Raw genomic sequence first — 144,179 nt, 5'->3', positions numbered from 1 at the left:
GCAGCAGGAGACAAACGGGTAGATACATAAATAAATCAATGATGAACAACTAATGAAAAACCCCATACCTGTATAGAAGAGGACGACAAGCACCAACAGCAGTCGAAGAAAGGAGGATCGGAGATATCAAAAGATACAGGGGCAGCAACAATCAAAAACGAAAGAAGTAGAAGAAAGAAACAGAAAATTGAATGCTATATTCCTCACAAGAATGGTGATAATAAATGACTAAAGAACAAGAATAAGAAAACAAGAAGAGAATGAACACTGACAAGAAAAGGATAAAAGTTTTTTTTCACATTATCTTTCATATTTATGAAGCTAGAGAAGACAATAACTGCTCCTCTTACCAAGGAGCAGTTACGGGAGAAGTTAATGCAAAGTGGGAAACGTGTAGGACTACCTTTCTTCTTCAAAATTACAAAATATGCCCAAGTTAGAAGAAGAGGGGCAAATTGTATGTACACCTTTCATCATCCACCACGTGTACAGAAAGAGACACGTGGAAGGCATGCGAAGCGAGACATTAAAACATGATAGCAAGCATCTCATCAGAAGATGCCATCGGTCAGCAGATCTGACGGTCAGGGACAGAGGACCACAGAGGTATGATGGCTCAGAGGAACACCAGATAATACCCCTTGGGTGTTAGCACACCCAATCCCGAGGAAGATCTCATATCAACGGACGAGAGGAAGTTTGGATGACACAGATGTGACCAGACAAAGAGACACTTGTCTGACACGAGCAGACATCCATCTACCCGCATTAAACACCAAATAGATATACACGTGTCAATCAGCTCATGGAAGAAGCGAGGATAACCCTTCGTATTCAAGCTCAGGCCGCGACATATGCCGAAGACCTCAGCGTAATAGGCACAAAGCACAAGAAGATAAGATTACAACGGCACCTCAGAAATGGGACCCACGTTCCATCCCTTTAAATACCCCTCTCCACTAAGAGAGAAGGGGGAGACCATTCTGTAGAACAATTAGAGGAGAATATATGAGAGAGAAATAGGAAGAGTAAGTAATCCCCCTACTTCCGCAGACCTATGTATATTCTAAAGTTATTCGACTATCTTTGTAACCATTCAGTACATAGTGAAACACCAAACCCCGTGGATGTAGGCCTTAGTGCCGAACCACGTAAATCTGTCCCATTTACATTTCAGCACCTTACATTCCGCATTAAACTTCCTATGCTTTATATTTATACTTGATTCTTGGTTTATTTCTTTATACGAACATTATTTATGATAATATTCGACTAGACAATGACAAGCCCAAAGGCTTCGAGTCGATGAATCGATATAATCATCCTCGTTACGCATACGACGTACAATTCTAGAACTAGGATGTATGCGAATATTGTTTGTGAACACGTGGATGGCTTCGTGATTTATGTGTTCACATATTATAAGAAGTGTTAAAGGTTGAATTTTAGTCTAGGTTGAATTTTAATCTTTGCATTATAGATATTGAAGAAGTGTTACCGAAGTTAACAGGGGAAGACGTTTGGGTGGTCTAGGCGAACCCAATATGTGGGGTTGTACCAAATTAGGGGTAAAGGTTGAATTTTAGTCTAGGGGAAAAAAGTTTATAGGGAAATTATCGTTTGATCTTTTTTAGATGGTCCGAAGACTGTTTGGTCCAGCGGTAAATAAACGTTTTCTGTTCGGTCCATAATTGTTAGAAATATAAAATGGACAAAGATACCCTTATGTGTTAATTTTCTACTTATTTCCTTGTAGCAGTTCATTCTGTTTGATGAACTATCAGGCTTTCCGTAGATTTGAGTTCATTCTGTTTCATGTTTATACATGCAATCTTTGTTCACGTTAACATTTTAGTAACATTGTCATAGTTGGCAACTTCATAAACATTTTTTTCTTATCATCAAACCACAAGTATTTAATTCCAAATAGAAACGTTTACATGATGGCTTTCAAGAAGAACAAGTACATCATAATAAGAAATAAATACAAAGAAAGATGCAAAACACAAATAAATCGCGAAGAGAAAGAGCGATCTACAACGATGGCACCCAAGTCTTGTATTTTGAGATTGGAGAAGAAATGGTACCCGAAATTATAATTCGACCATTTTGATAGATTTTCTTCTAAAAAAAATGCTCCCATGATTGAGGAGTGATTTTCCCAAAAATTATTCATATGCAGCGAATAACCCGGAAGACGTAGATCTATTTTTATGATGAAGAAGAACTTGATCTTACCCTGCCGAATCGCCGATGTACTTGTAACAAGATAACCAAACACAAACAAATCGTTAGAAAGAAACACTTTAAAAGTGTAGATAAAATCGCCCCAATAGCGAAGATAAAAATCGCTCTAATAGCGAAAAAATTATTGAAAACAACGAAATAAACCTTCAATCACTAAAAAAAAAAAACTTTGCTCAGATCTAGCCCCTAAAGGACTAGATCTGAGCAAAGGAAGAAGAAATTGATGAGTTTTTCTCTAGGTTTTGAGAGGGAAAGAGAAGATACAGAGTTCTTTTTTTCCGTTTTTCCCAACTTCATAAACACTTGATAGTAATGAAGTTGAACTGTCGAGAATCTTAAATCCTGAAATATCAAACCAAAACAAAAATACTTGTAGAGGTAGAATGTGCCAGCGGGAACGACACATGCCGGAATGTACCAAGTGCATTATGTCTCATGTATATAATTGAATGATCTATGGCTCATGCAAAGGGGTCAATTTTTGTTGATTATGAAACCAAATTGGCCCTCTACACACAGATGGTGATATATGTCCAAGAACAACCAGAAATTTTATCAAATATATAGTTGTTCATCATAGTTTTTTGGCCAACAAAAATTCAGGTTAATTATGGATATAAAAATGCTGGATATAATGGTTAATATTCTGTTTTATTCAATAAAATTTAAATAGATATTGTTTCAACTACTTGATTTTACTGAATCCTAATTCCTAGAAAGTCAAACCATCTTTGATTTTGGAAAATTCAAAGAAAAACTTCGATTAAATTTGGATAACAGAAACTATCGAACGTAATTTTGCAAACAAACTACTGAAAAACAACATATATCCGATTAAATTTCTATAGATCTAACCTCGTATCAAATTTACTTCTACATCAATAATAGTAAGGAATACATGGTGTAGAACACAACTTCAAAGTGAAGTAGTGTGGCTATGGAAGTAAAGAAAACACTAATCCTCCCAAATCCTGAAAGTTTTCACTATGTGGCTAAAGATATGTTGCTTGGAATTGAGCGGCTAATTTTTTTACACTTAGGGTTTTAAAATCTAGACGGAACCTCAGCCGCCCATCCGGGTTTAAAGGGAAAAAAAATATGTGTAAGCTATTGATTTTTGTCGCCCAAGTAAGTTTTTTATCAAGTAGAAATTAACGTTTACTCCCATTTCTACTAGGCTTTGGACGCTCTAGTCCTGGCCTCTAAGGCCTAGTACTAACTAATCCTAATTTTAAAACTCGCGTACAATTTAGTCCATAATTATACGAGTCAGTCCAGATTTTAGCCGATCTAGAAATTACCCTGTTTTCTTATTACCATAACTATCCTTTTCATTTTTTCGTATTCATTTCAGGCTTAGATTTTTATTTGGAGAGACGACGATTTACAGAGAGGAAATTTGAGAAAGAAGAACAATATCTGAACTCCATTGAAACGAAACCAAAATCTCTTAACCTTCGATGGCGGCAGTTGAAGCATAAGGAAAGCAGGTAGAAACAAGTGTTATGCCATGACTGCTAAGCATAAACCAGGTTAATATCTTAGACAATATTACGTTGTTCACGATCTTCACCTTCAAGTTTAACAGAAATCTCATTATTTAAATCGTCTTGAAGATCACCGTAATGATCTTAATTCTAGAGGTAATTTAACATCACTGCCTAACCTAATTTCAATTTTTTTCGGTCAAATTAGAGTTCCTTTTGCTTAATTGATGTGGTTTTGTGTTAGTTTTAGGTATATTTTTATTTGTTCTACACTGAATTTATTGCCGATTTCCCTTTTTTATCTTCAATTTTGACTGAATTAGGGTTTTGATAGTTTAATATTTTATCGTTTGATTAATGTTGAATTATGTCTGATTATTAAGTTTAGAGTGTGAGTATAGGACATTATGGGTGTTGCTTTATTAAAGGAAGGAAGATTTCAGAATTTCATGAGTAGGGAGGAGTTTTAGAGTATTTGGGATGAAATTTTAGCTTACGAAGTGTGTGTATTTACGACAGCGAGGATGCTCAAAAAAGAGTTGCAGTTGGTGGAAGTTATGGGGAAATCAAAGGTGTTTTGGTATGGTAAGTTGTAAGTTGAGATTTTTTATGTTTTGTTTTGATTTGACGATGTTTTAAACTTCCGGCAGCAGGCGTGTCTGAGCTCGTAAACCATTGTCGTTCATCCTAATTATTAGAAGCATCACCACAATTTGCTTCCAGATTTATGAAAGTTAATTTTTTTTTAATCTCCCTGCAGTGAGTCATGTCGACCTCTATGAGATTTAAATCCGATGAGAGAACCATATGTAGTATGGATCGGCTTCCAGACCCAAGGTATTTCCTCTTTTAATTTCTTTTATAATAATCTTTGTTCAACTAGCTAGTCTACATTTTTTTTATGTAAGGTTAATCTTATAAAAATAATACTGCCAAAAAAAAGGGAAAAGTTTAGATAGTTACTTAACTTTCACTAGAGAAAATAAGAGAAGATATTGTTATGATCTATTCAGGTCTTTTGGATTGATTTTTGTTGCAATTTGAAACGTAAGTGCTTGCTGCTGGTGTACAAACTATTCAGTTAAGCTTCCTTTATACTTTTCATTCATACAAAAAGTAGGTATCAAATTAATTTGATGGTGAAAAACTTAGCTAGTCTTAGAAAATCTAAATGGTATGTTGTGAACAGGTGATGCATGTATGTATTCAAGCAAAAGTGCATGCTTATGTTGATAACGCTTGATTGTTGCTTGATGGTTATGTTATGTATGGGAGTTAGGAAGATTTTTTTGAACCAAGGGAGTTAGGAAGATGAATGGTGTTTTACTCTATTTTGTTTTAAATCTTATTTTGGTTGAGTTTGTTTCGGCAGAATTCTTTGTAGAACGTTTGGAATGCTTGATACATTTTTTGGCCTGGCTCGTTGGATCTTCAGTAGGTTAGACTGATCTTGTCTAGTCTATGAAGCTAATTATATTGATCCCCGACTTGATGTCAAAATAGCGTATCTTATAGATCCATGAGATATGACCATGTGGGTTATGTCACGTCTTACATATAGTGTACGTACTTCTATTCATGGTTGAGAAAAACAAGGTTTATTTTGCTGGTAAGTATAATAAATATAATATTCATACGATAAAAAGGTAGTGGCCAGTTTTTTGTTTGGTCGTACACATAAATATATCTCGCATATTCAGAAAATGATGTGTCTATATGTTTGATTTTACTGGTTAGCTTGGGTCGGAAGTAGACGATTATGCATTATTCAAAGTGAAAATTTCTCTGGTAATTATGATATCTAGAGTTGCAATTTATCTCAGGTTGTATGTACTCGCGATTGACCACTCTGAATTTTATTATACAGTTTCCTTTCCATAAGCCATTTTCACTTGATCCCAAAAGTAAGAACTAACGGTGTATTTTCTTGTACACTATATATGGGTGCACATAAAAGTTCACCTCTTTTTGTGTTTGGTATACGGGGTGTATATGCTTGTACATCAGTTATTCGAAGGTTCTCGACAATATTTGACATATGAAGTCTTAGCTAGATTTTTTTTATTCTAGGTGATCGATCTCTGAAACGAAGACGGGTATTTAGGTTTAGTTGGTCATCTCAATTGACGATTCAGCTGGATTATTTGAAGTGTTTCAACAATTTTTGAAACACTGAATCTTAGTTAGATTTTCTTATTCTAGTTCTTAATTTTAAAGACTAGATGGCAGAAGAGGAGGAAAAATGAAAGTTTAGTAATGGAAGAAGCTGAAACTTTGTACCAAGATCTAAAGAGATGGAAAAGCTTATGAACGAAATTCTTGAAAATTTTGAGCGATTGACTCAACAGGTAGTAGTAATCTTCATTTTCTCCTGTTTGTTCATAATTATGACTTAATTTGTTGTTATTCAGATGTTTATGTCATTTCAATTCAATTTCTTCTCTCTAGATTTAATTAATAGATGCTTGAAGCGGGAAAAACACTTTTCAAAGGTCTTAGTAACAAATTTGAAGAGCATATTAATGCATAAGATAATTGAAGATTTAGAGAGCTCTTTTGATGATTTTGTGAGATTTCATTTTAAGATACTAATTTCACTGCTATGTACAATTCACAGGGAATAGATTGAGAAATGACATGATGAGATTAGGGAACGAGGTCACTAGGAACAACAAATGGAGAAGCAAACACTAGTCTTCGTATGACTTTTTTGAAAGGTCAGAATTATTGTATCTTTCTTTGTTTTTTCATTTCTGATTCGATTTTGTTTTTTAATTTTTTGGTTTTGATTGTTTTGATCCCTATTTTGTGCACAGTAGTGATTAAGAAGCACTTCAAAAGTTAACTGTGGATGTGATTTGGAATCAAAACAGGTTGAGGAACTTTTTTTAGTTATATTTTTGTAATTGTTAGTGCTTTATTTAGTGTTGTGAACTATTGCATGTGTAATTCCCAATTAATGCAATGACACGTGTTCCATGAGGTACACTTGAAAGTGTTGGCGACCATAAAATGTCGGGATGTTTGCTTTACTAGTTTGTGCACATTTTTTTTTGAATTATTAATGTGTACATATTTGTACACATGTTGATTATTTAGGTATACACAGTTGTACACATGTTATTCATTTTGATGTCTAAGAAATTAGGGAAAACACTAATGTGTACATAATTGTATACACATCTTATGTTATTTAGGTGTACATAGAATATTGATTATCTAGGTGTACATAGTTGTACACTTGCGTGACTATATTTTATGTATACAAACCAAAAATTGGGAAAAGCACTAATGTGGGCAGATGTTGGATTTTTTATAGGTAAATGTAAGCTTTGAAATTCAATCTCCAAAACTGAAATTTGACTATTGTATTGTTCGCAGGGTTCTAGCAGATTGAAGGTGCTGCCTTTGAGTTGCTCGAGGAAATTCCCAACAGAGTTTTCGATTTCACAGTACTCGGTTAGTGTTCTTCACCTATGTTTCTTCTTGGTTTAACTTTAAGTGTCGATAAACTGGTTCAAGTTGTTACATACGAAAATGTGTTTGCTTAGTATAGAAATTTCACATGTGATATATTTTAGTTAAACGTGTGACGTTAGAAGCTGTGTACCTTACAACCTTAAACAACACACTAATGCACTTAGCAAAGTATGTTGATTTCTGGCATTAAATTGAAGTGACACTGCAGGTAAGTGAGATGATTACATATACTTCATGATCACAATACCTTATTACCTTATTAAACCGAAATTACATGTGTACATATTTGTACACCTATAATATAAATGTACATTCACATATGACAGAAATTATATGTGTACATAATAGCCCATTTTAGGACTCTTAATCAAATTTCAGTCAGGAACGGAGGGAAGTGGGTGCAAGTGGGGTCACTTGCACCCACCAAGTTTTGAATTGTAATGGAAAACGCTTGGGATTGTTCACATTTTATGCATTGTGGGTGCAAAAAGATAGTTGCTTCGGCTTTTCTATCTGACTCGCGAAGGAAAATAAAAGAAATGGACTTGAAGACGACATTGGTATGCGAATTTAGGTGCAGGAACCATTGTCGTTGTGGAAGTGACACGAGATATTCAAGTCATTTTAACATACAACGTTTTTATTGCTGGCTACTGACATCAATGTGCATGATTCCTTCGCCAAAACTGACGTATTTATAATAGGATTTTTTATGCTATGGCGGAAGTGTGGAAATATGCATATTGATCAAAAAAATAAATATTACGAATGTCGGAACAAAAAAATTATTCGACCCCATAACATATATGTCCTGGCTCCGTCCCTGATTTCAGTGAACAGTCTTTTTTCATTTTTTTGGATGTCGAATCATTGATGCTACGATTCACTGAATATTTGTTATGACAGAAATTACATATGTACATACTAGTACACTTATAATATATAAGTGTATATTTTTGTACATATGTGACAGAAATTATATGTGTACAAAACAGTGCACATGTATTACCAGTGTACATTGTTGTGCACTTTTTAACACAGGTGTGCTGTATGTGTGCACCAAGGTGTGTGAATTTGAACTTGAGTATAGTATTATGCACCACCAGTTCATATTGTTGTGTGAACTTGAACTTGATAGAACCGTACTATTGTTTTTCAGTAGTAAGAATTTGATGATTTCCTAGTTCCAGGTTTAGTTTTGTTCTTCCACTTAATCCTTGTTTTTCTGAGATTGAGACTTGAGTTTGGCTTCATCTATTTTGTAGTTTGATTGTTATTGAAATATAAATGTAAAATGTACTTGATTTGGTTTGTTGGATTTTTGCAGATGTGTGCACCATTATACACCATTTTACATTCTCAATAATATATATGATCTGTTTTTGCATGTATGGATGTTGCATTAGTTGGATTTTTTAGGCATGCACATAGTTGTACACTATTGTAATGTATGGTGTGTTTTGTGGGAATGGATGTTAGATTTTTGTAGCTTTATACAATATTGTGCTCTCTCAAAAATATAAAAAAACTAATTCCTGATAAAACCCTAAGTTGTTGTTTATCGATATCATGAGATGATTTTAATAGCATGCTTGCTATAAGTTCAGGTACTTTCGACGGAGCTTAAGAAAGTGGAGAAAAACAATAAGCGGGTTTTGTAGATGGACGATTTTCTGGATTTTCTGATTTTCATAGCATGTTTGCTATGTGTTAGGTTTTAGTAACATGCTTGTTAGTAGTGCTTAGGTGGATGATTCATGTTGTATGCGGTGCACAAACTGGTACACCTTGTCTTGTCTTTGGATTTTTCTGGAATTTTGTAAATGTGCGCCTATTTATACATCAATATAAACTAAGATTATAAAAAAATGAGAATTATATAGTCATACGGGTACTCTTTTTGTAGCTCTCGTAAAGAGCTTTTCGAATATATAAAGTTCGCGAATTTTGGATAATGGCTCGGAAAATAAATTATTTTTTAATTATTTAAGATTGTTGATATCATCATGAGTCACTTTGGACTAAACTGCAAATATATGGATTAAACTGTAAATGAAGAAGGTTATACGTGTATTTTCCATATTTTAAATAAGTTTTGGACTAAACTGTTCCTAGTTAACTCGGGATGGACTAATCCATAACTTTTGGCGCGGTTTTGGACTAAACCATTTTTTTCCCTTTTATCAATCGTCAACAATCCGCCACTAACTGTATTTTTAACCCTTATTTTCACAAGAGGGTTTGACCATATTTCACTTTCTCTCTACTCCATACTGAAAGAATGGTGTGTTGAGACATACACCATGATATCATGTGTGCTTACATTGATAAATAAGAACTAATTGTATGTTGTAAATCCAATTATTTTGATTGCTTATATTCTAGCAGAGAAAAAAAAAAAGAAAAAAATGAACTAGGCGTGAAAAATGGAAAAAGAATGAAATATCTTAAGTTTGTAATTCTATTTTAACACAATACGTGCATGTATTACACTAAATAGGTAATTTAATTACATCAGCATCTAGCTTAGATCCTTAGAGGGGTGGAAGAGTAGACCACTACTCAGATTGGATACAATATATTTTTGCATATTTAGATATGATTCCATCCACTAGATTACAAATTATTAGTCCAAAAACAACAACAATTGGTCTCACTTATAAGGAATCCATCTAACTAAATACTCGCTCCGTACCAAATTAGATGAGCTAGTTGTAGTTTGCACAGTTTTTAAGACAAGGAGGAAAGAAGAGTATATTTAAGTAGTTTTTACAATTATACCCCTGTGAATAATAATTAGTAAAATTTAAAAATGATTTATCTCTTAAATTATACCACGGTTTTTCGTAAACTTTATATCGTTAAAAAGCATTTTAAAACACTTATGCAACGAATATAAACATGGCTATCAAATTATACATATTACTTATAGTAACAATAATCAATTAAAATGATAGTTTTAGAAATATCTCCTTGATTAGTGAAATAACTCATCTATTTTGGGACAAAATTTAAAACCAACTAGCTCATCTAATTTGGGACGGAGGGAGTATTTTGTATTGTGTTTTTATTTCCAAAAGTTCGGCATGCAACGGCGTAATGTACAATTTTTTGTGATTTGCTTTGCCGAGCATACTTATTTTTGTACAAGTAAAAAATGGTTTAATTTAAAAGTATAATTGATGTGTTTGGGTCATGCTTAATCAATCATTACAAAATTAGTACACATGTGTTACGGAAGGTTACAATAAGATATGGAGAGTCACCCATGGGTAAAGAAACACATTATAGATCCAATGGCTATTGTTGATGGTGGATTTTAGTTCAGGGATAAAATCGTAAAATCCTGTATTTAATGTGTTATCGTACTTCAAAGAAATAGAGCCATTTAAAAGTGATGAGTGCCTACGCCTCTTGCTTACATACGTATTGAGCGATTCAGTATACTTATATATGAAATTTATTTAGAATAGTGTTGGTTACAAAAATCCCAGGTATTCTGTAAATTTTATTAAACTCCCACCTGCATTATTCATTAATGTATGGTTTACTGAGTATTTTCCCTATGCTATGTTCCCAGCTGAACTCTTAATGTTGATATGATATGACAACTAATGTTCGTTCTCAGCTTAGCAACATGAGTTTCCCGAAGTGTCAGGATTAAGATGTACATGAAAGTACTCAATTAGAGGCATGCAAGGTGCGCTGCTCTCTGCGATAAAAATTAGTGATTTTTGTATCAACGCGCAAAATTCATCAAATTTGATTAATTTTGTCTCAGCTCGCAAAATTCAACTTTTCTAATCTAATTTTATCAATTTGCAAAAATTAGGTTTTCGCAGTCTGCGCAATATCTTGATCCTATTGGTCGAGATTAAACCTAGACAAACTAGGAAATCGGTCCATCATGGGACTAGTAGGAGTTGGATCCTATTAAAAGTTGGAAACTAAGAAATAAAAGGAAATTGTGACAAATAAAGGCAGTAGCAAATGGGGCGCGGCCGCGCCACTTGGCCGGTCGGTTTTCCCTAGTCGGCACCTCCCATGGCCGACTGGCCATGCCCTATATTGTTGCATGCCATCCCCTCTTTACCACTGACCAATCAAATCGCTCCAAAGTCACAGCCTACACTTTTAATTAAAGGTGGAAGTTTCCTGATTGATGCGCAGTTTCTTAAGAAATTGAATCTAGACTGTCAATGTCAGTCTTATAACGATCACGACCGTACAACTTAACCAGCCGATTTATCAAACTTAGCCTCCTCCTGGCACGACCAAATAAGCTCCACGATACTAACCAACGAGCCTCTATTATTTTAGCCAATCAGAACCCTCCCACCCCGCAACCAGGATTTACAATTGCTAGCCAAAATAGGCTAGTCGAGCGGCCTGAAAAGGGTCTTAATTAGGTCAAGACTGCCCATGGAAGTCTTAAATCAATCACGGCCATCCAACTTGGCCAGTCGAATTGATAGACTTAGATCTAATTTAGGTCGACCAATGAGGTGTCGTTATGTTAATTGGCTGTCCGTTTTTGGCTACGACCAATCACATCGCTTCTATGCTACGCGCTGCGCTCCGAAGCACTATCCAAAGTAGGCTAGTCACGCAGCTTACAAAAGTCTTAAATAAATTCAGCGGCAACAAACAAATGTCGCAAATCATCTCAACCATCCAACTTTAGTAGCTGATTTAACCGGTTTAGATCCAATTTGCGCCGAACAATGGGATGTCAAAATGGCTACAGTCATCATTATCCTATAAGGACCGACCACCTCATCTCTAACTTACATGGATAGCTCCTGGAAGCTACTCAAAGATGGTCGGTCACGCTTGTTTTAAGACCGTGAATTCCGCGAACAACTAAGGAAGGCTCTGAACAATGATGCTTCATGAGCATCGATTATTTTGAGCTTCTTGCTTAAAAGCGATGTTTTACGAGCATTGAATACAAGCGATATTTTATAAATATCGATTTCACAAATAACTTAATTATTTAACTTAAAAGCATTGTATGCTATTTTTTGCGGCAAGTCTCACGACTTGACTTGTCACATATGACTGCTCGCCGCCTAGCTTGCGCGTGATTGGTCGAAATATTTAGGTATTGCAAGCAATACTTGCTCAGCAGCTACCATGTAGGATTTGTTTCATTCCTCATGTAAGTTGCTACATATTTTCTACAAAATATTCGAGACATCAAACATGTCATAAACTGGGGGATGTTCATCAGGATATTGGTCTGGCGGTTTACAGCGTGCGGCGTGCAACACGCCCATTATGAGAAAGTCTCAGGAAAGGCGGACGATTAGTGGCAGTAATGAATTAGTGTGTGTAAAACCGACCAGTCTTCCCCTCATAGTAGGGACGTGGTTTTCATCATTTTACACGATCCCCACTTCTCAATTACTCAACTACCTCCACTTCGTATGAGATCAGGGTGCGTTCGACTATGACTTGTATAAATAGATTTTCAATCTATTTCAACCGACAAGAGTTCATTAACGCAAGTACTCAAAAAACATCCGGAACTTACAGCTTACACTCTGCAAGCAGGTTCTACATTCTGATACAAGTCATAAACAACTACATCATATAGAATTCATTATTCTGATCTCAACACCTTCTCTGCTTCCCTCCCTAAGATCAACCATTATCCTTCCTTTTATGAACGAAACAACACTGGAACGACTATTTCTTGGTTTAGGCCAGAATTGTACAGATTGATCTCTTGAATCTAAAGTACTCCTGTGCAGTACATTTGTTTAGGGTTTAGATTTATTTCTCGGCGGCACACCCAATTTACCATTTTCAGCAGAATCACTTTTTGCCCTACTACAACTATATATAAACATATATTTTGATTTAGTATATAAAAAAGCTTCATTATAGTTTTTTCAAAATATTTTTATTGTCTATGAGTCGTCTATGAAGCACAATAGTCAGTCAATTTTCTGGCTTAATGGAATTTTAGTGCTACTTTATAAAAGGCATGATATCTTAAAAAACAACGTTTATGGAACTGTGAGTACCGTGTCGTAGGGACAAATTTGTATTAAGGACAGAGTATTCGGTACTCGACTTTATTAAACCAATTTGATAAGTATCCCTATCTTTTTTATTTATCATATTTCTTATTATGGAAGTCGATGATTTTCTCGGATCAATTTTTTCGACCAAACTACAGGCCGATAATGAAACTTCTACTACTTTCTTCACAAAAATAACTATACACTAAGAATAACAATGAAATTGGAGAATTTACAGAACAAGGTTTAATAAAAGATATTGAGTTATTGAAATGACGAGGGTACCAAGTACACTATAATCTTTTCGATGTCAACCTATGCAAACACACATTGTATAATCTTATCCAAACATTAATAAACAAAATGTCATTTCATATTCTCGATATGAACCTATACACAAACACCTTATATATATTATTGAACTAATAACAACCAAAAAGTTATTTCAACAAGGTGTTCTTGGTAATAGTCAAAGTTTAGATCGAACAAACTATGAATTCTTTACCAAGATGATTAACGTACAAGCATGATAACTTAATTATAACTTTGACAATTATTACAATGCGAAAAGCAAAACAATCACACAACACATAAGATTTTTCTAAGGAGCAAGACTGCCTGGCAGAAAAACCATGGAACCTAGTCTACTTTTGAATACTCTCAAATTAATATGTTATACAAATTGAATATCACAACTTCATATAGTTAAGACCAAGTAAACACTATTTCATTACTCGGTTTCTTCAATATCCCTGCGTCTACAACCAACATGGCCTATGCACATGAATCCCAAAACAGAGTCCATTATTTTGAGTTGCTTCACCGTTGTAAAGACTTCTATACTCAACTCCTTTGGATCGTAACTCGAACAGAGACTAAATCTGTTCTAATAACCAACTTACTTATGAATCATATAAATCAATCTTTAGATCAGTGATAAAGTAGAGCACATATCTTATGTTTATATCAATAAACTCTATTAGTATCAATATTAAGCCAAAACAATGATTATTGAAATAAGGGATATTTAGACTTCAGACCCTGACCTCGTGATCAGTGTTGCATTTGGATCCCTCAAATGTTCAAAATTAGAGTTTAAGTCTGAAGATTCAAATTAACCTCTAAAATCCGTTAAACTTAGGTTTGTGTTTATATACAAACTATTTCATTCTTCGTGTGTCTGACAAGTGTATGACCCAGAAGTGTTAATTGAGGGCTGAGATTGTTTACATGGAAGAGTGTTCAGCTGATGGTGGTTTTGTAGAATAATTTCTTTCAGGACTTTCTTCAAACAAATGTTTTGCATAGCTTATGGTGAAGAGGTATGAACTGCTGGTATTTTGTGCCTCTATGTATAACTTTCTTTACTTGCAAAATGGAATTTGATAGACACTAGACAATATTAAACCCACTAAATACGAAATGCTTACAAATCTACAACCATTTATCACATACCATCAACATAACATGTCCCTTTCTCAGGTGTTTTTCCGACTTGCAACTTCACCAAAAACTAAAACAACTAATTCTCCAACTGAATTTTCGCTCAAGTCGCTGAATCAACAACCCACAAAATATAATATGGCACTTCATTTGATACCTATAAAGGTTTAATGGATTGTGGATAAGGTTAGACTTAGGTTGGGTTTTGATTGTGATTAATTACTTATTGGTATAGGTGTTAAAGTAAATAGAGTGGTTAGAGTGGTTACCAAACAGATTCTTCCTTATTGATTAGAGTGGTTACCAAACAGATTTTTTTTTGTTTGGAATACGATCCAAAAGACTTTCAATTAATATGCGTGAGTTTAGAAGTCGAAGGCGCAGGGATACTGAGGGAACTAAGTAGCTAGGGGTAGTCTGCTTGGTCTCAACTGCACGAAATTTGTATTTGGTTTTGTATAGCGGCTTAATTCTAAGAGTATTGAAAATTGGAATAGGTTCGGGGTTTTTCTGCATTTGCAGTTTTCTCGTTAACAAAATCTTGTTGTGTCTTTTACTTTATTTTCCGCATTATAATTGTTATTATAATTAAGTAAAATACACAAGTACGTTAACTCTGTAATAGTTGATATTGATCTTATAGAGCTTCGGTTATTTCCGAACCTATTATCAAGTACATACTTTGTTGTTGCATTGTATCGATCTTGTATCCATAGTCAATCATAAAAGTGATCTTTTTGTTGTATTGTCTCGATCTCGTATATTTTAGAGCATAGCTCGGTTGAACTCACCAAGCATTGGTATGTCAAGTTTGGTTGTCATATTTTAGTATCAAAACTCATCTAGGTTCGCTTGATTAGATACTAGAGTCAACTTCGTTTAGGTTAGAATAAAATGTCTAAGAATGTTGAGACATAAAATTATTACTCCGAAGACCTGAAAAATGTGAAGAAGTAAGGAATTACAATGACGACATCATCCTTCCACTTGAGGTTAGTACTATTGACTTGAACTTGTTTCATTCCTAATGTATCTTTCAAGTCGTGATATATTGAAAACATAACATGCGAAGCTGTATATAATGTACAAATTGTATATAATACTCAGTGAAGAGACATAATCATAATAGTATGATCATGGTATTAAGGAATTAGACTACGAAGTATAACGCTTATCTTTTGAACTTCGTAGATATGACATTGACATAATCTTGTATATAGTTTTATGATTATGTGTATGGGTGTATGGTGAAGATTTCATCCTAGGAAATATTGTTTTACATTTATTTAAAGGAAGTACATTCATGAACTTATTTCATGAGTCGAAAGGGAAATCAATAGGTTTATTGGTCCGGCTATTCATTACATATTCTTTGATGACCAATATGTGTGAGTTGGTACAATCGATCTTAACCCAGGTTATATATCTTGGTATAACTGATCAAAATACCTAGAGTTATTCTTTGGTATGACCGGTTCTGGTAATTGGTGTAACCCGTCCTAAGTAATCACCATTAGATGGTATGATCGATTCTCGTAATTGGTGTGACTGATTCTAGTAATTGGTGCGACCGATCATAAGTTGTTGTGTGACCGATCCTTGTAATTATTGTAACTGATCCTAGTGACCGATCACAAGTAGGTACCATGTTTAGGTAGAACCGATCCTAGTGATTGGTATAACCGATTCGAACCCATGTATATGACTCTGTAGGAACGATCACAACTAACCATTGTGACTTGGTATGACCGATCACATAGTAGTCTTAGAATACTGGTAGAACCAATTCTAAACTTGTTTGGAAGTGTGGTAGAACCAATTCCAAGATGCAAATCCATGTAAATACGAAATAAGTATTTGCATTGAAAAGATGTCAACATACTTTGAACACGAGCAGTAACTCTTATCATTTATTGTTCAAAGATATTCCTTGGTAGTCAAGGTGATCATGCGCCGAAATAAATTAAGAATATTTTAATTAAGATTTTTGGTTTTATATGCTTTAATTACCAGCAATTAATGCACAACTCTAGAGAATAAAAATTAGTAATGTGCATTTACTAATTGGATATTTTTTATGAGAGATTTCGGAAATACTGGACAAGCATTTATTGGAATTAGGAAAACCGAATTTGGGCATTCATTACATATGTTGAGAATATTTTTGGTTTTGGAAATTCCTTGGTGTCCAAACATCCTTGGTCTATAGATACCTAAGTTTGCATTTCTAACAAACCATCTTAAGAGCCATACAAACTTCAATTCTTGTTGTTTCTCGTGGAGCTGTCTATTCGGAGAGGAAAGTATCCTAATTAGGTGAAATCTCTTAGGACTGCTCGTTTAAAGATTTCTGTGGGATTAAGAAGCACTACGAGTACCGTTTGTGGGAAACTAAATAATTGCAGTGTTATTAGTTTTCGATTTGATTGACTAACGGTTGTTGAAACTTTGATTGCACCTGGTTTCTTTATTTTTGAAAATCTTCTCTTCTGATATAAGATTCACTTAGACTAGTGTAGATGGGGAAAAATGATTTGCTGGTTTTTAAGGAATTGAGGAGACGACCGTACGGAGGAGACTCCTCAAACCGAGCGAAATGTTAAACCTCACACAGATGCACCGCTGCAAAGGGGATGCTTTAGATTCGAGAGATCAATCTGTAGTACTCCGGCCTAAATCAAGACAATGACCGTTCCAGAGTAAATTCGGTCACAAGAGAGAGATGTGTTGATCTGTAGGAGAGAAGCTGAGAAATGTGTAGAATCGATGGTAATCAATGATTGTGGGTGTGTGAATTCCGAATACGATAAGCTCTGAGTGATTGAAATTGTTCAATTGAGAGTAGTTGCTCAATTGATGAGTTGATGATCTCGTGTTGTCAGTTTGACGTGCGATTGATGATACTGATGATGATTCAATCATGATTCAGAGACTTATTTATATTGCTGGAATTGTAGACACCATGATTCCATGAAGTGTGACAGTTGATGGAATCAAGGAGTGGGGAAGTGGAGATCGTGTTTGAAACCAGTTGCTCAACGTGTGGAGACTCGGTCGATTTTCCACCCACTACCTCGTGAATTCCTTTAACTGATTGCACGACTTGCTCACATTCCATCGTGTGTTTGAACACACGTGCCGTAGACCCCAGACCAAAACCCTAAGTGATATCCCCCAAGTGACACGATTGACGTCTCGTGGTTTTTCAGTCAATTGATGACTTCATGGTTTGATGGGATGATGCGTCCATGTAGTTGCTGAGTTGAACATGATGTTCTGAAACTCGTGAATTGAACATGATGTTCTGAAACTCGTGAATTGAACATGTCATGAGACAGAGGTATAGTTCTTACGATGACGTGAGCAAGTATTGCTCATTCGGTGGATCGTTGAATATTGATTGTTGAACCAATATTCCTTGGTTTGAACAAATATTTATCATCTGAGCAAGTGTTTCTCATGTGATGAATTGTTGAATATTTGATCGTCTGAGCATGTGTTGCTCGTCTGATGGATTATTGGCAGGGTACCAAAAATATTAATTAGAATACTGGTCGTTGAACCGAGCATAATTAATAAAATTAATGACCATGAGGTCGTCATAAAATTATTAAGGTTAGAATATGGAATGATGATCCTTGGATTCAGAAACCCTAATTTGATCAATTGATGATCAATTCATGGTTCGTCAGAATTTAAACCATGGGACGAAGGAGGGAGCGACTACATGGGACCGTGGATCATCCATGTAGTGTTCATATGCTCACGTGAGCAAATACGAAGAACTCCTGAACAGTTGACGATTTGTTGGTGAAAGAATGATTAAATGCTGGTTTAATCATTTATTCGAAAATGCTCGTCTGATCCTTAGGTGAGAAAACCTAATTAATTATGACGAGGCGAGGGACTGACCATGGAGTCATGAAATCGTCACTGGGTTGTCCCGTGACCGCCTGACGATCACTTCATGAAAATCCAAAGTGTTTGGGAGAGTTTTGGATCTAATACGAGCAATTGTGCAAATTAGGTCAAAACTGTGAAAATTGATGGGACTGGCTTCCGTGAGCCAAAGAGTCAATCTTGGTCGGTCAAGATAGCGTGCTCGTGTCCCCAAGGCATCCGCGTCTCAGTCTTGAGAATTTTGATATTTTCTGGCGTGCAATTGAGCATCCATTCGAGAAAATATGCCAAAATTAGGGTTTCGACGAAACTGAGGAAAACACCATGAGATGATGAAAAATAATTATAAAATAAGGAATGAGGAGGCGTAGGACCGCTGTGGTCAAGGCATGGTCGGCCGGTCGTGACCACGGTCCCGTGGTGCCTTTTCCTTAATTTTATAATATTTTGATGATTTTATGAAAAATTCATGAATTTTGAGAAATTTGATGAATTTTGGGAGTTTCCATGAATTGAAGGAGTTTTCATGAGTTCAAGGAAGCAAAAAATATTAAAATAATAAAATAAGGCGTGTGGGACCGTGGAAGGCATGTCCGTCCAGCTAGGGCCCGGTCCCACGAGTTTCCCTAATTTTATAATGATTTTATGAAAAATTCATGAATTTTGAGAAATTTGATGAATTTAGGGAGTTTCCATGAATTGAAGGAGTTTTCATGAGTTCAAGGAAGCAAAAAATATTAAAATAATGAAAACAAGGGCGTGTGGGACCGTGGAGGCATGACCGGCCGTCTTGGGCCCGGTCCCACGAGTTTTCATAATTTTTTAATATTTTTTAGGTATTTTTGATGATTTGAGGGAATTTTTCCTAATTTGAGAGAAATACCATGAAATCAAGGAATTTGATGAATTCAAGGAAAACTAATAATAAAATAATAAAACAAAGGGGCGTGTGAGACCGGCTAGAGCATGGCCGGCCAGCCAAGGCCCGGTCCCACAAGTTTTCATAATTTATTTTATTTTATTATTATTTGATGATTTATGCAAAAATACCATGAAATCAAGGAGTTTTTTTCATGAAATTAGAGAAATAATAATAATAAAAAAATAATAAGGAACCGTGGGTGTGGGGCCGGTTGGCCAATGGTCACGTCCCACACTCCTTTCCTTAATTTTATATTATTTTTTTATGGATTTATGGAAGTACCATGAAACCGAGGAGTTTCCTCGAGACGAAGGAGATTTGATAAAATGAGAGGATTTTCATCAAATCATGGAAAATAATAAAAATGCATTAAAATATAAAACTGGTGTGGGATTGACCACGACACGATCGGTCGGTCGTGTGTCCGTTCTCCCAGCACCCTGGTCAATATTTTTAATTATTTATTACTTTCTTCTCTATTTTGCATAGGTTCATCGTTTCGTTGTATTTTTGAAATACTCGTTCGTGCGGTGACTGTTAGTGTATCATCGTTGAATACACCTTCACCATTTGAATCGGGGCTTACTTAGAGGTAGCTCAGACGCCCGGTTGTTGATTATTTATTACTAATTGTGGAATTCAGTGGAGAATAATTCACAAAACTGAGTAATAAGATGTTTATTATTACTTCATAGGATCGGCTGAGGATTCGACTACGAATTCAGAATAATAAAGTGAGCATTACCATTCCATGGGATCGTAGATTCGACCATAGAATCGGAGTAATTAAGGTTTATCTATTACCATTTATGAGACCAGTTGTGGATTCGATCATGAAATTGGAGTAATGAGATAATATAGTTATTGTTATTCTATGAGATCAATCTGTGGATTCGATCATAGAATCATAATAATTGTTATTGCCATTCCATGGGACCAGTCGTGGATTCGACCATGGAATATGAGCGATTGTAATTAGGAATAATTAACTTTGTGGCTCTATAATAGCAGAGCAAGCTGTCTAGGATCATTAATCATCCCGATATGAGCTTGTCGGTAAGTCATATCTTTTATATAGTCAGGGTAAACTCGTTGTTTGTTCCTGAAGACGTTATCGCTCTATACTAGCAGAGCAAGCTGTCTGAGAGACGTCCATCACGTGATGCTATATAGAAATAATCACTGAAAGTATTCAGTATTCATGAGATATGCCGTTGTCCAGTCGTGAGACTTCATATCTACATGTACTCTGAGAGAAAGTACTCTCTGTTGAGAATCCGATGAGAGACTCGTGTCTCGATACTCACGTCCGATTGCTGAATCAGAGTTTCGTATAATTATGAGTTTACGAATTTAGCCTTTGTCGAAAATCCACCATCTACGTTAAGTCCCCTGCTTACTTAGGAAAGCTGTGTTCCTCAGTCAGCATTAAATGGTGATTTTCCGTCCATAAATAATAATACCAGTAATTGAACTTAGTCGTAAGTTGAGACGTTACCGGATTTAGAGAGCATGAGCAAACCACGACTTGATGAAGGCTTCAATATTATGATTGGAGCATCGTTTGATGAGCATAAATTGGTGTTGGACCACTGGTTTGGATGACGAGTCCGTGGTCGGTTAGGATTCGCGGGTCGGGCCCAATAAGTAAATCCTTAGAAAATTAGGTTTTGGAAATAAAATTGATATAAAAGGAATTAATCCTTGTTTTTTTTTTTTTCTCACACGACCAGCTCTCCACCACCTCAGCGCCTTCACGCCAGTAGCAGGAGAAGACCGTCGGGCACCGCCGCCGCCAGTCGTCGTCCGTTCGTCGCCGACCAAATTCCGGCCGACCAGGTACGTGTATTTTTTTTCTTTTTTTCTGATGTTTATGATCCTCATGATTTGTTCATGCTTTGATCATGATGAAGTTATATACATGTGTGTATATTAGTGTGACTTTTATGAAAAAACCCTCGTTTTTGAAAACGTATGTTCGTTCGATCGTTAGTTTTGAAAACTAACTATAATCCCTGATTTAGGAGAGATTTTTTTTCAATATGAACCTAGTTCCAGTGATAAAACTTAGTGTATGATATTTCATGTGTGCCTCGGTTTTATCGTAAAAGAAGTGAATTTTCATGAAATCGGAATAATCCTTCGTTTTAAAGACAAATAACGATGACACGAAGGAAAATATGTATGATGAACTTGTGTCCAGTGATAAAATTTTGCTCATGAGATTTCATGTAAATACAAAAATTTATTATATGTATGAGATGTGAGCTTTCACAATATTTTTTGAAATAAACCTTCGTTTTTAAGACAAATAGCGACGATACGAAGGATTTTTTTTTTATATATATATATGTAGCCGCGACATATATTGTATAAAATATGATGGTATATTTTATTTGCATGAATTTGTTTTCATTAGATAAAATTCTTTGAGAATTTATATATGCAAGTTGCATTAATTGTTGTTTTTTCGAAAAATCAGAAACGTGGGTTTTGAGGAACCTTCGAAGATAGAAAATATATTTATGATGAAATATTTTATTGTTGTCAACTTCATAGGTCAGTTGTGTGAATGTTCACATTATGGAAATTGTGTCCATGATTTTATGAAAAATCAGGAAATTAATAAAGTTTCGTTTGTTTTTTGCAGTTTTCGAAGAGACGAACGATTTTGGGGTGTTAACTCTAGTATTACTATCACTATTGTTAGTGGAAGTATAAAAGGTAAGAGTTAAGAGTTACCATTTTTTCTGATGTTGGTTTGTTTACATAGTAGTAATCTTTGATCTTCCGGTTCCAGAAAATGTCGACCAACAGTAACAGCAATTATGATTACTGGTATTCCTCTTCTTCCTCTGGCTCTTCTGATGAAGATTCCGACGCTCCTGTAGCGAAATCGAAGGGTAGGGTTACCCAGGAAGGGGCGAAGACTAATGTTCCTTTGGGTAAGCGAAGAGTCTCTTTTGCTGAACTCGAAAAGAAAAGAGCTGAAGACAAAAAGGAGGATTCCGTCAACGTGAAAAAGATCGCATCCGGCGTAAGAGACAGACGGTTGAGGAGAAGCGTCAATTCTCGGATGGGGTGACTTCTGATTTTGATGCTGATGCTTCCGAAGGAGAGATCACATGGGAACCATACGAGCGTTACATTAATCCTGATCGATATGAAAGAGTACATCGGAGGACGATGAAGAAAATTGAAGCTGAAGCTGCGGCAGAAGATAATTCGGATTCAGATGATGATGTTATCTTCCGTCCACCGGACTTCACCAATGATCCTGACAGTGACTCTGAAGAAGATGATTCCGAGAAGGGCGGTGATGATGAAGTTGACAATTCGGATGAGTCCGACGGGTAGTTTTACTTCCATCTTCTTGTAGATGGTAGAGCGCTCCATTTTTAGTCTTCATAGTGGATATCTTTCTTTTGACCGTTTAAAGACTTTACTTCAATTAGAATTTTCTTCTGAATGATGAACATTTTGTTAATCGTCGGTTTCCTCTTATCCATGACATGGACCAATGTCCATATATCCAAATTCATCATGACTTGTCGATTTCACGAGAAGTAACATAACACGGCCGAGAATTCATGACGTGTACAAGGCCGCGTGGACCATCCTTTGACCGTGATGTTCAGTCCCCAGTGTGTTATTTTCCTCCGCGTCTTTGATATCGATCCTTGAAGCCTAGGGTTTCACTGAAACTCGTAATTGAGTTGACTGTATGACTATCGCCTCATATATATATCTTCAAGACTCCAAATCTATGATCCACACAAATATTTCTTTCATTCCTGAGTTAGCTTCATCGTGCAGAGAAGTTTTGATCCTACCCTCTTGCCGCCATGTCGAGCAATAGCATTTCTTCTCAAGATGATCTTCAGTCGAAGCGTGAAATAGCATCGTCTATCTCAGTAAGTTGTGCACTTCTTCTTCTTCTTCTCCTTTCTTGTCTATGTTCAATCGAGATTGTTGATCACAAGAGAATGATTTATCGTAGGACTGTAAGAATAATAGTACTCCTCATAATGCAAGGCCTAAGCGGACTGCTAGAGCTCCTGGCCGGTATGGATCGGCTCGTGCTGAAGCTGGATCGTCTGTAAGTAAACCTATGACTCTTGAGATTATACTGAGTCCCGGGATTAACACTCCTTCGTTTCATCGTAGGCGGATGTCCGTGTCGTCGTCGATGCTAGACGAAGAAAGAGTGGAAAATCTGTGACCGTGGTTGAGGTTGAGGAAAGCAGTAACCAGGAATGTGAAGATTCTGTAGGATTCGTGGAGACCGAAGACGGTATCCATGCTCGTGAATACCCAACCGCTGGACTTTTATTCGAAGCCCCATTGATTAATACCTTCCCAGACAATGAAATGGTCGGCGGATTCGTGGTTCCCAAATGTCATGTATCTCTGTACACCAAGATCTGGAAGAAGTATGGTCACATTGCCACCACATAAGTGTGGAAAGGTTTTCTTCCAACCCTTTTAACCACGGTAGCAGGGCTATTACCGATCATCGAGGAAATGAACCAGATGCATTTGCGAGACGTCAAAAACCATGAACTGCACAAATGGGATGAAATGATCTCGAATTGTGAGATATTACGATTCAATGTAAGCTGGCTCCGTCGTCGTCTTGAGATAATCAAGGTTCATAAGGCGGCAGAGGCTGCTGATGTAATTTCCATGAATGCAGCTTTACTGGATGAGGAGAGGATACTGGATCTGGAGTCAGCAAGGGTTGAGAAAGCGGTCTAAGACTTGAAGGCAAAGACCAAGATTTTTCAGAAGAATCTTGACGAGGCTTCTTACAGGGATTACCCGTTGCTGGATGGTTTGCTCTTAGTGAGCATTTGTGTTTTTTTTTTTGAGTAAATCTGAGTTTCTAGTTAGGTAAAACAGTTGATCATGGTATGAATGAATTTTGCTCATTTACGAAATGTTTAATGAACAAAGGAGCATTCGTATGCTCTTTGGAGGAATGAAATTACATTTCTGAAAATGCTTGAAATGATGAAGAAGTAGTTTGTTTCATGGATCAAGCATAATAAGCTTTGAGCCATTTGTCATTGATGATGTTTCCTTCCTTTCCTCCATTGATTGCTAAAATTTTGTAGTATCCGCTAGACACTGCTTTGATAACAACATATGACCCTTCCCATTTAGGAGAGAACTTAGGAGCGGACATGTCTTGTTGAATGTGCTTTGCCGTCTTTAATACCAAATCTCCTACTTGAAATGTTCGAGGTCTTACCATTTTGTTGTAGGCTCTGGAGATCCTCTGTTTGTAAGCTTCCACATATTTTTCCACCTTGGTCCTCCTTGATTCCAGCATATCTAGCTCAACGATTCTTGATCTGGAGATTTTGGTCTCATCCCATTGTACACCACTGGACGCTGCAATCCTGGCTGAGGGAACCTTGATTTCTGATGGAAGTATGGCATCGGCTCCATAGACAAGGGAATATGGCGAAGTACCGATCGAGATCCTTGGTGCATTTCTGTAATCACATAGAGCCATGGGTAATTGCTCATGCCATGATCGAGGATTGTCATGAATCGTCCGACTGATAATCCTGACCAAAGTCTTGTTGGTACTTTCTGCTTGACCATTTCCTTGTGGATAGTAAGGCGTGGAGAAGATTTGTTTGATCCCATATTTATTGAGCAGCTTCTCAACATCTTGATTGGCAAAAGGAGTTCCGTTATCTGTGATGATATGCTTAGGAACTCCGAATCTGCATATTATGTGCTCTTTGATGAAGGCGGCAATCGTAACTCCAGTGGTGCTTCGAAGAGGAATAGCTTCGACCCACTTGGTGAAGTACTCTTTCGCAGTGATGATGTATTCATGTTTTTTGAAGATGCTGGATTGATCTTCCCAATGATATCTAGTCCCAAGCTGTAGAAAGGCCACAGACTATTCACAGAATTCAATGGGAGACAAGGAGTGTGGATGACATTACCATGAGTTTGGCATTGCTGACACCTCTGAACGTGTGCGAATGCATCATCTTCCATGGTTGGCCAATAATATTTCTCATGAAATTGAGGAAATAGTTTCTTCTTTCTTTGATGTTCTCCATCATGTATTTCCTTCAGGATTGTAGGGATTTCATGTTAGGCTATGCACCTTAGTAAATTTCCACCAAAGATTTTGCGGTATAAGATCCCATCGAGATGGAAAAATCTCTTAGCTTTCTGAATGAGTTTGACTGCTTGCTTTTTTTCCAGTGGTAGTTCGTTGTCCCGGAGGTATTTGATGTAAGGCTCCCTCCAGTTCCCAGTGTGGTGGATCGTCAAAACCTCTAAGTGATGAGGAGGTGTTTGGCAATCAGGGCAAGATCCTTGTAAAGCTCTCGATTGAGTCTCCATGGATGGACAGTAGTACCCCATTCTTTGAAGCTTTCTGTAAAGTGTTACCACTAACGTTTACCCACAGACTTCCTCATGTATGCGCTTGAGCTGTTCTTCCGCTTCGTTGCTCCCAAGACATCGTGATAGAGATCCATCAGGGTTTCAATAGTATATCCCTCCATGAAGCAAGAAGTAGTTTTTCAATTCCTTAAGGCTGACTTGGCCTTCTGAAATAGAGCTGCTCAATTCATGAATGATGGGTGCTCGCCAATCGTTCGCTGGAATGTCTTCGTTCTGAGTGAGCCAAGGTTATGATACCGTACGTCTCTGTAAAGTGATCGTTTTCTGTGCTCATTCGAATTGCAGCTTGGAGGCGAGAGTTTCTACGCAATCAGCATGCATGTTGTTAGTCCTTCCAGTATGGACGATCGTCGTGTCAGCAAAATAGGTCAACAGTCGCTGAGCTTCAGTTATGAATGGAGAAAGTGTGATTTCTTTGAGAGAATACGTTCCATTCATCTGGTTGACCAATAATTTTGAATCTCCCCCTATCTCAAGGTGTGTTGCTCCTGCTTGCTTGGCCAAGGATAATCCTAATAGGAAGGCTTCATATTCCGTTGAGTTGTTGGTGCAGTGGAAATCCAACTTGAACGAATGTGAGAAAACTTCACCAGATGGAGACACCAACACTATGCCCGCTCCTCCGGTGTCACTATTAGGAGTGGCAGATCCATCAAAGTATAGAAGCCATGTTTCTTCCTTGATGACCAAGATGTCTGGGAATTCGCCGGGTACTTCTTCATGTAGTGTTGTTGTGTCTTCCCCTGTAAAAGCGGCGAGCAAGTCTGCGACCGCTTGACCTTTGATGGCTTTAGGCGGCGTGCAAGCTATGTCAAATTCTGACATCTAGAGTAGCCACTTCGCTGGTCTTCCTATCAAGGCTGGCTTTGATAGCAAGAACTTTATGGGATCATCTTTGTAGATGAGTACGACCCTGTTAGATAGTAAGTAATGTCTGAACTTCTGGATTGCATGTACCAATGCCAGGCATGCCCTTTCGGCCTTTGGGTATCGGAGTTGAGCATCTCTCATTGTGCGGCTGAAGTAGTAAATTGGTCGTTCGACGCCTTCGTCATCTTCCTGAGCGAGGAGTGCGCCGATGGCGACGTCACTGGAGGCTGTGTAAAGAATCAAAGCTCGTCCCTGCACTGGAGACCTCATGACGGCCGGTGACAATAATATTTGTTGTATTTTATGGAAAGCTTCTTGTTGAACAGCTGTCCAGGTGAATCTTGCTCCTTTCTTCAGCAGAGGCGTGAACGAAGCAATGAGTTGAGCTAATCCAGGAATGAAGCATCGAATATAATTTACCTTGCCCATAAAGCTCTGTAGTTCCTTCAAGGTACGTGGAGGAGGCATGGTGGTAATAGTTTTTTCCTTGTCGGGGTCGACTTTGATTCCTTCAGCTGTGACCAGGAATCCTAAGAATTTTCCGGAAGAAACTCCGAATGCGCATTTTAAAGGATTCATTTTTAATTTGTATTCTCTGCACCTTAGAACTTCGAGATGAGATGCTCGAGTCTTTGATTTTACCACCACATCATCAACATAGTCTTCTACTTGCTTGTGCATCATGTCGTGGAATGTGGCAGTCATGGCTCGTTGATAGGTGGCACCAGCATTCTTTAATCCAAAGGGAATCACGGTGTAGTGAAAATTCCCAATGGGAGTACGGAACGCAGTCTTGTTGGCGTCATGTTCATACATCTTGATTTGGTTGTACCCACTATAGCCGTCCATGAATGAGAACATACCGTGACCGCTGGTTGCATCGACGAGCATGTCAATGTTGGTAGAGGAAAATCATCCTTCGGACAACATTTATTCAAGCTCCTGAAGTCGACACAACATCTGATTTGACCATTTTTCTTCTTAACATGTACCACATTTGCTAGCCACGTTGGATGAAGAATAGGTTTGATGAACCCTGCTGCCAAAAGTTTCTGGATTTCGACCTTGATTTGCTCCTCGACTTTGTGTCTAAATTGTCTGGGCGGTTGTTTGATAGCTTTGGAACCAGGGACGATGTGCAGGTGATGGGTGACGAGTTTGTCATCCAGACCCGGCATTTCTTCGTACGTCCAGGCAAAGATATCTTGATATTCTTTTAATAATTTCACCAGCTCGGTCCGCTCCTCTGGTGATAGCGCTGAACTGATCAGGATTGGCCTTGGATCGTCTTCAGCCCCAATGTTGATTGCTTCAAGATCGTCAGTGGTAGAGTCAGTGCCGTCCTTTAGTTATCGTGGGGCATCTTGGACTTCTTCAAGTGATTTCTCACTCTGACACGATTCTTCAGGGTGGGGAGACTTTTCATCGTTCTCCCCGATTAATTGTTAATCTTTCCGTCGGCGATAAATGACTCTCCCTTCTACGTCTCGATCGGTCGTGAAGTTTGTCCCTGGAGTTGAGACTTGATCATTATGGCGTTTAGTCGGTGTAGTAGGTGACTTGATCACTTTAGCAGCTGAGGATGAAGGATCGTTATCAGCTTTCTCGATAGTCTTCCAGCTTGGAAGTGGAGTACTGTGAATCCTGCTTGGAGGTTCCGGGATGCCTTTTTGAGATTCAAGGAACTCAGTATCATAGACGGGAGCATAAGGAGATGATGAAGCCGGAATGCGAACGATCTTGTTGTCGAACAGGGCCTTCATGCATTGATGGTATGTTGAAGGAACCACCTTATTATCATGGAGCCATGGGCGTCCCAGTATTATATGGTAGTCAGGTTCTTTCTCGATCACATGAAACTTCGCTTTTAAGGAATTGAGGAGACGACCGTACGGAGGAGACTCCTCAAACCGAGCGAAATTATAAACCTCACACAGATGCACCGCTGCAAAGGGGGTGCTTTAGATTCGAGAGATCAATCTGTAGTACTCCGGCCTAAATCAAGACAATGACCATTCCAGAGTAAATTCGGTCACAAGAGAGAGATGGGTTGATCTATAGGAGGGAAGCTGAGAAATGTGTAGAATCGATGGTAATCAAAGATTGTGGGTGTGTGAATTCCGAATACGATAAGCTCTGAGTGATTTAAATTGCTCAATTGAGAGTAGTTGCTCAATTAATGAGTTGATGATCTCGTGTTGTCAGTTTGACGTGAGATTGATGATACTGATAATGATTCAATCATGATTCAGAGACTTATTTATATTGCTGGAATCGTAGACACCATGATTCCATGAAGTGTGACAGTTGATGGAATCAAGGAGTGGGGAAGTGGAGATCGTGTTTGAAACCAGTTGCTCAACGTGTGGAGACTTGGTCGATTTTTCACCCACTACCTCGTGAATTCCTTTAACTGATTGCACGACTTGCTCACATTCCATCGTGTGTTTGAACACACGTGCCGTAGACCGCCAGACCAAAACCCTAAGTGATATCCCCTAAGTGACACGATTGACGTCTCGTGGTTTGTTAGTCAATTGATGACTTCATGGTTTGATGGGACGATGAGTCAATGTAGTTGCTGAGTTGAACATGATGTTCTGAAACTCGTGAATTGAACATGTCATGAGACAGAGGTATAGTTCTTACGATGACGTGAGCAAGTATTGCTCATTCGGTGGATCGTTGAATATTGATTGTTTAACCAATATTCCGTGGTTTGAACAAATATTTATCATCTGATCAAGTGTTGCTCATGTGATGAATTGTTGAATATTTGATCGTCTGAGCATGTATTGCTCGTCTGATGGATTATTGGCAGCGTACCAAAAATATTAATTAGAATACTAGTCGTTGAACCGAGCATAATTAATAAAATTAATGACCATGAGGTCGTCATAAAATTATTAAGGTTAGAATCTGGAATGATGATCCTTGGATTCAGAAACCCTAATTTGATCAATTGATGATCAATTCATGGTTCGTCAGAATTTAAACCATGGGACGAAGGAGGGAGCGACTACATGGGACCGTGGATCAACCATGTAGATTCTATATGCTCACGTGAGCAAATACGAAGAACTCCTGAAGAGTTGACGATTTGTTGGTGAAAGAATGATTAAATGCTGGTTTAATCATTTATTCGAAAATGCTCGTCTGAGCCTTAGGTGAGAAAACCTAATTAATTATGATGAGGCGAGGGACCGACCATGGAGTCATGAAATCGTCCCTGGGTTGTCCCGTGACCGCCTGACGATGACTTAATGAAAATCCAAAGTGTTTGGGAGAGTTTTGGATCTAATATGAGCAATTGTGCAAATTAGGTCAAAACTGTGAAAATTGATGGAACTGGCTTCCGTGAGCCAAAGAGTCAATCTTGGTCGGTCAAGATAGCATGCTCGTGTCCCCAAGGCATCCGCATCTCAGTCCTGAGAATTTTGATATTTTCTGGCATGCAATTGAGCATCCATTCGAGAAAATATTCCAAAATTAGGGTTTCGACGAAACTGAGGAAAACACCATGAGATGATGAAAAATAATTATAAAATAAGGAATGAGGAGGCGTGGGACCGCCGTGGTCAAGGCATGGTCGGCCGGTCGTGACCACGGTCCCGTGGTGCCTTTTCCTTAATTTTATAATATTTTGATGATTTTATGAAAAATTCATGAATTTTGAGAAATTTGATGAATTTGGGGAGTTTCCATGAATTGAAGGAGTTTTCATGAGTTCAAGGTAGCAAAAAATATTAAAATAATAAAACAAGGGTGTGTGGGACCGTGGAAGGCATGGTCGGCCGGTTAGGGCCCGGTCCCACGAGTTTCCCTAATTTTATAATGATTTTATGAAAAATTCATGAATTTTGAGAAATTTGATGAATTTAGGGAGTTTCCATGAATTGAAGGAGTTTTCATGAGTTCAAGGAAGCAAAAAATATTAAAATAATGAAAACAAGGGCGTGTGGGACCGTGGAGGCATGACCGGCTGGCTTGGGCCCGGTCCCACGAGTTTTCATAATTTTTTAATATTTTTTAGGTATTTTTGATGATTTGAGGGAATTTTTCCTAATTTGAGAGAAATACCATGAAATCAAGGAATTTGATGAATTCAAGGAAAACTAATAATAAAATAATAAAACAAAGGGGCGTGTGGGACCGGCTAGGGCATGGCCGGCCGGCCAAGGCCCGGTCCCACAAGTTTTCATAATTTATTTTATTATTATTTGATGATTTATGCAAAAATACCATGAAATCAAGGAGTTTTTTCATGAAATTAGAAAAATAATAATAATAAAAAATAATAAGGAACCGTGGGTGTGGGGCCGGTTGGGACCAAGGCATGGCCGGTTGGCCAATGGTCACGCCCACACTCCTTTCCTTAATTTAATATTGTTTTTATGGATTTAAGGAAGTACCATGAAACCGAGGAGTTTCCTCGAGACGAAGGAGATTTGATAAAATGAGAGAATTTTCATCAAATCATGGAAAATAATAAAAATGCATTAAAATATAAAACTGGCGTGGGATTGACCACGACACAGTCGGTCGGTCGTGTGTCCGTGCTCCCAGCATCCTGGTCAATATTTTTAATTATTTATTATTTTCTTCTCTATTTTGCATAGGTTCATCGTTTCGTTGTATTTTTGAAATACTCGTTCGTGCGGTGACTGTTAGTGTATCATCGTTGAATACACCTTCACCATTTGAATCGGGGCTTACTTAGAGGTAGCTCAGACGCCCGGTTGTTGATTATTTATTACTAATTGTGGAATTCAGTGGAGAATAATTCACAAAACTGAGTAATAAGGATTTTTACTATTAATTCATAGGACCAGCTGAGGATTCGACTACGAATTCAGAATAATAAAGTGAGAATTACCATTCCATGGGATCGTAGATTTGACCATAGAATCGAAGTAATTAAGGTTTATCTATTACCATTTATGAGACCAGTTGTGGATTCGATCATGAAATCGGAGTAATGAGATAATATAGTTATTGATATTCTATGAGATGAAGCTGTGGATTCGATCATAGAATCAGAACAATTGTTATTGTCATTCCATGGAAACAGTCGTGGATTCCACCATGGAATGGGAGCAATTGTAATTAGGAATAATTAACTTTGTGGCTCTATACTAGCAGAGCAAGCTGTCTAGGAGCATTAATCATCCCGATATGAGCTTGTCGGTAAGTCATATCTTTTATATAGTCAAGGTAAACTCGTTGTTTGTTCCTGAAGACGTTATCGCTCTATACTAGCAAAGCAAGCTGTCTAGGAGCCGTCCATCACGTGATGCTATATAGAAATAATCACTGAAAGTATTCAGTATTCATGAGATATTCCGTTGTCCAGTCGTGAGACTTCATATCTACATGTACTCTGAGAGAAAGTACTCTCTGTTGAGAATTCGATGAGAGACTCGTGTCTCAATACTCACGTCCGATTGCTGAATCAGAGTTTCGTATAATTATGAGTTTAGGAATTTAGCCTTTGTCGAAAATCCACCATCTACAACTAGATCAAAGTATCGACGGGATCTTTAGAACTGTTGTTAGATCTAAAAACATCATGTGATAATCCATTATTAACATACTTCGTTCTGTGTGATTGATCACAAGAGATTTAAGTGGTGTTGTGCAGGTATTTGAAGGCAATAGAAGATTTGAAGACGAAGAAGAATTCTTATTCGTTTTCGTATCTTGTGAATTTAGTGCACAAACCTTGATCAGATGGGATCCAACTAAAATCAGTTTATCTTTGATAGATCTTATTCATTAGTTACATGAGCTCAACATTCTCTATATTTCTCTTTGAGATCTATATTGATTGAGGGCGAATCTAGACTTGACTATTTCAGTAGTTATTGGATATATTGATCTAACCATACAAAGGAGTTTATTAGATTAAAGATAAAATCCTTTGTCAACAACTCATCATAATCTTATAACAAGATTGATTAAAGTGGTTACCAAACAGATTCTTCCTTTGTTGTTTGGAATAAGATCCAAAGGACTTGTTATTCACGTATGTGACTCTAGAATTCGAAGGCGCATGGAATGCTGAGGGAACTAAGTATCTAGGGGTAGTCTGCTTGGTTTCAACTATACGAATTTGGTATTAGATTTTGTATGGCGGCTTAATTCTGAGAGTATTCAAAATTGGACTAGGTCCCGAAGTTTTTCTGCATTTGCGGTTTCCTCGTTAACAAAATCTTATTGTGTCTTTTACTTTTTTGTTGCGCAATTATAATAGTTTTTATTATAGTTAAAAGTAAACCACACTTGTACGTTAACTCTGCAATACTTGATAGTGATCCTATAGAGTTTCTGTTATTACCGAACCTATTATCAAGTATACACTTTGTCGTTGTATCGTCTCGATCTTGTATCCGTAGTCAATCACACAAGTGATCTTGTTGTTGTATTGTCTCGATCTCGTATCCATAGACGATCACACGAAGTGTGAACCGAATTGTCGTATTGTCTCGACTCTATCCATAGACGATCACGTTCGGTAGAGGACTTACAGGTTGATAAAGAAAAGATTGTTGTGTATTTGGGTACCCTCTTCTTTTCAATTGGTATCAGAGCAGGCAAACATGAAACGATATAGAAATATGTGTTTGGTGTGATCCAACCTATATAAATTGAATCTAATGGATGATTCAGTTAACGTTATGCAAGATTGCGAATACTCAAAAGTTGAGATTTCACTACTTTGTTAATCCATGATTCAGGAGTTAAGGAAATTCAGAGTACATCTGAGTCTATATCTGATATTAAAGATGATGCTGACAAAGAGTTGGTGAAACTCATAAAGCCTATAAGATCTTTATCTACAAGGATGTTATTATTAAAGACAGAATCTAGTCTTCTAAAGCAAGAGATCATAGAAAAAGACATTCAACTGAAAATTCTAGCCAAAGAAAATATGGATCTCACTGTCAAAACATGAGCTCTTGGTAAATCTCTTACTCAAGAACAAAAGGTTCATCCTATGACTTTGACTAATGATTCTGTTATAATTTCTTCCGATGAGGAAACCAAAGTTCCTTGCTCAAATTTTACAGACTGTGATAACAAGACTTGTTTGATCACATCTGAAATAAATCATGATGATGGTAGTCTGCCTAACTATATCAAGTCAAAAGAGAATGAAAAATCATCTTCTACAACTACTGATGATCAAACGAAATCTTGTCCAAAGGAAACTTTGAACCGGTTCCGTGAGAAAGATCTTAAGGAATACAAATTTTAGTCACTTGACAGGAAACTTATACTTCTTCAAAATAGTGTTTTAAAAGTATTAAAAGAAGTATCTTGTCTTAAAAAACTGAAAGATCATTCCTCAATAGAAAGACAAGATATACCCCAACCCGATAAAATCAACTCAAAAGAATAAGACGAAATAGTTGATGATTACTTCTGGAAAAAAAGGTTGTACCTCACTCATATCGTAACAATCTATGTTTACATGAAGGTAGTTCCCCTACTAAACGCTTCCAGAAGAAAGGGAAGGAAATAATTTCTGCCAAGAGAAACAATCAGGGAAAACTTCCAATAATTGTTTCCAATGATCAAGCTGATGTACATAATAAGGAAATCCTTAAAATGAGAAAATCTTTTGAATATCTCATTAACAGAATTAAGAGAGATTTATCTATCTCTGAAAATTCTCACATCAGTACGTTTTCTCCTCATGATCAAACATTTATTACAAGGAAAGATCACCTTCTTGGGAGAAAATACTTTGGGCAGAAACTTCCAAAAAGAAACATGAACTATATTTCTGATACTCGTTGTAAGCATGATAAGGCTTACTCCGATACAACTTAGGTGTATGGAGTCTGTACACCCTCATCCAGGTTTTTGCTCATAACTTTTGGGATGAGGAAGCACATAAAATGATAGCACATGTTTTTGTGTTTGTATCAGAAAATCTGTGACAATTTTTGGGTAACTGCGAATCCATTTTGTCCAAAAAAAATAAAATATTTTTTGTTCATGTTTATCATGATCTTTTGTAATTAGGTTTTATTTGAAATTTTCGAATTTTAATAGACCTTCCAACATGAGAGTTTCGGACATAGGAAACAAAATATATTCTCTATATATTTTTGGAAATCCCTGGGTATATTCGGTCCGAAAGTTGTTTCTTTTAAGAAAAACTCTCTCTTGCTTGTATTGAGAAATCCTGATTAATTCTTATTTAAATCCTCGATCATGCCTCCAATAACTCGCAGTATTACAAAGGTAAACAAGGAGGAAGCTCAACGAGTTAAGGATTGTCAAGGAATCAGTACTGAAAGGAAGAAGAAGATCACCTCAAAAATCATGTCTGATTATGAATCTGATAGTTCTACTGGATCCCAAGATGAGTCATTTATGTTGGCTTTCAACTTTCATGATACGAAAGAAACCAAGTGAATACCTTCTGATAGTATGGTAAACTTTATCCATGGTTTCGAAGAACTAAGTACCAATCTCATAATAACAGTTCAAAATCAAGATTGGCTAAAGGATAAAATTGAAGAAACAAAAGCTGAACTTGCATACATGAAGGAACAAGTTGAAAAATTTGAAAAACTAGAAGTGGTTGCTGACAAGTCTCTCTAGACGAGCTTCAAGAGTTTGAACACTGAACAACCGGAGCACCACTAAGGATTCAGTCATATGTTGAGTTACTCGATCCAGAAAATAGACATCAATGTTTTGATTTATTTCATGAATTGTATAAGGTCTATTTTGAATAAAACTATCAATATTATTATTTATGAATAAAATTATTATTCTATAATTTTTGTTTTATGTGATAGTTTCCGATTACATAGCCTTTGAATGAATGTCTATGTTTTTGTTATGTGATTTCGGTTTATAAGATGTCTGATTTCGGTTTTTATTAACCTTATATTCGATCTCATATGGTGAAACCCTTATGATTTGTGTGGCCTTTTGATTTAGTGGGACTAAGTTCTAACCTATTTTGGTAGGCTTTATTAAAGGATCATAAGGTGTTCCGATTGAAAATCATATGTGAAAAGTCACGATATGTTGAATTAATTTATGTTTACATGACTTGTGTTTAACATAACATATGTGTTTCGGGTTTTCAAGTTTTTCTATTGGCACGCATTAGTTAAAACCGATTCAACCTTTCTCTGGTAAAGGTTTCTTTTGTTGTTGTTTTTTTGTTCTTGCGAGAGGATGAAAACACACCGGGGGAGAGTTCTTATTTGAACTTCCGCTTAATGATATATCTTTCTGGGGAGATCTGGCTGCGGAAATTGAGGTAACGATTTTATTTGTTATTTAATCGTTTTCCTGTTTAAGAAAAGCCTGTTTATATTGCATATATTTTTCTTTTTCTTAACAAAATGTCGGTACAATTGATATGTTCCATTATTGTGTATGGATTGTTTATGTCATTCAATTGTTTCCAGTTAAGAAAAATTGTGTCAATTTATTTGGCTTTTGATTTGATTTCTTCTTTATGGTTGGGTATCAAGTGTTTTTGCTTAACGAAATTCGGTACAATTGCGGTGATGTAATGTATTTACTTGTTTCAATTGCTTCCGGTTAAGAAAATAATTGTGCAAGTTAATTTATTTTTGTTTGTATCTATTGTTTTTGGCTTACCAAAAAATATGGGATTATTTGTTTAGTCCAATTGATTCCGGATAAGAGAAACTAAGTTAATTCTGATCTTAGTTAGATTTATCAATTGGAGGATTCAGTTATTCAAGTCTAATCGAATGCCTTGACAAGAAAAGCTATTTAACTTACTGTTGATAGTGGTTTTGGGTTTAGGGCTAGAATTTTGAATGTGCTGCCATCCTACAAAGGAAAAAAATCCATTTAAAAGTAATGAGTGCCCAGGACTCTTTGTTCATATATGTATTGAGCAATTAAATATATTTCTATGTATAAGATTCACTCAGAAAGGTGCGTGTAGCAACAATCCCAAATATTCTATGAATTTTATCTCCCATCGGCATTATTCACTAATGCATGGCCTGCCTAGTATTTTCATATGATATGTTCCCCAGCCGAACTCTCAATATAGGCATGACATGATTATTAATGTTCACTCATAGCGGGGTAGCACAAATCTCCCGAAGTGTCAGTATTAAGATCTGCGTGAAAATACTCAGGAGCACACAGGCTACGTCACACTCTGATAAAGAGATGTTCTTTGCGTCAACGCGCTTTTAATTAAAATTTAGCACGATCGACACACTCGAATTCCCTAAGGAAAACCTAGACTGTCCATGTCAGTCTTAAAGAGCAATCACGGCCACACGATTTGGCCAGAAAATTTAACAATCTTAGCCTCTTCCCAGCAGAACCAGACAATCTCCATGATGTCCACCGGCGGGCCCACTAGCACCCCAGTCGATCGGAATGCCTTTAGTTCACCAGCAACACCCCTGATCACTAGCCAGAACCAGGGTGATTGCGCTATTGAAATAGGAGATCAAACGAGCTAAGAACGACCATAACGGTCTCAAATTCATCACATCCGCCCAACTTAGCTAACCTAGTTGGACGGTATCGATCTTTTTTCGAATGATCAAAGAGGTGATGGCGTGTTCACCGGCGACCCAACTCCATTTCTGGTCGATCGACTTTCCGACGGCAAGCCAAGAGTGCATCAAATCGTTTGCTCAAACTAGGGTGAACGCGCTGTTTCGGAAACCTTAAGTTGTGTTGTGGCAGCTTGCTTCTGTCGCAAATTGATCATGGTCTTCCATATTCGCCAGCCAAATTGAATGGCTTAGATCTAATTTTAGACGGCCTAATAGATGTCAGCATGCTCATCGGCAGCTCGCCTTTGCATCTGACCAATCGGCCTGCTCAAACCAATGTCCAGTGCCTTGAATCGATTAGCCTAAATAGGGTTGGCCACACGTCTTATAAACCCTAAATTGAATTAGCGGCAGTACGCAACTGCCGAAAATCATCTCGTTCATCCAACTTCGCTAGCCTAGTCGGATGGTCTAGATTTATTTTCAGGAAGCCAACTGCAGGGTAACGATGTAATCACCGGCCATCCCTCCTCCACAGGGAATGATCGTCCAAGTTGTGGCTTTCCCATAGGGTTCCCAAACGATCCCCCAAAGGTGGTCGGTCACGCTCTTTTAAGACATTCAACTCGTGACTAATTTGGACGAGCTCTAAAACAACGATGCTTCCTGTACATCGATTATTTTTAGCAGCTTGTTTAAAAGCGATGCTTCATGTGCATCAATTATAAACATGATTTATAAATATTGATTCCACAAATAATTTTATTATTTGGCATAAAAGCACTATATGCTACTTTATGCAGCGAGTCTCATGACTTGACGCATTCAGCAGCCCGATGTATATATTTTCCTACAAAACACTCTAGACATCAAATGTGTCACAAACTGGGGGATGCTTACTGGGGTATTGGTCTGGTGCTTTAAGGCGTGCGACGTGCAATGTGATCATTACGATAAAGTGTCAGGAAAGGACGGACGGTTAACATCAATGAGAAGGTAGTGGGTGAAAGGGTGACCAGTCTTCCCTCATAATGGGAACGTGATGATCACCACCCTTTGAAAACCCCCACTTCTCCACTACTTAACCGCCTCCACTTCCTACGAGATCAGGGTGCTATCGAACATGACTTGTATAAATAGGATTTCAACCTATTTTAACAAAAACAACACAATTATTCAGAAAACACCAAGAACTGATAGCTTACACTCTGCAAGCTAGTTCCACATTCTGATACAAGTCATAAAACAGCCACACCTTCATAATTCAACATCTTGATCTCAAATACCTTCTTCGCTTCCCTCCCTAAGATCAAGATGTTGAATTTGTGACCGAATTGAATCTGGAACGACCATTTCTTGGCTTAGGCTAGAGTCTTACAGATTGATCTCTAGAATCTAAAAGTACTCCTGTGCAGTACATTTGTTTAGGGTTTGAATACGTTTCTCATCAACACACCCAAATTTACCCAAAACAGCAGAATCTGTTTTTACCCCAAAACACATACCTAGTGTTTGTCTTGTCTAAAGGGAAAGGTCTAAGTTATTTTCTGAATAATTAGCCCGATGAGAAAAATAAAGTTAATTTTGATCTTGTCGAAATAAGCGATTGTACATACGTAATCGGTTCAACAAGGGAATTAAGTATCTTAGTTGATTTATTGGACTATAGGGAAAATTTCTTCGGGCAATTGTTTCCTTGATAACATATTGAAACTAAATTACTTTTGTAGTTTCGATTTTAATATTGGTTATCTAAAATGGTATGTGAAACCGTCGTGCTTACTCTTATAGGTTGTATACAAGTCTTACAGATTTGTAAGATCCTTTCGGTTTGTCCTTTATTTGCTCGAACCTTTGTCATTTTGTGAAAAAAAGGGGGAGAAATATATGGAGTAAACAAGTGATTTTTAATCACTAGTAAAGGATAATTGTGCTTAAACGTTATATCTAACGAAAGAGTAAAGCATTGACTAAGGGGGAGAAACATATCATATTGTTATGTAGTAATTCTTACTACAAAAGGGGAATAACAAAGATGTTCGGATTGAATATTTACCTAGCTTTCCTTTAGGGGGAGTAAAAGCTTTTGTTATTCAAATGTCAACAACGGTATTTATTGAATGAATATATGCAGGTTATTGTGTTTTTGAAACTTGGAATCAAGCGTATGAAGAATGAGTTAATTTTGTAATTCGTTTAGCTCCATATGTAAATACGAGTTTTGTCACTAAAATTGACAAAGGGGGGGTATTGGTAGAGCATAGCTCGGTTGAACTCACCAAACGTTGGTATGTCAAGTTTGGTTGTCATATTTTAGTATCAAAACTCATCTAGAGTCGCTTGATTAAATACAAGAGTCAACTTCGTTTAGGTTAGACTGGAAAGTCTGGGAATGTTGAGACATACAAGTATTACTCCTAAGGCCTGAAGAATGTGAAGAAGTAACGAACTACAACGACGACATCATCCTTCTACTTGAGGTTAATAATATAGACTTGAACTTGTTTCATCCCTGACGTATCTTTCAAGTCGTGCTATATTGAAAAAATAACATGCGAAGATGTATATGATGTACATATTGTATATAATACTCTAGCGAAGAGACGTGATCATAATAGTATGATCATAGTATTAAGGAATTAGACTACGAAGTATAACGCTTATCTTTTGAACTTCGTAGATATGACATCGACATAATCTTGTATATAGTTTTATGATTATGTGTATGAGTGTATGGTGAAGATTTCATCATAGGAAATATTGTTTTATATTTGTTTAAAGTAAGTACATTCATGAACTTGTTTCATGAATCGAAAGGGAAATCAATAGGTTTTTTGATCCGGATATTCATTGCATATTCTTTGATGACCAATATGTATGAGTTGGTAGAACCAATCTTAACTCAGGTTATGTATCTTTGTATAAACTATCATAATACCTAGACTTACGATTGAGTATGACCGGTCCTGGTAATTGGTGTAACCGGTCCTAAGTAATCATTATGAGATGGTATGATCGATCCTTATAATTGGTATGACCGATTCTGGTAATTGGTGTGGCCGATCATAAGTGGTTGTGTGACCGATCCTTGTAATTATTGTAACCGATCCTAGTGACTGGTGTGATCGATCAAAAGTAGGTACCATGCTTAGGTAGAATCGAACCTAGTGATTGGTATAACCGATCCGAACCCATGTATGTGACTTGGTAGGACCGGTCATAACTAACCATTGTGACTTGGTATGACCGATCACATAGTAGTCTTGGAATACTGGTAGAACCAATTCTAAACTTGTTTGGAAGTATGGTAGAACTGATTCCAAGATGCAAATCCATGCAAATACGAAATGAGGATTTGCAGTGAAAAGAGGTCAACATACTTTGAACACGAGCAATAACTCTTATCATTTATTGTTCAAAGATATTCCTTGGTACTCAAGGTGATCATGTGCCGAAATAAATTAAGAATCTTTTAATTAAGTGTTGATGGTGGTTTTTAGTTCAGGGCTAAATTTGTAAAAGTCTATCTACCTGACCTGGCATCAGATGTAGTAGACATTGATATGTCTATATTCCGCAGGGAATTTGGATAATATATCAAAATATTATGAGTGCATGTGTCTATCTTCATATTATATTGAAACTCGAGCTCCTAGATGAAATGTTCACTAGTATAGAGCCTAATGAGTGTATAAGCGCCTAGCTGCATTACTCACTAATTCCGGAGCCTGCCGAGTATTTTTCCTATGTAATGTTCCCCGGCTGAACCCTTAATATTGATATGGCATGAAAATTTGTGTTCACTCGCAGCAGAGTAGCACTAATTTCCAAGTATCAAGGTTAAGGTCCTTGCATAAAAGTACTCAATCGGAAAGCATACTACTCTCTGGCAATAAACTTAAATAACTTTGTGTCAACACATAGAATTCAATCAATTTTGTGATAATTCACAAGATTCAGATATTACTCCGACTAATTTGCAAAAATTAGGGTTTTGCGCCCTGCGCAGTATATTAGACCCCGTCGGTCGAAATTAAGCTTAGGAAATTAATCCGCCATGGATTAGTGGGTGCAAAATCCTACCCAAAATCAGAAAACAAGGAATAAAAGGATCCGCGAGATAGGAGCAGCAACAAAGGAAGGTGTGGCCATGCCATAAGCCAGCCGGCGCCACTTGCAGGTGGCCACACCCCATGTTGCCTGACCGGCCCCTGTTTCTCATCGACCAATCAGGTCTCCTTAAACCCGCCACACGCACATGAAGTTGTGGTTGGGCCCATACTTGTCGGCCCCTATTTCCCATCGACCAATCAGGTCGCTTTAAATCCGCTATGTGCACTGGAAGTGTATCCACGCCCATGCTTGGCCGGCTCCTCTTTTTATCGACCAATCAGGTCGCTCTAAACCTGCCACAGTATTAAAAGAGGCAAAATTGCGCCAGATGGTCACAATGCCAAATTGACTTTCCAAAACCGCGCCAGCATGCCAATGGCGTGCCAAACGTGTCATCCCGCTTCGCATTCTAATGGCATGCCAAACATGCCATCCCGCGACAATGCACTAAACGTGCATTCCAAACATGCCAAACGTGCCACTTTGCCGCAACAGCATGCCGAACGTGCCATGAGTAGCGCGCCTACGTGCTAACCCACCTTCTGTTCATGGCCAACGCCATAACAGACTTCAATTAGGGTATCCTAATCAGAAACACGACCTTGCTTTAGTGGCGTTAATCGAAACCCTAATTTACGGTCATGGCCCAAATTATGCCACTTCGGGCCCCACAACATGCCACGAGCCATGCGGGACCCAGGAAACCCTAAGAATGGCGCCATACCATAGCCGCTCATAGCAACCCTTGCTCATGTGGCCGTTTCCACATTATGGCCTTGCTATAGTTCCTTTGGCATGGCTATGTCACCTTTTGCACAAAAACATCACCGTGCCGTGGCCACATGCCACATGCACTAATTAGGGTTTCGGCATGCCAAACCCTAATTTAGGTAAAGTTTTTACGCCAACCAAGCCAAGTAATGCTACCCAGAGCAATGGGATTGATGTGGCAACTGGAACTAATGTTGCCATGCTATATTTGGGTCTAACACCAATGTGCCAAAATCTAGCGGCCATGGCTACCCCAGGCGCTACTTGCACCACCGTGCTACCGGAATGCGCTAAATATGTCACTACGCCATTGGCATGTGCCAATGGCGCCATTGTGCTATTATCAGGCGCCAAAAGAGTGTGGCCATAATCAGTAGCCACCCTTTCTCATGAGTTACAATCTCAGACGTCCAAATTCGCCACAGAATTGACAGGCATGTGGCAAGTCTTAGGCGACCAGCCAAGACAATCCTAATAGCATCACATGTTATTCTCCTGCGGCAAGTCTCCTGACTTTGACTTGCCACACATAGCAATCTGCTACACGTTTTCCACAAAAAAACTCGAGACATCAAACATGTCACAAACTGGGGGATGCTCATCAGGGTATTGGTCTGGCGATTTACAGCGTGCGACGTGCAACACGCCCATTATAACAAAGAGTCAGAAAGCAGGGAAGTTAGTGGCGGCAAGAAGTAGTGGGTGTAAACTAACTTGTTTCCTTCATAGTGGGAACGTGGTTTCTGGAATTTACACATGACCCCACTTCTCCATCACTCCATCATTCTCACTTTCTATAAGATCAGGGTGCGTTCAATATGACTTGTATAAATAGGTTTTACCTATTTAAACCAAACAACAAGTTTTGGTTATAACAACAACACAATATCCAGAAAATACCAAAGAACTGATAGCTTTCATTCCGCAAGCCAGTTCCAAATTCTGATGCAAGTCATAAAATAGCCACACCTTCAGAATTAACCATTCTGGTCTCAACAACTTTGTCGCTTCCCTCCCTAAGACCAACCCTTCTCCTTCACTTTGTGACCGAAGCAAGACTAGAACGACCATTTCTTGGTTTAGGCTAGGATTGTACAGATTGATCTCTCGAATCTAAAGTACTCCTGTGCAGTGCATTTGTTTTAGGTTTAGATTTGTTTCTCATCCACACACCCAAATTTACCAAAACCAGCAGAAACAGTTTTTACCCACAAACAATTGACGACTATAGTGGGATATTAATCTTTCGGTTGCGAAGCCAATTTCTCAATTTACATTCTAATCTTCCTAAACTCAAGATGGTGGATCTTAGGTCTAAAGATTATAGCAAACCGGTTGTAGCAGGAGCCAGCAAACATTCGGTCGGAGAACGCCACCAATTTCAGAGATGGCACAAAAAATATTGAATCCTTGTCTGAGGTTTGTGCCTCCGCCAACGACAATGCAGACAAAGTATGTAGATGTATCGAACGAGAGCAAAAGGGAATGACCAACACCAATGTACCGTCCGCAAGCGCAGTCAACACATCCCATGGCGTTACATCCTCTAGCACCAACACCAGCAGCACCGGAAGCATCTCCTCTGGCGTGACGCCTCCTATTACCAGAGCCAGAGCCGTCACTACTCCTAATATTTCTTCGAGCATGATGCCTCCAATCATCACCAGGGATGCTACCACTTCTTCGTCAGGGCGAGAGACTGAAGCAGCTAGAGGAAACCAACCTCCCATTACCATTGTCGATTTAATGGAGAGGCGGGAAGTTCTTGTTAAAACTCAGACGGACATGGCCACAACTCAAAGGGAGCGAAACAACGAACATCCGAATGATTATGTTAAGGGATTTAGAATCCGTGCGTTAAATTATCATGATCCAAATATGACTGACATCAATTGGTGGAGTTGTGCGATAATGCTTTCTGGGGACTCTGTTCACGAAACCGTGTAATCTATGATGGAGCATATATTTTCATCCCTCAACCGTGTTGCGTCGAGCAGGCGATTGTCTTCAATTGAAGAAGTTACCCCGAAATCCCAGTCTCTCTTGGAAAGTACGGATGGTAAATGTAACTGGGACTCCTTGTTAGAGAACTGCTCGGTTGAACCCACTAGCGTTGGTATGTCAAGTTAGTTTTCAATTTTAGTTGACAAATTGCATTCTTGATTTAGCATACTAAAGATAGTTTCAGACTAGATGAGGTCTAAGAAGTTGAATCGAAGCTATCCTTAAAGGATGAAGATTGAAGATTGAAGACTACAAGAAGACATCTGTAAGATCCAAATATCGCACAAGTATTTGTAAGTATGCGAGATTCATAAAAGGCTGTGCGATAAAGTCGCACGGAGAATAGGAAATAAAAGGAAATATGAAATAAAAGGAAATATGAGTTGTCATCCACTAGGTAGCATCCTATATAAAGAGAAAGGTAGGAGGGATAAAAGTAACTTGTATTATAATCTTCTTATTCTTCCCCAAAAACCAGAGAGAGGGAGAGCTCCAAATACTCATTAATGGAGTCTCAATGTAATTCAATGATCATAGTGAAACCTAACCCCGTGGATGTAGATCAAATTGATCGAACCACGTAAATCTTGTGTCTTATTTTTTATTTTCATTATCTTTATATTTATTTTCATATCAAATAAGTTTAGATCTAGAAATCATAGTCATGATAATACAAGGGGTGTGTTGTAGGATTTCCTGCAACTACATAATGGCGCTAGAAACAGGGAACGAGTAAAGGATTTATCCTTCCTGTAACTTGTTGATTCAAGAAATTTTCATGAAGATTAGCTATTGTTCATATTTTTCTAGATCTACAAAATTTAGGTTCAAAAATGGAAATTTTATGGAAGAAATCACACTTTCAGGGAGTAAACATCATCAACAATTCAAAGACATGAAAAGAGTGAGAGAAAAATTAGTTGTTGTGGTGAAATTTAAGGAGAAATAGAAGTTTCAGTGGAAGATTTTCATGTTCAGGAGAAGAAGGCAAATGCGAAAGAAGTTAAGGAAGGACGAAGAAAACATAAGAGGCAGATGCTGCAATTTCTATCACAAACAGAAATTTTCATAGATGATTTGAGCTGGAGCGAGTAAGCGATAGGTCACGGGTTCGAATTTCGCAGAGACACATATTTTTCATTTTCTTCTCATTTGCATAGGAGAATAAAAGAATAAGAGAAAAACATTGTGCGTTTATTTCGCAAAGAGATTCTTGAACAGTTGGTCAAGAGAACAATATGTACGTTCGTGGTCACAAGTTCGAACTTCCCTGCGAGCATAGTTTTCTTCTTTTTACAGATAGCGAAAAAATGAATAATTTCGTAACATGGTTTCATTAGTTCGCAAACAAGAGGTAGCACAGTTGGTCAAGCTTCGCTAGAGTGAGTTGTAAGACTCGAGTTCGAATCCCTCATCAAGCTTAATTTTCGCACATTTTTGAAATCCTAAAGACGAAGAAATGGAATAAAGTACAACATTGTGTGTTTCTTTTGCAAGCAACAAGTAGCGCAGATGGTCAGAGAAGGAGTATGCAAACTAGAGGACATGGGTTCGATTCTCCCTGCGACCAAATAATTTTTGCTTCGCAAATATTCATTTCGCAAAGTTGATATTTGATTACTTCGCACAGTCTTTGATTATTTCGCAAGAGAGGGTTAGCACAGTTGGTCAGGAGGCATGAATGCAAGCAGCAGGCCGCGGGATCAATTCTTGCTTCTTGCATGTTTATTTTTATTATGCGAAATTTATACAGAATTGCCTCTTACACAGTTGGAATTTGATTACTTCGCAAGAACTTTGATTATTTCGCAAAAGAGGCTTAGCACAGTTGGTATGGTGCGAGAAAATCCAAGAAGCATATCAAGGGTTCAAATCTCACTCCTCACACTTCTTTTTGCTGCGCGAAATTCATACATTTCAAGGCATTTATTCACTTCTCTGATAACAACGACGACTCACATGAAAGATAAGTACCACTTCCTTGAACATTTTACTTTATACTAAGAACGAATAAAAAGATTTTTGATTTGATTTACAAAAAGAGATTCAATCGCACGATAACAAAAATTTCAAGATTTCAAAAATTACAAAAATTACTAAGATTTCAAGATTTCAAAAAAAGAAAAAAAAATCGATTTATATATATTTCTAGGATATTTCTTTTACAGAAAATAAAAGATTTTTGATTTGATTTACAAAGATTTCAAAGATTATAAATATTACTAAGATTTCAAGATTACAAAGACTTCAAAATTACAAAGATTGCGAGATTTCAAAATTACAGAAAACTAAGAAAATTCAATTTATATATATTTCTAGAATATTTCTTTTGCAGAGAATACAAATATTTTTGATTTGATTTACAAAACGCTATAGAATCGCAGAATTACAAAGATTTCACAACTACAAAGATTTCAGAGTTACCATGTATTAGAATTTCTCTTGAATATTTATTTTGATTCAAATGATATGATATTATGATAATGAAAGAATGAATGAAAGAGATGACACAAATGAAAGAATGAATGAAAGAGATAACAGAAACGAAAAGATGAATGAGAGAATAAAGAAACGCGAACATTTTGCAGAAAAAAAAAGACGCGAAAATTTCGCAGAAACACGAATAAAATTTCGCAGATAGGGGAGAACCTTTATGGCGTACACCCTAGTTCGAGAATAAAATTTCGCAAGAGGAAAATGTAAGACCTAAAGTACGTCATATAAGGGGGTACCTGTTGCATGGCTCAGGGAAAGGTTACACCGCCCCCGGAACCTGAGTCATGGAGATTTGGGGTCAATAAAGCCCATCCGGGAGAGGACCTTGGATTCTCAGCTTAAGCATATGACTTAGGTTGGGTGACTAAGGTAATAAGGACTCTCCCAAGAAGTGCAGAATCTGATCAAGGCGCCGAGGTACATGGTTGAGTCAAGAGTGCCAGGGGCGTTTGAAGCGTCATTTCCATTCTTGACAAGTCTTGGCTTATACTGCACTCGGCCCGAAGAAAACCCCACTTAGGGTGCAGTCTCGTAACCATAATCCCTATAGGTAAAAGGGTACAAGAGGCCGCGAAAACAACTGGTTATTGTTAAGACCGGATGGGAGGAGCTAACCTTGTATGGTAGAAGTACGCCTCCTTGAAGGGGAAACTAGGGGGAGATAAGGGCGGCACCCTCCATTAGGGAGCTCATAAGTTTCTTAAGACGCAAATGTCATGACGCTTTTTACTCGCAAGGGTATTAAGGCTTGTCATATTTGTGCGACAATCCTGAAGAGGCAATAATGCTAGAGAAAAAGATAAGACGAGATCAATGGGTTTTTGCATGAAAGTGCAAAGACGTCCTGTGATTTCGTCGCAAGACGGCAATGTCATGAGGCTTTATTTTCGCAAGAATATTTAGGCCTGTCATATTGTCGCAACATTCCTGAAGAGGCCACAATACAAAATAAAAAGTTAAGGCAAGATCAATGGGTTTTTGCATGAAAGTGCAAAGACGTCCTGCGATTTTGTCGGAATGACAAGAGGTGGCAAAATAAGACCTTTAACTAGGAAGGCAAAATAAGACCACATAAGAAAATAAGAAAAAGAGCTAATGATCTTGCAAAAATGATTATATGTAAGCAAATAAGCTTGCGAATATGTACATGAAAATGAAACTGAGGCAGTGAAAATGCCGCAGATTTGATACTATGATCATACTATTATGAGATACTAATAGTGCAGGAAAGAGGAAAGATGAAACACAAGTAAGAACTTGTGAAGAACAATAACTACACGAAGAGGAATGCATACACTAAAGAAAAAGCCAGAGAAATGAAGAATGGAAGCAATTTAAAGCTACAACAATTTTAGACGGCAAAATGAGCTAAGTAATACAAACATTGGCTATACATTGCAATAGATAAGCATTCTCATATACAAGCATTACACTCACATCATCAAAGCATTGCATAAGCATTTCATGGCATAAACATCGCATACACATTTCATAACATAATCATTACATAAGCATTATATTCGTACAAGTATTTTACAAAACTTTACAGAATTATTCAGAATTTCGCAGAATTATTCAAAATTTCGCAGAATTATTCTGAATTATTCAGATTTTCGCAGAATTATTCAGAATTTCGCAGGATTATTCAGAATTTCGCAGGATTATTCAGAATTTCGCAGGATTATTCACAATTTCGCAGAATTATTCAGAATTTCGTAGGATTATTCAGAGTTTCGTAGGATTATTCAGAATGTGTCAGAATTTCGCAGAATGTGTCAGAATTTTGCAGAATGTGATTATTTCGCAGAATGTGATTATTCCGAATGATATGATCATTTCGCTCAATTATTTCGCACAATTATAAGCAACTTGAAGAGATTATACTATCGCATGAGCACAAAACATGAGACAGAGGCAAGATGAGAATGAAGAAACAATTCGCACATTCAACATTTTCTCAAAGATTCTACCCTCATAGATAAAGAACAGAGGCAACTATGGATTACTAAGAAAACATTTTATGTTCTTTATCTTCTCGGAAAGAATCACCAAAACTGGAGTAATAATTTCGCATGAATAGAGGCAATACTTATTATTCTCATTCAAGGACGGATACTTCTTACATTTCGAGAATTGAATATTTCTTATACTTCATCAAGGATACTTCATGTTTCTTATACTTCTTCAAGGATACTTCTTACTTCGACTACTTCAAAAGATGATACTTCTTATTTACTTCACAACATTCCGTAACTTCACAAAAGAATAGAGGCAAGTACGTACTTTTCAAATCCAGTATTCTTTCGCTCGTTCCTTCATCAACAAAGATCAAAGACTACTCCAACAACACGTATCTCGCTCCAACAACTACAACAACGGATTTCTTCCTGAAGATCGCTCTTCAAGCAATATTCAAGAAAAAAGAGGCAAGATGTAGGATCCAAATATCGCACAAGTATTTGTAATTGTGCGAGATTCATAAAAGGCTGTGCGATAATGTCGCATGGAGAATAGGAAATAAAAGGAAATAGGAAATAAAAGTAAATATGAAATAAAAGGAAATATGAAATAAAAGGAAATATGAGCTGTCATCCACTAGGTAGCATCCTATATAAAGAGAAAGGTAGGAGGGAGAAAAGTAACTTGTATTATTATCTTCTTATTCTTCCCCAAAAACCAGAGAGAGAGAGCTCCAAATACTCATTAATGGAGTCTCAATGTAATTCAATGATCATAGTGAAACCTAACCCCGTGGATGTAGATCAAATTGATCGAACCATGTAAATCTTGTGTCTTATTTTCTATTTTCATTATCTTTATCTTTATTTTCATATCAAATAAGTTTAGATCTAGAAATCATAGTCATGATAATACAAGGGATGTGTTGTAGGATTTCCTGCAACTACAACATCAACAAGTACTTCATCAACAAAGGTATGTGATTGATTTCATTTGGATTCTTGTTCAATTCTACCTTTCTAATCTATCAAGATATATGCTCACTACATGGAACAATTCCGATGACGGTAAATGTACATTTATGTATACATACTTGAGGTTATTTGATTCATGACCTTGGTGATAATAACCTTTATCCCTATAAAGGATCTCATGTTATAGTGAATGATCTTGTGAATCCAATAATCCAAGAATCACTCAATTCCGAGTTATAACGATAAAGTTATGAGTGATTTAAGTTCATTAGTAGGAAGCATTCCATGGGCTTTAGAGTGGTCCGCGAACTTGGTCCTAATACGTGACTAAAAGGGATTTTTGGTCAAGTTGGTGATGTTTCCTTATCTAGGCAAGTTAGCTATTGGTCCAAACACTTTTGATTACCATACTAAAGTGTTTGTGATTCCTGCCTAAGTTCAAATTTGATTTATTCATATAAATATAATTTTTGCTAAATAAGATATTTATTTAATTATTTTGGCAAGAGTTTTAACTTAGCAAAGACTCCCATATTTAGGAGAGTCTTGTAAAAGGAAAATAGCTTTGCTTAGCTTCCAATCTATTATTCATTATAAATAATGAGTTCGCGAGTTTACACGTTTTTCATCCCTTTGGAAAATTGGCGTAAGCTCTGCAGGTTGTTTTCCACGTCTTCCGTTCTTCGTGAACGAGAGTGAGATAAAAGTCTTTGTATTAGGGATCACAAAGCCAAGTTGGATTTAATTTTCGTGATTGATCATACAACTTGTAATATAGGTTTTTCAGCTCTTGTCTATTCTAAGGTTTTCTCTTCTGATATAAAACTATTCAAGAGTTGTTGATCATAAACCCTAGTGTTAGAGCATAGCTCGGTCAACCTCGCATGCGTTGCTATCTCAAGCATGATTGTCGATGTTAGTGATCAAAATTATAATTCTTGATTTCTAGCCTACATAGCTAAGTCTCGGAATAGGATAAAAAAGTGCAGTTGAGCTCAAGGACTTCATGGCGATTCATCATACAACAACGAAGATCTATACAAGGAACCGTGGAAATTCATCAACAAAAAGGTATGTGGAGACTTGAACTTATGTATCACTCAAAATTCCATCTCTTCTTTCTCCTACTTCTTATGAGACAAAAGTCGTATGCTATATAGACTAGATCATACACATTTGACATTTCGAGCTGAGCATTCATTGCTTATCTTTTATCTCGAAATAGTGTGTTGGTAAAGCGTTTCGCTTTGATCAAGTTTATCTTCACCTAGTGACGAAAGTCATGAAAAGTTTCAATCACCTTGAGAATTGCTCTAACGTGAATCGGTCTGTGAATAACGGCTACATAGCGTCCTCTGAGAATGTCTCAATGATTGAAATGAGAGTTTAGCTTACATTGTAGGATCCAAATATCGCACAAGTATTTGTAAGTGTGCGAGATTCATCAAAGGCTATGCGATAATGTCGCACGGAGAATAGGAAATAAAAGGAAATATGAGTTGTCATCCACTAGGTAGCATCCTATATAAAGAGAAAGGTAGGAGAGAGAGCAGAACTGGTATTATTATCTTCTTATTCTTCCCCAAAAACCAGAGAGAGAGAGAGCTCCAAATACTCATTAATGGAGTCTCAATGTAATTCATATGTAATTCAATGATCATAGTGAAACCTAACCCCGTGGATGTAGATCAAATTGATCGAACCACGTAAAACTTGTGTATTATTTTCTATTTTCATTATCTTTACCTTTATTTTCATATCAAATAAGTTTAGATCTAGAAATCATAGTCATGATAATACAAGGGGTGTGTTGTAGGATTTCCTGCAGCTACATACATAACCATGTATTCCTTGAACCGAAGTTTTCAAACTTTGTTGATCAAGAGAAATTGGGAGGATTGTGGAATTGGCTTGCCAAGTCCGCGAACTGTCGGAAATTCTCGACCGAGAATTGCTGCTGGATTTTTCAAAACTCGTTTGTGTGTTAAGTCCGCGAACCCAGTTCGCGAACTGGCGGAAGTTCTCTTTCCGAGAATTTCTGTTGAGTTTGGAAAATTCAACCGATTAACTTAAGTCCGCGAACTTGTTTGTGAACTAAAGAGGTTATGATCTAAAGATGTGCTCTTAACATGAAACATTAAATTACTAAGGAATGCTATATGCAAACCGTGGCTATAATGTTCATGAGACGATTCAATCTAATCGAATCATATTTGTTTCAATTGTGTCTTGTGTAGTTACATAAGATCTCATAGCAATTGAACAACTCTTTAACTAGTTCATTTGAGTCAATTGAACTAGTTATGGTGAAGAAGAACAAGGTTAATATGAAATGCTCATATGGTTAACCTTTTGGGTTACTATGTTGAACCAACATACACGTACACGTTTGGGCATGGTTTTCACGAACCCAGTAAACGTCTACCCAAGTGTGTGTGACAAGCTAAGTTTTCGATCTAACGGTTGAGAAATATTATCTTGAATCTAAATCAGGTTTTCATCTAACGATGAATAAGGATTGCTTTGTACCTAAGGCAAAACCCTGATTTGAAGGCTATATAAAGGAGACATCTAGCATTGTGCAAAACTAATCCCCACACGTCTGTGTGCTACTAGTGCGCCCGCTAGGGTCGATCTCCATTAACCTTTGATTTTCTTCTCAAAAATCAGGTTAACGACTTAAAGACTTCATTGGGATTGTGAAGCCATACCGATACTACTTTATCGTATTTGTGTGATCTGATCTTGCATCTTCTATCGTACGAATACAATCGATTGATTGACTTGAGATCGTGAGAGTTCTTCGATAGGCAAGATAAAGAAGTCACAAACATCTTCGTCTCACTGTTTGTGATTCCTCGACAATCCGGTTGTGTAGTCAGGAAGGATTGTAAAGAGGTGATTGATTAATCTAGGCTGTTCTTCGGGAATATAAGACCGGATTATCAATTTGTTCCGGTTCACCTTGATTTTATATCAAAAGACGAAAAAAAACCTAGGGTTTATCTGTGGGAGACAGATTTATCCTTTTAAAGACTTTTCTGTGTGAGACAGATATGTTTATTATCAAGTCTGTGATTTTGGGTTGCAGCAACTCTTGGTTGTGGGTGAGATCATCTAAGGGAATCAAGTGCGCAGTATCTTGTCTGGATCAGAGGCGTAGGAGTACAACTGTACCTTGGATCGGTGAGAGACTGATTGGGGTTCAACTATAGTCCAGTCCGAAGTTAGTTTGCAGTAGGCTAGTGTCTGTAGCGGCTTAATACAGTGTGTATTCAATCTGGACTAGGTCCCGGGGTTTTTCTGCATTTGCGGTTTCCTCGTTAACAAAATTTCTGGTGTCTGTGTTATTTCTTTTCCGCATTATATTTTATATAATTGAAATAATACAGGTTGTGCGTTCGTACCGTCCAAGTATTCCTTGTATTTGATAAAGACTCGCTATTGTTTTTAGCTTGAAAAAAAATCAAATCAAGAGAGAGATATTAACTCCTTGAGATACTTTTATCTAGATTGAGTCTGATTGTCTAATTGATTCTCTAGCAAAGTATATCGGAGTTAGTCCATACAGATTTCTAAGCGAAATATTGGGTAGTGTTGTTAGACCCCCGCTTTTTCAATTGGTATCAGAGCAGGCAAACACGTTTAAGACCTAACAAGTTCGTGTTTGTAGCGATCTGAATCTATGGACAGAGGTGCTATCTCTATTAACGTACCACCAGTCTTCGATGGCTCCAATTACTTATGGTGGAAAATTGTTATGCGAGCTTTTCTTCAATTGCGTGCTTTTCAATCATGGGTATATGTGGTGAATGGTTATGATGCGCCCGTTGTTGCAGCTGGAGACGGAACTGTTTCCAAGAATATTGGTGAATATAATGCTTCCGAGATTCTTGCTGCAAAGCAGAATTCTGAAGGGTTAAATGCTATCATACATGCCATTTCCCCAAGTCTTCAACATCATGTGTCTAATTACACTAGGTCTAAAGATGCTTGGGATATCTTAGAAACCGTATTTGAAGGAAACTTCAGTGTAAAGGAAGCTAGGATTCAAAACCTTAATTCCGATTGGGAGAACCTTCGTATGGCAGATGAAGAAACATTTGATGAGTTTAATCACAAAGTGTCTGAAATTTTTAATGCATCTTTTGCATTGGGTAAGACTATTCTTGAAAAGGACATTGTGATGAAAATTCTCAGATCGCTTCCATCTATATACGAGTCAAAGAAGCATGCCATCGTTGAGGGGAATAACCTCAATAATCTTTCCAGAAACACCTTGGTTGGGAAGCTAAAGATCTTTGACCATGAGCATACATCCAAAGTCGGTAAGGATGTTGCCTTTAAAGCACAGAAGAGCACTAAACTACTTGCCAAAGGTAAAAGTGTTCATGTCTCTGAGGATGATCAGTTGATAGACACATTTTTATGTCTAAGTTGTCCTCAATTTTTTGTATTGTTGGCACTCGATTTGTACTTATTATGGTGTTTTATGTGTTTGTAGGCATTTTTGGGAAATAAACATTTGTGGAAAGTTCGGCTGGAAAAGTTGATTTTTGGCACCCGGAGGACACGTGTTATTCGGACTCCCAATTTTGGTTAAGGGACACCTGAATTACTAAGGGGCGCCCAGCTTCTAAGGGGCACCCAATTTGCTATTTACACTCCAGTGCTATCAACACCCCGTAGAGGATAAGGGACGCTCCATCTTCCTCACGTACAAAAGAGAATTTTTGGCGGGAAAAACCACCTTCAACTGCGTATTTCTGGATTGAATTGTTGGAGAGATTTTTTTTGGGATTTTTCGTTGTTATGGTTTGGGATACACCTGTTTAAGTCAAACAGGATTGGTAATAGTCATCGAAACATAAAAGGAGAAGATTTTTATGGGGTTGCAACAAAACAGGGAGAGAATACTTACGGAGAAAGAACTACTCGGGAGCTTCTATCTGGAGTGTGTCATTAGTTTTTTTCCCTCCTTATCATCGTGTTTGAATGATTCCCAGCTTACAGACGCGTAACCAAGACAAAGATGGAAATAATTCTCAAAACAGATAAGCATGTGCACGGAAAGAGATGTTCACGGGATTTCATGGAATTTTCGTGGGCCGGCGTGTGTTTGAATATTCAGCAATGGATATTCAGCTTGTTTGAAGGACGCAGGCGCGTGTAACTGATAAAGTTTCCTTCCCTTCAACAAACAGGGTAGTTAGAGCTTCGGATATGCATCGGATATTCTTTCCTGTATTTGGAGGATATGCTTTGATTGGGGAATATTTTGTCGGAGGATTTCAGTATTTGACAGTGGAGATACAATTGACAACTCATCCAACAACAGAGAAAATCTCCCGTAGTTGGGAGTTAACGCATGCAGAGGAAGATAATGGAATATTCCCGTGAAATAATATTTTCTTAACTGTGAGATTTTTTTGAGTTATTAGGAGAGATTTTGGGGAGTTGTTGAGTATAAATAAGGTGCTGGGATGTCAGAGAAGGGTTATGGAGAGTTGGGGAAGAGAATAGAGAGCTACAGAGAAGAGATTGGACGAGTTGCAGAGAATATTTTTCTGCTGATGTAGAACACGAAGAACAGACTGCCAAAGACAGTCGTAAAAATTGTCATTCATGTTAAGAGATAAGACTGTCTTCTGCGACAGTTACAATTATTCTTTGTAACACTTCGGTTTGTAACAATTATAATTGTCACAAACCCGGTTTTAATTGTTGTTCCTCCCTTTTCATCCTTGTAAGCACCTTTTTGAGCAATAAAAAATTTCTTTGAGTGTGTTTTCACCATGAGAAGCTAAACCCCACCACCGGGACAACGGAGAAAGCAACTTTTCATGATTGTGGTAAATGAATTAATTCTTTTATTGACTTTTTGCATAGATTTAATTGCTTTATGATTTCTATTAATTACTTGTTATTTTGTTAGATGCCGCATGCTTAGTTTTAATTACTTCAGATGCGTCATTCTTTTAACTTACAAATAAAATTTTACAAAATCTATTTTTGGCAAAGAACTAGAGTCACAACTTCTTTTGTTTGATCTATATTGTCAAGAGTTAATGACTGAACCACAAAAATATGAAAAGTAGTGAAATCCCGAGTCCCGGTCTCTCTTCATCCTGTGACAAATTTTGTATATATATTTTTCCTTATTTTCTTTATTAAGTCTTAAAACAAATTCTCAAAAAATCTGAGTGAACGAATCATCTTACTACAACATCATTGAAAAATACCATCATCAGTCTGAGAATGATTTTTCAGATGAAGACCTTGACAAGTCGGTCTCCTTGATCACAAGACAGTTTAGGTATCTTCTGTTGAAGAGAAGTAAACGGTTTTCAAGAGACAAACCTAGGTCATCAGACAAACCTCACGGTCGCGTACCTCCTAAAAACATGGATGCTGACAAGGCTGATGACGAGGACATACCTCAGTGCTTTAAGTGTAAGGGTTTTGGCCATTTTGCTAACGAATGCCCAAATCGTAGAAAATACACTGGGAACAAAGGTCTAGCTGTAACACTTGATGAAATGTCTGAAACCTATGATTCCGATGAAGATAGGAAATCAAGTGTAGGGCTCCTTGGTGAAAACATCGATTTTGATACTTGTAGAAATACATATATCAACCTCAATGGGTTCGGAGAAGAAGGAAACCCAATCAAGATGGAAGATTTTCTAACTGGAAACCTTGTCAGTAATGTTTCAGGATCTACTGTATGTCTAGCTGCTTGTACATCTCAGATGCCTGAATACTATCCAAGTTTGACGTGCTCATTTTGTTCGATGAAGGGACACGAACTATCAAGGTGTTACAAGTACAAGCACCAAATAAGGCACGCCAGCAAACTTCAACGAAGAGCAGATTGATTAGAAAGGAAGCTGAAACTTGCTCAGAAGACCGCCGAGGTATGTAGGATATTATCTTCGTCTTAGAAGTTGGTTTCCAGGGATAGAGTAAGACCATTTGAAAAGAAAGTAGTGTCGAATCGTTTTGATAGACAGAAGTCTGAAGATTCCTCCCTTGAGGAAAAAGATGGACAAATCGTTGTTTATCGCAACACAACTTGATTGTGTTGTTGGGAAAATCTTGTCTCATATGCCTGATCGAAAAGAGACAAGATTGAGTGTTGATTCAGGCTTCAGTAAAGTTTTTCCTTCTTTTCTTAGATTTGTTATTTTATGTCTATCAAATAAAATAAAGGGTTATTATCGACAATTCTACTCTTTATAGGGCTTTAGAGTTGGGCGTATACAAACCTGCCAATAGGTTTCGAACCCTACATTCTTTTTTCCTTTTTGACATCCTATATAAGATTTCTTGTTGAGTTAGGTGATTCAATCACACAAATACAGTTGTTTATAACTGTTCTCAAAGCACCATGTCAGATGGAAAGGATGTCAACATGATTGTTAAATCTTAAATCAAGGAAAAAGAAAAATCTCCTGTTTCTAAGTCCCTGAAAAGAAAAAGAAGGAATACAAGAAATCCCAGGGTTGTGCCTTCTAACTCTCAGAAGTTTTCCGATGTTCTTGATGAGTTGAAGGAAGTAAGAAAGGAGATTCGTGAAATAAAGGCTTTTGTGTCAAAGTCAAGACAGTTCGTTGATATAAACTCCTATCTTCGTGAACCGTATGTTCCGATGGCTGTTGACAATAAGGAGTTCGGGAATGATGCTTAATTTCTCAAACGCATTGTCGCCTAGGATGTCTTCTTTTTGGATTAGTTGGAAGAATAACTAGTGCTTTGAATAGCGATGATTGTGACTACACATAGCTATTTTTGTTTTCATCTTCTTATGTTATTTTTTAGGTTTATTGGTATTAAATTCTAAAAATATTTGGAGGATGATGTTTATTGCAGTATTTTAATGGTTTGTGATATTGAAATATTTTTATGGGATATGTATTGTTTACGTCCGTGAACTTGAAGGTCCCATATTGCAGTCAAAAGTAAAGTCGTTCATGAATCGGTATTCGTATTGATGAAAGGACGAATGGACTTTTGACATATACAAAATTTATGCCTATGCAGTCATGTATTTGATGGAAAATAGGATAAAATCTTTTGTTCAACAAGGATAAAGTCTATTATGTCGTTATGATGGAAAATAAAATAGATCCTTGTATGTTATCCACGGTATTGATCTTCATTGATCCATTTTATTATGTTTTACCGTGAAGGCTCCATTGTGTGTCTTATTTTGAGCACCTTACAACTAAGTCGATTTACCTTGGCTTTTTTGGTTGTTCCATAAGATGTTATACGTCGAGCATTAGGAACTAAATTAATCAACTAGTTTGGTTATTTAGTTAGTACTCCATAAGTGTTCTTTCTTATGTTGAGTAATGTACGGTTAAGGTTGTCATACTCTATGATGAACTTAGTCGGGGTTCCATAAGTTCATTTATGTTGAGCCCAAAATAATTAAATTAATTACTTCGGTGATTAGTTTGGTTGTTTGTATTCCAATTAGATTAATTATAGGTTCTCTTGTAATTAATCTAGTTGAGTTTTCATATATTCCACAAGTTCTTGTGTTGAGTATATGAAAGGCTATATGATAGACACATTTTTGTGTCTAATTTGTCCTCAATGTCTGTGTTGTTGGAACTCTATTTTTGTACTAATATTGTGTTTTTATGTTTGTTTAGGTGTTTTTGGAGAAAATACCCTTGTCTGGAAAGAGTTGCTCAAAAAGTGATGATTTACACCCCGGAGAAAAGTACTAAAGGCGCCCCAGAAATGTACCGGAAACGTCCCATAAATGTCCCGGAGAAAACCAGAAAAATTACTTTTTCAACCCAAGAATTACTATTTCAGCCCAAATTACTAAGGGGACACCAAGACAGGATAGGGGGACACCCCTTTTCTTATTCAAATTTCAAACTCTATTTTGGCGGGAAATGTTCTTCACATCTGCATGAATTTTTGATTTGAATTCTTGGGCTGTTTTGAAGAGATTCAACACCCGAAATCCATTGGGCTGGACTTGAGTACACTAAAAAGAGTTAGTACAAGCAATTTAATCGATAAACTTGGGCTAGAATAGGAGAACAAAGTAAACAGAGACGTGAGAATATTTTCAGAATATTGGATTCTGTTGGAGGATATACGTGCGTTATGAGAAGATATACAGCTGGGATTCGAATATATCCAGATTAGGAAGGATTCAGAGAGTTTCAGAAGCCAAGAGAATATTTGGTAAACACGATTTCGATTAAACAGGAAAAAAATCAAAAATATTATTCTCGCGTCTGCAAAGAATTGAAGAGAAGATTATATGGAGTTATGATGGAAGATATCGATGATGTTGGGTATAAATAGCTCAATGAGGTCAAGGAGAAAGGGGTCGAGAGTTGGGAGGAGAGAAGGAACGCTGCAGAATCGAGAACCATGATTTCTCTCTGCTGCTGTTGCCGCCATTGATGAAGATGAAGAACACGAAGAACGGACTCGCATCAGCAGTCGTTTATCAACAGTATCTAAGACGCACACTTGTGGGTCGTAGTTCGTTGTACAACAGCAGTTACCATTTATCGTTCTTCTTGTAACAGCTGAACAGCGCCTTTGCAACAGTTATTTCTGTTGCGATTTTTCTGTTCAACTGTTTTACACCTTTTCATCATTTGTAAACCACTTTTTGAGCAATAAATAATTATTTTGAGAGCATTTTTACTATGATGAGCTAAAACCCAATACTGGGACGACGGAGGAGGCCTAACTTCATACTTGGGGTAATTTCATTAATTCTTTTTAAGACTTTTGCATTAATTTAAAATTGAAATATGATTTGAATTAACTGGTTGTTATTTAATTTGATGATGTATGTTTGGCTTAGGTGTTTTGATACGTCATGCTTAGGACTTACAATCAATGTTTTGAAAATCTACTTTGGCAAAATAAGAGTCCATATAATTTATGTTTTGAGCGATTATTGTTGAGAGTAAATCATTGAGCCCTATGTTATGAAAATTGTCCGAATCATTAGTCCCAGTACCTCTCTACCAATTTGTCAATATTTTTGTATGTATATTTTGACAAATATTGTGTATATATTTTTATTTTTAAATCTTTACAAGTCCGAGCAACAAACTTTTACTACCACTTTCAAAACTACAACAAAATGGCGCCGCCGACGCGGACTTGTATATAGATTTATTATTATTTTTTTTTAGGTTTTTTTTTTTATTATTTGTTCCTTTTTAATTTGTCTTTTTTATCTTTGATTTACAGGTTCGAAGTGGAGCACTAAGGACTTGGAGAGGGAAAAGCTTAAAGCTTAAAGCGAAAAGAGAAGAAAAAAGGACAATTTTATGATTTAATTTTTAATTTTTAATTTTTTTTAGAGTGTGTGAGGAAAACTGTAAATTTTTTTTATTATTTATTTTGGACTTTGGACTTTAAACAATTGGACTTTATTTTTTTTAACCCTACGGAAGGGTATTATTATTAAAAAAAAAAAAATTATATAAACTGTGTGCAGGGAAGGACGACGATTACTATATCGTCTCGGCCCCTCGGGTTCGCACACGGCATAGGAGTCGTGGCCCGAGTCGACGACAACGGTTCATCCCCCGTCTGGTACGGGAGGTAAGTCCATCGAAACACTCGCGAATCTCCTGTAAGCGAGTTACTGTATTCCTTAAGGTGATTCATTGATTGAGGACGAATTTGGACTGTCTTTATTTTCCTAGTAAAGGGAAAGGCCTGGCCTAAACAAGATAAGGGTTCGGATTTCATCACCGCTCCCTTCTTGCCCGCCTTAGGAAAACGAAACCTAACGCGAACCCAATCTTTAAAATTTGGAATAGAACGAGACCGATAGGGTAACGAGCTTAATAGGAAACTCGTTCGAAAAATATTGGTTGCTCTTTAAGCACACTCCAAAGTTCATGATGGTTTCTGTGAGTTGAATGCATGACTGCGCCGCCTTGTGATAGCGGTGAGGCCTTGGGTATCAAAGCTCCACTGAGCTTCCCTCGCCTCAATTCAACTTACTTTGACTCAGATTGATTCCAGAGGGGTTTGCTCAAATTGCAACGAATTCCATTTCGAAAGATAGAAGCTGGTCTAGAAACAATCTAAGTGGAGCCATCATGCTTTTTGTTTGCTAGAAATCTTTAGGTTTGTTTTGGTGGAGTCGAGTCGGCCTTGTTTGTGGTTGTGTAGAATTCCCTTGCAATTAAGAATGTCGAACTGGTATGATAGAAGCCAATACAATGAGTATCGATCTGAATTTGAATATGGACATCATCATTTTTATGACCATGGTGGGAATAGTAGTTGGGAACGCAAACCTTTTCAAGGTTATGGTTCATACCATGGTGAGCCCAATTACTATCCACACATGCATCAGTCTTACGAGCAAGAAGATTATAGTACTAGTTCTTCGTCTCTAGAGGATACAATCAAACTATTGAAAAGTAGTCCTTTTTATGATCCTTCTGATAATTCCTCTTTACTAGAATCAACACGTAAGTTAGTTGAGTCGACGCGTAAGTTAGCTGATATGAATAGTATAATTATAGACGAAAGAACTACAATAATGAGTGAACCTTCTTTAGAAGACCACCTCAAGAGGATAGCTGAGACGAACGAAAGAATTGCTCGAAATTACTTGAATTGCCAATATAGTGTATCCAATAATACCCTTGAGAATGAAGATAGTTATTTACACAATCAAGAGAACGAGGTTATAATTGGTAACACTACTTATTTAAATAAGTTTCAATCATCTTCGTACTATTATGATGATGAGGATAGTAGTGATGAAGAATCTGAAATATGTAGGCATAGTGATCAGGAATCTAGTAATCCAATTGAGCTTTATAGTGATTATATTATTTCTACTTCAAATCCAAATAATTTTTATGATTATTCACCTATTCAAGAGGACGAGGATTTGATTAGGAATACCACCGTTTTAGACGATGTAGTATTTCCTTTTGATTACGAAGCCGATAGTGGTTTAGAGGAACGGGTTTATTCTGAAAATGCTGTTTTAGAGTCTAGCGACTCAGAAACAATAATCTTGAATGAAGAACATAGACTCGTAGAGATGAATAAAGATGCACTACCTGATAAAAACTTAGAAGAATCAATTGACCACTTCCAAGAATCTGATGATCTAGAAATTAGGAAGATTGTGACTAGTCTATCTAGAGACACTGAAAACTCTAAGTTTGGGGGTGATTATCACTTTCCTAGTGCTTTACCTTTAACTCTCATAAATTCCCCTCACATAGGACTTAATATCCATGCCTCAACCATCTTACAAGATTATCTTCATACTAGGTTTCCCGAACCTAATGATGTCCTAAAAAAAGTTCAGTCGTTAGAAACCCATCCTATGGTTGATGTGGTTTGCCCAAGCTATGATACCCAGATTGACTTTGTTTTCCCACCAAATAGTTTTCTTCCAATTGTGGGAACGTATAGATTTCAAATGTGTCACTTATTAAGTTCTGAGACTAAGCCTAAGTACTTTAGGAAATTAGAATCGACACATTTGCTTCAGAATGACCACTACTCTGACTGTGGTCAACTTTGTAAGTCATACCTAATTGACTTAGAGGATCCTAAATTATTTAGGTTATTTTGTGACTCCAGGTTCTTATCTGAGTTTTTCCAGACTCTAGGACCTAATAATTTGGATCCTACCTATGAGGAAATGCATCCAAGGAAAATAGTCTATTTAGACCCCTTCATAGATACTGAACCTGAACCGCAATTAGCGATAGTTATCCAGAAACTAGGTAAGGGCACGCTAGTCTTGTTCATTTTCTTGGTTCACTGCAATTTCCTGTTGTCATCTCTTTTTGGTTTTAAAGACCCGCAGTTATTCCGGCTACTGTTATACGGTTCGAGTTGACTAAACCTTTTCTAAGTCTGGCTGAAGACTTTAAACTTAGAACTTTTTGGGATGTAACCCAATCTCTTGCAACACGGTAATATCCTTCCTTAACTCTTTTGCTTCAAATAGTAACCGTTTCTCCTTGTTCATGCTTTTAATTTCATCTTTAGAACATTGAGGACAATGTTAGATTTAAGTTTGGGGGTATGGGAAAATCTTTTAGTTGCAATAAATAAACTCCAGAGCCTAGAAATTTACGCCTATTAAGGATAGCACTAACCAATCTAAGTGGATGGAAACATTTTTGTTTTAGGAGTTGAGGAACCAATCTGACTAGATGGAAACATCTATAGAGTCTATTCATAAAAGCACAGAGCTCAGGTGTTAGAAATAACATGATAGTTTCGCCATATCTTGTCGAGTCCTTTTCACTTTCTATTTTTAGTTTTCTTTTGTTTCAAGTGATTTGGTGGGGCACACGATTCAAGTTGTTACCTTTGCTAGGGTGAAATAGAGTGACTGAGTTACCTTTTCCAAAAAAAAAAAAAGACCGGACCAGTTAGACCAATCGGAATAAGTATTAACACTTGAATAGCAATATGCGTGTGTTCTCCCTGTTTCCGTCGCCTAAGCAAGCGTGGAATGCAGGACCCGTGGGAACTATCGTGTAATCTGCTGACAAGAAGCATGCGCTTGGATAAAAAAGATCTATTCATGCCGTTAAGTTTAAAAAAAAAAAATGGTTATTGTTATGTGTAGTCAACTGCTGGTTCCCTTGTATTTGCCAGTTTGTTGATCTAGATTTAAGTTATTGACCACTGGTTCCCTTGTATATGCCAGTGTGTTAATATTAGTCAGACCGGTATCTCAGTCATTTAGGTTAGGTTCATCTTGGCAGAGGCCTTCAGACATATATGGGAAACACCGTTCACTTTTCAACCATCTACATTTTTCTTTTTCCATCTTCTTAATCTTTTCATGTGATTAGTCTGACTCCGAGTATGATGTCCATCGTGAAACTATCTTAGTAGAGCTCTGTCACTTATATGAATTTTAGTATGCTTGAGTGCAAACTCGTGTACAACAATTGGAATTTCGCATCAGGGTTCTTCCTCTTAGAGTCAATAATTGTATGCCAACCAAGGAGGTTCTTTAGTGCTTTCCAAGATTTTGCGTAGATAGTTAGGGTTTGGAGTATTGGTTTTTGTGGGTACACCTCTGATAAACCCACCCGAGATTAACTCGGTCACTTTTCAAGAATAAATTTGCTCGAGGACTAGCAAATAATAAGTTTGGGGGTATTTGATAGACACATTTTTGTGTCTAATTTGTCCTCAATGTCTGTGTTGTTGGAACTCTATTTTTGTACTAATATTGTGTTTTTATGTTTGTTTAGGTGTTTTTGGAGAAAATACCCTTGTCTGGAAAGAGTTGCTCAAAAAGTGATGATTTACACCCCGGAGAAAAGTACTAAAGGCACCCCAGAAATGTCCTGGAGGCGCCCCAGAAATGTACCGGAAACGTCCCAGAAATGTCCCGGAGAAAACCAGAAAAATTACTTTTTCAACCCAAGAATTACTATTTCAGCCCAAATTACTAAGGGGACACCAAGACAGGATAGGGGGACACCCCTTTTCTTATTCAAATTTCAAACTCTATTTTGGCGGGAAATGTTCTTCACATCTGCATGAATTTTTGATTTGAATTCTTGGGCTGTTTTGAAGAGATTCAACACCCGAAATCCATTGGGCTGGACTTGAGTACACTAAAAAGAGTTAGTACAAGCAATTTAATCGATCAACTTGGGCTAGAATAGGAGAACAAAGTAAACAGAGACGTGAGAATATTTTCAGAATATTGGATTCTGTTAGAGGATATACGTGCGTTATGAGAAGATATACAGCTGGGATTCGAATATATCCATATTAGGAAGGATTCAGAGAGTTTCAGAAGCCAAGAGAATATTTGGTAAACACGATTTCGATTAAACAGGAAAAAAATCAAAAATATTATTCTCGCGTCTGCAAAGAATTGAAGAGAAGATTATATGGAGTTATGATGGAAGATATCGATGATGTTGGGTATAAATAGCTCACTGAGGTCAAGGAGAAAGGGGTCGAGAGTTGGGAGGAGAGAAGGAACGCTGCAGAATCGAGAACCATGATTTCTCTCTGCTGCTGCTGCCGCCATTGATGAAGATGAAAAACACGAAGAACAGACTCGCAGCAGCAGTCGTTTATCAACAGTATCTAAGACGCACACTCGTGGGTCGTAGTTCGTCGTACAACAACAGTTACCATTTATCGTTCTTCTTGTAACAGCTGAACAGCGCCTTTGCAACAGTTATTTCTGTTGCGATTTTTCTGTTCAATTGTTTTATACCTTTTCATCAATTGTAAACCACTTTTTGAGCAATAAATAATTATTTTGAGAGAATTTTTACTATGATGAGCTAAAACCCAATACTGGGACGACGGAGGAGGCCTAACTTCATACTTGGGGTAATTTCATTAATTCTTTTTAAGACTTTTGCATTAATTTAAAATTGAAATATGATTTGAATTAATTGGTTGTTATTTAATTTGATGATGTATGCTTGGCTTAGGTGTTTTGATACGTCATGCTTAGGACTTACAATCAATGTTTTGAAAATCTACTTTGGCAAAATAAGAGTCCATATAATTTATGTTTTGAGCGATTATTGTTGAGAGTAAATCATTGAGCCCTATGTTATGAAAATTGGCCGAATCATTAGTCACAGTACCTCTCTACCAATTTTTCAATATTTTTGTATATATATTTTGACAAATATTGTGTATATATTTTTATTTTTAAATCTTTACAAGTCCGAGCAACGAACTTTTACTACCACTTTCAAAACTACAACACTATACTATCATGTTCTTTGGTTAATGTAGTCATAGATTTCGTAAGGTTTTCCTTATGTTGAGTATTTGAACGGTTAAGTTAGTCATCTCCATATGATTGACTTAGTCGTAGCTCCGTGAGTTTACTTATGTTGAGCACTTTCAATTAAATTGATCACTTTTGTGGTTTGATTTAGTTGCGTATTCCAATTGAATTAATCATGGGTTTACTTGTGGTTAATTTGGTTGAGCTTTGGATATAGAAAATCATTCCTATGGTTTTTGATGTCCAATAAAAAATCCTTCTTTTCTTTTGAAATTAAGGTCGCTCTTGTTTTTCTCTCGGGAATGACATCAAATGGGGGAGAGTTCTTTTGAACTTGTGCTTAATGGTAATATCTTGCGGGGAGTGCGGCTGTAGAATTTTATAGGGGTTGTCTTGTATCTTAAAACTCCTTGATGAATGTTGTTAGCTTCGGCTATTAGATTGCATCTAAATTAAGTTGGTATGTATTTTTCTTTTGGTCATGAAATGTCTCTTGTGGAAATTTCATTATGATCTCATTCTTGTACCTTTGCCAATTTTATTGACAAAAAGGGAGAGAAATATTGTAGTTCACACTACAATTGGACTTTGATGTTATATAATAATACTATGACACTGTATAATAATGATCGAGAATATCGATTTCTCTCATTGTTATATCTACGGATCTTCAACAACGATGGTGTTAAACTTACAACCTTCAGGATCATTGGAGTACTTGGAAGGACGAAGATTTCAAGGAGCGTTGAAGATTAGACTATGGAATAGGAGCCACTAAAGTTTATATTTTTTGTATTCCATATGTATTAATAGTTTTGTCACTAAAATTGACAAAGGGGGAGATTGCTAGAGCATAGCTCGGTCAACCTCGCATGCGTTGCTATCTCAAGCATGATTGTCAATGTTAGTGATCAAAACTGTAAGTCTTGATTTCTAGCCTACATAGCTAAGTCTCGGACTAGGATAGAAAAGTGTAGTTGAGCTCAAGGACTTCATGGCGATTCATCATACAACGACGAAGATCTATACAAGGAACCGTGGAACTTCGTCAACAAAAAGGTATGTGGAGACTTGAACTTATCTATCACTCAAAAGTATATCTCTTATATCTCCTACTTCTTATGAGACAAAAGTCGTATGCTATATAGACTAGATCATATACATTTGACATTTCGAGCTGAGCATTCATTGCTTATCTTTTATCTCAAAATCGTGTGTTGGTAAAGCGTTTCGCTTTGATCAAGTTTATCTTCACCTAGTGATGAAAGTTATGAAAAGTTTCAATCACCTTGAGAATTTCTCTGACGTGAATCGGTCTGTGAATAATGGCTACATAGCGTCCTCTGAGAATATCTCAATGATTGAAATGAGAGTTTAGATTACATACCCATGTATTCCTTGAGCCGAAATTTTCGAACTTTGTAGATCAAGAGAAATCGGGAGGATTGTGGAATTGGCTTTCCAAGTCCGTGAACTGTCGGAAGTTCTCGACCGAGAATTTCTGCTGGATTTTCCAAAACTCGTTTGTGTGCTAAGTCCGCGAACTGGCGGAAGTTCTCTTTCCGATAATTTCTGCTGAGTTTGGAAAACTCAACCGATTAACTTAAGTCCGCGAACTTGTTTGTGAACTTAAGAGGTTATGATCTAAAGATGTGCTCTTAACATGAAACATTAAATTACTAAGGAATGCTTTATGCAAACCGTGGCTATAATGTTCATGAGCCGATTCAATCGAATCGAATCATCTTTGTTTCAATTGTGTCTTGTGTTGTTACATAAGATCTCATAGCAATTGAACAACTCTTTAACTAGTTTATTTGAGTCAATTGAACTAGTTATGGTGAAGAAGAACAAGGTTAATATGTAATGCTCATATGGTTAACCTTTTGGGGTTACTATGTTGAACCAACATACACGTACACGTTTGGGCGTGGTTTTCACGAACCCAGTAAAAGTATACCCAAGTGTGTATGACAAGCTAAGTTTTCGATCTAACGGTTGAGAAATATTAGCTTGAATCTAAATCAGGTTTTCATCTAACGGTGAATAAGGATTGCTTTGTACCTAAGTCAAAACCCTGATTTGAAGGCTATATAAAGGAGACATCTAGCATTGTGCAAAAATAATCCCCACACGTATGTGTGCTACTATTGCGCCTGCTAGAGTCGATCTCCATTAAACTTTGATTTTCTTCTCTAAAATCAGGTTAACGACTTAAAAACTTCATTGGGATTGTGAAGCCAGACCGATACTACTTTATCGTAGTGGTGTGATCTGATCTTGCATCTTCTATCGTACGAGTACAATCGATTGATTGACTTGAGATCATGAGATTTCTCCGATTGGCAAGATAAAGATGTCGCAAACATCTTCGTCTCACTGTTTGTGATTCCTCGATAATCCGCTTATGTAGTCAGGAAGGATTGTAGAGAGGTGATTGATTAATCTAGGCTGTTCTTAGGGAATATAAGACCGGATTATCAATTGGATCCTGTTCACCTTGATTTTATATCAAAAGACGGAACAAAACCTAGGGTTTATCTTTGGGAGACAGATTTATCATTTTATAGACTTTTCTGTGTGAGACAGATCTGTTTATTATCAAGTCTGTGATTTTGGGTTGCGACAACTCTTGGTTGTGGGTGAGATCAGCTAAGGGAATCAAGTGCGCAGTATCCTGCTGGGATCAGAGGCGTAGGAGTATAATTGTACCTTGGATCGGTGGGAGACTAATTGGGGTTCAACTATAGTCCAGTCCGAAGTTAGTTTGCAGTAGGCTAGTGTCTGTAGCGGCTTAATACAGTGTGTATTCAATCTGGACTAGGTCCCGGGGTTTTCTGCATTTGCGGTTTCCTCGTTAACAAAATTTCTGGTGTCTGTGTTATTTCTTTTTCGCATTATATTTTATATAATTGAAATAATACAGGTTGTGCGTTCGTGATCTTCAATTTCTCTAATCCAACCTTTGGTTGTTGATTGTAGTTGATTGATCCTTGGACATTGGTCTTTGGTACCGTGATCAAATCAAGAGATTGAGATAATAACTCCTTGAGATACTTTCTACCTAGATTGAGTCTGATTGTCTAGTTGATTCTCTAGCAAAGTGTTTCGGAGTTAGTCCATACAGATTGCTAATCGAAATATTGGGTGGTGTTGTTAGACCCCCGCTTTTTCAATTGGTATCAGAGCAGGCAAACACTTTAAAAACCTCATAAGTCTGTGTTTGTGGCAATCTGAGTCTGTGGAAAGAATCTCATACGCATACCAAAATGCCTCCTAAAGCTGTCAACTTTTCCAAGTGTCTCGGGAATACCTCAAAGGGTCACTCCTTAGATGATTCTTCTGAATCCCGAGGTAGGAAAACTGTTCCATCCCGTGTTGGCCATTCTTCCTCCAATGAGACGTTAGACATAATGGAAAAAGCTGAAATGGAGCTCACCAGAATTTCAAAAAATTCTACAGAGTTTGTTGATCTCAAGGATCATGTACAACTCATGGATGAATTCGAAAAGTCTATTGATCGTGAACAAGTACTCTACAACATTATAGGGTTATTCTCTAAGGAAATTGAGAAACTTCTTCAAGAAAACAATATACAGCGTGAAAAGATTTGTGTTCTTGAAAAGCTGGTCAAAGAAGGATCAATTAGAGAAAATTTTTTGATCAAGATGCATTCATCCGATCTATACAAACTTCGTGTTGAGAGGGAGAAACTTGAAGCATCGCTTGTCTTAGCCCATGGACAGTGCAAATCCTTGGAAAAGGAAAACTCTGTTTTAAAGAAATTTTTTTTTGCACAAACTAATTCTCATGAGTTACCGTACATAATGAAATTTTCTCCAAGAGAAGATTGTGTCAAGAAAAGTTTTCATAACTTACGATCTTCTCCCGTAGCTATGAAGTTTAAACAAGTGCCAGTTGTTGCTTCTCCTCCACGAATATGTACCTTCTGTGGAAAAGGAAATCACTATGCTATCCATTGTTTTGCTAGAAAGAAACGTATTTTTGAACTCCACAAGTTGCTTCTTTCTACTGTCAATGGAGTAATTAGTCGAACGACTACTACAGTGAAGGTCCCTTTCACAGGAAACCAGGCATCTTATAAAAATGATTTCTCTCCTAGAAATCATTACAGAACATTTGTAAATTCTCGTGCTACCAATGAAAGTATGTCATGTGCTTATAAGAACACATCTGATAAATCTAAGTCTAGTGCGTGGAGACGAATTTCGGAAAATCCCCTAGAACCTATTTCTAGAGGTCATAGACTTTGGTATCAGAAGGGTTTCTCTCCTGTGATTCCTAGAAGGACTTCGAGATACACCCTTCTTCCTGGAAGCTGCAGTGAAAGGGTAAAAATTGCTGAGATAAGATATCCTAGAAGAATTTATAGGTACTCTCTCAGAACCGATGGTGAGACTATGTCTCCCTCTGCTACCTAGCAGCAGAATGTTCTATCTTTGTGTCTAACTTGAGAGGTACAAGGATGAGGATTTGAGAGATGCTCAAGTATTGTACTATATTTTCTCTAGGATTGTATATCCCTTGTTGTAATGATCTTCTCTTGTATCATTTTCATTTTGTCACTTTGATCTTTTGGGATGGTGGACGTTTTGGAAGCTGCACTGTATCTCTTTCTAGGGCCATTCTTGGTCGGCCACAAACGCCTGTATCTCCTCAAGGAAATCGAGGGTTTCTAGCCAGGGCATTCACAAACATATATAAATCTTAGAGGTGTCTCATTTTTCTTCAGAAAGGAGCTCTATGGAAACTGTTCCCAAAGAAGAATAACCCTATGGTTGAGGATGATCTCAAAGGATATGATTCTGGTCAAGAGTTTATACGGAAGAATATGCTTGAAAGAAAATAATATAACACTTGTATTGGTGAATCTTTCAAGGATTTGATTCGTGTTCATAATGAAGTTAAAAACGAACTGGCTAACCTTCAATTGCAGATCAACCAGCTGATTGATGGACAGGCGAAAATCCTTGGTACTCAGAATATCTTGATCATAAATCAGAAGAAAGTTATCCTTAACTGTGCAAAGGCTCGTCATTATGCTCGCACTATTGATGGAAAAGTCAACGTTCTAACTTTTGAACATGGTGTCTCGACGGTCAACAGGGTCAAGGATATCAGTGACTCCTACTTTGATGGACCATTTCAGAGGTATGAAATCATCAGGGAAAACTGAGTCTTATCTGCCCAGTAAGTCTTCTTTTTGGATTAGTTGGAAGAATAACTAGTTCTTTGAATAACGATGATTGTGACTACATATCGCTATTTTTGTTTTCATCTTCTTATGTTATTTTTTAGGTTTTGTCATTAAATTCTAAAAATATTTGAAGGATGATGTTTATTGCAGTATTTTAATGGTTTGTGATATTGCAATATTTTTATGGGATATGTATTGTTTACGTCCGTGAACTTGAAGGTCCCATATTGCAGTCAAAAGTAAAGTCGTTCATGAATCGGTATGGATGAAAGGACGAATGATCTTTTGACATATACAAAAGTTATGCCTATGCAATCATGTATTTGATGGAAAATAGGATAAAATCTTTTGTTCAACAAGGATAAAGTCTATTATGTCGTTATGATGGAAAATAGAATAGATCCTTGTATGTTATCCACGGTAGTGATCTTCATTGATCCATTTTATTATGTTTTACCGTGAAGGCTCCATTGTGTGTCTTATGTTGAGCACCTTACAACTAAGTTGATTTACCTTGTCTTTGTTGGTCGTTCCAGAAAATGTTATATGTCGAGCATTATGAACTAAATTAATCAACTATTTTAGTTATTTAGTTAGTACTCCATAAGTCTTCTTTCTTATGTTGAGTACATGTACGGTTAAGGTTGTCATATTCTATGATGAACTTAGTCGGGGTTCCATAAGTTCTCTTATGTTGAGCCCAAAATAATTAAATTGATTACTTCGGTGATTAGTTTGGTTGTTTGTATTCCAATTAGATTAATTATAGATTCTCTTGTAATTAATCTAGTCGAGTTTTCATACATTCCACAAGTTCTTGTGTTGAGTATATGAAAGGCTACACTATCATGTTCTTTGGTTACTGTAGTCATATATTCCGTAAGGTTTTCCTTATGTTGACTATTTGAACTGTTAAGTTAGTCATCTCCATGTGATTGACTTAGTCGTAGCTCCGTGAGTTTACTTATGTTGAACACTTTCAATTAAATTGATCACTTTTGTGGTTTGATTTAGTTGTGTATTCCAATTCAATTAATCATGGGTTTACTTGTGATTAATTTTGTTGAGCTTTGGATATAGAAAATCATTCCTATGGTTTTTGGTGTCCAATAAAAAATCCTTCTTTTCTTTCGAAATTAAGGTCGCTCTTGTTGTTCTCTCGGGAATGACATCAAATGGGGGAGAGTTCTTTTGAACTTGTGCTTAATGGTAATATTTTGCGAGGAGTACGGCTGTGGAATTTTATAGGGGTTATCTTGTATCTTAAAACTCCTTGATGAATGCTGTTAGCTTCGGATATTAGATTGCATCTGAATTAAGTTGGTATGTATTTTTATTTTGGTCATGAAATGTCTCTTGTGAAAATTTCATTATGATCCCATTCTTGTACCTTTGCCAATTTTATTGACAAAAGGGGGGAGAAATATTGTAGTTCACACTACAAATACATATGGTTTTCGGATCATTGTGTAAGGGGGAGTGGTTTCCATGATCGAGATGGAGTATTGACTAAGGGGGAGTGATACATATCACCGTAGTATTATTGTTTAAGTCGTGATACTATTGGACTTTGATGTTATATAATAATATTATGACACTGTATAATAATGATCGAGAATCTCGATTTCTCTCATTGTTATATCTACGGATCTTCAACAACGATGGTGTTAAACTTACAACCTTCGGGATCATTGGAGTACTTGGAAGGACGAAGATTTCAAGGAACGTTGAAGATTAGACTATGGAATAGGAGCCACTAAAGTTTATCTTTTTTGTATTCCATATGTATTAATAGTTTTGTCACTAAAATTGACAAAGGGGGAGATTGTTAGAGCATAGCTCGGTCAACCTCGCATGCGTTGCTATCTCAAGCATGATTGTCAATGTTAGTGATCAAAACTGTAAGTCTTAATTTCTAGCCTACATAGCTAAGTCTCGGACTAGGAGAGAAAAGTGTAGTTGAGCTCAAGGACTTCATGGCGATTCATCATACAACGACGAAGATCTATACAAGGAACCGTGGAACTTCATCAACAAAAAGGTATGTCGAGACTTGAACTTATCTATCACTCAAAAGTCTATCTCTTCTATCTCCTACTTCTTATGAGACAAAAGTCGTATGCTATATAGACTAGATCATACACATTTGACATTTCGAGCTGAGCATTCATTGCTTATCTTTTATCTCGAAATTGTGTGTTGGTAAAGCGTTTCGCTTTGATCAAGTTTATCTTCACCTAGTGACTAAAGTCATGAAAAGTTTCAATCACTTTGATAATTGCTCTGACGTGAATCATTCTGTGAATAACGACTACATAGCGTCCTCTGAGAATGTCTCAATAATTGAAATGAGAGTTTAGATTACATAACCATGTATTCCTTGAACCGAAGTTTTCGAACTTTGTTGATCAAGAGAAATCGGGAAGATTGTGGCATTGGCTTGCCAAGTCCGCGAACCTAGTTTGTAGACTCAGTCCGCGAACTGGCGGAAGTTCTCTTCCCGAGAATTTCTGTTGAGTTTGGAAAACTCAACCGATTAACTTAAGTCCGCGAACTTGTTTGTGAACTTAAGAGGTTATGATCTAAAGATGTGCTCTGAAAATGAAACATTAAATTACTAAGGAATGCTTTATGCAAACCGTGGATATAATGTTCATGAGCCGATTAAATCGAATCGAATCATCTTTGTTTCAATTGTGTCTTGTGTAGTTACATAAGATCTCATAGCAATTGAACAACTCTTTGACTAGTTCATTTGGGTCAATTGAACTAGTTATGGTGAAGAAGAACAAGGTTAATATGAAATGCTTATATGGTTAACCTTTTGGGTTACTATATTGAACCAGCATACACGTACACGTTTGGGCATGGTTTTCACGAACCCAATAAACGTCTACCCAAGTGTGTGTGACAAGCTATGTTTTCGATCTAACGGTTGAGAAATATTAGCTTGAATTTAAATCAGGTTTTCATCTAACGGTGAATATGGATTGCTTTGTAACTAAGGAAAAACCCTGATTTGAAGGCTATATAAAGGAGACATCTAGCATTGTGCAAAACTAATCCCCACACGTCTGTGTGCTACTAGTGCGCCCGCTAGAGTCGATCTCCATTAACCTTTGATTTTCTTCTCTAAAATCAAGTTAACGACTTAAAGACTTCAATGGGATTGTGAATCCAGGCCGATACTACTTTATCGTAGTTGTGTGATCTGATCTTGCATCTTTTATCGTACGAGTACAATCGATTGATTGGCTTGATATCGTGAGAGTTCTCCGATAGGAAAGATAAATAAGTCACAAACATCTTCGTCTCACTTTTTTTGATTCCTCGACAATCCGCTTGTGTAGTCAGGAAGGATTGTAGAGAGGTAATTGATTAATCTATGATGTTCTTCGGGAATATAAGACCGGATTATCGATTGGTACCTGTTACCTTGATTTTATATCAAAAGACGGAACCAAACCTAGGGTTTATCTGTGGGAGACATATTTATCCTTTTATAGACTTTTCTGTGTTAGACAGATCTGTTTATTATCAAGTCTATGATTTTGGGTTACAACAACTCTTGGTTGTGGGTGATATAAGCTAAGGGAATCAAGTGCGCAGTATCCTGCTGGGATCAGAGGCGTAGGAGTACAACTGTACCTTGTATCAGTGGGAGATTGATAGGGGTTCAACTATTGTCCAGTCCAAAGTTAGTTTGCAGTAGGCTAGTGTCTGTAGCGGCTTAATACAGTGTGTATTCAATCTGGACTAGGTCTCGGGGTTTTTCTGCATTTGTGGATTCCTCGTTAACAAAACTTCTGGTGTCTGTGTTATTTCTTTTCCGCATTATATTTTATATAATTGAAATAATACAGGTTGTGCGTTCGTGATCATCAACTTCTCTAATACAACCTTTGGTTGTTGATTGTAGTTGATTGATCCTTGGACATTGGTCTTTGGTACCGTCCAAGTTATCTCTCTTTGATAAAGACTCGCAGATTTCTATTTGATTGAGTAAAGATCAAATCGAGAGATTGAGATAATAACTCCTTGAGATACTTTCTATCTATATTGAGTCTGACTGTCTAGTTGATTCTCTAGCAAAGTGTTTCGGAGTTAGTCCATACAGATTGTTAATCGAAATATTGGGTGGTGTTGTTAGACCCCCGCTTTTTCAGCAATCTGTATGGACTAACTCCAAAATACTTTGCTAGAGAATCAACTAGACAGTCAGACTCAATCTAGATAAAAGTATCTCAAGGAGTTAATATCTCTTTCTTGATTTGATTTTTACTCAAGCTAAAAACAATAGCGAGTCTTTATCAAATACAAGGAATAACTTGGACGGTACCAAAGACCAATGTCAAAGGATCAATCAACAACCAAAGGTTGAATTTCTAATTGATGATCACGAACGCACAACCTGTATTATTTCAATTATATAAAACATAATTGGAAAAGAAATAACACAGACACCAGAAATTTTGTTAACGAGGAAACCGCAAATGCAGAAAAACCCCGGGACCTAGTCCAGATTGAATACACACTGTTTTAAGCCGCTACAGACACTAGCCTACTCCAAGATAACTTCGGACTAGACTATAGTTGAACCCCAATCAGTCTCCCACCGATCCAAGGTACAGTTGTACTCCTACGCCTCTGATCCCAGCAGGATACTACGCACTTGATTCCCTTAGCTGATCTCACCCACAACCAAGAGTTGTTGTAACCCAAAATCACAGACTTGATAATAAACAGATCTGTCTCACACAGAAAAGTCTATCAAAGGATAAATCTGTCTCCCACAGATAAACCCTAGGTGTTCCGTCTTAAGATATAAAATCAAGGTGAACATGAACCAATTGATAATCCGGTCTTATGTTCCCGAAGAACAACCTAGATTAATCACCTATCTACAATCCTTCTTGACTACGCAGGCAGTTTGTCGAGGAATCACAAACAGTGAGACGAAGATGTTTGTGACTTCTTTATCTTTCCTATCGGAGAACTCTCACGATCTCAAGCCAATCAATCGATTGTACTCGTACGATAAAATATGCAAGATCATATCACACAACTACAATAAAAGTAGTATCGGTCTGGATTCACAATCCCAATGAAGTCTTTAAGTCGTTAACCTGGTTTTAGAGAAGAAAACCAAAGGTTAAAGGAGAATCGACTCTAGCGAGCGCACTAGTATCACACAGACGTGTGGGGATTATTTTTGCACAATGCTAGATGTCTCCTTTATATAGCCTTCAAATCAGGGTTTTTCCTTAGGTACAAAGCAATCCTTATTCACCGTTAGATGAAAACCTGATTTAGATTCAAGCTAATATTTCTCAACCGTTAGATCGAAAACTTAGCTTGTCACACACACTTGGGTAGACATTTACTGGGTTTGTGAAAACCATGCCCAAACGTGTACGTGTATGTTGGTTCAACATAGTAACCCAAAAGGTTAACCATATGAGCATTTCATATTAACCTTGTTCTTCTTCACCATAACAAGTTCAATTGACTCAAATGAACTAGTTAAAGAGTTGTTCAATTGCTATGAGATCTTATGTAACTACATAAGACACATTTGAAACAAAGATGATTCGATTCGATTGAATCGGCTCATGAACATTATATCCACGGTTTGCATAAAGCATTCCTTAGTAATTTAATGTTTCATGTTCAGAGAACATCTTTAGATCATAACCTCTTAAGTTCACAAACAAGTTCGCGGACTTAAGTTAATCGGCTGAGTTTTCCAAACTCATCAGAAATTCTCGGAAAGAGAACTTCCGCCGGTTCGCGGACTGGGTTTGTGGACTGAGTTCGCGGACTTAGCACACAAACGAGTTTTGGAAGATCCAGCAAAAATTCTCGGTCGAGAACTTCCGACAGTTCACGGACTGAGTCTGCGGACTGGGTTCGCGGACTTGGCAAGCCAATTCCACAATCCTCCCGATTTCTCTTGATCAACAAAGTTCGAAAACTTCGGTTCAAGGATTATATGGTTATGTAATCCAAACTCTCATTTCAAACATTGAGACATTCTCAGAGGATGCTATGTAGCCGCTATTCACAGACCGATTCACGTCATAGCAATTCTCAAAGTGATTGAAACTTTTCATGACTTTCGTCACTAGGTGAAGATAAAATTGATCAAAGCGAAACGCTTTACCAACACACGATTTCGAGATAAAAGATAAGCAACGAATGCTCAGCTCGAAATGTCAAATGTGTATGATCTAGTCTATATAGCATACGACTTTTGTCTCATAAGAAGTAGGAGATAGAATAGATAGACTTTTGAGTGATAGATAAGTTCAAGTCTCCACATACCTTTTTGTTGATGAAGTTCCACGGTTCCTTGTATAGATCTTCGTTGTTGTATGATGAATCACCATGAGGTCCTTGAGATAAACTACACTTTTCTATCCTAGTCCGAGACTTATCTATGTAGGCTAGAAATCAAGACTCATGGTTTTGATCACTAACATTGACAAACATGATTGAGATAGCAACGCATGCGAGGTCGACCGAGCTATGCTCTAACAATCTCCCCCTTTGTCAATTTTAGTGACAAAACTATTAATACATATGGAATACAAAAAAGATAAACTTTAGTGGCTCCTATTCCATAGTCTAGTCTTCAACGTTCCCTGAAATATTCGTCCTTCCAAGTACTCCAATGATCCCAAAGGTTGTAAGTTTAGCATCACCATTGTTGAAGATCCGTAGCTATAACAATGAGAGAAATCGAGATTCTCAATCATTATTATACAGTGTCATAGTATTATTATGTAATATCAAAGTCCAATTGTATCACGACTTTAACAATAATACTACGGTGATATGTATCACTCCCCCTTAATCAATACTCCATCTCGATCATGGAAACCACTCCCCCTTACACAATGATCCGAAAACCATATGTATTTGTAGCGTGAACTACATTATTTCTCCCCCTTTTTGTCAATAAAATTGGCAAAGGTACAAGAACGGGATCATAATGAAATTTCCACAAGAGACATTTCATATACTAAAAGAAAAATACATACCAACTTAATTTAGATGCAATCATAAATCCTAAGCTAAATGCATTCATCAAGGAGTTTTAAGATACAAGATAACCCCTATAAAATTCCACAGCCGCATACCATTAAGCATAAATTCAAAAGAACTCTACCCATTTGATGTCATTCCCGAAAGAACAACAAGAGCGACCTTAATTTTGAAAGAAAAGAAGGATTTTTTAATTGGACACCAAAAACCATAGGAATGATTTTCTATATCCAAAGCTCAACCAAATTAATCACAAGTAAACCCATTATTAATTCAATTGAAAATGCAACTAAATCAAACCACAAAAGTGATCAATTTAATTGAAAGTGCTCAACATAAGTAAACTTACGGAGCTACGACTAAGGTAATCATACGGAGATGACTAACTTAATCGTTCACATACTCAACATAAGGAAAACCTTACGGAATATACGACTACATTAACCAATAGAACATGATTAGTATAGCCGTTCATATACTCAACACAAGAATTTGTGGAATATATGAAAACTCAACTAGATTAATTACACGAGAAACTATAATTAATCTAATTGGAATACAAACAACCAAACTAATCACCGAAGTAATCAATTTAATTATTTTGGGCTCAACATAAGGGAACTTATGGAACCCCGACTAAGCATCATAGAATATGACAACCTTAACCATACATGTACTCGACATAAGAAAGAAAACTTATGGAGTACAAACTAAATAACCAAAATGGTTGATTAATTTAGTTCCTAATGCTCGACATATAGCATCTTATGGAACAACCAACAAGCCAATAAGAATAATTGACTTAGTTGTATCGTGGTCAACATAAGACACACAATGGAGCCTTAACGGTGAAACATAGTAAGATGGATCAATGAAGATCAATACCGTGGATAACATACAAGGATCTATTCTATTTTCCATCTGTAGTTGCAGGAATTCCTACACTACACCCCTCATATGATTTCATTGTTGATCAGCTCATTTTTAGGTTTACACTCTTAATTTTATTGATTAATTTTTGAATGTTCTTACAAGAAAGATAAAGAAGTCAAGAATGATCTCTGCTCTGAACTTTCTCTCTCCTATTTACTTGTTTCTTACTCAAAAAAGATCTCTCTTTCTTTACAACTCGAATGCCTATTTATAAGGAAATACATAGTGGATGACAGCTAATCTTTCCTTTATTTTCGGATATGGTTTGAGACATTCTCGCATCCTTACAAATGTTAACTTCGCAAGCTCTCTAATTTTCGCAAGACTATCACATCTTTCTCTTCTATTTTTATTCTCTCATCTCTGCAACTCTGTCATTCTTCTGCAAATTCTGCTGTTGTAATTTTTTTCTTCCTTCAATTTTTTTACTTTCCATACATTCCCATACTCTATATTCAAACATGGCTCCAAGTGGTCATAGATATGAGAAGAATCTACAAGATGTCCAAAAAGATGTTGCTGATAAAGGTCTTACACTCTCTCCCATTCCTGGTGAGAATGTCAAATCAATTCTTTCTGTCAAGCTTTTCTCCAATCAAAATTGTGATGATCAATCAATCATAATTTCTCTAGGTAAAATTCTCGCAGGTCTCCATATTCCTCTTCATAACCCAGACATTCCTTTATTTTATGAAATTCTCGCTCATCCGGGATTTTCGCGAGCCATCTTCCAACTAAGTGGGGACTGCATCCGTTTGATGCTAGAGTTCGCTAATCGTGGTGCTGGTAGAGGATCTCTTTACTCCAAAGAACTTAGGGATCCAAAATTCGCAAACCTAGAGATAGTTGCTGAGAAGTATACAGTGGCGAATTTCTTTGAAAACTACGAACTTATCTCTATGAAGAAAGAGAATACTCGCTGGGGTATTCGATTAAGAATGAAAGATAACATTGATGAAGACAAAATTCTTATGCAAGATATTGACTGGCATGCTGGTAAAAACACAACTCCTCGCCAATCCAAAGATGACAAATGGTGTGTCTTTCCTTTAATGCTAAAGGGTCCCTACATTGCTGGATCAAACGTTCTTCCTGCGAATCTCGCTGCATATCAACCTTGGGTTTTCTCCTGGCCCGAGAAGGAGAAAGAGGTATATTTCTCCCCTTTAATTCATTTTATATTTCTTCATTGATTTTTACTATTCTGTTCGCTAACTCTTGTGACATTTCGCAGATCCAAAAACTAAAGGATAGTTATAACAGGACTGGGAAATCTAGTACTCTGTTAGCTCTTCGCTCATACACAGATGAGGTAAGAAATTTTCTCTTATGACTTTAAATAGTACTGTTACTTCCATGCTTCCATTTATTATTTCTATCTGTGTGTGAAGATTATTGCTGAAGTAGAAGAATTTGTTGATGCTGCGAAGATTGGTGATAAAGGTAAAGGTACTCTTCGCAGGGAAAAATCAACTGGTCCTCCTCCAAAGAAAAGAAAAGTTCGTTCTCCTTCTTCTTCAAATGTTCTTCCTATCGAAAGTTCTGAAAATGATAAGGGTGATGAAGATAACGATGATCTTGCTGCAACTGAAGATTCTCCACCTGAATCTTCTATGGCTAAGCTTTCTGGCCTCTTTTCTGATTCTCTACAAGGGATGGGAGATAGCCAATTCGCAAATACCTGCAAAGCTCTCGCTACCCTTTGTGATGTCCCTTTACTGGATGGTGATAACTCTCTTCGCGGAGTTTCTAGATCCGTGACTCCCGACTTCTTGCATTCTCTCAATAGTCTGGTATACTTTTATCTTTTTACTTTTTCATTGTTCACTCAAAATCTCTTTCTATATTAATATTTTTTATTTCTTTTCGCAGGCTGGAAAAGCTTCTTTTGCTGTTGCCTCGGATCTAGAGAGAAGATACGAAAATCTTGAAAAGAAGAATCTTCAATTTCGCAGAAAGAATGAGGAATTGGAAGCTGAAGTTAAAAGTCTTCGCGAGAAAAATAGAAAATTAGAAATTGATTCTTCCTCATATAATAAAAAACTTTCTAGTCTTCAACAAGCCAATAATCATCTTTATGGTATGTTACTTTTCTCTTTTCTTTTTATTCATTCATCCTGTTGTTTTATCTTATTTAAATGATCCTTTTTGCAGACATTTTTATGGTCTTTCTGATGAAGCCACCCTTCTTCGCTCATTTCCTAATGACTTGGATAATGATACCATTCTTGAACATCTTAACAATTCTTTAAATAGATTCTCAAATGATAGAATTTCATCTCTTTCTCTAAATGAACTTAGATCGAAATTTCGCCTCTTAGAGATTGATCATAGATCCAGTTTAGGCTTAGCCAACAGATTTAAGCGTCTCATTATTGATTCCAAGGAGAAAACCAATGAGTTAAGAACCAAAATTAGCGGTCTTATAGATGATAAGGATCGTATCTCTGATCAAGGTGCCAAGGCTTTGGCAAAATTCCAAGAGGCTCTCCTTGAAGTTCAACTTGAGCGAGATGAAGCTAACCGCAAGAATATTCAACTCTGCGAAAGGGAAAATCAAATTCGTTCTCGTCTTCTCATAAGTAGTGAGGATGAATTTGTATGGGCTGCGAAAATTTTAGATGATGCTAGAAAAGATTTAGGCGTAAATGTTAGTCTCCAAGTTGAACATACAGCCTTGATTAGAGACATGATTTCTGACAGAGAAGGTTTCTAATTGCTCTTCTTTACTAATCTTTTGCTTCTTATGAATTTTCATCAAGTTAATAATTAATTATCTTTTGTTCGCAGATTCTGAAAATAAATATCGTGAAAAGATTGAAGAGCTTGAAGCCGAAAAGGAGGAACTCGCAAAGAATCTTTCTTCTCGCAACGACAAGTATTCTAGATTGAAGAATGAAATCAAGATCACCGTTGCTAATTTTCAGAATGATGTTATACATTTTCGCAACCAAACCATCCAAATGGTTTGTGATGATCATAATATCCCACATTCTGATTATCCTTGTCTTTTAGAAGAAATCCCACAGAATACTCCCAGTTTGATTATCTCTAATAGAGAAGCTGACGATGAAGAGTCTGATAGTGATGGAAGTTCTGATGGTGATAAAGTTTTTGACGCAGATGAAGAAGGAAACAAGTCTGGTGAAGATAATGAGGATTAACTAAGAAATAGTCTTTACTTCTTTCTTTGATTCTTTGTAATACTTGTACACTTATTTCTTCTTTCTGTATATTTGCGTTTCTTCCATTTTAACCTGCATGAATGAAAACAATTCTTCTTTGCAATACAATTAATCAATATGATCATTAATTCTTGAATTTTTGAGTAAATCTCTCATATGTAGATAAATAACATTTTCTAATTTCATACATTCCCATACTTGCCTCTGTTATTTAAATCCAAATGAGAGATTTCATATAATTTTTCTTATTGTATAATTTCGCAGCCTTTTGCGAAGTGATTTTTGTTTCTTTTCAAAATCTCATTCCTGTGTGGTCTTATTTTTCCTTCCTAATTAAAGGTCTTATTATGCCACCTCTTGTCATTGCGACAAAATCGCAGGACGTCCTTGCATTTTCATGAAAAAACCCATTGATCTTGCCTTAACTTTTTCTTTTGTATTATGGCCTCTTCAGGAATGTTGCGACAATATGACAGGCCTAAATATTCTTGCGAAAATAAATCCCCATGACATTGCCGTCTTGTGACGAAATCGCAGGACATCTTCGCACTTTCCTGCGAAAACCCATTGATCTCGTCTTATCTTTTTCTTTTGTATTATTGCCTCTTCAGGATTGTTGCACAAATATGACAAGCCTTAATATTCTTACGAATAAAAAGCCTTATGAAATTTGCGTTTTAAGACACTTATCAGCTCCCTAATGGAGGGTTCCGCCTTTATCTCCCCCCTGGTTGCCCCTTCAAGGAGGCATACTTCTACGATACAAGATTAGCTCCTCCCATCCAGTCTTAACAACAACCAGTTGTTTTCGAAGCCTCTTATCCCTTTTACCTATAGGGTTATGGTTACGAGACTGCACCCTAAGTGGGGTTTTCTTCAGGCCGAGTGCAGTATAAGCCAAGACTTGTCAAGAATGGCAAGGACGCTTCAAACGCCCCCGGCACTCTTGACTCAACCGTGTACCTCGGCGCCTTGATCAGATTCTGCACTCCTTGGGAGAGTCCTTATTACCTTAGTCGCCCAACCTAAGTCATATGCTTAAGTTGAGAATCCAAGGTGCCTCTCCCGGATGGGCTTCATTGACCCCAAATCTCCATGACTCAGGTTCCGGTGGCGGTGTAGCCTTTCCCTGAATCATGCAATAGGTACCCCCTTATATGACGTACTTTAGGTCTTACATTTGCCTCTTGCGAAATTGTATTCGCGAACTAGGGTGTACGCCATAAAGGTTCGCCTCTTTCTCTTTTGTCATTCTTCTCTGATTATTTTCTGTAAAATTCATTATCTCTGCGAGAGTCTCGCAATCATATATTGTATCTGAATTTCGCAATCTCAATTTTGTTGTTCAATCAAATGTATTTTTGAGAATTTTACTTATTGCGAGATTATCGCAACAACTTAATCATTCATACATTTCTTGTTTTTATTACTTTTCCCTCCTCTGCTTCTTTATGATTTTCTGCTACTGCTTCCTTGGTAATGGTATGTTCATCCTTTTTATCTGAGCTAGCATTAATTTGCAACATCTCTTCTCCTTTCTTTTCGATTGTATCCACCATCAACTCTCACTTCTTTGTACATCCTTGATTTTGTGTCGCCAGTTTTCCTTCTTGTTTGCTCTTCCTTCGCAAGATTCTATCTCAGTTTCGTAACATTTCTTTCCTTCAACCCAATCTCCCTTTATGATTCCTACACCATTGGGGTGAGGGAATTTGATGCATTGATGGAAAGTTGAAGCTACACCTAGAATCCCATGTAGCCAAGGTCGACCAATTAATGCATTGTAGGGTGATTCTACATCAACGACACAGAATGAGATTTCAGAAGATATTCCCTTCAATGGAATTTGCATAGTAACCTCCCCTTTAGGCTTGTTAGCAGTACCATTAAAACCATATATCTTATATGTTGATGGTATAAGATCATCATCTCTTCCACCCATGGTTTTATAAGTATGATAAAATATGTTCACAGAGCTTCCAGTATCGACTAGATTCTATTGATTGCCCATGAATCTTCAGCTTCATCATCCTCATCTTCTTTTGGTTTTGGATTAATTTCTAATTTTATTACCAATGGATTGTCATGCACCTCTTCTCCTTCGGGAATTTCTTCTGCGGTAAAAGAAATGATCTGTTTCTTGCCATTCCTCTAGTCGCGATTTTCGCAATATTCATAATTTCTCTTCCATTATTATCTCTTGCGAACACTCTACTCAAAACATTATCATGAAAATCTTCAATTGTCTTATATGAATGTACGATAGAGTGACAGAATAGATTTTTTGCTTTTGCACACCCTCTTCTATGAAGAATGTTTCTTTCTTTTTCATCGTATTCACTTTGTGATGTTCTGGCGGTGGTAATGGTTGAGATTGCGGATGCCCTACCAGAAAGTCGTTTAGTTTTCCTTGATCTATCATTCTCAAATAATTCTCTTTACATTTCTGCAATCGTTTGTGGTATGTCCATGAAAATGATGATAAGAACAAAATTCATGACTTCTGTGGTTTGGGGTGGTTCCGTTCCCATGTTCCATGGTGTTGGTATATTCTCCATCAAATTATAGCTTCCCATATCTTCTCCACACTTGCCTTTAGAGGTGGCATCTTGATTTCTTCCCATATTACTTTGTGACCTCCTTGCCTCTATTAAAGTTTGGTCTTTGACCTCCATAAGTTTCTTGCGGTTGATCGAGTCTTTGAATCTTGTTATTTCCTCCACGACTGTAGAAATTTCTTTCTCTTTTACTCTTCTTGATCTCGGCTCCCCATAGCTACCAATTTTGCTGATTGTTACTTGTCTCCTTTTCTTGTTGTACTTGCGAAGTATTCGCCACTGTGTTTATTAGCTTGGGTAATAAGCTTGCATTCGCTGTTTGTGAGCTGGTGTTCGCAACTGGATATGATTCCATTTCATTTTGTTTTCCTCTAAAGCAATGTATTCTTCTTGAAGTTCTCGCAATTCAGTCATTGTAATCGTATTCTTGACTCTGAAAATTTGGACATACAACAGGTTTGTTGCAAACATAGCATTGATAAATGATAATGAGATATCTCTCATCTACACGGCCAGCCATTTCGCTACACATAGTTCTCCATCTTTTAGTCAAGTGTTTCAAACTTTCGCCAATCCTTTGTTTTAATCCAAACACATCTTCTATACCAGGTCGTGAGGAATTATTACTTATATATGCTCCCAAGAATGTGGTCTGCAAATGATTGAAGGAGGTTATTGTATTCTTTGGTAAACCTTCAAACCATTTTAACGCTTCTCCTGTTAAGCTGGATGCGAAATATTTGCACAATACCGCATCATGATTTTCCCATTGTAACATGCACCTCACATAAGCTTTAATGTGTTGAATTGCACAAGTTGTTCCATCGAAAATGCTGGTTAATGCGGAAATTGCATTTCGGTGGTATTCCTCCTAATTGTACTTCCCTTGTAAATGGAGTTTTCGCAGCTTCTTCTATTGCTTCATCCAATTGTCTTCTACCTACTTCTCCTCTCTTTTATTTAGCATTCCTCTCATTTCTTCTAATTCTTTCAAGATTTGTTTATTTACACCTGAATCTTGACCCATTGGTCTCTTTAATTTTGCTTCTCTTCTTCTGCGTTCACGTCTATCTTCTCTTGCGAAATTTTGTATCTCTTCTTCATTATCCTCATCTCGTCTTCTTCTGCGATTCTCTTCCTCATCCCTATCTTGAATTCGCAAATGATGTCGTTCATTTTCCCCTCCATAATTTTGTTCATTTCTTTCATCAATTCAATTCGCTGTCTTTCAGCCAGCCATTCTCTTTACTCTACTCATCATACTCCTCATTGAGATTATCGTTATTTCGGTTTTGTATACGCCTTCTTTCTCGATTGTCATGATTGTTCTGGCGAATTGTCTCCTGAAGCTCTTGTTCTTCCATTTCCGCTCTCAATCATTCACGTTCGCAGATTAAACGTGCTTGTTCAGCATTATGTCTTTCAATTTCTTCTTCAATTGTCTGTTGATTTCTTTGAGTTTCTCTCACATGTAAAATTCTTCTTCCTTCCTCTTGATTTCCTTCGCCGTCTTGGTTATTTTGTCTCTGATTTTGTCCGTTCTCTTGATTTCCTCCAATTTTCCCATCATCAAAAGTTTCATTTTGGGGAATGTAACGATCATCAGTTCTTTCTCTATTTTCGCGATATTCTTTATTAGGATTTGATATTTCTTCTTGAATATTGTTTCCAGCATTGATCATGGGTGAATTTTGCCTCATTTCTCTTTTAGTCGATCTGAAATATGATTTTGTAACACTTCTCGATCTTCTATTCTGCAATATGATATTCTCCATCCTTAATTCGTGATTTTGCCTTGTTAAATTCGCACGTTCTTCTGCCTCAGCTCTTCTTTCTTCATGTATTCTTCGTCTCAATGTTTCTAACGCTCCAATTTCCTCATTTCCATGAATTATTCCTTCATCTGCTTCTTGATTTCTCTCTTCCTGTCTATAATTTCTATTTTGTTGCTCTTCTTCTATTTCTTCTGCTGAATTTTATCACCAAGTGTGTACGCTCACTCTGTCATAATCTGTATTCCTCTCTTGAACTAACGTTTGTTGAATTGGAGATTGAATTAGATTTTCTATGTTATTTCTCATTCTAGTAGATTCTCCCATTTCACTTCTTTCTCTTCCAACAATTCTCTTGCTTCTTCTAATAGTAGTCGGTTGTTCAGATGTATTTCTTCTTCCAGCCATTTCTTCAATGCTAACAGTATTGCAAGAAATTATGAAAAATTCTTAATCAATCACTTTAAATTTTCACAAGTCTCAATATCAATATTTAGCCTTTTCTAGAATAATCTTCAACTCGTCCCTGTTTCTAGCGTCATTATGTAGTTGCAGGAATTCCTACACTACACCCCTCATATGATTTCATTGTTGATCAGCTCATTTTTAGGTTTATACTCTTAATTTTATTGATTAATTTTTGAATGTTCTTACAAGAAAGATAAAGAAGTCAAGAATAATCTCTGATCTGAACTTTCTCTCTCCGATTTACTTGTTTCTTACTCAAAAAACATCTTTCTTTCTTTACAACTCGAATGACTATTTATAAGGAAATACATAGTGGATGACAGCTAATCTGTCCTTTATTTTCGGATATGGTTTGCGACATTCTCGCAACCTTACAAATGTTAACTTCGCAAGCTCTCTAATTTTCGCAAGACTATCACATCTTTCTCATGATCCTTGCTGACGTCGTTTCTAAAATTGTTCTGCGACGCTATTGTGCAATACCATTGATAATTTCGCTGAGACATAATTGTTGCGAGATTCTGATACTACACATCATAACGCTATAATAGACTTTATCCTTGTCAAACAAAAGATATCATCCTATTTTCCATCAAATATACATGATTGCATAGGCATAACTTTTGTAATTGTCAAAAGTCCATTCGTCCTTTCATCAATACGAATACTAATTCATGAACGACTTTACTTTTGACCACAATATGGGACCTTCAAGTTCACGGACGTAAACAATACATATCCCATAAACAAATTTCAATATCACAAAATCATAAAGATCAATACTGCAATAACATCATCCTCCAAATATTTTTAGAATTTAAAACCAATAAACCTAAAAAATAGACACAAGAAGATGAAAACAAAAATAGTTATGTGTAGTCACAATCATCGCTATTCAAAGCACTAGTTATTCTTCCAACTAATCTAAAAAGAAGACATCCTAGGCGACAATGCCTTTGAGAAATTCAGCATCATTCCCGAACTCCTTGTTGTCAACAGTCATTGGTTCGCGAAGATAGGAGTTTATATCAACGAACTGTCTTGGCTGATTATGTCGTACCAGGGCTATCTGAATTTCTAAGGACTTTGACACAAAAGCCTTTATTTCACGAATCTCCTTTCTTACTTCCTTCAACTCATCAAGAACATCGGAAAACTTATGAGAGTTAGAAGGCACAGCCTTTGGCTTTCTTGTATTCCTCCTTTTTTTTTCAAGGATGGAGTTGCAGGAGATTTTTATTTTTCCTTGATTGAAGATTTAACAATCATGTTGACATCTTTTCTCTCCATAGACACGATGCTTTGAGAACAGTTATAACCAACTGATTTTTGTGGATGGAATTCACAATCTCATTAAACAGTCTTGAGATACAAAGAATATCAAGGAGGAAAAAGGAATGTAGGGTTCGAAACCTATAAACAGGTTCGTGGTCGTTCAACTCTAAACCCTATAAAGAGTAGAATTGTCGATAATAACCCTTTCTTTTATTTGATAGACAGAAAACAACAAACCTAAGAAAACACCCTTTTCTAAAGCATGTACGTTCATGATCTTATCTCTTTTGAACATGCACATGATATAAGATTTGCCAAACAACACAATTAATTTGTGTTGTGGTGAACAACAATTTGTCCACCATTTTCCTCAAGAGAGGAATCTTCAGACTTCTGTCTATCAAAACGATTCGACCATACTTTCTTTTCAAATGGTCTTACTCTATCCTGGAAACCAACTTCTTAGACGAAGATAAGATCCTACATACCTTGGCGGTCTTCTGAGCAAGTTTCAGCTTCCTTGCTAATCGATCTGCTCTTCTTTGGAGTTTGCTGGCGTGCCTTATTTAGTGCTTGTATTTGTAACACTTTGATAGTTCGTGTCCCTTCATCGAACAAAACGAGCACGTCAAACTTGGATAGTATTCAGGCATCTGAGATGTGCAAGCAGCTAGACATACAGTAGATCCTGAAACATTACTGACAGGGTTTCCAGTTAGAGAATCTTCCAGCTTGATTGGGTTTCCTTCTTCTCCGAACCCATTGAGGTTGATATATGTATTGCCACAAGTATCAAAATCGATGTTTTCACCAAGGAGCGCTATACTTGATTTCATATCTTCAACGGAATCATAGGTTTCAGACATTTCATCAAGTGTTACAGCTAGACCTTTGTTCCCAGTGTATTTTCTACGATTTGGATCGTTAGCAAAATGGCCAAAACCATTACACTTAAAGCACGGAGGCATGTCCTCGTCATCGGCCTCGTCAGCATCCCTGTTTTTAGGAGGTACGCGACCGTGCGGTTTGTCTGATGACCTAGGTTTGTCTCTTGAAAACCGTTTAATTCTCTTCAACAGAAGATCCCTAAACTGTCTTGTGGTCAAGGAGACCGACTTGTCAAGGTCTTCATCTGAAAAATCATTCTCAGATTGATCATCCTCAGAGACATGAACACTTTTACCTTTGGCAAGTAATTTAGTGCTCTTTTGTGCTTTAAAGGAAACATCCTTACCGACTTTGGATGTATGCTCATGGTCAAAGATCTTTAGCTTCCCAACCAAGGTGTTTATGGAAAGATTATTGAGGTTATTCCCCTCAACGATGGCATGCTTCTTAGACTCGTATCTAGATAGCAGCGATTTGAGAATTTTCATCACAATGTCCTTTTCAGGAATAGTCTTACACAATACAAAAGATTCATTAACAATTTCAGACACTTTGTGATTAAACTCATCAATCGGAATTAAGGTTTTGAATCCTAGCATCCTTTTCACTGGAGTTTCCTTCAAATACGGTTTCTAAGATATCCCAAGCATCTTTAGATCTAGTGCAGTTTGTCACATGATGCTGAAGATTTGGGGTAATGGCATGTATGATAGCATTCAAACCGTAGGAATTTTGCTTTGCAGTAGTTATCTCAACAACGGTGTATTCACCAATAGGTTTGGGAACGTTTACATCACCGACTGCCACAACGGGAGCATCATATCCATTAACCACATATACCCATGATTAAAAATCACGCGATTGAAGAAAAGCTCGCATAGCAATTTTCCACCATAAGTAATTGGAGCCATCGAAGAATGGTGGTAAGTTAATAGAGATAGCACCTCTGTCCATAGAGTCAGATCGCTACAAACACAGAATGATGAGGTCTTTAACGTGTTTGCCTGCTCTGATGCCAATTGAAAAAGCGGGGGTCTAACAACACCACCCAATATTTCGATTAGCAATCTGTATGGACTAACTCCTAAATACTTTGCTAGAGAATCAACTAGACAGTCAGACTCAATCTAGATAAAAGTATCTCAAGGAGTTAATATCTCTCTCCTGATTTTATTTTTACTCAAGCTAAAAACAATAGCGAGTCTTTATCAAATACAAGGAATAACTTGGACGGTACCAAAGACCAATTTCCAAGGATCAATCAATATCAATCAACAACCAAAGGTTGGATTTCCAATTGATGATCAAGAACGCACAACCTGTATTATTTAAATTATATAAAATATAATGCGGAAAAGAAATAACACAGACACCAGAAGAAAAAAATTAACGAGGAAACCGCAAATGCAGAAAAACCCCGGGACCTAATCCAGATTGAATAGACACTGTATTAAGCCGCTACAGACACTAGCCTACTCCAAGCTAACTTCAGACTGGACTATAGTTGAACCCCAATCATTCTCCCACCGATCCAAGGTACAGTTGTACTCCTACGCCTCTGATCCCAGCAGGATACTATGCACTTGATTCCCTTAGCTGATCTCACCCACAACCAAGAGTTGCTGTAACCCAAAATCACGGACTTGATAATAAACAGATCTGTCTCACACAGAAAAGTCTATCAAAGGATAAATCTGTCTCCTACAGATAAACCCTAGGTTTTGTTCCGTCTTAAGATATAAAATCAAGGTGAACATGAACCAATTGATAATCCGGTCTTATATTCCCGAAGAACAGCCTAGATTAATCAATCACCTCTCTACAATCCTTCCTGACTACACAAACGGATTGTCTAGGAATCACAAACAGTGAGACGAAGATGTTTGTGACTTCTTTATCTTACCTATCGGAGAACTCTCACGATCTCGAGCCAATCAATCGATTGTACTCGTACGATAGAAGATGCAAGATCATATCACACAACTACGATAAAAGTAGTATCGGTATGGCTTCACAATCCCAATGAAGTCTTTAAGTCGTTAACCTGGTTTTAGAGAAGAAAACCAAAGGTTAAAGGAGAATCGACTCTAGCGAGCGCACTAGTATCACACAGACGTGTGGGGATTAGTTTTTCACATGCTAGATGTCTCCTTTATATAGCCTTCAAATCAGGGTTTTGCCTTAGGTACAAAGCAATCCTTATTCACCGTTAGATGAAAACCTGATTTAGATTCAAGCTAATATTTCTTAACCGTTAGATCGAAAACTTAGCTTGTCACACACACTTGGGTAGACGTTTACTGGGTTTGTGAAAACCATGCCCAAACGTGTACGTGTATGTTGGTTCAACATAGTAACCCAAAAGGTTAACCATATGAGCATTTCATATTAACCTTGTTCTTCTTCACCATAACTAGTTCAATTGACTCAAATGAACTAGTTAAATAGTTGTTCAATTGCTATGAGATCTTCTGTAACTACACAAGACACAATTGAAACAAAGATGATTCGATTCGATTGAATCGGCTCGTGAACATTATAGCCACGGTTTCCATAAAGCATTCCTTAGTAATTTAATGTTTCATGTTCAGAGCACATCTTTAGATCATAACCTCTTAAGTTCACAAATAAGTTCGCGGACTTAAGTTAATCGGTTGAGTTTTCCAAACTCAACAGATATTCTCGGAAAGAGAACTTCCGCCAGTTTGCGGACTTAGCACACAAACGAGTTTTGGAAAATCGAGCAGAAATTCTCGGTCGAGAACTTCCGATAGTTCGCGGACTGAGTCTGCGGACTGGGTTCGCGGACTTGGCAAGCCAATTCCATAATCCTCCCGATTTCTCTTGATCAACAAAGTTCGAAAACTTCGGTCCAAGGAATACATGGTTATGTAATCTAAACTCTCATTTCAATCATTGAGACATTCTCAGAGGACGCTATGTATCCGTTATTCACAGACCGATTCACGTCAGAGCAATTCTTAAAGTGATTGAAACTTTTCATGACTTTCGTTACTAGGTGAAGATAAACTTGATCAAAGCGAAACGCTTTACCAACACGCGATTTCGAGATAAAAGATAAGCAGTGAATGCTCAGCTGGAAATGTCAAATGTGTATGATCTAGTCTATATAGCATACGACTTTTGTCTCATAAGAAGTAGGAAATAGAATAGATAGCCTTTTGAGTGATAGATAAGTTCAAGTCTCCACATACCTTTTTGTTGATGATGTTCCACGGTTTCTTGTATAGATCTTCGTCGTTGTATGATGAATCGCCATGAAGTCCTTGAGCTCAACAACACTTTTCCATCCTAGTCCGAGACTTATCTATGTAGGCTAGAAATCAAGACTCATAGTTTTGATCACTAACATTGACAAACATGCTTGAGATAGAAACGCATGCGAGGTCGACCGAGATATGCTCTAACATCTACCAACTACGAATGGCGAAAATAAGAAATCCTGCCAAGCTCCAAAGCAAGCACATACACATTCAGGTAATACTAAATATAACTTTTTCCATTATACTAAACATTATTTTTATTGTGGAAAACCAGGTCACTTGCAAAGCAATTGCAGATTTCTTAAACGAGATAAAACCAGATATGATTCTGTTAGGATGACAAGATCTGATGTTCCAAACTAGAGAAAAACTGAGTCTCATAATATCAGTTCTTTCAGTATTTCCCCAAAGAAGTTTCACAATTATATTAGGGAGAAAAAGAAATACGTTGCTCCAAAAGCTACTCAGAAATGGGTACCAAAGAAGGCCAATAAACAACGAGTTCTATTTAGAAGGATCTCCCAGACAAGAGTTTGACAAGGGATAACATCTTAAAAATGTATGGAACATTTATTGAAAGTTTCAAGGAAGTTTTTAAATTCCTAGAGTCCATGCATGATTTTGTTTCGAATGCCTGTAGTGAGCAACATTTTGCTCATCTCAACACAACCTGATTGTGTTGAAAGTGCATCCTCGCCAGCCCTAATAAATGCGGTGAGGATTGCAAAAGAATTTGGGCGCACATATTAAGTTGGGAAATTTATGAATATGTGGAATAATTTATTGTTTCGAGCTGAGTTTAACTCGCTTATATATTCCTCGAAACATGTGTTGGTAAGCTTTCGCTTCAATCAAGTTTATCATCACCTAGTGACGAAAGTCATGAAAAGTTTCAATTACTTTGAGAATTGCTCTGACGTGAAACGGTCTGTGAATAACGGCTATATAATGTCCTCTGAGAATGTCTCAATGATTGGAATGAGGGTTTAGATTACATAACCATGTATTCCTTGAACCGAAGTTTTCAAACTTTGTTGATCAAGAGAAACCAAAGGAATTGGCTTTACCAAGTCCGCGAACCCAGTCCACGAACTGTCGTAAGTTCTCTTACCGAGAATTTCTGCTGGGTTTTCCAAAAACTCGTTTGCGCATTTAGTCCGCGAACTGGCGGAAGTCTCTTTGCCGAGATTTTCTGCTGAGTTTGGAAAACTCTGTCGATTGCCTTAAGTCCGCGAACTTGTTTGTGAGCTTAAGTGGTTATGATCTAAATATGTGCTATGAACATGAAACTTAAATTACTAAGGAATACTTTATGCAAACCGTGGCTATAAAGTTCATGAGACGATTCATCGAATCGAATCATCTTTGTTTCAATTGTGTCTTGTGTAGTTACATAAGATCTCATAGCAATTGAAAAACTCTCTAACTAGTTCATTTGAGTCAATTGAACTAGTTATGGTGAAGAAGAATATGGTTTATACGAAAGTGATCATATGGCTAGATACCACATGTATGAGTCTTAATTACCTAACTTGATTTGTTAGAAGCAATTATCAAAGCCATGTATGCTGGTTTTTATTGTCAAATAAACTTTTTCATACTCTTATGGTAACCATTCTTGGTGTGAATCCTTGTGGAAAATTTTATTCTTCCTTCTAAGCATATCAAGTCTTGTTTATACAAGTTTGTATCTTAGAAAAGATGATCACAATACTTGATCTTCATGATCACATATTGTGTATTGTTACCATGAGATAGTTCTAAACTTTTTTTTAGTAACATGATCTCATGAGAGACTTTCAATGATTGGTTCTCAAATCATATCTCCTTGTGGGTTTTCTAAAATCCAATTTATAAATCCTTATCTCTGGAGTAAGGTCGCTCTTGTTGTTCTTTCGGGAATGACATCAAATAGGGGAGAGTTCTTTTGAACTTGTGCTTAATGGTAATATCTTGCGGGGTGTGCGGCTGTGGAATTTTATAGGGGTTATCTTGTATCTTAAAACTCCTTGCTGAATGCATTTACCTTCGGATTTATGATTGCATCTAAATTAAGTTGGTATGTATTTTTTCTTTTAGTCTATGAAACGTCTCTTCTCGGAAATTTCATTCGGATCCCGTTCTTGTACCTTTGTCAGTTTTATTGACAAAAAGGGGGAGAATTAATGTGTAGTTCTACTACATATACATATGGTTTTCGGATCATTGTGTAAGGGGGAGTGGTTTCCATGTGAGATGGAGTATTGACTAAGGGGGAGTGATACATATCACTGTAGTATTATTGTCAAAGTTGTGATGCAATTGGACTTTGATGTTACATAATAATACTATGCTGGATCTTCAACAAGTACAGGATGAACACACGTAGAGTTGAAGAACCAAGGGAATCAAGCTTGTCGTTTTTGGTTTAACAAGTACAATCCATATGTAAAATGGTTTTGTCACTAAAATTGACAAAGGGGGAGATTGTTAGAGCACTGCTCGGTTGAACCCACTAGCGTTGGTATGTCAAGTTAGTTGTCAATTTTAGTTTCCAAAATGCATTCTTGATTTAGCATACTAAAGATAGTTTCGTACTAGATTAAGTCTAAGAAGTTGAATCGAAGCTATCCTTAAAGATGAAGATTGAAGATTGAAGACTACAAGAATACATCAACAAGTAATTCATGAACAAAGGTATATGATTGATTTCATTTGGATTCTTGTTCAATTCTACCTTTCTAATCTATCAAGATATATGCCCACTACATGGAACAATTCCGATGACGGTAAATGTACATTTATGTATAAATACTTGAGGTTATTTGATTCATGACCTTTGTGATAATACCTTTATCCCTATAAAGGATCTCATGTTATAGTGAATGAGCTTGCGAATCCAATGAGCCAAGAATCACTCAATTCCGAGTTATAACGATAAAGTTATGAGTGATTTAAGTTCATTAGTAGGAAACATTTCATGGGCTTTGGAGTGGTCCGCGAACTTGGGCCCAATACGTGACTAAAAGGGATTTTTGGTCAAGTTGGTGATATTTCCTTATCTAGGCAAGTTAGCTATTGGTCCAAACACTTTTGATTACCATATTAAAGTGTTTGTGATTCCTGCCTAAGTTAAAATGTGATTTATTCACATAAATATAATTTTTGCTAAATAAGTTATTTATTTAATTATTTTGGCAAGAGTTTTAACTTAGGAAAGACTCCCATATTTAGGAGAGTCTTGTAAAAGGAAAATAGCTTTGCTTAGCTTCCAAGCGATTGGCGTAAGCTCTGCAGGTTGTTTTCCACGTCTTCCGTTCTTCGTGAACGAGAGTGAGATAAAAGTCTTTGTATTAGGGATCACAAAGCCAAGTTGGATTTAATCTTCGTGATTGATCATACAACTTGTAATCTAGGTTTTTCACCTCTTGTCTATTCTAAGGTTTTCTCTTCTGATATAAAACCATTCAAGAGTTGTTGATCATAAACCCTAGGTTTTGATATATTTCAGTTTCCGATCGTATACCAACACTTGTTAATCGAAATCGGAGACTAGAAAGAAAAACTTCTTTTGAGGCATCTCGTAAAAATCCTTGAGAAGTTTTAAACAAGATATCTCTAGATTTATTCTAGTTGTTCTTGTGGTAGATTTATTAGGGTTTTCTTAACTTGGAAATTGATCTTTGGAATCACCCAAGTTTACTTACGGAAATCAGAATCACGGACTCCTTGTGTGTACGCATATTGATTGTAAGTTAAAACCCTAATCTACAGGTTTGTTTTGATATTACTTTTACCTAGTAATTGTTTTTATCAAAATAAACACAAGATTTCCAAAATCTTGATTCACATCTAAAGGGAAATCAAACTGGTGTTTTGTGCAAACAAAATATCAAATCGTATCGATTGTGGTGGTGTATCTTATAAAGAGGACTTTGGGTTCTGCTAGAAGATTTGTGTGAAGAGTTCCTAAAGAGAATCGGTATTCTGCTAGGAGTTCTACAAGTGATGAAGAAGGTATTACATCTAGTCCAAATAGGTAGTAGGAAATTGGTGTAACAGCTTATAATCAGTGTGTGTTTATTCTGGACTAGGTCCCGGGGTTTTTCTGCATTTGCGGTTTCCTCGTTAACAAAATCTGGAGTTTGTGTTATTTCTTTTCCGCATTATATTTATTTATATAATTGAAATAATACAGGTTGTACGTTAATCAATCATAGTTTTTAAATTCGACCTTGTTTGTTGGAGAACTCTTGATTGATCTTGAATAATTGATTTTGTTATTTTCACATTGATAGACCAGTCTGGACTAACCCTATTTCAAGTGGACAATGTGTTGAAATATTTCTTTAGTGATTGTTGCTTAAAGAGGTTTATACACGGTGGATATTGAATAGGTTGTGATTAAAACAAAAGACTTTGTTTCAAGAGCTTCACACTAAAATCAGGTTTACGGACTTGTTTCTGTTTAACTTTGATTGTGTTGAAATAGAGATATTAAACTCTTTGATATACTTTACTCTAGATTGAGTTTGACTGTCTAGTTGATTCTCTAGAAAGTATATTGGAGTTTATCTATTCAGATTGCCAAACGAAATATTGGGTGGTGTTGTTAGACCCCCGTTTTTTCACTCTTAACCACTACTCACCTGAAAGGTGTCGAGTTTGAAAGCGTACTGATTGACGCGGCCTCCGACTTCAATATTGTAACCATCAAGACTCTGAGAATTGCAAGGGAAAATCAAACAGAAGTAGCATATTCTTTCCCAGGAAGAGAAAACACGACTTTTCAACCAACACTATTTGTGCGCCGTCTTCCCATCTGTCGTATCGTATCAACTCGTTCGAGGTCAAGGGTTAATGGCGCCCTGACTGGAGTTCGCTCTAGAAGCTGATTCAACGTTTCGCTCCATATTGTGCTTGAACGTTTCGCTCCAGGAGCCGCTCCGCTTCAACGTTTCGCTCCAGAAGCCGCTTCAACGTTTCTCTCCAGAATCTGCTTCAACGTTCTCTCCAAGAGCCGCTTCAACGTTTCGCTCTAGGAGCCGCTCCGCTTCAACGTCTCGCTCCAGAAGCCGCTTCAACGTTTCGCTCCAGAAGCCGCTTCAACGTTTCGCTCTAGAAGCTGCTTCAACGTTCTCTCTAGGAGCCGCTTCAAGGTTTCGCTCCAGGAGCCGCTCCGCTTCAACGTTTCGCTGCAGAAGCCGCTTCAACATTTGCTCTAGAAGCCGCTTCAACGTTCGCTCCAGAAGTCGCTTCAACGTTTCGCTCCAGAAGCCGCTTCAACGTTCGCTCTAGAAGCCGCTTCAACGTTTCTCTCCAGAAGCCGTTTCGCTTCAACGTTTCGCTTCAGTAGCCGCTTCGAGCCGTTGTTACTCGTTTGTTGATACCAGCCAGAGCTTCATCATAGCAGCAACCACTATATACAAAGGTAATCCGAACTTGTGCATATTTTAGTTTCCCATGGAGGAAGTAATGGAGCCACCAATACGGAGGCAAGATGGTGACATCTTTATCATGGTTAACTCACCGACCATACAAGATAGAACCACGAAAACCACACTTGGGGACTGAGGCTCAACACGGAATCCCTTCATTATCGAGAACCTTTCAACTCAAAAAGGACAACCAACCAAGAAGTCATAATCGTGACAAGGTCACCACTCTTCAAAGATGTGGCGCAAGGATATCACCACCTCCTTGTCTGGAAGGCGCCTGACCAACAAGCAGTATTTGGCTCAGTCATTCATAAGCGTTGCTGTTAGTAAAGAATCAAAGGGGAAAGTCGCGCCTCAGCAAGCCACAAATACAAACTACATTATGTTTGCCACATCACCTACTCAGAACTCAGCACCGCCTACCCAAGGCCTGCATGAAGCCGCACATCGCCGACAAAGCCAAATTCGGTGTTTTTAGATTTCCAATTTCCTATGGAAGGGGTGCATGGGCTGCCGGAAGTTGGATACATTGCAGAGCTATCAAGTGTGACTCTCGCCCACTGATCAACAAATGACGAATCTAAAAGATTGCCGCCTTCATCAATTCGTCGACCACCTTACCAGCAAATGCAATAGAAGTACGTCTTTCAAGAGAAAATAGGTTAAGGATAATTATAACAGGGGACTACCAGCACATGATATCCTCACGTCCCTCAACCAAGTTATTTATGATATCAGTATCATCGTCACTGTCAAAGCTTTTCGAGCCGCAGGAATTTCTTAACATGAAGCCGTACACGTGCATCAAAGACTCCAAAAAGCACGCCGCAGAGATATTCACATATCCGGCCGCGCCATCGGATCTATGACCAGACAGAAGTGTAACTGGGGACTTCTCATCGCATCCCATTCGATACAATGGTCCAAGATTCAGAAGATGTTTCAAAGGATGTCGCCTGGAATGAAGTCCTTGGAGACTTGATAGCAGCACGTCGGCAACAAAACGCCTCTCATCTCGTCTACTTCACCCAGCGATTCCGGAAGATTTCGACCATACAAGCATCCACAACATATCATCACTAAGATCAGAAAGGCAAGAATAAGCCTTCCAGACACCAGCTCAGCAATCCAGACACCAAATAACTTAAATTCAAGGATGGATCAACAACGCATCTACACTATCCAAGATTAGCCCTGACATGATCATTGTCGAGAATATATTTCATCCATCCATCCCATGAGTGCAATGGAGTTTGGTAAATTTTGAAATCCACTGGAGAGGTTAGATGCTCATTCTTCTGGAGTCAGAACCTTATTACACATTTTGGAGAAGATCGATGGTACTGTTGGGTGGCTACATGCGCAAAATAAAAAAGAGCACCTACCTTGAGTTTTCCTGGCTCGCCTTGCTGCTGATTATAACTATTGGAGATTGCTTTGTTGTCGTTGACGTCGCTAACAAAGAAAGTTATTCACATCGAGCTAAATGTCCAAAATTGATCAACTACTCATGGATATTACACTCGCAGCTAAAATACGAAGACAAGATAAACTTACCTTGCCGCTAACGATTGGCATGCCTATGATCGATGATAAGCACGTATGTGTTACATTTTATACCCATATTTATGTAAGTTAGGACTCGATATTCTGGCTAACAGCACTATTTTAACGCTTTTGTAGAAAGTACAAATGAACCTGATCACCGGTCAGATAACTAGCCAATTTGGGAGTTATAATGGTGTTTGCGACAAAAGGCACTAATGTTGCTGTGAGCTGCCGATACTTGCCACACCACTTCAACATTTCAAGGTCAGAAAATCATGCATCCGTGTACTGCAAGAATTCCACCATGGGTCAAAGAAATAATGGCACGTTAATCATGCTAGTAGGCTAAACAAAATGGTGAGATGTGGCATTATTACTGCGACATGTCGTCAGAGGGATGTGTCCATGTCCCTTCTAACCACAGCATTTTTGTGGGGTTGCATCACCATCTCGTATCAAAACAAGAAATGACAGGGAGAGCTGATATATAAATTAATTTGGCTTGTGGATAGTAACTCACCGTGAATTATGGTCTCCAATGGAAATGAAGTCTTGAACCATTGAAGAAATGTTAGCTGGATTAATCGTGACTGGCTGTACACGATGGAACTGATGGGTGTTGAAGTCCGGGTATTGTTGGTTGTCTTGGAGTACTATGATTGCTGCTCGTAGTGGGTTGGTTGCAACTGGTGACCGGTGGTGGAGGCTAGAAGTTCAGGAGACTGGAAAATAGGAGCTGGAGTAGGACGGACATAAACTTGCGGCAATCATATATGGGTTGGCCTGAAATGAGTCGTTGGACTGTGAAGACAACTGATGGTTCATCTGCTCGTTGTTTTGAGAAGAACTCGAAGGTGTTGTAGTTGTTTCCGAGAAGGAGAAGAAGATGGGTATGGCTGAGTTGAAAATGTAATAAGATGATCGTTGTCTTTTGCCGAGAATAAGATGCAGTTGCAGTTGCGACCGGAAGTGAAAGGACGAAGCTGTGGTTAGAAAGTCTGGAGCAGCAGTTTTTGTTCTTAGCCAAAGAAATGACCTTGAGACGATGGCAATGAATAATGAATTGTGAAGTGGAGGTGTTGTTAAGTTCGAGCAGCGAATTGGAGAGAGCTGGTAGTTGTGATTCAACGGGAGATAGATGCTGTAGCTGGTGAATAGTCCATGATTTCTGGTTGGTGCTGTTGGGAGTTAACGAGGCAACAGTGGTTGGCAACAGACTTCACAGTGATGGAAATTGACGCGTGGTTGTTAACGGATTCGGTACTGCCCTTAATTTGGAAACTAAAGTTGGAGCTAATGGACCCGAATGTACTGGGCCTTGGCAGATGTTGCTAGGGATTAGTTGAACTCTTGGCAGGAGACTATGAAGATAAAATGGGATCGACAAGAGCAGAGAAGGGGGAGGCCGGCTGGAGAGCCGAGAGACAGAAAGAGAAACTGGGAAAAGAGAAAGAGCCGACGGCCAGAGATAGAGAAGGGGGAGGCTGCGGCTGGGAGCCTACGGCAGCAGCAAAGGCTGTCTAGGATTTGGAGTTTCATTTTCTCCCTTTTAATTTTGATTAGTTAGAGTTTGATTTGAAAATGTTTATGGCTTTTGAGAAAGTCATGTCTAGCTAGATTCATGTTAGGGTTTAGGTAGAACCCGATTTTGTTATGAAAACTCTACATTTATATGCTTAATAATGAGTTGATTGATTAGTAGTTTTTCTTCATTTGGCTCGGTATTCTATTGTTGATGTGATTTTCTAGATTATTTATGCTTTTGAATTGATATTGCGTGCTTCGGTTAAATCCTTAGACGTGGTATGCAAAGATTAATAGGTAATGCTTTAGAATCACTACCCATGAAGCGAAGAAAACTATAACGGAGAAACAGTTATTTGAAAATGCATCGAATAGATTTTTAAAGATTAGTAGAGTTTGCATAATTAATTGGTGGAAACCGAAAATCCTAACAACCTTCTATCATTCTGTTTTTCGCTAAAATTATTTATTATTTCATTTTTGTTCGAATTTCTGAAACCTCTCAAAAAAAATCATCTTTGTTAATTAGTTGATTCTTGATATTAGTTGGTTGAGTATTTCACACTCCCTATGGGAACGACCTGTACTTGCCATTGCCTACGAGTTAGACGATGTGCACTTGCAGTATTTTATTGTGGGTTTTCGAGCCTACCAAGTTTTTGACGCCGCTGCCGGGGAGTGGTAGAAAAATACTCACAAGTTGATATCATTGTATATAGCTTATTTTTAACTTTTGTACATAATTTATTTTTATTGTTCTTTTTACGCAGTTTTTTGATTTTTTTAGGTACTTTAGTCTGAAGTGCGGGCGAAAAAAAGTATGGACTCGCAAGACATTTGCAAGAGCCACTTGGGAGATCCATTAGAGGTTTGCTTAGCTCATTTTGGGTATGATTTTGATGACGATAGTGTTATTTGTATAGTCAATGCCTTGTTAGACTCCACACCGATGTTAGACACTAATAAATGGAAACCCAAACTAGAACCTCTAGTTTTGTCCGAGTCTCGACTAGTTCCATCGGTCGAGGATGCTCCGACCTTGACCCATAAGCCATTAAGTTCTGAATTTTTTCGTCCTGATGATATTGATAATGAAACCGTTTTAGATGATAATGGGTCTATAAGTCGTGATATTATTACTCCATTGAGGCCTTGTTCAGAGAGTGCATTTGAACCAACATATGTTTGTGTGCCCGACTTAGCTGAATTTGAACCAATATCAGTCGTGGAAGTTATTTCCGCTGACTTAGAACCTGATTTAGGGAGTACAAAAACTGTTCAATTCTTTAAACAATCTTTACTAATTATCTGTGAACCTAATTTACTTCATATTCATAGTTCGAATTATATTTTAAATAAGATTGAATTCAGTTTTATCTCTCTCGGTACTAATATTTCTTACTGCAGGTTGATGTTTATGACTAATCATATTAGTTGGGTTGATCCCCAACTCTTCAGGCTTTATATATATGATTCGCAGCTTACCTTGGAGTACCAACTCCATATTGTTTGAGAACGTGCTACTGGCAAGCAGTGAAACAAATACCTTTCGCTTCATGGGAGTCAACCCATCAGATTTGTTCCCTGCACTCTATCTTTTATTTTTATTGTATTTTAAAATTTCCCGCCTTAATTTTTACGCTGGATGACTCAATTACATTGAGGACAATGTAATGTTTAAGTGTGGGGGTGTGGCACTTTCGTTAGGAATTTTTAATAATAAAAAAATGTTATGACCAGCTGTGTAGCGGGTCTAAAAAAAATTAAAAAAAAGATGATCAGCTGTGTAGCGGGTCTTAAATATATATATATATATATATCATTATGATTTTTAGGGTTATGACCAGCTGTGTAGCGGGTCTTGTGTATGGTATTTGTCATGACCAGCTGTGTAGCGGGTCTTGGTATGGTATTTCAAATTTTCATTTTATGACCAGCTGTGTAGCGGGTCTAACTCTCTCTTATGATATGACCAGCTGTTTAGCGGGTCAATTCTTTGTTTTGCTCGAGGACAAACAAAATATAAGTGTGGGGTGTTGATAAGCACGTATGTGTTACATTTTATATCCATATTTATGTAAGTTAAGACTCGATATTCTAGCTAACAACACTATTTTAGTGCTTTTGTAGAAAGTACAAATGAACCTGATCACCGTTCGGATAACTAGCCAATTTGGGAGTTATAATGGTGTTTGCGACCAAAGGAACTAATGTTGCTGTGAGCTGCCAATACTTGCCACACCACTTCAACATTTCAAGGTCAGAAAATCATGCATCCGTGTACTGCAAGAATTCCACCATGGGTCAAAGAAATAATGGCACGTTAATCGTGCTAGTTGGCTAAAGAAAATGGTGAGATGTGGCATTATTACTGCCACATGTCGTCAGAGGGATGTGTCCACGTCCCTTCTAACCACAGCATTTTTGTGGGGTTGCATCACCATCTCGTATCAAAACAAGAAATGACAGGGAGAGCTGATATATGAATTAATTTGGCTTGTGGATAGTAACTCGCTGTGAATTATGGTCTCCAATGGAAATGAAGTCTTGAACCATTGAAGAAATGTTGGATGGATTAATCGTGACTGGCTGTACACGATGGAACTGATGGGTGTTGAAGTCCGGATATTGTTGGTTGTCTTGGAGTATTATGATTGCTGCTCGTAGTGGGTTGGTTGCAACTGGTGACCGGTGGTGGAGGCTAGAAGTTCAGGAGACTGGAAAATAGGAGCTGGAGTAGGACGGACATAAACTTGCGGCAATCATATATGGGTTGGCCTGAAATGAGTCGTTGGACTGTGAAGACAGCTGATGGTTCATCTGCTCGTTGTTTTGAGAAGAACTCGAAGGTGTTGTAGTTGTTTCCGAGAAGGAGAAGAAGATGGGTATGGCTGAGTTGAAAATGTAATAAGATGATCGTTGTCTTTTGCCGAGAATAAGATGCAGTTGCAGTTGCGACCGGAAGTGAAAGGACGAAGCTGTGGTTAGAAAGTCTGGAGCAGCAGTTTTTGTTCTTAGCCAAAGAAATGACCTTGAGACGATGGCAATGAATAATGAATTGTGAAGTGGAGGTGTTGTTGAGTTCGAGCAGCGAATTGGAGAGAGCTGGTAGTTGTGATTCAACGGGAGATAGATGCTGTAGATGGTGAATAGTCCATGATTTCTGGTTGGTGCTGTTGGGAGTTAACGAGGCAACAGTGGTTGGCAACAGACTTCACAGTGATGGAAATTGACGCGTGGTTGTTACCGGATTCGGTACTGCCCTTAATTTGGAAACTAAAGTTGGAGCTAATGAACCCGAATGGACTGGGCCTTGGCAGATGTTGCTAGGGATTAGTTGAACTCTTGGCAGGAGACTATGAAGATAAAATGGGATCGAGAAGAGCAGAGAAGGGGGGAGGCCGGCTGGAGAGCCGAGAGACAGAAAGAGAAACTGGGAAAAGAGAAAGAGCCGACGGCCAGAGATAGAGAAGGGGGAGGCTGCGGCTGGAAGCCTACGGCAGCAGCAAAGGCTGTCTAGGGTTTGGAGTTTCATTTTCTCCCTTTTGATTTTGATTAGCTAGAGTTTGATTTGAAAATGTTTATTGCTTTTGAGAAAGCCATGTCTAGCTAGATTCATGTTAGGGTTTAGGTAGAACCCAATTTTGTTATGAAAACTCTACATTTATATGTCTAATAATGAGTTGATTGATTAGTAGTTTTTTTTCATTTGGCTTGGTATTCTATTGTTGATGTGATTTTCTAGATTATTTATGCTTTTGAATTGATATTGCGTGCTTCGGTTAAATCCCTAAACGTGGTATGCAAGGATTGATAGGTAATGCTTTAGAATCACTACCCATGAAGCGAAGAAAACTATAGCGGAGAAACAGTATTTGAAAATGGATGGAATAGATTTTTAAAGATTAGTAGAGTTTGCATAATTAATTGGTGGAAACCGAAAATCCTAACAACCTTCTATCATTCTGTTTTTCGTTAAAATTATTTATTATTTCATTTTTGTCCGAATTTCTGAAATCTCTCAAAAAAAATCATCTTTGTTAATTAGTTGATTCTTGATATTAGTTGGTTGAGTATTTCACACTCCCTGTGGGAACGACCTGTACTTGCCATTGTCTACGAGTTAGACGCTGTGCACTTGCAGTATTTTATTGTGGGTTTTCGAGCCTACCAATCGAGCTGCTGCAAACGAAGACAAGAAGCAGACGAGCGAATAATAAAAGGGAAGGAAGTTAGCACACCATTTTATATGCAGAGTGCTTTTGGAATTCGAGTAGAGGAGGGTTTTTCTTTTGGACCATGCACGGAAGAAGGCAGTTGGGCCCGCAGCGCCAACCCTCCATAGCACCAACCTCCATGACCAAGCCATCCGCTCAACCTGCAACGCTCCGTAGCCAAGACAGTCGCTCAACCTTCAACGCTCCGTGGCCAAGCCATCCGCTCAACCTGCAACGCTCCGTGGCCAAGCTAGCAGCCCTCCAGTACAAAGATCACCGACCACTCATGCCTATTACCGAAGGTCAATCAAAAATTTTCCGGTAACCTCTACATGTCTTGCCTTTTCGATTTTACTCCCGTCTGTCACCATCTCATGCTTACCCCGTAACAATGTCACTGTTACGTGCTAAGGAGGGGACTTAATGTTGATGGTGGTTTTTAGTTCAGGGCTAAATTTGTAAAAGTCTATCTACCTGACCCGGTATCAGATGTAGTAGACATTTACATGTCTATATTCCGCAGGGAATTTAAATAATATATCAAAATCTGATGAGTGCTTATGTCTCTCTTCATATTATATTGAAACTCGAGCTCCTACATGAAATGTTCACTAGTATAGAGCCTAATGAGTGTATAAGATCCTAGTTGCATTACTCACTAATGCCGGAGCCTGCCGAGTATTTTTCCTATGCAATGTTCCCCGACTGAACCCTTAATATTGATATGGCATGACAATTTGTGTTCACTCGCAGCAGAGTAGCACGAATTTCCAAGTATCAAGGTTAAGGTCCTTACATAAAAGTACTCAATCGGAAAGCATACTGCTTTCTGGCAATAAACTTAAAGAACTCTGTATCAACACATAGAATTCAATCAATTTTGTGATAATTCACAAGATTCAGATATTACTCTGACTAATTTGCAAAAATTAGGGTTTTGCGCCCTGCGCAGTATATTAGACCCCGCCGGTCGAAATTAAGCTTAGGAGAACTAGGCAATTAATCCGCCATGGATTAGTGGGTGCAAAATCCTACCCAAAATCAGAAAACAAGGAATAAAAGGAGTCGCGAGATAGGAGCATGCCATAGGCCAGCCGGTGCCACTTGCAAGTGGCCACACCCCATGTTGCCTGACCGGCACCTGTTTCCCGTCGACCAATCAGGTCGCCTTAAACCCGCCACATGCACATGAAGTTGTGGATGGGCCCATACTTGTCGACCTCTATTTCCCATCGACCAATCAGGTCGCTTTAAATCCTCTACGCGCACTGGAAGTGTGGCCACGCACATGCTTGGCCGACCCCTCTTTTTATCGACCAATCAGGTCGCTCTAAACCTGCCACAATATTAAAAGAGGCAAAATTGCACCAGATGGTCACAATGCCAAATTGGCTTTCAAAAACCGCGCCAACATGCCAATGTTGTGCCAAACGTGCCATCCCGCTTCGCATGCTAATGGCATGCCAAACATGCCATGCCGTGACAATGCACTAAACGTGCATACCAAACATGGCAAACGTGCTACTTTGCCGCAGCAGCATGCCGAACGTGCCATAAATAGCGTGCCTACGTGCTAACCCACCTTCTGTTCATGGTCAACGCCATAACAGACTTCAATTAGGATATTCTAATCAGAAACACGACCTTGCTTTAGTGACGTTAATCGAAACCCTAATTTCCAGTCGTGGCCCAAATTACGCCACTTCGGGCCCCACAACATGCCACGAGCCATGCGGGACCCAGGAAACCCTAATAATGGCGCCATATCATAGCCACTCATAGCAACCCTTGCTCCTGTGTCTGTTTCCACATTATGGCCTTGATATAGTTCCTTTGGCATGGATATGGCACCGTTTGCACAAAAACATCACCGTATCGCGGCCACATGCCACACGCACTAATTAGGGTTTCGACATGCCAAACCCTAATTTAGGTAAAGTTTTTACGCCAACCAAGCCAAGTAATGCTACCCAGAGCAATGAGATTGATGTGGAAACTGGAACTAATGTTTCCAAGCCATATTTGGGTCTAACACCAATGTGCCAAAATCTAGCGGCCATGGCTACGCCAGACGCTACTTGCACCACCGTGACACAGGCATGCGCTAAATATGCCACTATGCCAATGGCGCCATTGTGCTATTATCAGGCGCCAACAGAGTGTGGCCATAATCAATGGTCATCCTTTCTCATGAGTTACAATCTCAGTCGTCCAAATTCGCCAAAGAATTGACAGGCCTGTAGCAAGTCTTAGGCGACCAGCCAAGACAAGCCTAATAACATCACATGATATTCTCCTGCGGCAAGTCTCCTGACTTTGACTTGCCACACATAGTAATCTGCTACACGTTTTCCAAGAAAACGCTCGAGACATCAAACATGTCACAAACTGGGGGATGCTCATCAGGGTATTGGTCTGACAGTTTACAGCGTGCGGCGTGCAACACGCCCATTATAAGAAAGTGTCAGAAAGCAGGGCAGTTAGTGGCGGCAAGAAGTAGTGGGTGTAAACTAACTTGTTTCCTTCATAGTGGGAACGTGGTTTCTGTCATTTACACATGCCCCCACTTCTCCATCACTCCATCATTACCACTTTCAATGAGATCAGTGTGCGTTCAATATGACTTGTATAAATAGGTTTTACCTATTTCAACCAAACAACAAGTTTTGGTTAGAACAAAAACATAATATCCAGAAAATACCAAAGAACTGATAGCTTTCATTCCGCAAGCCAGTTCCAAATTCTGATGCAAGTTATAAAATAGCCACACCATCAGAATTAACCATTCTGGTCTCAACAACTTCTTCGCTTCCCTCCCTAATACCAACCCTTCTCCTTCACTTTTTGACCGAAGCAAGACTGGAACAGCCATTTCTTGGTTTAGGCCAGAATTGTACAGATTGATCTCTCGAATCTAAAGTACTCCCGTGCAGTACATTTGTTTTAGGTTTAGAATTTCTCATCCACACACCCAAATTTACCAAAACCAGCAGAAACAATTTTACCCACAAACATTAAGGTTTTTGGTTTTATATGCCAATTAATGCATAGCGCTAGAGAATAAAATTAGTAATGTGCATTTACTAATTGGATATTCTCTATGAGAGATTTCAGAATTATTGGACAAGCATTTATTGGAATTAGGAAAACTGAATTTGGGCATTCATTGTATATCTTGAGCATATTTTCGGTTTTGGAAATTCCTCGGTGTCCAAACATCCTTGGTCTATAAATACCTAAGTTTGTATTTCTAGCAAACCATCCTAAGAGCCAGGGAAACTTCAATTCTTGTTTTTTCTGCTGGAGCCGTCTATTTGGAGAGGAAAGTATCCTAATTAGGTGAAATCTCTTACAACCGCTCATGTAAAGACTTATGTGGGATCAAGAAGCTCCACGAGTACCGTTGGTGGGAAACTAGATAATTTCAGTGTTATTAGTTTTCGATTTGATTGACTAACAGTTGTTGAAACTTTGATTGCACCTGGTTTGTTTATTCTTGAGAATCTTCTCTTCTGATATAAGATTCACTTAGACTAGATCAAAGTATCGACGAGATCTTTAGAACTGTTGTTACATCTAAAAACATCATGTGATAGTCCATTGTCAACATACTCCGTTCTGTGTGATTGATCACAAGATATTTAAGTGGTGTTGTGCAGGTATTTGAAGCAATAGAAGATTTGAAGACGAAGAAGAATTCTTATTCGTTTTCGTATCTTGTGGGTTTAGTGCACAAATCTTGATCATATGGGATCCAAAGGACTTGCTATTCACGTGCGTGACTCTAGAAGTCGAAGGCGCAAGTATACTGAGGGAACTAAGTAGCTAGGGGTAGTCTGCTTGTTCTCGACTATACGAAGTTGGTATTAGATTTTGTATATCTTCTTAATTCTGAGAGTATTCAAAACTGGACTAGGTCCCGGGGGTTTTCTGCATTTGCGGTTTCCTCGTTAACAAAATCTTGTTGTGTCATTTACTTTTCTATTCCGCAATTATAATTTTTTGTAAATGACACCATTTTATTATGAAATATCATAAGTTTGATTACACTGGGTTTGATGGAAATCTAGCCACCAATTGGGCCCCAATTATAATTGTTTTTACTATAATTAAAATTAAATTACACTTGTACGTTAACTCTGTAATACTTGATAGTGATCCTATAGAGTTTTTATTACTACCGAACCTATTATCAAGTACACACTTTGTTGTCATATCGTCTCGATCTTGTATCCATAGTCAATCACACAAGTGATCTTGTTGTTGTATTTTCTCGATCTCGTATCCATAGACGACCACACGAAGTGTGAACCGAATTGTCATATTGTCTCGACTCTGTCCACAGATGATCACGTTCGGTAGAGGAATTATAGGTTGATAAACAAAATATTGTGGTGTATTTGGGTACCCTCGTCTTTTTAGTATTCATAGACGATCACACGAAGTGTGAACCGAATTGTTGTATTGTCTCGACTTTGTCCATAGACGATCACATTCGATAAAGTACTTATAGGCTGATAAATAAAAGATTGTGGTATATTTAGATACCCTCGTCTTTTCAATAAACTTAACTATTTATAGACCAAGGTAGTTTGAACACCAACGAATTTCCATAATCAAAAATATTCTCAAGATATCCGATAAACACGTATTTTCGATTTTTTCTAATTCCAACTAATATTCAACTGACATACCGAAATCCCTCCTGGATTACAACTCAACAATAACTAGCATACAAGATACTTAACTAATATATCTTCCAGAGATATGTTTTAGTTGCTGGAAAAATAAAACATATACATTCAAAAATAATAAAGAATATTCTCAAATATTCTGGTATGGTATCTCACCTTGAGTATTAAGGAATATCTTTGAAAAATAAAAGATAAAATTTATACACATGTTCAAATTACTCACAATGTCGACATCTTGAACTTTCTTATTTTTCAAACCCAACTTCCGAACTTACACAAACACAAAAGCGTACGTAAGATCGAGAATAAGTTTTTTCATGAGATCGGTTCTGCTAGAGATCCCCAATAGGTAGGGATGATCAGTTTTGCTAGATATCCCCAAACAATAGGGATCAGTCCTGCTATAGATCCCCCAATAGGAACTGAACCGCCAATCCATTGATTTCTTTCAACTACGAAGCAAGTTTGTAAGTCTTCCTTAAATTCATGTAATTAAACATAGTTTTCTAGGCATAAAATCAATCATAAGTTCATTACACAATCTAGTAACAAGTTACAAAGATTACGTCTATGTCGCAGTTACGAAGTTCAAAAGATTGACACTATACTTCGTAATTCAATATACAACAGTTGTGAAACAACTTGTATATTATTATTCCTTGACATTTTGATCACAATGAAATGATCAAATATCTAATACTTTTAAATATATAACTTTGCATGTTATATTTTCAATCTAAGCGACTTGAAAGTAACGTATACAAAAATGGAAACAAGTCAAGTCTTGTATTACTAACCTCGAGTAGAAGGATGATGTCTTCGTTGATATCGATACGTCTTCATAATCTTCAGGTCTTCAGAGTAATACTTGTATTTCTTGACATTTCTAAACTTCTTAGTCTAACCTAACAAAGTTGACTCTAATAATCAAATCAAGCGACTTTGAGTTTTGATACTAAAATATGACAACCAACCTTGACATACCAACGTTTGGCGGTTCAACAGAAAAAATCTTTAACAATCTTCCTCTTTGTCAATTTTAGTGAAGAAACTCTAATAAATATAGAGAATACACGAATTAAAAGATAAAGATATTACATTATATAACCGTCTCTTAACTCATTCTTCATATGCTTGATTCCAAGTTTCAACAACACAATAACCTGCACATATTCAAAAATAAATATCGTCGTTGAAGCATTTGAATAACAAAAGCTTTACTCCCCTAAGGAAAGCTAGGTAGATATTCAATCCGAACATATTTATTATTCCCTTTTTGTAGTATGAAATAATATACAACATGATGATATGTTTCTCCCCAATAATCTATACTTTACTCATTTGTTAGATATATAACCAATGTTGCACCTCTTACAGATTGTTTGAAGAAGAAAAAATTTATCTGGACAGAAGAGGTTGATCCCTTAACGAGAAATTATGTTCAGCTCCTATACTTGTTATGCCTGAATTTTCTAAGCCTTTTCAAGTTGACTGTGATGCTTCTATTATCTATTATCGAGATTAGAGCAGTTTTATCTCAAGAAGGACATCCAGTTGATTGCCACAACGAGAAGAATTCTGATACACATAGGAAATGGTCTACGTATGAATTAAAATTGCTTGCTCTGGTGAAAGCACTTAAACAGTGGCATACTTATTTGGTGCATCGTGATTTTACTATCCATACTGACAACCATGCATTGAAATTTCTACAGACTTATCCCAAGATTAATCGTATGCATGATCGTTGGTTATCAACAATTAATAAGTATCATTTCTCTATCAAACACAAAAGTGGAAAATTAAATCAAGTTGCAGATGCTCTTAGTAGAAGAAGTCATCTTCTTGTGACTATTTTAATGACCCATTCCTCCACCAGTACTGTCCCCATTTAGCCACTGCGGTTATCCGACAATGTGGGGTTTTCAACGGGAATCGCTACGGTCGTCTGGCAGCAACTTCCCGGGAGGTCCCCATCCCAGGATTACTCCTGCCCAAGCACGCTTAACTATAAAGTTTTATGCCAACTCTGGAGCCAAATGTGCTGAAAAGGCCTCGATGTTAGGAAATGACAAATCATTATTTATATTCCATTTGGCCAATTGCTGTCGAATATCGGGGTATTACAATACCACCACCTTAAATTGGAGTCGTCCTCGGCTCCAGAATATATTCAATCCCAGATATCCAACGTTCCTTTCCCCTCATGAGACAAGCACCCGGACCAACTCCCATCCAACGCACCTTCTCACCCTCGACAGGTGACCGTCATCGGCTCTGATACCATTTTTAATTACCCGTCCCTCCACCGGTACTTCCCCACTTAGCCACTGAAGTTATCCGGCATTGTGGGATTTTCAACGGGCATTGCTGCGGTCATCCGGCAGCAACTTCCCGGGAGATCGCCCATCTCATGATAACTCCCACACGAGCATGCTTAACTACAGAGTTTTCTGGCAACTATGGAGCCAAATGAGCTGAAAATGCCTCGGTGTTATGAAAGGACAAATCATTATTTATATTCCATTTGGCCAATTGCTGTCGAATATCGGGGTATTACAACTATTCACAATGAAAGTTTTGTTTTTGATTATATCAAAGAAATATTTGCTGATGATTTAGATTTCAAGTCACCGTGGGAACAATGCAGTTCATTAGCTCATGGATTTGATGATTTTCTCATTCAAGATGACTTTCTATTTAAATATTTCTTTGCATCCCTAATATCTCTTTACGTCTGCGTTTAATACGTGAATTGCATGGAAGTCGACCTGGAGGCCATTTTGGTCGAGAAAAAACAATTTCACTTGTAGAAGAGAGATATTATTGGCCTTCCGTCCAGTGTGATGTCCATAAATATGTAATGAAGTGTATGGTTTATCAACAATCTAAGGGTACAGTTCAGAATACCGGACTTTATACTACTTTTCCGGTGCTTGAAGCTCTTTGGGTTGATATTAGTATGAATTTTATATTGGGTTTACCTCGTACATCTAGAGGGGATGCTTCTGTGATGGCGGTGGTTGATAGTCACTCAAAAATGGCCCGCTTTATTGCCTGAAAAAAGTCGACATATGCTTCTAATATTGCATCTTTATTATTCAAAAGAGGTGGTTTGTTTACATGGAATTACAGAATCTATTACTTCTGATAAAGATACCAAATTCTTGAGTTATTTCTGGAAGACATCGTGGATGCGTTTGGGATCTACATTGCAGTTCAGCATTGCTTTTCATCCTCAATAGATGGACAAACTGAAGTAGTCAATCGTTCTTTGGGTAATTTGATTAGAGTTAAATGTGTTGAAAACAATAAGTAGTGGGATACTTTATTACCTCATATGGAGTTTGATTTTAACACTTTGGTAAATCGATCCGCTGGTAAGACTCCATTTGAGATTATGTATTCAAAGGTACACAATCATGTCCTAGACTTGGTAGTACTTCCTAAGTTACATAACTTCAATGTCAAAGCTGATACTTTGAGAGACAAAGCTTCCCAGCTTCATCATGAAGTGAAATCAAAACTTGAGGAATCTAATACAAAGTACAAGGATGTTGCAGATAAGCATAAGAGATTCAAGACATTTCAGGAGAGTGAGCTAGTCATGATTCATCTTCGCAAATAAAAATTTCCAGTGGGAACTTATAACAAGACCAAAATGAAGAAGTACAATCTTTTTAAGGTTTTAAAAAAGATAAGCGACAATGCTTATGTGATTGATCTACCTAAAGATTAGAATATTTCCAAGGTATTCAATGACCAAGAGATTTTAACTTTTTGAAAAGACGAGGGTATCCAAATATACCTCAATCTAAAAAAATTTCACCTATGAGTCCTTTCTCCGAAAGTGATTGTCTATAGACTGAGTCTAGACAATACAAGTAATCGGTTCACACTTCGTATGATCGTCTATGGATACGAGATCGAGACAATACGACAACAAGATAACTTGTGTGATTGACTATGGATACAAGATCGAGACAATACAACAACGAAGCATTTTTGCTTGATAATAGGTTCGGACTTAACCAAACTCTAGGGATTTTCTATCAAGTAAAATAGGAATTAACGGTTGTGTAATTTACTTTAAATTATAATAACAACAATTATCATTGCGGAAAATAAAAGTAAATGACACAGCAAAGATTTTGTTAACGAGGAAACCGCAAATGCAGTAAAACCCCGGGACCTAGTCCAGAATTGAATACTCTCAGAATTAAGCCGCTATACAAAATCAAACCAACTTCGTATAGTTGAGACCAAGCAACTAAACCTATAGTTCACCTAGTTTCCTCAGTATCTCTGCGCCTCCAACTTTTTAATGAGTCACTCACTTGAAACAATTCCTTTGGTTCGTATTCCAAACACTAAAGGAACAACAAATCTGTTCGGTAACAACTCTTTGCAAACAATGTGATTTGAGTTTGACAAAGGCTCTTCCGTTTAACCAATAAACTCCTTTGTCGGGTCCTTAGATCAATCTCTCAACAACTACCAAAGTAATTGTTAGACTATGCAATCAATATTATTAATCACAAAGAAGTGTATTGATGCCGATATACTCACAATCCAACTATCACAAAGATAAACCAATTATAGTTGGATCCCTTTCCAGCCGAAACAAGTATTGGCTCTGAGGATCAGTTTGCTAGAAACGCAAACTTCAATATTTAAAGACAAGAAATTTTGGACACCAAGAATTTCCAAAACCGAATATTCTCAAAGATATGTAATAAACACAAAATCGGTTTTCATAATTCCTGGAAATGCACTATCCAAATATTGACCGAAATTCCAATAGAAAAATCTATAATAAGTAAATGCACATTACTAATTATTATTTTCCAAAGATATGCATTTAATTGCTGGAGATGAAATAGCATATAAAAAATAAGAAACCTTAATTAAAAAATTCTCAATTTATTTCGATCCTGGGATTCTCCTTTAGCTATTAAGGAATATCTTTGAACAATTAATGATAAGAGTTACTGTAGATGTTCAAAGTATGTCGACATATTTACTTTGCAAGTCCTTTTTCATACTTACAATCTTGGAAACGATTTGCCACACTTCCAAACAAGTTTAGAATTGGTTCGTCTAAATTCCTAGAACTATGTGATTGATTATCCTATCAAATCTCCAATTACGGGTTTCTCGGTTCTACCAAAACAAGTTCGGTTCTACCTCCATGTGATTATTGTGCATAGTCACGCTAGTTACCGAAATTCGGTTGACTAGGTACGAGGATCGGTTCTCCACAACTTATGGTAACTACCTGTATTCGGTTGCACATGTCCATAGGATCGGTTCCCCCAAAACTACAAACTTGTTTCACATGTTTATAGGATCGGTTCCCCCATCTACTAAAAACGTGTTGCACCTCTTACAAGGATCGATTCCCTCTTGCAAATTTATTGCCCCTTTTACTAGGATTGGTTCCCCAATGACTAGATAAAAGTTGCTATTTACAAGGCATCGATCATACCATCTTGAGTGATTACTTAAGATCGGTTTCACTAATAAAATTCATACCAATACATAAGTCAGGCCTTCTGAATAGTTTTACACATAAACAAGTTTATGAGCGGTAATACTTAACACACATGTTAGTAATTCAAAATATATTTACAATGAATAACAATACCAATAAGCCTAGCGAGTTCCCTTTCGAGTCACAAAACGAGTTTATGAAGTTACTTCCTTTAAACGAATGTATAACAATGTTTCCTAGGATGAAATCTTTACTCATGCCCATACATAATCACAATAGCATTCATATGATCATGTCGATGTCTTATATACACAGTTTAATGGTTAAGCAATAAACCTCGTATTGTATTCCTTGATATTATGTATAACTAGAGTTTCATACACAGCTTCACAGTTATGTTTTCAATATGCACGACTTGAAACATACGTTAGGGAAAGAAACAGTTCAAGTCAAATATTACTAACCTCAAGAGGAAGGATGATATTGTCGTTTTAGCTCCATACTTCTTCACATTCTTCAAGTCTTCATGTAATACTTGTAAGTCTCATATCCTAACACTTTCAAGCTAACCTATACGAAGTTGACTCTAGTATGTAATCAAGCGACTCTTTAAATGAGTTTTGATTCACTAAAAAATGACAACCAAACTTGACATACCAACGCTTGGTGGGTTCAACCGAGCTATGCTCTAACAATCTCCCCCTTTGTCAATTTTAGTGACAAAACTCCTACATCATATGGATAAACAAATTACAAAAATTCATTATACACATACGCTTGATTCCAAGTTCAACAACACGAAACCTGCATTAAATTCAATCCTTAAATCCCGTTGCTGACATTATAATAACAAAGCTAATACTCCCCCTAAAGGTAAGATAGGTAGATTTTCAATCTGCACGTCTTTGTTATTTCCATGTAGTTCCTCATAACTACATATCATATGGTATGTGACTCCCCCTTAGTCTATGCTTTCACTCTCTTCGTTAGAATAAACATTTTAGCACAAATGTCCTTTCCCTTAGTGATACCAACTCACAACAAGTCAATATCACTTGTTTACTCCATATATTTCTCCCCCTTTTGTCACAAAATGACAAAGAGACGAAAAAATAAAGGACAAACCGAAAGGATCTTACAAATCTCACAAAGAGAATTTGCAAAACCTATAAGAGTTGAGCACGAGGGTTTTACACACCATTTTAGATAACCAATATCAAAGCCGAAACTACAAGCAATTTGGTTTTAACATGTTATCTAGGAAACAATTTCTTGAAGCAATTTTCCCTAATAGTTTAGCATATCAAAAATCAACTAAGCACCTTAGTTCTTTTGCTAAACCGATTGTACAAGTACAATCGCTTGTTCGATAAGACCAAAATAAAGATCAGAATTAACTTTATTTTTCTCTTCAGGTTCTAATTATTCTCAAAAATAACTTAGACCTTTCACTTTTAAACAAAACAAATACTAGGTTAGTTAACTAGTAATGCTTGTTAAGGCATTCGATTAGACTTGAATAACCGAAACCTTCACATTTGATAAGTCTAACTAAGATCCGAAAAACTTAGTTTCTCTTATCCGGAAATCACTTGGACTAAACAAATGATCCCGAAACACTTTTGTTAAGCCATAAAAAATTCATACAAACCAAATAAATCAACTTGCATAATCATTTATCTTAACCGGAAGCAATTGAAACAAACATAGACATTATAGCACTGCAATTGCACCGAACTTGTGTAAGCCTAAACAATTGATATCAAACAATAACGAAAGATAACAATAGTTTTTCTTAACCGGAAACAATTGAATCACATACACATCCATACACAAATAATGGAATCAACATCAATTGTACCGAAATTTTGTTAAGCAAAAGCAATAAGGATATGAAATAAAATCATGCTTTTCTTAAACAGGAAACAATTAACTAACAAGATTGTTATCTCAAATTCCGCATCCTCTTCTCCTTTTCTTCATAACTTTTCGGGGAGAATATCATCATCATGTTGTCATCCTCTCGCAAAACAAAAGAACAATAACAACAACCAACCTTTACCAAAGAAAGGTTAAAAACCGGTTTTAGCTATGCAATGCAAAAGTTGAAACCTCGAAACACATATGATTTTATGCTAAACCAAAAGATTCAACATATTGTGACCTTTTCACATATTGTTTCTACAGGAAACCCTCATGATCCTTTGATAAAGCCTACCAACATGGGCTAGAACTTAATCCCGCTAAATCAAAAAGTCACCCAAACCATAAGGGTTCACATATTATGAGATCGAATATCAAGGTAATAAAACCGAAATCAAACATCCCATAAACATACATAGCAATAAAATAAAGCATTCAAGCACAGGCTATGTAACCGAAAACTATCACAAGAAATATTATAAAATAATAATTTTATTCATAATAATAAGATAGTTTTATTCATAATAGACTTTACAATTATTGAAAGAAATCAAAAACTGAAGTCTATTTTTCGGGATTTACTCCTTCATCTCAGCACCGGTGAAGGATAGGTTATTACTTTCGCACTTCCACTTGTGAAATTCTTCCAGTAGATAACCTTGTTGCTTGACCATAATTTCTTGCAAATGAGTTATTTTCGAAAAGGATTCTGCAAGAACATGTAATTGGGTCTTGGATTGAACACAAAAGTGTGTCAATGCTTCAATACACTGATATTTCTTCAGCATATTCTCTCCTTCTTTCTTGTTAAGCCAGTCTCTCTTTTTGATCTTACTCCTTGATTTCTCGTCCAGAGATGATGCGGATTTATTCTTCAAGATTTCTTTCTGATCTAGCATCTTATCAAGAGAAGACATTGGATCCAGACCCATAGTTCGGACAAGGAATGACCAAAGAATAGAAGGATATTTTTATATATTTTTTTCGAAAATATAATATTCCCATAATACGAATATCTTAAATATTTTCAATTACTAGATTTTATTCCCGTAATTTACACAGAAGTGCCTTGAACTTTTCTTCTTCCTTACACAAAAATTGGCACACAGTAAGGAAGATGTTCTAATACCATTTAAGTGGGATTAGTGTGAGATTTTCTCTCACTACGGGATCTAGAACAACAAGAGTGTCCTTGATCTAGTATCATATGGAATAATCTCTTTTCGTTACCACTGGTTAACGAAGCATCTTGAGATTGACTGAGGTTGCATATACAACTAATGCAATATTAGATGTTTCCTCTTCTTCAGAATCATATGAATCAGAGGTCTCATCAAAGGTTACAGCCAGTGCCTTGCCTCCAGTGTATTTCTTAAGATTGGGACAGTCTTTAGCAATAAGACCAAACCCTTTACACTTGAAGCATTGTGGCTGATATTCATCGTCATCTTCCTGATCTTTCTTGGATGGAACACGATCATGTGGACGAGACGATCGATGAGTATCTTTTATGAATCTCTTACTCCTTTTCTTTAAGAGATCTCGAAACTGTCTAGCGATTAGTGACAATGATTGTTCAATTTCATCATCAGAGAATTCTGCAATCTGTTCATTTGAATCATCCAAATGTCTATTTTTCTCCAATGGAGCTTTCGGAATCTTTGCAGCTTTAAAAGCAATTTCCTTAGTTTGAATAGACTGTGATTCATGATCAAAGATCTTTAAATTTCCAACGAGTGTGCTTCGTGAGAGTGTTGAAAGATCATTTGCTTCTATGATTGCATGCTTCTTAGAATCGTATCTTGATGGCAACATTCTGAGAATTTTGCATACTATAACTTTTTCAAAAATAGTCTTTCCAGGAGAGAAAGAAGCATTAGTTATCTCAAAGAGTTTGACATAAAACTCTTCAAAAGTGTCGTTGTCATCCATTCGAAGGTTTTCCCAATCGAACAATAGAGTTTGAAGTCTAGCTTCTTTCTCTGAAGTACTTCCTTGGAATACGATCTGAAGATTATCCCAAGATTCTTTCGAAGTTAGGCATGTTGATACATGATGTTGTAGATCACGACTTACAACATGTACAATAGCATTCAAACCATCTAAATTCTGCTTAGCAAAAGCCTTTTCTTTAGTTGAATAATCTATTAAGCGTTTAAACTCAGTTTCCGAATTTTCTACTTTCGGGCGATCATAACCATCGACAACTAATAACCATTTATTAAAGTCTTGTGATTGAAGAAAAGATCTCATAACAGATTTCCACCATAGATAGTTTGATCCGTCAAATCTTGGCGGTACGTTAGTCGCAGTTGATTCATGAGAACTCGAATTCATTTCTTATAGGTTGGATTGCACCAAACACAGATTGTTAGATCTTTTCGTGTTTGCCTGCTCTGATACTAATTGAAAAGATGAGGGTATCCAAATATATCTCAATCTAAAACTTTTACACCTATAAGTCCTTTCTCTGAAAGTGATTGTCTATAGACTGATTCGAGACAATACGACAACAAGATAACTTGTGTGATTGACTATGGATACAAGATCGAGACAATACAACAACGAAGTATGTTTACTAGATAATAGGTTCAGACTTAACCAAACTCTAGGGATTCTCTATCAAGTAAAATAGGAATTAACGTTTGTGTAATTTACTTTAAATTATAATAACAAAAATTATAATTGCGAAAAATATAAGTAAATGACATAGCAAGATTTTGTTAACGGGGAAACCGCAAATGCAGAAAAACCTCGGGACCTAGTCCAGAATTGAATACTCTCAGAATTAAGTCGATATACAAAATCAAACCAACTTCGTATAGTTGATACCAAGCAACTAAACCTATAGTTCACCTAGTTTTCTCAGTATCCCTGCGCCTCCAACTTGTTAATAAGTCATGCACTTGGAACAATTCCTTTGGTTCGTATTCCAAACAGTAAAGGAACAACAAATCTGTTCAGTAACAACTCTTTTCAAACAACGTGATTTGAGTTTGAAAAAGGCTCTTCCGTTTAACCGATAAACTCCTTTGTCGGGTCCTTAGATCAATCTGTCAACAACTACCGAAGTAATTGTTAGACTATGCAATCAATACTATTAATCACAAAGAAGTGTACTGATGCCTATTTACTCAACTAATCAATCCAATCTATCACAAAGATAAACCGATTATAGTTGGATCCCTTTCCAGAAGAAACAAGTATTGTGCACACCAAAGATTATGAACCCAAAAAGTCTTCTTGTCTTCAAATCTTCTTTAATCTTTAATCAGCACCTGCACACAATCAACTTAAATCTCTTGTGATCAATCACACACAGAATGGAGTCTGTTAACGTTGGATTATCACAAGACGTCTTTAGAACTACAAACAGTCTAAATATCCCCGTCGAAACTTCGATCTAGTTTGAGTGAATCTAATATCAGAAGAGAATATTCTCAAGCATAAACAAAATAGGTACAATCAAAGTTCAACAACCGTTAGTCAATCAAATCATTCGAAAACTAATAATAAACCCCAAAATTATCTAGTTTCCCACCAACGATACTAATAGAGCTTCTCAATCCCAAAGAAGTCTTTAAACTGAGTGGTCGTAAGATATTTCGCCTAATTAGGTTACTTTCCTCTTCGAATAGGCGGCTCCACCAGTAACAACACAACTAGGTAGTTTTGCTGGCTCTGAGGACTATTTTGCTAGAAATGCAAACTTCAATATTTATAGACAAGGAATTTTGGACACCAAGGAATTTCCAAAACCGAATATTCTCAAAGATATGCAATAAACACAAAACCGGTTTTCATAATTCCTGGAAATGCACTGTCCAAATATTGACCAAGATCCCGATAGAAAAATCTATAATCAATAAATGCACATTATTAATTATTATTTTCTAAAGATATGCATTTAATTGCTGGAGATTAAATAGCATATAAAAACTAAGAAACCTTAATTAAAAGATTCTCAATTTATTTCGATCCTGGGATTATCCTTTAGCTATTAAGGAATATCTTTGAACAATTAATGATAAGAGTTACTGCACATGTTCAAAGTATGTCGACATATTTACTTTTCAAGTCCTTTTTCATACTTAAAATATTGGAAACGATTTGCCACACTTCCAAAAAAGTTTAGAATTGGTTCGTCTAAATTCCTAGAACTATGTGATTGATTATCCTATCAAATCACCAATTATGGGTTTCTCGTTTCTACCAAAACAAGTTCGGTTCTACCTCCATGTGAGTACTGTGCATAGTCACGCTAGTTACCAAAATTCGGTTGACTAGGTACTAGGATCGGTTCCTCACAACTTATGGTAACTACTTGTATTCGGTTGCACATGTCCATAGGATTGGTTCCCCCAAAACTACAAACTTGTTGCACATGTTCATAGGATCGGTTCCCCCATCTACTAAAAACGTGTTGCACCTCTTACAAGGATCGATTCCCTCTTGCAAATTTGTTGCACGTCTTACTAGGATCGGTTCCCCAATGACTAGATAAAAGTTTCTATACAAGGCATCGATCATACCATCTTGAGTGATTACTTAAGATCAGTTTCACTAATAAAAGTCATACCAACACATAAGTCAGGCCTTGTGAATAGTTTTACCAAGATACATAAACAAGTTTATGAGCGGTTATACTAAACACACATATTGGTAATTCAAAATATATTTGCAATGAATAATAATACCAATAAGCCTAGCGATTTCCCTTTCGATTCACAAAACGAGTTTATGAACTTACTTCCTTTAAACGAATGTAAAACATTGTTTCCTAGGATGAAATCTTCACTCATACCCATACATAATCACAATAACATTCATATGATCATGTCGACGTCTTATATACAAATTATAATGGTTAAGCAATAAACCTCGTATTTTATTCCTTAATACTATGTCTAACTAGAGTTTCATACACAGCTTCACAGTTATGTTTTCAATATGCACGACTTGAAAGATACATTAGGGAAAGAAACAGTTCAAGTCAAATATTACTAACCTCAAGAAGAAGGATGATGTTGTCATTGTAGCTCCATACTTCTTCACATTCTTCAAGTCTTCATGTAATACTTGTAGTCTCATATCCTAACACTTTCAAGCTAACCTATACGAAGTTGACTCTAGTATGTAATCAAACGACTCTTTAAATGAGTTTTGATTCACTAAAATATGACAACCAAACTTGACATACCAACGCTTGGTGGGTTCAACCGAGCTATGCTCTAACACTTTTCATGATGATAATTAACTCTTGCTTGTTACAGCTAACTCAGAGACGAGCTATATTCAAGAAGGGGGGATTGATGCAGTACATCCCATATTAATTGAAGACGTAACATAAAAGCTACATTTCTTTTCTCCGCTTCCCAGTTTAAGTACTTCTCTTTATAGTTCTAGTATATGTTTATGTATTCTATTTTAGTTAACTTATTATTTTAGTTTTATACTTGGTTGTTTGGAGCCCATATAAACATGCAGTCTTTGTTAGACAAAAACATTACTTTTGAAGATTAAAAGACGTAGCTTATTATTGTTACTCTTATAACTTTTTGTTCATGACTCAGCTCTATTTTTCGCAACTTGTTTCTTTTCTTATCATCTACAATCTTTGTATTGCTTTCAGCTCTACTCGTTCTACACTATGGTGTCAGACGATGCAATAATGTTGTGTGAGTGTTATTTTTTTAAGAATAAATAAAATACTAAAAATAAATGAACAAGCAACAAGATATACATGTCCAAAAGGGAAAAATAAGGAAGACAAAAAATAAAATAAAAGTTCATAAAAAAAATCTTCGGTTTTCTCCCTTTTTGGAAGGCGAGTCCTACTTTCCACCTTTAGCTTCAAGTCAATCCTGCACACAAAAAGTAAAAAAATACCAAAGTAAAATCTAGAAAGTAATAAAATAAAATAAATACTAAAATAAACTAAACCAAAAACCAAATAAAAACAAAAATAAATCTAAACCTAAAGACAAGATCGCGTGGGCGGCGCCAAAAAATGATGTGTTGTAGAAAGTGATATGAAAAGTGTTTGATTCTCAGACTTGTAAAGATTTTCTTTTAGACCTAATTTCTAATAATAAAATAAAGTAAATTAAACTGAAAGTGATACCAAGATTTTAAAAAACAACTAAGACTCTGGATTCCACTACTACTCATGATTGAATGATGTTATAAATATTTCAAAACTCTAGTTAATTTCTAAATTCACTAATAATCAGACATATTCTAAAATATTAATTGTATTCATTAAGCATAAACTATCAATTGATTTAACAAAGTATAATCTATCAAATAGATTGAATCACAAGTAATTAGGAAAATCATGCAATACATTTAAAACTCCGCAGAAATAGTGATTAAGTGAATTATATGATAAAAACTAGAGAAAATAAAATAATTAAAACTAGTTACCTATAAATTATGCGTAACTATCTTCCTCCATTACCTTGGTTACGTGAGAATTACCTCATCATGGTAAACAACCTCTCAAAATATTGATTCATGGCTCAAAATTTGTTTACGTGAAAAGGAGAGAAAATAATAAAAACAACGAGTTTGCGATGTTTTCATGTCGTGACAGACTCACTGTTACAAAGTAAGTGTTGCAGATTCAAAATAAGTGTTGGAGAAGCTGTTGTTACAACTGAAACTGTCGCAGAAACAACAGGAGCAAATCTGAGAAATAACGACGGTTTTTTAACGACTATTCTGAAGCGTCTATTCTCCGTGTTCTTCAATATCGGAAAAATATTTTCGCAGTAATTCTCTATTCTTGATTCTCTCGTCTCTGTTGGCTCCCTAAACTCTCTGTAGGCTCTTCCCGCTTTCCAACTACCTTTATATACTCAACATCCCATCAAATTTTCAAAATAACTTGTAATAAATTCTTTATTCTTTACGGGAATTCACGGGAAATAATTTTATTTTATTGCTTCTCACGCTGTCAACTAGTGTTTACACACTCCAAATACGCTGCCAACACCTCAAAGATTGAGTTAAACCCTTTCCAAACACACATTTTCCTCCAATTACATAACATACTTCCTGGAAATAAACCTGAAAATATTATCCTCCCCGTTTTATCGTATTTATATGAAATCTTCCATTTTTAAAGGAACCAATAGACCTACCATCCTTGTTTCCGTGAAAAAAGATGATATCAATCCTAAACCGTAAAAATATCTCCCAAATCAACCCAGAAAGTTATGATGTAACTGAATTTTCAAACAACATTTTCCTGCCAAAAAATATAGGAAAGAAAGTGGATTTCTCCAAAAACACCTACACACATAAAACACCAAAATAAGTACAAAATCCAGCACTAAAAATACAAAAAATTGATAACAATTCAGACACAAAAATGTGCTTGTCAATCCTTCTCTTTCTCATTGAAATTTTACTATACTGCATCTTGTCGCTTTGAGGGAAGAGATAGGGAGAAGGATATGGGAAGGTAGGATTCACTTTTCCTTTGATGTTCTTTCATGTTAGAACCATATTGATTAATGTTAAGAATCTTTCCTTGTTCAAATGAGATGGATAAAGAGTTGTCAGACTCCGGAGAAAACGAGAAATCATGAATTGAAATTCGAAAAGCAGGTTTAGAGGCTATGAGCAGAGAAACAAGCAAAGAGTTTTTAAATATGGGTTTGGATGAGATCTAAGAGAGGAAAAATGAATTGGATTAACAGATGAAGAAGAAACACAAATAGGGGAATCAAAATAATCCCTAGCATTTTCATAAGGAGAAAAGGATAATCTTCTCCCGACTATAGGAGATAATAATTATGGATTAGAAATCTTGAAGTAAGCCGAAAACATGGAATGAATCTAATCCAATTTCCAGGCATGTTGAAAGGGAAGGAATGAAAGAGTCGTATTATGGTATCTCTAATGGGAATGAGTTACGATTTCCAGGCATGTTGAAGGGAAGGTTATTTTTCTCAGAACGGAGTCCACTACGAAGGGCATTTCTGCATCTTAGTCAGAAGAAATAAACAAAAAGGAGATATTCACAATAGTTTCAGATGAGTCAAAAGGTTCAAACTGAGAGTTGACATCAAAGAAAGATTGATAAGTCTCGCGAACCCCGGGTATGGATAAAAAAAATCAACGAGAGATGAGTTACCTCTAAGGTTTACATTATCAAAAAGAAGGCAGTGATAACAAAACATAGAAGGGACATTCAGATAGTTGATGTAGATTTCAGTCACTGGATATTTTCCTACTTTAACCAATAGCTTGTCAATGAGATGTTTTTCGATATTCACCCATACCAAAATCCTAGGAAAGAAATACGGAGTTGAAGCATCTCCTCCTACCAGGACTCTACTAACTTGACCAAGTTTACTTGCAATAACTCCTAGCATTTCCTATAATCTATGTTCATGCTTGGCATTCAAAATGTTTTCCCAAAGAGGGATTTCCTCGATAGAGTCAGTAGAGATATTTATGCGTGGATAAACTTTAGTTGTAGCTAAAATATTCCAAAGGATACCTGGAACCACTTGTCATGACCCAAAAGAAATCATTTAAGGCTTGAAAAGAAATAACGAACATACTAGGATCCACTTCTCAATTTGGAAAGGGACACCAGGACCCAAAAAATACGTCAAAACTCCTCTTAATTCCCGGGGTTTAAAAAGCTCAGGTGAAAAAATATTCTAGTTAGGATGTTGGTTTTCCTAATGTCAAAATCCCTAATGAGTTTAGGAGGGGTTGGTAGAAGACCGAGATGACTATGGTTAGCAAATCTTTGCGCTACAGAGAGACCACTAAGATGCTAATAAAGTTCATCGGGTCTGATTATGATTCTCTCCGAAACAAATTAAAGAAAAAAAACATAAAGACTTAGAATAAGGAAATAAAGAGATTTTAGGATGGAAAAACCAAAAGGATAAAAATTAACTTGACAAAAAAGAAGTAAAGAGATAGAAAATATTTAGAAAGTAAAATCAATATAAATCTAAGTCATAGAGATCGAATCATGGACTATAGAATTAGAAATACATTAAAGAAATGTTACTAGAAGAACCCGTGAGTGATATCTCTCCATTCTCAGGTCAGCTCCAATGAGTACACAACAGAAGATACATAAACATATGATACATGCCGTTGTATATGGTGGATTTTCGACAAAGGCTAAAATCGTAAAACCATAATCTTACTATTCCTGATCCAGCAATCATATGAGTATTGAGGCTCATGTCTCTCATTGAAGTATGAAAGCTCATGCCACAAGAACCTCTGACTGAGTATATTGTCTCTCAGAGCATACATGAATATGCAGTCTCTCAGCTGAGGCAAAGGCACATCTCATGAATACTGAGCAATTTCAGTAAATCACTTTATATAGAATCGAACAATTAGACGACTCCTAGACAGGTTGCCTGCTAGTATAAAGCAATAACGTCTTCAGGATGTAACAATGTTTTCCCTGACTATATAAAAGAAATATGACGCTTCAACAAGCTCATATCACCCAATTCTTGAACAATTAATGCTCCTAGACGATCGTGCTAGTATAGAGCCATCAATTAATTATTTCTAAATCATTAGATTCATTAACTGAATCCCTAGAAAATATTCTACATTCTTCATAATATTTCATTACTTCAATTCATGGTTTTCCCAGCAGAATTCCATGGATTAGTGATAAATATTCAATGTACGGGAATATGAGCCGCTATCGAGTAAGCCCCGGCCAAAATGGTGCAAGTGTACTCAGCAATAATGCACTGACGATCGCTTGAATGCACGAACGAGCATTCAAAAATACGAAGGAACGATGAACCTATGCAAAATAGAAAGAAAAAAAATAATAATAAAATATTAGCTAAGGCGCTAGGGGACTGGGCTCACCGACCGACCAATCATGTCGTGGCCAGTCCCAGCCTAATTCTTTATTTTATCATATTTTTATTATTTTTCCTTGATCTCATGAAAATCCCTTCACCTGAACAAAACTCCTTCGTTTGAAGAAACTCCTCAGTTTCATGGTGTTTCCTTCACACCAAGGAAATAATAGAAAATAAGGAAAGGTGTCATGGGACCGGGTCTGCTAGCCGGCCGGCTATGCCCTAGTTGTGGCCGGTCCCACACCTCATGATTCTTTATTATTTTATTATTATTATTATTATTATTTCCTTCATCTTATGAAACTCCTTAATTTCATGATATTTCCTTCAAATCATGAAAATAATATAAAATAAGGAAAGATTCACGGGACCGGGCCACTAGCCGGCCGACCATCCCTAGCCATGGCCGGTCCCACATGCCCCTTATTTTATTATTATTATTATTGTTTCCTTAATCTCATGAAAACTCCTTCACTTCAAGGAAACTCCTTAGTTTCAACAAACTCCTTGATTTCATGATATTTCCTTAAAATCATGAAAATAATATAAAATTAGGAAAAGTGCCACAGGACCGGGCTTATTGGCCGGCCGACCATGCCTTAGTTATAGCCGGTCCCACACTTTATGATTCCTTATTTTATTATTATTATTTCCTTCATCTTATGAAATTTCCTCAGTTTGAGCAAAAACCTTGATTTCTTCATATTTTCTCAAAATGTTGCTCAAACGCGCATCAAAAAGTATCAAAATTCTAAGGACTGAGACACGAACACTTTAGTGGCATGGGCATATTATCTTGACCGATCAAGGTTGGCCTTTTGGATTGCAAGAATCCGGTCCCACACATTCTCACCATTTTGACCTAATTTGTTCACATTAGGTTTAAACCTTTTCCAAATAACTTGGAATTTCACAAAACGATCGTCAGTCGATACCATGACCAACCAGGGCCGGTTCCATGACCCCTTGGTCGGTCCTTCATTTTCTCATAATAAAGTTTTATTATCTAACGCTCAGACGAGCATTATTTTAATAAATGATTAAACTAGCATTTAATCATCCTTTCACCAATTGGTCTTCAAGAGACTTTAGTATTTGCTCACTCGAGAACCTGGGCGCTACATGGTCGACCCATCATCCCATGTAGCCGGTCCCTCCTTCACTCCGTGCAATAAATCATCAATTGATCAAAATTAGGGTTTCGAATCCAAGGTTCATAGTTCCAGATTCAGACACTAATAATTTTATGTTGATCCCGTAATCAACACTTTAATTATCATACTCGGTTTTAAATTAATATTTTTATTTGGTTCTGCTACCAATAATTCATCAAACGAGTATTATTTGCTCAGATGAGCAATATTTGCTCAGACTAAGGAATATTGGTTAAACTATCAATATTCAACAATTCATCAAATGAACAATATATGTTCACCTTAACTATTAACATTTATTCGACAATGATACCTCTGTCTCAACAGACACGTTCAATTCATGAGTCCCAGAACATTTTTTCGACTCAGCAATACAAAGACTCATCGTCTCATCAAGTCAGCAACTGACTAACTAAAATCATGAGACATCAATCGTGTCACATGGGGGATATCAACTAGGGTTTTGGTCTAGCGGTCTACAACACGTGTTCATACACGATGAGAATGTGAGCAAGTCGTGCAAGCAGTTAGAGGAGTTAGCAAAGTAGTGGGTAGAAAATCAACCAAGTCTCTGCACGCTGAGCAACTGGTTTTAACACGATTTCCACTTCCCACTCTTTGACTCCAGCAACTGTCACACTTCATGGGATCAAGGTGTCTACAATTCTTACAATATAAATAAGTCTCTGAATCATGATTGAAAGAACGGACAATCTTTCGTCAAACAGACAACAAGATACCAAAAACTCAGCGTCTGAAAAATTACTCTCAACAGAGCAAATTCAATCAATCAGAACTTATCTTATTTCTTCACGCAAAATACATAACACACCTACAATTTCGATCACCATTAATCTCACACATTTCTCAGCTTCCCTCCTACAGATCGACCCATCCTCTCTTGTGACCAAATTGACCCTGGAACGGCCATTGTCTTGGTTTATCCCGGAGTCCTACAGATTGATATCTCGAATTCAAAGCACTCCCTTTTTGCAGTGCATCTGTGTGAGGTTAGACATTTCGCTCGGTTCAAGGAGTCTCCTCCGCACGGTCGTCTCCTCAATTCCTTAAAAACCAGCAACTCGTTTTGCCCCATCTACAGCCCTTAAAAAAAGTAAGAGATCATATGAAATTGACTAAAGGAACTAACATAAAGCGACAATACTAGGATAAGAAAGATATAATTTACAAAAGCAAAAAGAAAACTAGAAAAAAAAATTGACATAAGAAGACTAGTCAGCTAGAGATATTTTGACTTTCCACTAGGTTAGATAAATGAAGAGGTTGAAGCGTGTATCGTGAAACTCAATTGAAATAAGAAATAAATTAATAGAGGGAGAAATAGGTGAAGATACAATGAAAGCAGTTGTTAATTTTTTCCATAAAATCAGTAGATAAACAAAAGTCCATAGACCAGCAAAAAATCGCAAAGAGTTGAGATAATTGAGAAAAATCAAAATGGTTTGCGAGCACAAGGTAGTGCCTAAATATGCTAAAATATCTTCTACAAGGGTTATACGATGTCATGATAGGAAGTTGCACCATATTCAGTATTATGTCAGTTCAGTATGTGAGTGAAAAAGCGGGGGTCTAACAATACCACCCAATATTTCGATTAGCAATCTGTATGGACTAACTCCGAAATACTTTGCTAGAGAATCAACTAGACAGTCAGACTCAATCTAGATAAAAGTATCTCAAGGAGTTAATATCTCTATCTTGATTTGATTTTTACTCAAGCTAAAAATAATAGCGAGTCTTTATCAAATACAAGGAATACTTGGACGGTACCAAAGACCAATGTCCAAGGATCAATCAATATCAATCAACAACCAAAGGTTGGATTTCCAATTGATAATCATGAACGTACAACCTGTATTATTTCAATTATATAAAATATAATGCGGAAAAGAAATAACACAAACACCAGAAATTTTGTTAACGAGGAAACCGCAAATGCAGAAAAACCCTGGAACCTAGTCCAGATTGAATACACATTGTATTAAGCCGCTACAAACACTAGCCTACTGCAAACTAACTTCGGACTGGACTATAGTTGAACCCTATCAATCTCCCACTGATACAAGGTACATTTGTACTCCTACGCCTCTGATCCCAGCAGGATACTGCGCACTTGATTCCCTTAGCTGATCTCACCCACAACCAAGAGTTATAACCCAAAATCACAGACTTGATAATAAACAGATCTGTCTCACACAGAAAAGTCTATAAAAGGATAAATCTGTCTCCCACAGATAAACCCTAGGTTTTTTTTCCGTCTTTAGATATAAAATCAAGGTAACAGGAACCAATTGATAATCTGGTCTTATATTCTCGAAGAACAGTTAGATTAATCAATCACCTCTCTACAATCCTTCATGACTACACAAACGGATTGTCGAGGAATCACAAACAGTGATACGAAGATGTTTGTGACTTCTTTATCTTGCCTATCGTAGAACTCTCACGATCTCAAACCAATCAATCGATTGTACTCGTATGATAGAAGATGCAAGATCAGATCACACAACTATGATAAAAGTAGTATCGGTCTGGCTTCACAATCCCAATGAAGTCTTTAAGTCGTTAACCTGGTTTCAGAGAAGAAAACCAAAGGTTAAAGGAGAATCGACTCTAGCGAGCGCACTAGTATCACACAGACGTGTGGGGATTAGTTTTGCACAATGCTAGATGTCTCCTTTATATAGCCTTCAAATCAAGGTTTTGCCTTAGTTACAAAGTAATCCATATTCACCGTTAGATGAAAACCTGATTTAGATTCAAGCTAATATTTCTCAACCTTTAGATCGAAAACTTAGCTTGTCACACACACTTGGGTAGACATTTACTGGGTTCGTGAAAACCATGCCCAAACGTGTACGTGTATGTTAGTTCAACATAGTAACCCAAAAGGTTAACCATATGAGCATTTCATATTAACCTTGTTCTTCTTCACCATAACTAGTTCAATTGACTCAAATGAACTAGTTACAGAGTTGTTCAATTGATATGAGATCTTATGTAACTACACAAGACACAATTGAAGCAAATATGATTTGATTCGATTGAATCGGCTCATGAACATTATAGCCACAGTTTGCATAAAGCATTCCTTAGTAATTTAATGTTTCATGTTCATAGCACATATTTAGATCATAACCTCTTAAGTTCACAAATAAGTTCGCAGACTTAAGTTAATCGGTTGAGTTTTCCAAACTCAGCAGAAATTCTCGGAAAGAGAACTTCCGCCAGTTCGCGGACTAAGCACACAAACGAGTATTTGGAAAATCCCAGCAGAAATTCTCGGTCGAGAACTTCCGACAGTTCGCGGACTTGGCAAGCCAATTCCACAATCCTCCCGATTTCTCTTGATCAACGAAGTTCGAAAACTTCGGTTCAAGGAATACATGGTTATGTAATCTAAACTCTCATTTAAATCATTGAGACATTCTCAGAGGACGCTATGTAGCCGTTATTCACAGACCGATTCACGTCAGAGCAATTCTCAAAGTGATTGAAACTTTTCATGACTTTCGTCACTAGGTGAAGATAAACTTGATCAAAGCGAAACGCTTTACCAACACACGATTTCGAGATAAAAGATAAGCAATGAATGCTCATATCGAAATGTCAAATGTGTATGATCTAGTCTATATAGCATACGACTTTTGTCTCATAAGAAGTAGGAGATAAAAGAGATAGAATTTTGAGTGATAGATAAGTTCAAGTCTCCACATACCTTTTTGTTGATGAAGTTCCACGGTTCCTTGTATAGATCTTCGTCGTTGTATGATGAATCGCCATGAAGTCCTTGAGCTCAACTACACTTTTCTATCCTAGTCCGAGACTTAGCTATGTAGGCTAGAAATCAAGACTTGTAGTTTTGATCACTAACATTGACAAACATGCTTGAGATAGCAACGCATGCGAGGTTGACCGAGCTATGCTCTAACAGTGAGAATGATGCCTTTTTGCATCCTAACCAAAAAACATATTGGCCTTCTGCAATCTAAATCCCCGACAAAAAGGTCAACTTGGGAAGAAAACTCTGGAGAGGATTAAGGTGAAATTGGAGAATCCAGGACCCCTAGAAATTGCAATTCTCAAGAAGGAGATGCCTCCCGGGATCATATATGCTCAAGTCAAGGAGACGTGGTATCTTCAGAAGAGAGGGAAGCATGCTCAGAACGGGATAAGTGAAGGACCATACCGGTAGAACATAATCAAGATTATGAATCAAAGAAGTGATTATGGTTTTTGAATTATATTTTAAGTTTTCTTTTGGCCGGAATTATCTAAGTTCCTACTGTATAAATTTTAAGAATTTCCTTAAGCATGTAAAAACACTAGTTTGAATTTGGTGTTAATGATTTTTATGTCGGTTTTATGCTTTTTTCCTAAGGTTACAAAATTAGAGATTAACACCGGGAAAGATCAAAGAAACAGAAACAATCTAAACTCTTAAGATTAAATAGTCGGAAATCTAATTAGGATATCAAACAAAGGTAGGAGACGACCAGCTATTAGGATTCAAAGACTACAAAAACAGAAGGGAATCATTCAATACCAACGAGGGATATGAATTTAGGGAAAAGGAAAGGAAAGAATACTAGAAATCCGAAAGATGGATGAGTTTTACGGAATCAAAATAATATAGATGAGATTCCTAAACGGATAACTAGTAGTGAAAAAGCACCTCCAATAGAAAGCACACACGCAACAATAGAATTATATCTAGTAAACGAATTAGAACAAAACAAAAAGAAATCCATTAGAACATCTCCAACAGAATGTGAAAATATCTTTTTTGAATGACACATAGGATTTTAGACCCGCATTTAGCATAAAAGCATCTCCAATGGTTAGGTCCTACAAACTAGGAGGGATCAAATACTAAATACGAAGGTGTTAAAGAAAGTCTTAGATACACCTTCGGGATGACCCTTAACTAATTCCATGTCATCAATTTTATTTTAAAAAAATATTTCTTAATATGGAATCAAGCTAAATATTAGTATATTTTTAATGTTTATCTAAATCTAAAATACATTGTATAACCTTAACTACTGGAGATGAGTTTTAGTATAAAAGGTCTTATTAAGATCCAGGGATAAAATCCAAATAAATGGGGGTCTAACAATGACATCTACGTAGGATTTTTTTGACCTACTATTGGAGATGCTCTTAGAACCTAAAGGACTTAAGGAATTTTAGAACAAGCATGAAGTAAGAAACAATAGTTAGAAATTAGAAAGCCGAGGATAAAAACAATGATATGCAGAAACCAATGAAAACAAGCAAAAAGAAGAAAATCGACAAAAAATCCATCCACATCTGATAAGAAAGAGTTGCCCCAAAATGTGATTTTGCAAAAATCCTCATTTTTTTGAATTTTGGTTGAACCTATAATCGGTAGTAAATGAAGTTATCCTGACTTCCGATTATACAGTAGATCTCTTTACCAAAATCCTACCATAATCGGTAGTCAAGATAGTTCATATAACTACCGAATATAGAGTTACCCCAAAATGTGATTTTGCAAAAATCCTCTATTTTTTGGAATTTTGGTTGAGCCTATAATCGGTAGTAAATGAAGTTATCATGACTTTCGATTATACAGTGACTCTCTTTGCAAATATCACAATATAATCGATAGTCAAGGTAGTTCATATAACTACCGAATATAGAGTTGCCCCAAAATGTGATTTTGCCAAAATCATCTATTTTTTGAATTTTGGTTGTGACAATAATCGATACACGATCAAGCGATTTTAGAAACAAATAGTAACTGATCTGAAACCTCCTCCCATTCCTTTCTATCATCCCATAAGCTAAGGAATTCCTACAATGATTGATATTTTACTCGGAAATTATAAAATCGGCATGAAAATGCCAGGAAAGAGCTGGGTATAAAATTGTACATGGTTGTGATTTTCTTAATAAGATTTATTCAGAAATAAAAATAAAATTGATGTCGATGATTCGACATGGTAGAATGACCTAAACAAGCTTAAGTCACCTCTAAACGGGACCCGAAGGCCAAAACATGGTTTAGCAATCATGCTAGTGGAAGGTTCACTCAGTAGCTAGGCCCTAGGGTAAGTGGAGAGATTTGTTTGGAACTTCACATTTGGAAGATTTGTAGGATTCATAAACTACTTATTATCAAATAAATGTGGTCCCAATCGTTGGGTTATTCTTAAATTAATAACTTATAAACCTTGTAACTATATGCAGTACTTGATTAGTTAACAAAGTTAGACCGAGAAAACAAAGAGAACCTAACACAGTCTCCCACATTAAGCATGTGTATTAAGATTAGTCCAGCTAAGATATTTAAACCCAAACTAGGTTTAAACCAAGATCTTATTTTTCTAGTTAGATTAAAAGGCTAGGGACAGATAGTTCCACAACCCCCCAGGATTAAGCGTGCTTATTCGGAGTCAAGGTGTCGTCGGAATTTGTGCTACCCAAACAGGACAATATGTTCATGAGATGTTGAATTTCTTTTAACCTTGATTGATTTGGAAAAAATTACATCAAGAGGTGTGACCCATTCAACACACATAAAAACAAAAAAAGTTGACAAAACCTCTTTTCATAATCCTTAAAAGGAAAACGCTTATGAGTTTGAACCAATTAACGGATAAGTTTCTAGTTAGAATTTTAAGTGATGAGGCACAATAATAAGTTGATAGGGTCAATTCTTTTTTTTTTTTTTTTTTTTTGAACTTTACTGATTTGTCTGAATATGACTCATTTGAATCTAACTTTGTACATTTAAACTGAGTTAGTGTATCTGGCTCAAAATTATTAAATAACAAGGGTATGTGAATTTTTCTAGTTAAATACATGCACGATGAGTTGGGTATAAAATTATACATGACATAAATAATTCAGAATGAAATATTTGAGCAAAATTAGACAACAAGTCAGAACTTAGAACCAAAAGTAAAAAGCAAAATAAATAAAAAAAGTCTAGCACAATAACTCGATCCGAATCAAATACCGAGTCAGATTGAAACATCGAGTCACACCCAAACATAGAAGATGTAAAATTTAAGAAATCCTAGAAATAATCGATTCCCAAACACTCACCTTGCTTGAATTATCGTTTACGATATCAGGAGCAAAGTCCATTCACTAAATCCACATCACATATACCCATAAAAACACTCAAAATGAAGCGCTGAAAATGCAAAATATCCCTTGGAAGCACAATGAGGTTCAATTACCCTAGTAGTTCGACAGTAATCTAGATTAAGGCTAATAAAGTTTCAAAGTTACTTGACAAATTTTGCACTTTTTCCTACAAATGGTGAAAAATCTTACAAATTTTGAGGAAAAATAGGAGTGCATCAAAAAAACACTAGAGTTTATCAATTACCGCAACACTCACATTGGAGAACCCCAGATTTATTTTTCCCCACAGTGACATTCTCCCTAAACATCCATTGAAGTTGAAGAACGCCAAAAGAAAGTAGCCCCCAAACCACTTACCAATACGTATCACCAAAAAAAAAGTGAATACTAAAAACAATGCAAAGAATCCTCAAAACCACTTGATGAGATTTGGTTGACTTAAAATAGTAATCTGGCGGTAAAAAAAATCCTACCATTTTTAGGGGCCACCCAAAAGGAATTAGGGGCCAATAATAAAACAAAATAGGATCATCCAAACGTAAATTGAAGCTAGCCCTTATCTCGCGTATTTCATAATGGCAAAATTACCCTTCCATAATCGGTAGTTAGTACTACGATCGGTAGTTTAACTACAATCGGTAGTAAAGTGTGTTACTTTAACCTCCGAATATATTCAATTTTCAAATTTTGGTACTACCACAATCGGTAGTAAATTTAACTTCCGAATGTATATTTTCCCCAAAATGAGATTTTACCAAAATCCTAAAATTTTCGAACTTTGGTACTATCATAATCGGTAGTAAAGTGTGTTACTTTAACTTCTGAATATACTAAATTTTCGAATTTTAGCACTACCATAATTGGTAGTAAATTTAACTTCCGAACGTATATTGGTCCCAAAATGAGATTTTGTCAAAATCCTAAAATTTTCGAACTTTGGTACTACCATAATCGGTAGTAAAGTGCGTTACTTTAACCTCCGAATATACTCAATTTTCGAATTTTAGCACTACCATAATCGGTAGTAAACTTGACTTCCGAATGTATATTGGCCCCAAAATGTGATTTTGCAAAATCCTAAAATTTTTGAATTTTGGTACTACCATAATCGGTAGTAAAGTGTGTTACTTTAACCTCCGTATATATTCAATTTTCGAATATTAGTACTGCCATAATCGGTAGTAAATTTGACTTCCGAATGTATATTGGCCCCAAAATATGATTTTGCCAAAATCCTAAAATTTTTGAACTTTGGTACTACCATAATCGGTAGTAAAGTGTGTTACTTTAACCTTCGAATATGCTAAATTTTTGAATTTTAGTACTACCATAATCGGAAGTAAATTGTGTTAATAAGTGAGGCTTATTATCTACCGATTGTGTTCACGGCCTCAAATTCAAATTTTCAAAACTTAACAAAAATTTCAATATTTTCTACTTTCACAATAGGTAGTTAATGGTGTTCATTATCTATCGATTGTGCGTAACTTTTTGTATAGAGAAATTTAATTTTTAGAATCAAGAATAATCGGTAGATATCGATCAATTTACCTACCGATTATGGTTGATGTTCTTAAGAAACGAAGAACATCAACCATAATCGGTAGGTAAAGTAGATTATTATTTTACCGATTATGTTTCTGCTAGTGTAAATCCAAGAACATCAACCATAATCGGTAGGTAAAATAGATAGTTATCTATTGATTATGTTTCTGCTACTGTAAATCCAAGAAAATTTTCGGATCAAAATTTTGATTTCAAGTAATCAAGTCCTAATTTTGAATCACAACTACTATCATCTATTCATTTTGTTTGTTGAACCTTTTTTTTTTATGTTCTAAGTTTCAACTTTAAGGTTAATGAATTTCGGGTTTTAATTTTAAACAATCAATCATAACTTTTGTTTGATCGACGATCTTTGTTTTCAATCAAAATTAAAATGATGAAAAAAAAAATTCAATGGGTAGAAAAGAGAAGAAGAAGTGGAATGATATGATTATGAAAATAAAGGATATAGGTTTAGATTTAGAATAAAGGTGAAGGACAATATAGACAATTTTGTATTTTTAAGACACCCCTTAACCTCCTTCAATAGATGGGAATAAAAAGGTGGCCCCTAATTCTTTTTGAGTGGCCCCTAAAAACGCAAGGAAAAAAATATCTCAAAAAATTACCTAAAGAGTTCACTTACAATCTCCCATTATTTCTACGGAAAATGGGTCATTTGTCCAAATATTTTTAAATCACGGTTCAAATGGACGAGTAAAAAATAGTTTGGGTGAAATGGTCAAAAAAAATAGTAAGTTTCATCCTCGCTTAAATTTAAAAAATAGCAAGGATGAAACTGGATACATCCTGTGTAAATTAAAAATAAGAAAAAATATTTGAAAATGGGCACGATGAAACAGGTTACATCCTGCCTATTTTTACATTTTTGTCCATTTAAACAGTATCAAAATCTAACTGTCCATTTCACGCAGGAATTGTTGATTTTGGTCTTTTTAACCAATTTTGTGTTATTTCTATGTGGCTATTTGAATCAAAGAAGGATAGAGACCCATCTCTTGTCGGGTCAGTGCGTCCCTCAGTCAACAACTCTCGGTTTCGCGGAGTAACATTTTTGTTAGTTTGCAATATTCAAGCTTCTAAATTTCCCATAAAGAATCATATAAACTCTTTCGAACAACTATGGGTTAAACTCCTAGAAGCGAAATACTTCCATAATTCAAACCCTTTCGAGCCTACAAGAAACTATGAGCTATCATGGATTTGGACAAGCATTCAGAAATGTCTAAATATCATTAAAGGAAATTATATTTGGCAAGTAAAAAATGGAGCTAGTGCAAAGATTTGGGAGGACAATTGGATCCCCAACTCGGTCAAATTAAATATACCAAGGGACAAAGATGATAATTTGCCGCAAAAAGTTCAAGAATTAATAAATAATGAAGGATATTGGGACACGAAAAAGCTTGATGATTTATTCTCTGAGGACATAAACCAAAAAATTCTAGCTATTACACCAAATAAAGAAGATTCTGACAGGATAAGATGGGCTCACCACCAGTCTGGAGATTTCTCGGCAAAAAATATTTATAACTTTCTCATTACTCGTAATCCTGATAATGAGAATGATATTGATTTCCCGTGGAGAAAAATCTGGAAGTTACAGACTCTGCCTCGGATCATGTTGTTTATATGGAAATTAATTCAGAAAGCTTTACCAACCTCGAGTAGGCTAGCGGCTCATAACCCAGAGGCTTCCCTGAGTGTCAAATGTGCAATAATCAAGCGATGGAAACGTAAAATCATCTGTTTAGAACTTGCCCTTTTGCCAGAGCAGTTTGGTTTGGTTGTTCTTTGGAAATGGTCAATTCGAGAATTAACATAAATGTGATTAGCAATTGGGTTGAACTTTGGATCGATGATCAAAACGTCTCTCCATTCAGGGAACAAATTGCAATCATTACTTGGTTCATATGGAAATATAGATGTGAGGTCGTTTTCAGGAAAACGGCTCCGGATCCCTTCCATTTAATTCAGCAGATAAAAACCTTCATCCAGTCTTCAATTATCAAAGAAGAAACCAAATCTCAAGGCATCCGAAAAACGAAGATTATCAAGAAAGGGTGGAACAACTTAAGGTCGGATTGGATAATATTCATTGTTGCGTCCTTTAAAAAAGAAAATCTATCCATGGGATATGCCTTCATTCTATACTCGGCATACCAAGAAGCTTTCCTTCATATTTCAGCAGGCTCCGAGTGGGCGTCCTCAACGTTATATGCGGAAGCTAAAGTCCTGGTAAATGCTTTAAAGTGGTTAAAAAATAATATTCTTTCTAGCGTCTGCATAGTCACAAACTGTAAACTCCTTTGGGAATCTATATCAAAAAAGGATACAGGAGCTTCATGGGTTGCGGAGAATACTATTAAAGAAGCAATTCACTTGTTGGACAACCTTCCTCAAGCTCAGGTTAAATTTATAAATAGGGATTACAATGCTGCTGCGGACTCCGTTGCAAAAGAAGCAAGGATCAGAAGACTTCACCACATGTCAACACACTTGTGCCAACGTGTGCGAAAAGAGAATATTAATTCTAATATTTTTGATGAAAATGAAATTGTAGATTTTTTGTATTACATTGCTTAAGTTAATATTTTAACCTTTCCCATCAAAAAAAAATAAAAAAATCATATAAACTCTATAAATCCAAACCAAATCCCTTCTCCACACCAAAGAAAAAAAATAAAAATCAAACCAAACCAAACATTCTTCACACAAAGCACCTCTCCAAAATTGTGACACAAGATCATTACTTCCCCCCTAAAATCAGTACTGGTAAACGTCGAAGAAGCAAAAGAGAGTACATAAAAAAAAAAAAAAAAAAAAAACCATCTCTTGCTGACAAAACTACAAAGAAGTTTTCCCCTTTATCTTCTTTTCTTTCTTGAATTGCTTTATTGTTTTTCTTCTAGGGAGTGTAAGACCAAAAATGGTACTAGATATTTAGACATATAGTCATATACACAGAGTGAAGCAAAGACTCTCTCTAACTTTGGTTGCTGACCATGTTGTACAGACAGATGGACTGACTGCGTTTAAGAACGGGCGACCAACTAGTTTTCTTTTTTTCTTTTCCTTTTCTTTTCTTTTCTTTTCAACTTGGGGCAGCAAGTAAGTTATTACTACTAGTATTATTATTAAGAACAAGTCTTACCAATATATATGAGCTAGGATTGCCCCATGTTTTGGTTTTCCGTCTTTGTTTAAGTCTTGGATTTGGGGTTATAGCCTCGAGAGAGAGCTTCCCTGCACTTTATTCCTCTTCAAATTTCTAGTACTGTGAACGAGGTATTGTTTGTGAATAGAGAAGAAGACGACGAAGAAGAACAACAACAATAACCATTTTCCTCTCTCTCTCTTTCTCACTAGTCTCTTCTGCTGCATTGTCTTGTTACAAACTGAGAATCTCTCATCTTTTTTCTATTCTCACTCACTAGTCTGTATCTTCTTTTACTTCCTCTCTTTCTGTTCATTCTAGTTTCAATTCCTGACTTCACTATTGTACTCCTTGGATCTTAGTCAGTGAGAAGAAAGAACCCAAGAATTTAAAAACTTCATTTGGGTTGTTGTTTTCTAGGGACATATAGATACATTTGTTGTATCTTGTCTTGTGTCTGAAAATAGCAAGGTTTGGTATTGAAGAAATCTAAGAAGAAATACAGTGAATTGAGCTGAGGACTTTTTTATTGAGAAATCTCAATTTGGATCTTGTAGTCAATGTTGAGTTGAGTTGATTACAAACAAAACCCAGTGAGTAATCAATCACAAAGGACTAATTTTTGAGTAGTAGTGTTGTTATGAAGAAATATTGAAACACAATGAGGGAAGATGGATATACAAAGAAGAGTAAGTTTTCATGGTCCAAAAGTCTTGTTAGAAAATGGTTTAATATCAAGACTAAAGCTCAGGACTTCCATGCCGATGTTGTCTATGGAGGTGTGTAATCTTTGTTTTTCCCTCCAACTTCATTTCATGGTGTTTCTAAATCTTCTCGAGGAAGTTTATCTGCTTTTTTTTTTTATTGTGATCAAAGATGTGGGTTTGATGGCATTATTGCTATCATCCGTTTTTAGATTGTTTCATTTTTCCTTCAAAGATTTGTTTAACTATTTTCCTACTTTGATTTTGTTTTTTGTAATTAAAGTTGTGGGTTTAATTGCATTAGTACTTTTCTGAATCACAGTCTAAAATTTTCATTTTTTTTTTTTTGATTGAAGATGTGGGGGGATGATTAGCATTATTATTACTTACTGTTCAGTTGTTAATCAAAGTTTTAATTTTTTGTATTGATAAATATTTTGTTTGTATTCAGGTGGTAATAGAGAGTGGAACAACAGTTACTCAGAGATGGAGGCATGCACTATCAAGAAAAGCAGAACAGGTTCAGTATTTTTCTGTGTAGAAATCAGATTTTAGAGTTATTAGCTATGGACCATTTCCTAAACCAATCCATCTCCCAACTAAAAATATTTATTGCCTTTTCTTTTCATTTTTTTAATCTCCTTTCCCAACTTTGACGTACACAGAGAGATTGAATAGGAAAAACTTTGATGGTGTTAGGAGAGGAAAGCTTGATCTTGATGCTGCTCAAGTTACTGATGTCCAAAATCACAGGTATCATCTATATATCTATCCTGATGTTTCATCTTCTCTTATTGTGTTATTTGATTTAATTTCTTGAAATTTGGTTTTTGACTCTCTGTGCCCTCTTTTGATGTTGGTGTAGTATCTTTGTAGCTACATGGAATGTAGGTGGAAAATCTCCACCAAGTCACTTGAATTTAGAAGATTGGCTTCATACTTCACCTCCTGCTGATATCTATGTTCTTGGCTTTCAAGAGATTGTTCCATTGAATGCTGGCAATGTTTTGGGAGCAGAAGATAATGGTCCTGCAAGAAAATGGCTAGCACTTATCCGTAAAACTCTGAACAATCTTCCGGGAACTAGTGGAAATGGTTGTTGTTACACGCCTTCACCTGTCCCTGATCCCGTGGTAGAATTAGATGCTGATTTTGAAGGATCAACAAGACAAAAAGCTTCTTCATTTTTTCATCGTCGGTCATTTCAATCCTTAAGTCATAGTATGAGAATGGATAATGATATGTTGGTCTCACAGCCACGACTTGATCGGAGATATAGTGTCTGTGATCGTGTTATGTTTGGAAATAGACCAAGTGATTATGACCCAAATTATAGATGGGGTTCATCCGATGAGGAAAACGTACCTGAGGATTCACCTAGTACTGTTTACTCGCCAATGTCTTTTGGTGGATCAAATTCTATGGAGCATAGAGAGAAATCATCAGGGAATTCGAGGTATTGTTTGATCTCTAGTAAGCAGATGGTTGGGATATTTTTAACAGTGTGGGTAAGGAGTGAGTTAACTGATGCTGTTCGAAACATTAAAGTCTCTTGCATTGGCAGAGGACTAATGGGATATCTTGGGAATAAGGTGAATATGATTTTTTTTATTTTTGTTCATTAGCTTATAATTTGATTTGATTCTTTGAGTACCAAATGAAGAACTAAGCAGAGGGGAATACCAAATTGCATTTTCAGGGTTCCATTTCGGTCAGTATGTCCTTGCACCAAACAAGCTTTTGCTTCGTGTGTAGTCATTTAACCTCTGGGCAGAAGGAGGGGGATGAGCTACGACGGAATTCTGATGTTATGGAGATATTAAGAAAAACGAGGTTTCCACGTGTTCATGGACTAGGAGATGAGAGATCCCCGGAAACGATTATGGATCATGAGTATGTAATGTATTATTTAGCGTTGTAATTACTTGGGTGTATGTTCAGTAAGTTATATAATTATCTATTAGTAAAACTCTTAAATCACAAGATTTTTTTTCTACTGATCTAGTCGAGTAATTTGGCTTGGAGATTTGAACTACCGTATTGCCCTCTCTTACCGTTCTGCGAAGGCACTTGTTGAGATGCACAATTGGAGGGCACTGCTACAAAACGATCAGGCACAATATCTAGCCTCTGTTTCTACTGTTATTTAAGTTCACACTGTATTGTCCACTGTTTTCTTTTATTGAAACTGATTGAGCTAAACCTTTGATGTTCTTCGAGCAGTTACGCATAGAGCAAAAGCGGGGTCGTGTGTTTGAAGGATGGAGCGAAGGGAGGATATATTTCCCTCCAACATACAAGTACTCGAATAACTCAGATAGATATGCAGGGGATGACGCCCACAACAAGGAAAAACGGCGAACTCCGGCATGGTGAGAACAAGAACTTCATCCTATAAAAGCAACCTACCTGATATCTTAATGATGTCGAATTACTTGGAACTAAATCTGAACCCTGTTATTCATATAGATCGAACCTTCATGTTTGTGGGTAAAAAAATGGTGATAAAAACTGATTTAGCTAAATGTTTGCCTGTGAAGGTGTGATCGCATTTTGTGGCATGGAAGAGGCATCCGGCAATTATCTTATGTTCGTGGCGAGTCAAGGTTCTCAGATCACCGGCCAGTTTATAGTATCTTTACTGCCGAGGTTGAATCAATCAATCATAGTCAAATTAAGAGAAGTGCGAGCTGCACAAGTTCTCGGATTGAGGTCGAAGAACTTTTACCTCACTCACGTGGATATACTGAGCTTAATTTCTTCTGAATGGTTAGGAGCTTGTAAAGACTCAAATTTGAGTATGTTCATCTCTCTCGTTCTCTAAACTTGCTTTTTCTTTCTGCTCTCTATGTTCTATGTCTAAAGCTGATCCGACGCTGTCTTTTGCTCTGTTAGGAGGGGATCATAATGAGATAGTTGCTGTTTGGTATGAAGAGAACTTCGGGTGTGAAGCCAAATGACCCGTGTTTTCTCGAAAGGTAAAGCATAGACAATGAAAAAAGAATCCAATGAATTCATGTCAGTGACATTTAAATTTTCCCCGTATTGATCTTGGTTATTTTGGTGTACCAGCAGATTCCTCTTCTGCGGCACCTCAAATACTTCAGACAACGACGACATGGAAATCCCAAGGGCTGGACCATCTATTTGCCAAAAAAGGTGATTAGCATTTTTTTACTTACAGTACAGATTTTACCCTCCATTTTATAGACAAAAAATTTAATCCATAATTTTCATTGATTGAGGTAGCTATAATTCTCGGTCAAGAACACCATGGACCACGTACCTGATCCGTGGTGTTCTTATCCATCAATTAGGTATCAAATTTTTTAGTCTCACTTTCTAATAATCTAAGAAGAATGTTTGTGTCAATATAACCTGTCTATATGTCCCATATCTCAAGTTAGAATGGACCTGAAAGTGATTCACATTTTCATTCTCTTTAAAGTTCTCCTTCGCTGATCTTATTCTTGTCTCAACTCTTATCTGTTAAAATGGTCCCAAATTGCAGTTGGAAGTAAACTTGCTCGAAAGGTTGACGGAGAAATTCGATCCCCACAAACCGCCAAAAAGCCTAACAAAGCACTCATTTATTTTCTTCACTCCTGATTATCTAGCCTGTCCTAACCATTTCATACAATAGGCATAACTAGTCCGTAACCCAACCTATCAGATATTCAAATTTTTCGTCAAACTATCAT

General features: G+C 36.9%; 1 protein-coding gene across 3 annotated transcripts in view; it reads left to right on the top strand.

Annotated features, from left to right (window-relative positions):
• The first annotated feature begins 139,553 nt into the window (after positions 1–139,553).
• LOC113316993 (type IV inositol polyphosphate 5-phosphatase 7-like) overlaps positions 139,554–144,179 on the top strand; it is a 5,202-nt gene continuing 576 nt past the window's right edge. For 2 of the 3 annotated variants that reach the window (XM_026565152.1, XM_026565150.1), the window contains exons 1-11: positions 139,554–140,553; positions 140,930–140,998; positions 141,144–141,231; positions 141,344–142,070; positions 142,178–142,371; positions 142,484–142,592; positions 142,702–142,850; positions 143,019–143,276; positions 143,374–143,456; positions 143,554–143,637; positions 143,990–144,179. The exon at positions 143,990–144,179 is cut by the window's right edge and continues 100 nt beyond it. In XM_026565152.1, the coding sequence (XP_026420937.1) occupies positions 140,436–140,553; positions 140,930–140,998; positions 141,144–141,231; positions 141,344–142,070; positions 142,178–142,371; positions 142,484–142,592; positions 142,702–142,850; positions 143,019–143,244 (1,680 nt within the window). In that variant the 5' untranslated portion in view covers positions 139,554–140,435 and the 3' untranslated portion in view covers positions 143,245–143,276; positions 143,374–143,456; positions 143,554–143,637; positions 143,990–144,179. Of the gene's footprint in view, positions 140,554–140,929; positions 140,999–141,143; positions 141,232–141,343; positions 142,071–142,177; positions 142,372–142,483; positions 142,593–142,701; positions 142,851–143,018; positions 143,277–143,373; positions 143,457–143,550; positions 143,638–143,989 lie in introns of all 3 variants that reach the window. The other variant, XM_026565151.1, reaches the window with a different exon arrangement.

The sequence above is a fragment of the Papaver somniferum genome, chromosome 10 (assembly GCF_003573695.1).
Source record: "Papaver somniferum cultivar HN1 chromosome 10, ASM357369v1, whole genome shotgun sequence".
NCBI lineage: Eukaryota > Viridiplantae > Streptophyta > Magnoliopsida > Ranunculales > Papaveraceae > Papaver > Papaver somniferum.
The sequence above is the reverse complement of the archived record's forward strand: the minus strand, read 5'-3'. Positions and strand labels throughout refer to the sequence as shown.